Source organism: Medicago truncatula, chromosome 1 (genome assembly GCF_003473485.1).
Source record: "Medicago truncatula cultivar Jemalong A17 chromosome 1, MtrunA17r5.0-ANR, whole genome shotgun sequence".
In the NCBI taxonomy this organism is placed as follows: domain Eukaryota; kingdom Viridiplantae; phylum Streptophyta; class Magnoliopsida; order Fabales; family Fabaceae; genus Medicago; species Medicago truncatula.
This window is the reverse complement of record NC_053042.1, coordinates 51,232,193-51,376,371: the sequence shown is the minus strand read 5'-3', so window position 1 is coordinate 51,376,371 and position 144,179 is coordinate 51,232,193. Positions and strand designations below refer to the sequence as shown.

At 32.5% G+C, this 144,179-nt stretch overlaps 11 protein-coding genes and 1 pseudogene across 19 annotated transcripts; 3 read left to right on the top strand and 9 right to left on the bottom strand.

The window, feature by feature from the left end:
* Positions 1–2,303: 2,303 nt before the first annotated feature.
* Positions 2,304–8,436, bottom strand: LOC25485270 (cysteine-rich receptor-like protein kinase 10). The gene is made up of 7 exons (XM_013614459.3): positions 7,469–8,436; positions 6,847–6,966; positions 4,384–4,541; positions 4,067–4,277; positions 3,702–3,939; positions 3,355–3,505; positions 2,304–2,907 (listed from the first exon to the last, which is right to left on the bottom strand). The coding sequence occupies exons 1-7, from the start codon at positions 8,289–8,291 to the stop codon at positions 2,563–2,565; spliced, it is 2,046 nt and encodes a 681-aa protein (XP_013469913.1). The 5' UTR covers positions 8,292–8,436; the 3' UTR covers positions 2,304–2,562.
* Positions 8,437–13,968: 5,532 nt separating this feature from the next.
* On the bottom strand, positions 13,969–20,595 carry LOC25485269 (cysteine-rich receptor-like protein kinase 26). The gene is made up of 7 exons (XM_013614458.3): positions 19,579–20,595; positions 18,777–18,908; positions 15,835–15,992; positions 15,355–15,565; positions 14,988–15,225; positions 14,684–14,834; positions 13,969–14,568 (listed from the first exon to the last, which is right to left on the bottom strand). Exons 1-7 carry the CDS (start codon positions 20,423–20,425, stop codon positions 14,224–14,226), a joined length of 2,082 nt encoding a protein of 693 aa, XP_013469912.1. The 5' UTR covers positions 20,426–20,595; the 3' UTR covers positions 13,969–14,223.
* A 20,781-nt stretch (positions 20,596–41,376) lies between these two features.
* On the top strand, positions 41,377–45,685 carry LOC112416534 (uncharacterized). 3 transcript variants are annotated; one of them, XM_024770691.2, is made up of 9 exons: positions 41,377–41,662; positions 42,969–43,046; positions 43,138–43,388; positions 43,476–43,682; positions 43,772–43,864; positions 43,966–44,069; positions 44,160–44,537; positions 44,667–44,749; positions 45,359–45,685. In XM_024770691.2, the coding sequence occupies exons 2-6, from the start codon at positions 42,971–42,973 to the stop codon at positions 44,044–44,046; spliced, it is 708 nt and encodes a 235-aa protein (XP_024626459.1). In that variant the 5' UTR covers positions 41,377–41,662; positions 42,969–42,970; the 3' UTR covers positions 44,047–44,069; positions 44,160–44,537; positions 44,667–44,749; positions 45,359–45,685. The 3 variants fall into 3 exon arrangements, with proteins under 3 accessions (XP_024626459.1, XP_039685906.1, XP_039685905.1); XM_039829972.1 differs by lacking the exon at positions 41,377–41,662 and adding an exon at positions 42,054–42,464; XM_039829971.1 differs by lacking the exon at positions 41,377–41,662 and adding an exon at positions 42,054–42,504.
* Positions 45,686–52,743: 7,058 nt separating this feature from the next.
* On the bottom strand, positions 52,744–56,376 carry LOC25485266 (cysteine-rich receptor-like protein kinase 10). 2 transcript variants are annotated; one of them, XM_013614455.3, is made up of 7 exons: positions 55,109–56,376; positions 54,715–54,861; positions 54,495–54,619; positions 54,111–54,321; positions 53,693–53,930; positions 53,389–53,539; positions 52,744–53,256 (listed from the first exon to the last, which is right to left on the bottom strand). In XM_013614455.3, exons 1-7 carry the CDS (start codon positions 55,914–55,916, stop codon positions 52,927–52,929), a joined length of 2,010 nt encoding a protein of 669 aa, XP_013469909.1. In that variant the 5' UTR covers positions 55,917–56,376; the 3' UTR covers positions 52,744–52,926. The 2 variants fall into 2 exon arrangements, with proteins under 2 accessions (XP_013469909.1, XP_024626438.1); XM_024770670.2 differs by having other exon boundaries at positions 54,715–54,877; positions 55,109–55,368.
* Positions 56,377–56,935: 559 nt separating this feature from the next.
* Positions 56,936–69,774, bottom strand: LOC25485264 (uncharacterized). Its single transcript, XM_039831393.1, has 15 exons — positions 68,616–69,774; positions 67,982–68,119; positions 67,735–67,856; positions 67,450–67,660; positions 67,112–67,349; positions 66,650–66,800; positions 66,204–66,523; positions 64,828–64,961; positions 59,095–60,003; positions 58,704–58,847; positions 58,472–58,593; positions 58,174–58,384; positions 57,791–58,028; positions 57,546–57,696; positions 56,936–57,442 (listed from the first exon to the last, which is right to left on the bottom strand). Exons 1-15 carry the CDS (start codon positions 69,409–69,411, stop codon positions 57,167–57,169), a joined length of 4,161 nt encoding a protein of 1,386 aa, XP_039687327.1. The 5' UTR covers positions 69,412–69,774; the 3' UTR covers positions 56,936–57,166.
* A 4,517-nt stretch (positions 69,775–74,291) lies between these two features.
* LOC25485262 (cysteine-rich receptor-like protein kinase 25) lies at positions 74,292–90,258 on the bottom strand. Its single transcript, XM_013614449.3, has 7 exons — positions 89,377–90,258; positions 88,626–88,757; positions 88,258–88,379; positions 87,728–87,938; positions 87,004–87,238; positions 74,821–74,974; positions 74,292–74,702 (listed from the first exon to the last, which is right to left on the bottom strand). The coding sequence occupies exons 1-7, from the start codon at positions 90,230–90,232 to the stop codon at positions 74,367–74,369; spliced, it is 2,046 nt and encodes a 681-aa protein (XP_013469903.2). The 5' UTR covers positions 90,233–90,258; the 3' UTR covers positions 74,292–74,366.
* Positions 90,259–91,560: 1,302 nt separating this feature from the next.
* Positions 91,561–92,278, top strand: LOC112418669 (histone H2A.Z-specific chaperone CHZ1-like). Its single transcript, XM_039831390.1, has 3 exons — positions 91,561–91,587; positions 91,804–91,965; positions 92,078–92,278. The coding sequence occupies exons 1-3, from the start codon at positions 91,561–91,563 to the stop codon at positions 92,276–92,278; spliced, it is 390 nt and encodes a 129-aa protein (XP_039687324.1).
* A 2,354-nt stretch (positions 92,279–94,632) lies between these two features.
* LOC25485261 (protein transport protein SEC23) lies at positions 94,633–105,118 on the top strand. 6 transcript variants are annotated; one of them, XR_005643889.1, is made up of 7 exons: positions 94,633–95,486; positions 96,283–97,954; positions 99,044–99,129; positions 99,256–99,335; positions 103,080–103,191; positions 103,514–104,176; positions 104,279–105,118. XR_005643889.1 is itself a non-coding variant. In XM_039829969.1 (3 exons), the coding sequence occupies exons 1-2, from the start codon at positions 94,908–94,910 to the stop codon at positions 97,942–97,944; spliced, it is 2,241 nt and encodes a 746-aa protein (XP_039685903.1). In that variant the 5' UTR covers positions 94,633–94,907; the 3' UTR covers positions 97,945–97,954; positions 99,256–100,217. The 6 variants fall into 6 exon arrangements, 2 of the variants coding, with proteins under 2 accessions (XP_039685903.1, XP_039685904.1); XR_005643888.1 differs by lacking the exon at positions 103,080–103,191; XR_003007117.2 differs by having other exon boundaries at positions 103,080–104,176.
* Positions 100,220–103,464, bottom strand: LOC25485260 (cysteine-rich receptor-like protein kinase 10). Its single transcript, XM_024770690.2, has 7 exons — positions 103,348–103,464; positions 102,190–102,330; positions 101,953–102,074; positions 101,665–101,875; positions 101,268–101,502; positions 100,673–100,826; positions 100,220–100,582 (listed from the first exon to the last, which is right to left on the bottom strand). The coding sequence occupies exons 1-7, from the start codon at positions 103,430–103,432 to the stop codon at positions 100,259–100,261; spliced, it is 1,272 nt and encodes a 423-aa protein (XP_024626458.1). The 5' UTR covers positions 103,433–103,464; the 3' UTR covers positions 100,220–100,258.
* LOC112418668 (putative cysteine-rich receptor-like protein kinase 20) lies at positions 103,591–104,961 on the bottom strand. The gene is made up of 2 exons (XM_024775133.2): positions 103,870–104,961; positions 103,591–103,685 (listed from the first exon to the last, which is right to left on the bottom strand). The coding sequence occupies exons 1-2, from the start codon at positions 104,930–104,932 to the stop codon at positions 103,591–103,593; spliced, it is 1,158 nt and encodes a 385-aa protein (XP_024630901.1). The 5' UTR covers positions 104,933–104,961.
* Positions 105,119–109,192: 4,074 nt separating the features above from the next.
* LOC25485259 (uncharacterized) lies at positions 109,193–122,601 on the bottom strand (annotated as a pseudogene).
* Positions 122,602–129,689: 7,088 nt separating this feature from the next.
* On the bottom strand, positions 129,690–130,664 carry LOC25485255 (NDR1/HIN1-like protein 26). The gene has a single exon (XM_013614441.3). The coding sequence runs from the start codon at positions 130,502–130,504 to the stop codon at positions 129,809–129,811; it is 696 nt and encodes a 231-aa protein (XP_013469895.1). The 5' UTR covers positions 130,505–130,664; the 3' UTR covers positions 129,690–129,808.
* Between the last annotated feature and the right edge of the window lie 13,515 nt (positions 130,665–144,179).

Sequence of the window (144,179 nt, the reverse complement as noted above, 5' to 3'; positions counted from 1 at the left end):
TATATGTGTGTGTGTGTGTGTGTGTGTGTGTGTGTGTGTGTGTGGGTGGGGGGGGGGGGGGGGTGCGGTTATGATGCATAAGGAAATCTTTATGCACCCTTTATAAATCCAGAAATGGTTTTGGAGTACAACTCACACAAACCATTTCCACAGCAAAATGGTTTTGGCATAATTTTATACAAAACATACTATGATATATGAGGGGTGCTGGAAACCATTAAGTACATCTAATGGTTTTAGAATACAACTCACAAAAACCATTTTTGAATTTATGCAGGGTGCATATAAGGATTTCCTTATGCACCATAACTGCAGTCATATATGTGTGCGTCAATGCCACGCACGCACGTGCGTATGTTTTATATGTTGCCTACACTTCTATGGTACACTCACAAAATGAGGTGTACCGGTACTCTTGCTTCATAATTTTATAAATTAACGATAATTTTTGTAATAAATAGCTATTTGTCAATATTTATATTTTATTGAACATCATTTTATTAGAAAAAAAACATAATTTCATTGTTTATAAGAATTATAGTAATTATTTTTACATATTATCGTAAAAAATAATCAATGTTCTCAATTATGAGTGATAAAAATTAAAAAAAAAAAAATTATTTCATTGACACTTTTGACGAATAAGATTTAGTTGTTATAATTATAAATGATAAAAAAAAAAATCTTCAAAAAACAACTCTTTTAACTATTAATTTAAAGAGTGGATGTATCGGTACACTCAAATATATTGGGTGTACCATAGAATTTGCCGTATAATTATTAGGAACATTGAACCGGTTACCACTGTTTAACAGGTTTTTGAGACATTTTTAAAAAAAATGTTACCAACACCACCGTAACACTTCTTAATTTTCTTTCTATTCAATAAACACTGTATGGCTTTTTAATTGAAAATATAAATGGTTTGTTGTGTTTTGTATGTTAGTTTAATTAATAAAACTTGTTTAGTGTAAGTCATGTTTACTTTATATAAATGTTTTTATGTCCTCGTGAGCTTAACTCAGTTGGTATGGACAATGCATATGTTCAAACCCCGGCCACCATAAAAAAAAAATAAAAAAAAACATTTTTATAATTTTTTTTATTTTATAAAATTTGTATTAATTTTACTATATCAAACTTTTTCAGAAATGATCATTCTTAAGTAGCATTTCATCTTTTAATCATCAAAATGATTCATTTTAAAAATCTCACATTTTTATTAACAAATTAAAATAAACATATAGTTTATAAACTAAACAAAAAAAAAAAAAATAGGGATAATTAAGGGGAAATTGATATCTTTCCGAGGTTTAGGAGGAAAATGTATTATTGACAATGGGCCGAAAGAACGGAATTATGTCGTATCTAAATGAACAGCTCCAAGATACAAACATCCTTTCATACACCAACTTGTGAGCTCTATGAAAGCCGGATCACCGATGACTTCTTTCCGTATTCCACATCGTTCCGAGAGAAGTGTTGTGAATGCTTCCAGGCAACCACGACAGTCCTCTGGTTCAATGTCTCCTCTACAGATTCCAATTGCATTTACCTTGTCAGCTTCTTCTCGGTACGAGAAATTGTAGAAACCATAATCTAACGTTTTGTTGGAATACATATTTGTTCCAAAACGATGTAATATGCACTACCATTGGTGATGTTTCTGAGATTTTCATTGCATTTGTGGTAGCGCAAAAATATTTGGTCGTCGGCTTTGGATTTTATTATGAACAGAGGAAGAAGTTAAACCAAAAGGCAACGTGAAGAAAGCATTCTCCCCTGGACTTGGCTTGGCTGTGAGATAATGATGATGGAATTAGTGGAGTTTTTGTGCAAAATACTGAAAGAGACTTTATAAATGTAGAGAGTAGTATTACATAGCTCTTTCATTAATTTTTAACTTTTTTGGTGAATAGACAAGCTGTGGTAGTTGAAAATCATTAAAGGGAGATTGTCCGTTCTGTCAACTAGACGTTTCGATTAGCATAATTTTACATCATATATACACTTGTTTTCACTCTTTATTAGTTTTTCATTTTAGGTAAATCATCACTAATATCGGTCGTTGTCATTACCATTACCACCCCTTCTATAAACACTTTCTCTCCGAAGAATACATTGGGTTGGACCCAGTTGTTATCTCTCATCATTAGTTCTATAAACACCGACACACACACACAGTCTAACGTGCTTCTTTAAATATTCTTTCTGTCTAACGTGCTTACGATAGTAAATCACAAAATTGCACGACGAACATATCATGGATAATGTGATAGGTAATAGATATGTAAATAATTGGGTTATATAAAACCATATGATATATGATATATAATTGGAATACGCTTGTGAGCAAATTTTACTAAACTGTATCACAAATATATCTAAGTGGAGTCTTATTACAAAGCAACCGAAACATACACCAACCAAAAAATAAACTATAGAGAAAGGATTACTAAACACATTATGTTACAGAATTTGAAAGAAAGTAGTAAAGACTTAAAGAAAGACAAAATTCAATCAAATATAAAAGATTTTCACAATCACTTCATTCTTGCATTATTATTGATCTGTAACCGAGGACTTACTTGTTGATCCTTGAGTAAATTGACTTCCTGATCCTGAATCAGTTGACTTTGTGGGACCTGAATATTGCTCACTTAATGATATAGATAATGCCCTTTTGGGTTGCATTAAAAATGGAGGTTCCGAAGGTTCAGGGAGTGGGAAAGTGGTGCTATTAAGCATTAATAGAACAGAACTCATAGTTGGTCTCACATCTATATCTTCTTGAACACAAAGTAATCCAACATGGATGCATCTCATTGTTTCATTCTTGTTTAAACCTTGTTCTAATATGGGATCAACGATATCTGAACTTGTCCCTGCCTTCCAATTTTTCCATGCCTGAAAGAATTTGCTCAAAAAAGAAAAAACAATATATACAATCAATTTTTTGACTGAGAAATCTCTAACTATAAGATTCATTTTAATTTGAAAAAAAATATTTTCTATTTTTATTGTTAAAAATTTGCTCATTTTAATTTTCTAGTGGAAAGACGCAGTTCGTCTCTTGAAGTGAATCATTTTGAAAGAGACAAAGTGAAATGTTACTAGGGATTGATTTATAGGAAATAATGAAAACAACTCTTTTGACAGTTTCATTAATTTTTATAAAATATTGACACAATTGATTACCTCAAAAGTCTTTTATGTCTTTGTGATATTCTTAGTAAGTAAAATTAACAGAAAATTCTAAAAGATAAAAAAAAAATCCACAAAATAAACGAGCGATATGCTTTTGATCATTTTAAAAGATGGGAATAACTAACAGGTAAAAGGCACAACACGTACCATGTCTAATAGATCCTCAGTATTGTCCCCATCACGGATCTTAGTGTTTCTCCGGCCACAAACAATTTCTAAAATAATTACACCAAAACTGAACACATCTGACTTGATCGAAAATTCTCCATGTTTAATGTACTCTGGAGCCATGTATCCGCTGTATGTCAAAACAATTAGGTTCGATCATGTAAATATAAAATGTTACTCGATATTTTATGATGACTCATTTTCACTTTTCACCTTTTTTTAATAAAATTGTCATTTGGAAATGAGGAATATCACATCATCTAGTTCTAGCATTTTCCCTCAAATATATAAAAATAATCTAGTTCTAGCATTTCTTAAGTACTTACTAAGTTCCAATAACGGTGCTTGTCATGCCATGAGTTTGATTGGCATCAAACAATTTTGCAATGCCAAAATCTGTAATTTTTGGATTCAGCTCGTCATCTAGTAAAATATTACTTGTTTTGAGATCACGGTGAACAATTTGTAATCGAGAATCTTCGTGAAGATAAAGAAGACCACGGGCAATATCTTTTATAATTTTGTAGCGTCTTTCCCAATTCAAATCTGCACGCTTGATTGGATCTACATAATTACCCAAGCCAAAATTATAAAGATATAATTTTTATAATTTAAAAAGGTGTTCGACATATATCTCTTTCTTTTATCATAGAAAAGCAAAGGTAAGGTCAAAGGAAATATTGCAACTTACCAAATATGATATAATCAAGACTTTTATTGGAGACAAACTCATAAATTAGTAGTCTTTCTCTTTTTTGTAAACAGAAACCTAGTAGTTTAACTAAATTTCGATGTTGAAGCTTCCCTGTCAGCAACACTTCGTTCTTAAATTCTGTTTCTCCTTGCTTAGAATTGTTAGCCAACCTTTTGATAGCAATATCTTGTCCATCAGGGAGTGTACCCTAAAATTAATTAAAATCTTTAGATCTAAGAAAAATATCATGATATATGCATGTGTTTGAGTGTTTCAATAAAAAAATAAAAAAAATAAAAAGATAATTATTTTACCTTATAAACAGTTCCAAAACCACCCTCACCAAGTTTATTTGCATCAGAGAAGTTGCTTGTAGCTATTCTGATGGTTTCAAAGTCAAATTGCAACAAATCTCCAACTTTAAGATCATCACCAGTTTCAGCTTCAGATTCATCTTCATTTTTCCCTTGGCCTGGATATGTGTTTTCACAAATATTTTGTTATTTTAGTTGATATTATAGCACAATATGTGTAGTCTACATGAACTCATAGTTTTAACTCTTTTCCTCCCCAATTATTGTATAAATATTATTTATATAGTTTCCCTATTGTACATAATGAAAAAGCATATGAAATGGTTCAAGTTTAAAACATTAAAGATGATGTGTATTTATGTCATAATAGGTCATCTTTTTGTAACACTAAATGTGTTCATTGGATATAATAAGCTTTGCTGAACCCCTTCATGTAATCAACTATTTTCTCATTAATCAATAAATTTTTTTATACTTTTCTCTCAACGATAAATTCTATCTAGAATTGTAATATGATATTAGAGAGATGATTATTCTGCTACATTCTTTCTCAAAATTTTCTTGAATTTTTTTTCATTTGAAGCTTAATTGATTTATTTTGTTTCTCTATTTTCAATTTGATTCTTGAGATTTCCAATCAAGATTCAAATTTCAAGATAGATTTGATATTCAAAGAATTTCAATTCTTTAGAATTTTGATTTGACCTTCATCAGTTTTTGGACTTTTGAGTTCCATTTTGTAAGAGAAATAACCAAAGCAGCTTCAAGAAACAACAACCACGAGATATTTCATCAAGATCAAGCATCAGGCTATGGATGGATCTCACCTTCAAGCTCTCCTAGTTCAACTAACGTACCTCTCTAAGAAAACTTTAAATATGTGCAATACTAAGGGAATAGCATAGAAATAAAATAAAGATATCTTGATTGGTGTGATGATTAACCAATTCCAACAACAATTCACTTTGGATTCGAGAGAACGTAGTAACAATGTGTCATGTCAACTTAAATCAAGATTTCAAAGGAAAACAAATCTTTAGATATACTTAATTAGAAGAGACGGATCAATCTTTAAACAAATCTTTAGATATACGTAGAAGAGACGGATCAAAGCAAAACAGTCTTGAAATTTTAAAAATTAAATTATGCACCAATTTGATATTTTGTTTTGATGAAGATCGCATTTGTCAAAGTTTAATTTCTCAAGAACACCAAAGTGTTGGTCATATTGTTCTTTCTTCTAGCCTAATTGGTATTCTAACTTCTATTTACAAAGAAAATAGATAGTTGAGCAAAATTTCATTTTTTTTAGCTTAATTGACATTCTAGTTTCTATCCGTAACGAGGAGAATGGATGGATAAGAAAAATTCATTAATTTAGCCTCATTGACATTTTTGCTTCTATCCATAAAGATCGTGTTAGTTAAGAAATGAAAATTCATTCTTCTTAACCGAATTGTCATTTTAGCTTGTATCCATTTAGAACATAAATAGTTAAGTGATCAAAATTCATTTTCCATTGCTTAGCTGACATTTTAGTTTCTATTCATAAAGATAATATATAGTTATAAGCAATCAAAACTCCTTTTTAGTCTAATTGACATTTTATTTCTTATCTATAAAGATCATGGATAGTTAAGAAATCAAAATTCATTCTTTATGGCCTTATATATTGACATTTTAGATTCTAAAAGAATGGATGGTTAAAAAAACCCAAAGCATTTCCGACATTTCATATTCTTTTTGGTCGATGCTTTTCTGATGTTTTTTTTTTTTTTTTGTATTTTTCAAGCTAAAAGTGAAATAAATCCATACCAACTTCCATGGGATTTTAGAATTAATAGCAAGCTATAATAATACGATACACTAGTTAGTTAAGTTAGTTGTGCTCATTGGCTATATATAAGTCTTGTTATATCTACTTCAAAGAGTGTTAAATACGTTGATTGAATGTTTTTTGAGATACTAAAATAACAAATTCATAAAAAATAAAAAATAAAAAGTAAGGTAAAACAAAACAATAAAGGAAAATTGCTTCAAAAGCTTGTTTGATTGATCATGTATGTTGGATAAAATATTGTTGTTTAATCTGATTGCTTTACACACCGCGAAATGATTTTAATTTAATCTGATTGCTATAAGATATTGTTGTTTTAATATATTTCTTTAGATTTTTTCAAAAGGTTCTTTAGATTAGATTCTTATAATGGTGCCATTTACAAAAAGTGGCTCACGTTAAATTAAAGTAATGTGATGACTAGTTTTTTGTCACCTAAAGGAAAACATCGAAAAATCAGTGAGCCCCAATGAATTGTTTATTCTCTCTTCAGCATTTGTGTAAACATCAAGAGTATAGTCTTTCTACTTTCCTATCGTATTTCATCTAAACCAATCATAGCCTATTGTATTTTTTTTGTTAGAAATTCACAAGAGAAGACTTATTATGTTGACTTACGTACGTACCTTCAAATTCAGGTCTTGATTTTCTCCTTTCAAAATAAATGCATATACCCATAACTAGTATGCCAGCCACAACAACTGCTACAACGATAGCGATCGCCGTTGTTATTTTCCTGCTCTTTCCTAATCAAGAAATCAGAATGGATCCTATCAATTTTGGTTTTTATATCAGAGAGTAAAATTTGATCTTTCGACATTTAAAAAGAGAGAGTTGATATAAATTTCTCATAATTAGTAAAAATCCCACTTTATACTCTTATATGAATCTAGTAGAAGTAATCAAAGGGGAAACAATAAAATGCTCATGTTTAATGGTACAATAAAACTCAGTTAATTATAGAGGAACTAGCTTATAAATTGTGTGCATATTTTAAGAAACAATAAAAATGCTAAAAAAAATTGTTTTCCTTATTTCCAGAAATTATGTATCATTCTTAAGTAGCATTTCATCTTCTAACAATCACAATGATTCATTTAAAAAATCTCACAATTTTTTATTTAGAGGACATCTCACATTTTTTATTAACAAAATATAAAATAAACATATTTTAGAAACTAAATACTTAAAAAAGTTCACAAATAAATGGGATCTTAAAATATAGGGATAATAAGGGGAAATGTATACCTTTTCGTGGTTTAGGAGAAAGTGCAGGAGCAATTACTTTCGAAGGCTGTGGTGCTGGTGACTCTGTATTGTTGAAAATGGATTGGAAAAATGGAACTATGTCATATCTAAATGAACAACTTGGACCAAGATACATACAACCTTTCATACACCATCTTGAAAAATTCCCGAAAGCCGAATCCAAACATTCAGTACATTCTTGTTTAGACAAATCTGGTGTACACTGAACCAAACCATAAATAGTGTCATTAACATCACTTCTACTACTTGATTCATTCATTACTTTCACACTCTTTTCAGCAAACTTCTTACGCGAATCACCATCAATGGCCACACTTTTAAGTTCATCCAACAAATCAATAAGTGTCTGATTAAATGCATCATTCCCTACTGTTTTGCCTTCCATATCGAAATACTTACTTGTTTTAGTTTCCATGATACCAAAAATTGAATCATTTGAATAACGTAAGATACACAAGTCATAGTAACCAATTGCTTCTTTTTGTTCTCCACATCGATCTGTCAGAAGGGTTGCAGATTTTTTCAAACAACCGCGACACTCCTCTTGATTAATGTCTCCTCTACAAAAGCCTATTGCGTTTATTTTGTCGGGTCCTTCACCATATGAGAAATTGTAGAAACCATAGTCTATTTTTTTGTCGGAATATATTAGTTCTAAAACAGTGTCACGGTTTATCTGGTAGGCACTATCGCCGGTGAAGTTTCCACATTCATGGTAGCGGAAAATGAGCTGGTCGCTGGCTTCAGATTTAAGTATGAAAAACAGAAGAAGTAAAAACAGAAGACAGCGCCTAGAAATCATAGTACTTTCTAGTCTCTACTCTGGAATTGTGCTTGTGAGAAAAAGATGGAAGAATATTTTGATTTTTTTGCAGGAAACTGTTAGAATTAATGTAGAAAATAAGCAATTCGTGGTATAAGTACACACGCTGTGGTAGTTGAAAACTATTAAAGTCGGTCTTCGCAAAAAGTCTTCTTGTTTTGTACCTATCCTATCTATCAATTATTGAAATTTAAGAAGTGAAATGTTTGTTAGAGTGACACCCACTGACACAATCTTTTAACACATGTCATCCATTATTTTAATGGCTAAACTACACTATTTGCTCCATAACTTTTAAAATGTTGCAATTTTTACTCCCTATTAAAAAAAATGCAATTTTTGCCCCTTTCGGCCCAAAATTGCTAAGAAGACGCCACGTGTCCTAAAAAAGAGGTCATTATCGCAACTTTTTGTAAAGGTAAGGGGTCAAAAAACATATTTTCCTTATGTTAGGGGATCAAAATAGCATATTTCCTTAAACATGGGGTCACAACATTTTAAAACTTAGGGGACGAAGTGCAGGTTAGTTTAGCCTATTTTAATTCATTTTACCTATTGACCGGTTTTATCTTTATAGTACTGCTACGATTGTTTTTCATTAAATTAGGGGTGCGTTTGTTTAAGACTTTTTAGAAAAAATCTATTTTTTGTGTGTTTGTTTGGGATTTTTAGAAAAATCATTTTATCAAAAAATCTATTTTGATCTTAAAATGAAAAGCTATTATGATTTACTTTTCTCAAAATCTTTTTTTTTTTTTTTTTAAAAACAAGGAGGTGACACATGCACACGTTAAAACTAAAAAATGGATTTTTATGGGCAATAGTCAAACAAAAATAACTTCAGATTTTTTTTAAAATTTCTAAAAAAAAATCACTAGATTCTTTTAACACAAAATCTTTTTTTTTTTTAAAGCTGAAACAAACGTACACTAGATTTTAACTTATTCATCTGATGCTTAACCTCCAAGTTCTCCTCTTTCAATGAAATTGGATTCTTTCACAAAATTGACTAAAATAAACTGGAATAATCAAACACACAGGAAGAAAATGGAAACACCTAGCCTGAGCTTGTAAAGTTTTAGCATTTATGATGTAATATCATTGTTACCATGCTTTTTCAATATTAAGTCAATGCATAATTTTCCCTCTTTATAATTTGTATTAGCAAGAAATTGGATGAAGTTAAGACCATAGATCCTACGTACAATCTCCAGCCCAACAAAATAACAAAAATGGGTTACATGGACGAAAATGACGAAGAAGCTCCCACGATATAAATCGGAAAGAGGCACAAACAAAGGGGAAGAAAACAGAGACAACATGACTAGCTGAAGGAAACGTAGACGAGATTGAAAGGAAACAGAGATGACATGGGTCAGATCGAAACGAGAAAAACATTAAAACTTGTGTAATACAAATCGGAAAGAACCATGGACACATCGAAAGTAAAGGAGCGGTGGACAGGTCGGAAGGAAACGAAGCCATGGAGAGATGAGAAGAAGATAGAGCCATGGAGGTTTTCAAACACAGTAGTACTCTATCATGGTCAAGGAAACCTCCCAAGGAAATTTTGTTTTAATCATTTATAAATGTGAATTTTTAAGGGAATGCAACGACTGTATTAGTGAGTTTTTATAAAATTCAGTAAATTCAATGTATTGCAAGTTACAACTTTTGTAATATTTGACTTTTTGAAGAGAATCCTTGAAGATCCAAACAAATTTTAAGACTCAAAAAATCTTCACAAATATACTTATAAATTACACATCAACAAGACAACAAGACCTTTACAAAAATAACAGAAAAATTAACTCACTCCCTGAGAATATGGAACAGATCCTTGGCTCACTAGAATTCCAAGAATACAAATTTTTGTTATTCATTATTATTATTAATTTTGTCAAGTAGCCTAGTGGTTAGAGAAATTCATCTTAAACATGAATAACTGGATATCCGGGTTCGAACTCCGGCCTCTGCACATATTGTGCATTATCCCTTACCAATTAAGCTAATCTCATAGGGACTATTATTTTCTTTTTTATATAGGTTATATTTCTTTCTTTCTTTCCTGCATTACGAGCAAATAAAAAAGGCGAAAAAAAAAAAAGACCATGTGTGCCAATCACTGTAAAAACCACCATCATTAGCTCACTACATCGCAAGCATGTGAGCATGATGTAGAATATTTGATTTGTGGGGGCAAGATAATATGTAATAAGAGTAGTGCTAGCAACACTCTCTTTTGGAAAGAGAGTGTTAGTGATAAAATAATAACATCATTTTTTTCTGAAAGATAATATCATAATTATCATTGAAAAAAATACTTGAGATTATAAACGCTATTCTTTTTTTTTAGTACAAAAAAGAGGGCAGACCCTTACGCTATTCTTTATATATTAAAAAATTAAAGATTCCTTAACATCTACAAATTAAAAATGATCTTTACATATTTGTATATTTAAAAAAGTATTGTAGAATTTTTTTTCATTTTCAACACTATAAAAAATATCTCTCTCCATATATTTGAAAAAATCATTCAAAAATTCATCTCAAGTACATTTGCACATTTGATTATGTAAAATCCCTGAGAAAAACTCTTTTTATGGTATAAATTTCAGTTAATGTAGGCAATCTATTATTTTAAAAGTAGACAATAATTAAAATATCAAACATTTCAACATATATAACACAACATCAGTGGGGCCAATTGCCCCCAATCTCATATGTGTAGATCCGTGGCTACATGTGAGCATATATTTGTTCTAAAACCGTGTTACGGTTGCCTCCCATCAAGCGCTTTATTTTACGTCATTGAGCTTGACGCTCCAACCACTGTTAGGGTGACAAATATGATAGAAAGAATATATCATCCTTCTTCTTTGGATTTTAGTGCGAAAAGAAGAAGAAGAAGAAGAAGAAGAAGAAGAAGAAGTAAAAACATAATGCAACTTTATGAACGTAGAGTAACGAATTATAGCTCTTTCGTTTATAAATTTTGGAAAATTTTATGGTGAAGTCATGAGAGTGACTTTTTTGGTGAAGTTAACACTAGCATAAAAAATGTTGTGAGTAACACTCCCACTGCTTGTACAGTGGTATCAAAAGTTCATTCCTCATAGTATCATCAATTCATCAGATTAACAAGACTACATTTAAACTAATTTTATTCTGCCTTGTTTTAAGTGTAACACCTCACAAAGTGTAACACTTAAGACTATCATATAATATCATCAACTATGTTTGCATGTTAAAGATGTCAACGATAAAATAGTACCTGTAAATCCAAGATGTTGCAAGCATTACTAAATGAATTACTATTGATCATTAATCAGTAATTAACAATTTAAAAAAGAATTAAACATTAAGATTAAAATTAACTTGTTCAAAAAAGTCAGTTTACTGACTGCACCATAGAAGCTCCCATTTTTGGTGAATACAGACGCTATGATCTTGAAAATTATTAAAGGAGGAATGAACCATAAATGAGAGAACATAGGTTTAAGTCTAAGTCTTCCCAAAAGTCGTCTTCTGTTGTGCTGGTACTTTATCAATAATTTATGCAAGTAATACATGAATGATTGTCATATATATATATATATACACACACACACAAAAAGTGACGCATGTTTCCAAATACTGTTTTAATTTGTTTAAAATGGTTTAAAAACACGTTCTTGCCTTTCTTATGTAAGTGCTTGTTGCTTTCATAACAATATATTAGCAATGCTCGTTCATAAAAAGAAGGGAAAAATATACTCTGAGTTTTGTTGAATATCGGTATCTTTGTATCAACAAAATTGATTCAAAATTTAATTTAATGTTTTTTATAATAATTGAATGATCCAAATTTTAAGGAATTAGAATGTTCATCTAAGGAAAATTATCTTCAAAATACAAGTTAAATATTTATCAAGTAATAAATAAACAATTTAATAAGCAGGAGTTATTGTTTTTAATTGCTTAAATAATACTCTAAATGACACTTGTTAGTAATTTCTTTTTTAAGCTAGACCAAAAGAAAAAGGCAAAAGTATTCAAGGGATTATTTATCTTATTTATTTGTAACATTTATCATTTATCTTTCTTTTTTCTTTTTAGATCCTTTTATGTTTTAAACTGTGCACAAGTTAATGTTGAGATGCCAAGGCCAAGCAGGGTTGTAAATGATAATCTTTTTCTCAAACCCATAAATTGCATCCCCTCCATTTTTTTTAATTTAAATTTAACTATTAAAAACAAAAAAATATATCATATTTCTCATCAACCCCACCACCCACAACCTCTCATGGCTGCAGCAAGAATATAATAATCAACACAAGTTACACAATCAATTTTCCAATAGGTTTCATATGCGGCTTTCTATAGCATTATCAATACAAAGGTCTAATTCTTCAACTTGTAAAATATGTAATTTCCACATTCATCAATCTAAAACATACGAGTGATTAAGGTGAAGATTATAAATTTTCAGATATGAGTTTTCAAGAACATGAGTGATTTCTGGGTTCAATGGAACACTTCAAAAAATTTAACCAAAAACTATTGTAGGAAACTGTATGAATGTTGTAGAGTAACAAATTATACCTCTTTCATTTGTTTATTTTTTAGGTGATTACACACGCTGTGGTAGTTGAAAATTATTAAAGGTGGAATGAACCATCAATGAGAGAACATAGGTCTAAGTCTTCCCAAAAATCGTCTTTTGTTGTAGTACTTTCTCAATAATTTAAGCTATACTCATCATAACAATGTCCAAAAGGCATTATGCAAGAAATACAAGAATGATTGCTTTCATGTAGATTCACACAATACCTCATTCGTTTCTTTTTAAGTGTCCTTTGAGTACGAGTTTTGTTCCTATTTAACCGTCGTTTTGATAGTTTACTGATATAATTCATCAATTATATCCTTTATCAATTACTTATGCTTACTCAATTTCAAATTACTTGAGAGTTTCTATAGGGTTCGCACAATACCTTCAATTGTTTCTGTAGGGTTATCGGACAAAAGTGGGGAAATTTCAACTTCATTCTTTATTAAACATTAGAGTTCTAACGAGCATCTACAGCCCTGGAACGGAAATTTTGTTCTTAGCTGCTAAATATTGGGTCCAAGTATGCCATGTAGGATTTAACAACCATTGAGTTTTTTTTCTCCAATGCTAGAACTCAACACACTTTCTATTTTACTTTATGTAGGACCCTCGTGTTTCTTCTCTTATCATCCATTATACCTCTTCTCTCTCCCCTTCTCTTACTTTTTCTGATGCAGCAACTGCTAGAACGTGTTCTAATGGGAGAACTGTTCTCCACAATGTCATCCAGCTCATTGATCTCCAATGCATAAAATATAAAAATATGTTCTTGTTTGCTAAGAACACCAAGAAAGAACAGACGTTGGAGATGTCGAAAATTGGAGTGTCAGAAATTTGCAGGTATGGACACCACCATAATCTTGAGGAGAACAACTGCATTTGGTCGCGCAGCATCTACTCCGGATGTCATTTTCGATTGTAGATACATCATTTACTTATAAAAAAAATATCTATAAATGGTGAATTCTTTACATTTTCATTCTGTCTAACGTGCTTACGATAGTAAATTACAAAATTGCATCACGGATAATGTGATAGGTAATAGATATATAAATAGCTGGGTTATTTAAAAACATAGATATATAATTGGAATGTGCTTGTGAGCAAATTACTAAACTGTATCACAAATATATGTAATCGGGGCTTTATTACAAAACAAGAGAAACAAACACCAAATAAAAAATAAACTAGAAACAAAATAGACTATAACGCATTATGTTACAGAATTTGAAACAGTAAAGGCTTAAAATCCCAACCCAAAAGAAAGACAAAATTTAATTGAATATAAAAGATTAGCACAATCGTTTCATCCGTGTATCATTGATCTATACCTGAAGACTTACTTGTTGATCCTTGAGTAATTTGACTTCCTGATCCTGAATCACTTGACTTTGTGGGCACAGAATATTGTTCATTTAATGGTATAGATAATGCCCTTTTGGGTTGCATTAAAAATGGAGGTTCCGAAGGTTCAGGGAGTGGGAAAGTGGTGCTATTAAGCATTAGTAAAACTGAACTCATATTTGGTCTCATAGCTATATCTTCTTGAACACAAAGTAATCCAACATGGATGCATCTCATTTTTTCATTCTTATTAAAACCTTGGTGTAATATTGGATCTACAATATCTGAAGTTGTCCCTGCTTTCCAATTTTTCCATGCCTGCAAGAATTTTTTCAATTGAAAATAAAAACAATATTTACTGTCAAATATTTTAATTGGGAAATCTCTATAACTATATAAGCTTTTGAACTTTTAGAAAAGGTATGACACTTACAATGCCTAATAGATCCTCTATATTTTCCCCATCTCGAATCTCAGTGTTTCTCTGGCCACATACAATTTCTAAAATTATTACACCAAAACTAAACACATCTGACTTAACTGAGAATTGTCCATGTCTAATGTACTCCGGAGCCATGTATCCACTGTATCACAAAACAATTATGCTCAATCATTAGATATGAACGACAATCGATCTTCGATGACCAATCATTTTGATTTTCCACGTTTTTTGTTATAAAATTCTTATTTGGAAATGATGAATATCTCATTAGTTCAAGCATTTCCTTAATACTTACACTGTTCCAACAACGGTCTTTGTCATGCCATGAGTTTGATTGGCATCAAACAATCTTGCGATTCCAAAATCTGTAATTTTTGGGTTCATCTCTTCATCTAGCAAAATGTTACTTGTTTTGAGATCACGATGAACAATTTGTAATCGAGAATCTTCATGAAGATAAAGAAGGCCACGTGCAATATCTTTTATGATTTTGAAGCGTCTTTCCCAATTTAAATTTGCACGCTTGATTGGATCTGCATAATTAGCCAAGCCAAAATTTTAAAGATATAATATTTATAACTTAATAAGTTGTTAAACATATATATTTCATTATTTCATCATAGAAATGTAAAGGTAAGGTTGGAGATAATATTGCAACTTACCAAATATGATATAATCAAGACTTTTATTGGGGACAAACTCATATATCAGTAGCCTTTCTTTTCTTTGTAAGCAGAAACCTAATAGCTTAACTAAATTTCGATGTTGAAGCTTCCCTGTCAATAACACTTCGTTCTTAAATTCTGTTTCTCCTTGCTCAGAATTGTTAGCCAACCTTTTGATAGCAATATCATGTCCATCTGAGAGCGTACCCTAAAATTAATTATACTACCTCCGGTCCTATTTATAAGAAAAATTTAACTTTTGAGATTCATTCAATAATTGATGTACCTAACCTAGAAATAGATCAAATACATCAACTATTCAATGAATCAAAAAAGTAAATTGTTTCTTATATATAGGACCGGAGGGAGTAATTTTTAGTGTATATAGCTCTAAGAAAAATATAATATGATCATGTGTGTTTCTATAAAAAAAATTATAAAAAAAAAAATTAAAATCAAAAAGATACTTGTTGTTACCTTATAAACAGTTCCAAATCCACCTTGACCAAGCTTATTTGCATCAGAGAAGTTGCTTGTAGCTAATCTGATGGTTGCAAAGTCAAATTGCAACAAGTCGCCAACTTTAAGATTATTACCAGCTTCAGCTTCATCTTCATCTTCATTTTTATCTTGGCCTAGTCATGTGTTTTTACAAATATTTTGGTTAATGTTATAACAAAGTCAACAACATTTGGTTTAGTAATAAATTAGTCATTAGGATGTCCCCGTGAACTTAGTTCAGTTGGTAAAGACAGTGAATAATACATGCAAGATTCAAAGGTTCGAACCCCAGACACCACTAAAAAAACATTAGTCATTAGGATACGGCTAATAGTGAGAGATTGAGTAGACTACATGAAGTCATAGTTTTAAAGAGAAAGTGTTGGGAATAGTCAAAGATATGAAACATAGGGTGTGTTTGTTTCCCGTTATATTTGTGGATTCCGGGAATAAAATCATAAAAATACATATGTTTGTGTTTGTTATAAATTTACTAAATTTTATTTCCGGGTATAAAATGTTCCATTGAATAGAAAAGTTTTCCCAAAGGAAAGGATGGGAATAAAGTTCCCATGAAGATGGGAATAAAATTATGTGTAATTACATATTATAATCCCTATTTTTAAGGTTCCTTAGAATATTACAAAGTTAACCAAACATATTTTTTTTAAATATCTTGGAATAAAATTCTCATCTTTATATTCCAAGAAATTTTATTCCTAAGAATAAATTTCATAAACTTTAAATAAACACACCCATATGATAAATTTAATTTAATATAAGAAATATATAATAGAGAAATGTGTTTACACTTTAACTTTTTCTACTTGAATAAGTACAACTAAGGTGATAGTTGTAGGAACGAATATGCAAGTATGTTATAATAAGTCAATGACCGTCGAGTATCTTCAATGGGAGGTCCTTACTTAACAAGGATCACTCCCTGTTAAGAACCCTCCATTGGAGGAAGAAAAAATGAGTCTATGTTAAGGAACGGTCAACTATATAAGGACTCTCTCTCTCTTGGGTAACTAACGGATCCCACGTTTAAAAAGGTAATAAAATGTGTACTATTTGGTCTCATTTGCATAAAGAAGTAATAAAGTGTGGGGTTAATAGTGCTTATCATCCCTGTAATATAGGTCATTTTCGGTTTTTGCCCCTATAAAATTTTCGGTTTGATTTGCATCCTTGTAAAAAAAAAAATTCGGGAAACACCCCTGCTCCATATGACTGTGCATATTTGCTGACGTGGTACACTTTGTGGCATGCTGACTGTGCATATAAGCTAATGTGGCGTGCTGACTGTATAATTAATTTTATTTTTTATTTTTTTAAGGGTGCACGTGGCGATTGTGCCTATTTTAAAAAAAAAAATTATAATATTAATTTAGAAATAAAAATTATTTAAAAATTTTGAAAATAAAAAAATTCAGAAATATTTTATTTACAGATTTTTTTTTAAATTCAGGAAAAAAATTTATTACAAAAAATATTTTTCAAATTTTATATTTTTTGTTTAAATTAGAAAATGATTTTTTTTCCTAAAATTTAAATTTCAAAAATGATTTTATAAAAATATGGAATAAAATTTTCGAAAAAAAAATTGTATCCAGATTTTTAAAAATAAAATATTTTCCGAAATTTCTTTTTGTAGAAAAACTTTTAAAACTATTTTTTTTCGAAAAAATAATATGACTTTTTTTTTTAAATTTCGAATTTTCTCTTTCTAATTTTAACTTTATTTTTATTTTGAAAATTAAACTTCATAATCTTTAAAAAATAATTAATTTAAAAAAAAATATATTATCGTTCTTTCTGATATTTTAATATTTGAATTTTTTTTTTATTTTTTGGAAAAAGTCTGAATATTTTTTGGATTTTTTTATTTTTAAAAATTAATTTTCAGATATTTTAAAAAATAAAATCTGATGTCGACAATTAAAAAAAATCCAAGTCAGCGCCACATATGCGCATTTGATGAGTTGGAAGGAGGAGGGGTGTTTCTCGGGAAAAAAAAAAGTGTTACAAGGATGCAAATCAAACCGAAAATTTTACAAGGACGAAAACCGGAAATGGCATATATTACTGGGGCGAAAAGCACAATTAACTCTAAAATGTGTACTACTTGATCCCACTTGTAAAAAGGAGTAATAGGTAAATTACTTTTGTTTAATGATGTAAAGATAGTGGGACATATTTAAGTATTTTTCATTGAAGTATTTAGTGTATTGTCATTGAGTCCTTAATAAATACTTTTATTAAAAAATTATAAATAAATAATGTGTCATGTAGGGTCCATTTAATGAGTCCTTGTTAGAGAACTACCATTGTGAATGTTTATATGAAAAATGTTAAAAGACTAATTTGGGTATTATTTTGTCACGGACTAAAGTTGGTAGTTAGAATATTGCGATGGAACAAAATTGATATTTACTCTATATATTATGAAGAAAAAAAAAATTATATAATTAATGTGTATACTTTTTGAATTATTCTTCATAAATTATTGAAGAAAAAACATATATGTTAACTTTCAATATTTTAAAATAAATATATTTTTTTGAGAAATTTTCAGATAAATTGATAATATTATCAAATACAATATTTGCAAAAGAAAAATGCTTCATGATTTATGTATATTAATTAGATCTTGTATTTATTTTTGAGTTAATAGTTTTTTTCACCCCTGTAATATATGTTATTTTCGGTTTTCACCTCTATAAAATTTTCGGTTTGATTTGCACCCTCGTAAAAATTTTATTTTTCGGAAAACATCCCTAATAGGTCATTTACAGAATTTTTTACGAGGGTGAAAATGAAACTGGAAATGACATATATTACAGAGGTGAAAAATACTATTAACCCTTTATTTTATTTTTTAAAAAATCACAAGCAGAAGATTCATGTTGACTTACCTTCAAATTCAGCCGTATATTCAGGTCTTTTCCTTCTCCTTTCAAAATAAATGCATATACCCACAAGCAGTATGCCAGCCACAACAACTGCTACAACGATAGCGATGGCCGTTTTTAATTTCCTCCCCTTTCCTAATCCAGAAACATAGTTAGCTAAAGGTAATCAAATCAATTTGCTTAAAAGAATAATCAATTAAACATATTTTGGCAACTTTAAGAACTTTAGTCCATACATAATGAAAGCTTATGTGATCAGTAATTCATTTGCTTTGAATTAAATTAATAAAAAAGTTTAGAAATGAAAGATTTAAAATTCGAATCCAAGAGAAAATATTCATATAACGAACATACTAACAAAACTCATTTATTTTAAAACAATTTATTAAAGGTGATACACAAAAAATTGAAAAAAGAGAGTCCTTCCATAATTTTTTTTTTTTTTTTAGGGATAAATATATTTTTTATAAACAACTAAAATTATACACCACAACATAGATGTCTATTTAGTTTTGTGTTAGTTTGTGTTAAATAGGTGAAACACCACCCTTATGGATGCCCATATAATGGTATAAATACCTATTTAAAAAATAAAAAAACATAAAACCTAAGTTTGAATTGCAGGGATAATAACCAAGTGATTGGCTCAAGCATAAAATTTGTGTTCAAATCAGAACAATAATTAATCAACTTTACCGTAAACTTTACTTTGAGTTCAAATCTTATTTGGTGTACCTCCTTCCATCAAATTTAAGATTATCATCCATTTCGCCAGAAAGCATAATAAATTAAAAGGGAAATGTACCTTTGCCGGTAGATGTTGTGTTAGTTTTAGGAGGAAGTGTTTGGGAAGGTTGCGGTGCTGCTGTTGGTTGCTCTGTAACGGGGACTATGGTTTTATAAAAGGAAGAGTTGTCGTATCTAACAGAACAACTTGGACCAAGATATAAACAACCTTTCATACACCATCTTGAAAAACCTCCGAAAGCCGAATCTAAACATTCATTACATTCTTGCTTAGACAGATCCGGTGTACACTGAACCAAACCATAAATTGTGTCATTAGTATTACTACTACTACTTGATTCATCAATTACTTTCACACTCTTTTCAGCAAACTTCTTACGCGAATCACCATCAGCGGCCACGGTTTTAAGTTCATCCAACAAATCAAGAAGTGTTTGATTAAATGCATCATCCGCCCTTGTATTAGCTTTGATATTGAAATAATTACTTGTTTTAGTTTCCATGACACCAAAAATTGAATCATTTGAATAACGTAAACTACACAAGTCGAAGTAACCAATTGCTTCTTTTTGTATTCCACATCGATCCACGAGAAGTGTAGCCGATGATTTCAAACAACCGCGACATTCCTCTGGATTAATGTCTCCTCTACAAAAACCAATTGCATTTACTTTGTCAGGTTCTTCGCCATACGAGAAATTGTAGAAACCGTAGTCTATTTCTTGGTCTGAATATATTTGCTCTAAAACCGTGTCACGGTTGATCTGGTAGGCACTACCGCCAGTGAAGTTTCCGAGCATTTGGTTACATTCGTGGTAGCGGAAAATGAGCTGGTCGCTAGCTTCAGTTTTTAGTATGAAAAACAAAGGAAGAAGTAAAAACAGAAGACAACGCCAAGAAATCATAGTACTCTCTACCCTGGGAACTGTTGTTATGAGAAAATAATGGAAGAATGATTTTTTTGGCAGGAAACTGTTAGAATTAATGTAGAAAGTAGGCAATTATAGCTCTTTCGTGCTACTAGTACACACATGCTGTGGTTCGCAAAAAGTCTTCTTATTTTTCACACTATCCTATCAATTAATGAAATTTAAGAAAAATAGTACTCTGGTCAAGGAAACCTCCGAAAGACTTAAAAAAAATGTACTACAAATTTTTAATTGATTTATAAATATTTTTTTTTTAAGTAAAAATTTTAATGAATTTTTGCCAGACCCAAACAAACTTCAAAACCCAAAATATCTTCACATATATACTTAAAGATCACACACCAACAATTCTTACGAAGATAACTAAAATTAACTCAATCGCTTTTAGACTATATAAATCAATGTGTCGATTAGATATAATGCATTTAATTATGTAATTTCTTCACAGATGAAATGCATGTGCATTTTTTTGTGTTGAACAATTTTTTCAAACTATATTTATCGTACAGTCGAATTCATGATTACTAAGACCCCTTCCTTTAAAAACGGGAGGGTTGACAAAAAATTACATGTGAATTTCTCTTAAAACAAATGTCTTAGAGAATAACTATTTAGTATTTTTTTTTTTAATTTGAGGATTAAATATATTTTTAATTGCTATAAATATTGTGGCCACATAAATTAATTTTTTTAATAAATTTCTTCAATTTCATTTCTTTTTTATTTTATAGAGACCATGTTTTAGTGTTCACAAAAAAATAAAGACTGCTAGTAAAGTTCCCAATTTATATAAAGTGTTTTTAAAAAAGAAAAAGTAAAATTAGTTTTTAAAACAATTTTTTTTACAGAGTAAATTTATAGGAGTAAGAATATATAAAATTTCTAATTTAATTATTGGAGTCAATGTCAGTCTACGCTGCATGCATGAATCATTAAATCTAGCAAAAGTTATTCTTCCACCGGTTTCTTATCATCTTATCGGAAAACTATCAGAAAGTTAGGTCTTCGCAATTGTCGTCTAGTTTTTGTACCCCATCAATAATGTTAATTTAAGAAGAATATCGTTGACACTTTAAAGTCTATTTCCTCAATTCTTATATATTGGTCGTAGTTTTATAATGCAGTCCAAATATTGGATTACATTACCAATATTTTCAATTTGATTCATAATTTTTTATAAGTTTAAATATGCCTTTAGTCCTTGCACTTTCATCAGATTTTGGTATTGGTCCCTACACTTTTTTTTGTTTGGAATTGGTCCCTGCACTTTGTAAAAATATTGGTATTGGTCCCTCTATTAACTTTCTGTTAAAAAAAAAAAAAAAAAAACTATTGGTATCGGTCCCTGCACTTTGTAAAAATATTGATATTGGTGCCACGTGGCGTGAAATGATTGGGCCACGTGGCACTCCGTTGGTTTTGTGTTTTTTTTTTTAACAGAAAGTTAACAGAGGGACCAATACCAATATTTTTACAAAGTGCAGGGACCAATGCCTAAATCTGATGAAAGTGCAGGGACCAATGACACATTTAAACCTTTTTTATACGAAAATCAGTTGTACTAAAAACATTTTAAAATACGAATGACAACTTCAAATCACAACGTTAGGGTTTTATTGGAGTCAATGTTAGGGCTTTATTGGTAATATTGGAGTCAATGTTTGCCCTAACATTACCGATATTCAACTCCAAATCACAACGTTTTAAAGTCTATTTCCTCAGTTTTAAAATTATACTCGGTTCCTATAAACATTCGTATTTATATATTGGTGACAACTAGGGTACCCATGGAAGAATGATGGGTAATTTACCCCAACCAATACACATTAGCCACATAAGCACATTTTTAAGTGGTATCCATGAACTATCTTGACCCCTCCAACAAATAGCTCATTTTCATTGGTTGGTCGGTAAATTATCCACCATTCTTCAAAGGTAATCTAGAAAAAACCTTATATATTTCCTTCAACAAAAAAAAATCGTATTTATATATTCAATTTTTTTTTTGAACAAATCAAAATGAGATAAATTACGAAACCAACGGTGATGCCTCCCGCACAAGGTGTGCAAAAGGAGAAACACTGAAAATATTTACAGAGTTAAGGTGCCAAACTTAGAGCACCAACCAAAAGACAAAAAATTACATAAGAACACCCATACAAAGAACAGGGTGTTTCCACCAATCGTGGTAAGAATAAACAAAATTCGCCTGTTTAGATTTAAGCCAAATGAAAGAATTAATGCAGCTTCACCTTCTCTATAAGAGTAAAATTATTGGAAACCGTACCATTAAATATCCGATTGTTCCTTTCCTTCCAAATCACCCAAATAGTGACAAATCAAATAATCGTGAAGAATATATGAGAATAAATTGGCATACCCGCCATCTGAGAATCATCAAAATTCTTTCATCTGAAGATCAAGGAAAATATATTCAATTTTTTAATATATTCAATTTTAATTTCATATCATCAAAATTCTTTCATCTGAGAATCAAGGAAAATATATTCAATTTTTTAATTTAAATATTGGAGTCAATGTAAATCTACGTTGCATGACTTATTCAAAGCTAGCAAAAGTTTTCCATCCATTGGTTTCCTATCATTTTGCCCACAGGAAACGTAGTGGTACATATTCTTTTCGCCATGAATTTGGAAGGAATGTTATCGTTTTTTTTTTTTGTTACAAGGAATGTTATTGATGATCATAGAGCTACCAACCGAACTACATTTTTAAGACATATCATTCTATAGCTTCATTTATCATATGTTTATCTACTAAAATGGTCCAAAAAAAAAAATTGGTATCAAATGTAATTATATTAAACATTTTTTTTAAGAAATTAATGTAAAAGATTTTTGTTTATTTTAAAGTATTAGGAGGCGTTTCATGGTATTATTATTTCTTTTTTGTGGAAATTTGATCGTTTTCATGATATTATTCAGAGTAATGCATTTGTCTAAACTAAAAATGTGAATTAATTTTTTTTCCACACACCAATGTTAGTAATTTAAATGTTAAATTAGTTTTTTTCCTACAAGAAATAAGATATTTAGCAGCAACTTTTTCTCATCGACAATCAATTTGTTGTCAATAATATGCTTATAGCAACGACTTATTTAAGTCGTTGCAATAAGTTGTTTTTTTCACAACAATTTCGTTATCGTTGAGAAAAATGACTTATCGCAACAACATTATCGTCGGAAATAATACAATTTTTTTATACGCATATAGCAACGAGTTATTTAAGTTGTTGTAATAAGTTATTTTTTTCACAACAATTTTGTTATCGTCGCGAAAAATGACTTGTCCCAACAACAATTATTATCGTTGAAAATAATACAATTTTTGTTATATGCATATAGCAACGACTTATTTAAGTCATTGTAATAAAAAAAAATCACAACAACTTCGTTATCACTATGAAAAATGACTTATCCCAACAACAATTATTATCGTTGGAAATAATACAATTTTTTTATATACATATAACAACGACTTATTTAAGTCATTGTAATAAAGTTTTTTTTTTCACAACAATTTCGCCATCGTCGGAAAAAAATGACTTATCCTAACAACAATTATTATCATTGAAAATAATATAATAAATTTTTTGATATGCATATAGCAATGACTTATTTAAGTCGTTGTAATAAGTTTTTTCTTTTTCCTTAAAAAAAGTTGTTTTTTTTCCACAATAATTTTGTAAAGTCTGTTAAGTTTCTCCAAATTTGTAGGCTTTGTTTTAGAAAGGATAATGCTTAGTGGTACGGACCAACTTGAAACGAAATTCAACGAATTGGTTAATTGACTCATTTTGTTAACAACCACCCATGTATTCATTTAAAGGAGACTATTATAGTATAATTTTTTAATAAAATTTAATTCTGCCCCTAATCAGCCCGTGTATTCCGTAAAGGAGTGCTACGTTATTAGCTTTCTATTATATAAAATTGCAAGTGTTGTGTCTCAAATACACATTTCCGTGAATTTTCGTACAATAATATTCCATATTATATAGCACCACTCTTTTAGAAATCCAAGTTTGCAGGCTTGTTCATTGCCACTTAGTTTGAAACTGAATTTAGTTCTATAAAAAAGGATATGGAGGACACACATCACATATCCTGCAACTAATTACTACTCCCTCCATTCCTTTTCTTTTGATGTTTTAGCTCTTGACACAAGTTTTAAGGAGTAATTAAAGTATATAAACATTTGTGTATTTTTTACTTAAATGTCCTTATTTATCATTAAATTCACATGTGATAAACCAAAGGTCACAACTACTTTAATAGTTTATTGTGTTTTCCAACAAGGGTAAACTTGAGAAAACAATAACAAATTCACTAAAACATCAAAAATTTTGGAATATAGTTGAAGTTCTAAAACATCAAAAGAAAAGGAATGGAGGGAGTATTAAAAAAAAAAAATCAAAGAACAACAAATATTAGAAAGAAAAAAAAAAGACTAAAAGTCACAATTGGCCAATAAGCATTGAGAAAAAATGTTTCACGTAAGATAAAAACAAATGAAAAAGAAGAGACGCAAGACTTCTCCCTCTTTCTCTTCTTCCTCGCCAGCCAGCTCTAACCCCAACCTCCTCAACCCTTTCTTTCACTCAAATTTTTTAAGGAAATTTTTTACGATTCATATTTTTTAAAGAAATTTTATAAAGATGTTTAGAATATTATAACAATTTTTCCAATGAAAACTCATATTTAATCCATTCGTTGTTAAAAAGAATTAAACTTGTGAAAAAAAGTTATAATATAGAAAGATCTTTTTTCGGGATTATCTATTTTGTAAATCTTGTATTGCTCAATTTCAATTTCAATTTAATTGACATGATTTATGTATTACTTATTTCTTCAAACAAATATTATGAATAGCATAAACCATAGCGAAATGATGTATATTTGCCATGACTAAGATCGAAGAAATGATTTTTATATTATATATACTAAAAGCAAAAATTCATATATTAATTAATGAGGGAGTGAGAGCGGTTGACACTAATTAAGTTTGGAAAGGAATGTGGCGTAATGTCGGTAGTGTAGAAAGTATCTCTTTTTGGAGTGTTCCTTGGTTAGGTGAAATTCTTTTGTAGCGTAGATTTAGGCGCCTCTTTGAGTTATATGCTGATACTAGTGTTATGGTAGATGAAATGAGGAGGTTAGGTTGGAGGGTTGATGAGTGGGTTGGAAGTGGCGACGGAGACAGTTCGCTGGGGAAGGTGAGCAAGTGGTGAAGTGTGATTCTCTGTTCGGTTACATTTGTTTTCTTGCATGATAACATTTTGCATAAATGGATTCGGACACAAGATCATGATATTGGCTATTGTGTAACTTGTATATATAGCATTCTCAATTAAAAGCTCTAAAATGGGTAACGATTCGCATAACAACATAATTTGAAACAAAGCAGTGCCTCCAAGTGTCGTTTTTTATCATGTCAGTAACAAGTATGCTCCAAACGCATGAAATGATAACTGTCTATCATGTTACTGTTGGTGTAAGCCCTAGAGGCCAATAGTTTATGTTAAACCTATCTTATGTATCATGACTTTTATTATTGAATAATATATGGCACTCTTTATTATATTTAGATAATGTTAATAAAGTCCTTAGAATAGATAGTTCATGTAATAATATATTAAGTGTGACTTAATCATGAGATTACATTATCTTATAGAACGCTATTCTTAAATGTATCCGTAGTCAAAGCTTTAATATGAATAAAGGATAATAATAAAGCGTCGAGACTATTATGTATGTAGACTGATGACCGCATCTCATGGGTCATAGATATGAGATATCAAGTCTATACATAGATATAAATATTATGAGTAATATTTATATTGGATTGACCCACCGTGAAGTAAGTTATGAAATTGTCATAAGATATTCTCACAATGATAATAATGTATATCGCTCTTAGACCTGAAACCACTATGATCTCTAGATGTGGACTCAAGTGCTTTGTTGCCATTCTAACGTTGTCTGTAAAAGGATAATCATAACGTTGGTTGATGGGTACTTGATGAATCATGCTAAGGGACATGAGTGTCCTAGATGGGATTTGTCCCTCCTCATTAACAAGAGATATATCTTTAGGCCTCTCGATGAAATATGACTGTAAAACTGCATGGCCATGCCGAACTAATTCAATATGAGATATTGGACTTATTCGTTATTCAGTATATTTCGGAATCAAGAAATATAATTATTGATCTATACAAGGGTGACAATACCTATGCCTTGGGATCAATAAAAGGTATCGAGACAAAGGAGTAATTGCACACGTGAATATTATCATGAAAGGTTTCGTCAGATCACTTGACATTCTTGTCACTTGGGTAGCAATGATGTGTTGCTAGATACCGCTCATTGTTTATAATATTAAATATCAGAATTAATATTATTGCCAACGTGACTAGAACCTAAAGGGTCACACACAAAGAACAGTCAAAAGAGAAATATATAAGTACGACTTATATAAGGGATGCGTTTAGTAAATAACGCTAATTAGTTAGCAAAACTACTAAACTCGTTATTGGGCTTAGTGAAGTCCAATAGTGGCTTCTGACTTGCATAGCACACAAGGAGTTCTATAAATAGAACCCTAGTGCTAAAGTTTGAGGTTACGCGCTCTGAAGAAACCCTAGCTCTCTGAGACTTCCGATTCCTTGGCTAGCACCGAGTTTTGGAGGAGCACTGTTCGTGTGGACTTGATAGAGGCTCTACTGCTTGCTTTTCTGTGATCGTGATCCAGATTACAGATTCCAGCTTCAGTCTCAGTTTCACACTTCGAGGTAACAATCGAATCACTGATTCAATGTGTAGTTCGTAATGATCCAAGGAAAGAAAATCGAATTTTTCCGCTGCTTATTCTGTAATTTGAAAATCGATTTTCCTTCAACTATCATATCCTATCTTTATCTATTTTCTAATCCCATCAGGTTTTCTATCATATCTTGTACTCCAAACGGGCCCTAAGTGTTTAATCATAGGCTTATTTATACGTTTAGTCCCTGCAAATAGGGGTCACTTGAGTTTTAGTCTCTGAATTTTCTAATCCTTTCAAATTTGCGCTGAAAATATTAATCACTTGAGTTTTGGTCTCTCAACCCATAATCTCTCTGTGGTGGCAACGATTAGCCAACTTGTCCAGTGTTGACCGAGATAAGTGGTTAATCACTCAATTTTTTTTTAATTGAAAGGACAAAAATACCCTTAATGAAACCATCCAATGAAAAATGACCAAAATGCCCTCTTCTTTATCTCTCATATAAACCCTTTTTCATTCCCTTCGTTCCCATATTTTTGTTCGATCTCCTTCATCTTCCTTTCCCTCATAGAATTCGATAACTCTCATGTTTCTTCTTCCTTTGTAAATAATTGTCGATGTTGTGAAAGGTTTAGTGATATGGGTTCATGTTCGCTGCTATTTCATTCCTAGAATCTGAAATCAATTACATCGCTTCTTCCGGTGTTCTTCCTCGCCAACGTCAACCTCCATCAACGGTTTCCCCTACAAAACTAAATTTTATGAGTTTTCTATAACATAAAGTTGGTATAGATCTAGAACAAGTTTGAAGCAAACTCAGAACAAGATGAAGCACTAGGTTAGGGATGGCAATTGGACCCAAACCTTATGGGCACCCACAAAAAATACCCGCTATGGGTAGGGTAAAATACCGCTTTCATGGGTCCGGGCTTGGGTATGGGTAATTACCCGCAAAATTATATGGGTATGGGCATGGATATGGGCACTGTGCTACCCAGCCCCGCCACCCGCATATATGTATTTATATAATATTATAAATAATTTATTTATTTTTGGTGTACAATTAATTAAAAAATTTAACTATTTAAGCCTAACCTTAAACCTAAAACAGATTAATAAAAATTTAAGTAACAATTTATTATGATTTTAACATGCAACTACAACTTTTTAAGTATAACTGATGTAAGGTATCTATTTTTTTTTTTCAGGAATAATTTGGATGTTTTTTTATTTGGTTAAAAAAAATTAGATCATAGTGTTATACCTTGATTTTGGACATAAAAATACTCATTCAAATTTCTTTTTAACACTGATATTTGTCAATTCGCTGTTGTTTTTCTCTTTTTAAACGAATTTTACTGCCTCTGTCTTTTCTGACATTCCAAGTCATTTAAGAACTCTCTGAAACGTCGCGTTACTTTTTCTTGCATTTTATTTCAAAAAATCATACAAAAAGGGTATTTTGGTCATTTCCTGCAGTGGAACCCATTTTAGTCCCTGTGTTTGCCTCTGAGTCTTTTCAACTTGTCTGTGCGAATTTTTGTTGAGTCTTTGTTTAAAAAAATCATTTCAAAAATTGCATCTGAGTCAGTTTGAGTCAGTTTAGTCCCTAGGGGCATTTTGGTCTTTTCCTGTCAAAATTTCGACAGGGATGTATTTTAAAATACCTCATGTCGGTAATTTGTTCGTTTTAGTCCGTTTGTTGATTTTATTTTTCGTTTCACTTACCTTTTTACCAATTACCAATTTTAATTCATTTTATTTTTTTATTTACATTTCGGTCCCCCAAAAGAGTCCCAAAATTACATTTGTGCCCAATACTTTTTTTAATTGCATTTTTTTAGTCTTTTTTATTATTGCAGATTAGTCCTCATATTAACTTTTTTGCAGATTAGTCCATAAGTCCAAAACGGTCCAGATGTCATTTTTTCATTGGTTCTCAGATACACATGGCAGGCTATAAATAGTAAATGTGTCAGATCCATCACAATGAGTCAAATCAGTCAGAAAAATCAGATTCATTCCACGCCACTTCACCAAAAACAGAATCAATTTTCCTCTCTCCATTCAGTTAGATCAAAACAGAAAATCACAGAGAAATCACCAAGAACACAAAGAACCCTAACCGAAATTCATCATCAATTCTCAGAGATTCGTGTACGAATCTTCATCATTGAATCGATTCCACCGCAATACAAGGTGCGAATTCCTCACCGGAAGGGAAGAACTCAAGCACCGATCACGGTGGGAGAAGAAAAGGGAAAGAAAAATTCGAACCAGTGAAGAAGAAGAAAGAATCAAACCGGCCAGAACCGATTTATTTTCGGATTCACGCAGCAAAATCAACAAAGCAGAGCCAAGAATCAAGCTTTTTTTCCGAAGAATCTCGTATAATCTCCAAACAAAACTCAGGTAAAACTCAAATTTCATCTTTCTTTCTCAAGAACATCAACAAAGGCGAATCAAGTGTAGATCTGTAGAGTTTCAAAAGTTTCCAACCGAAAAAGCAAAAAAAAACTAAAAAAATTTCTTTCAAAACCGCAAAATAGATCCTAAGATCTACGTTGATTCACGCTTTGCATGAGAAATCCAGTGCCATATTCGTGTTTAGGATGAAAAAGGATATTTAAAAATGTAAAAAAATTTCGAAAACGGAGAAGTTTGTTCAACTCCGGCGGCGGCGCCGCCACCCTTGGGTGGCCGGCCACCGCGCCGGAAGAGCAAGCTTCACCGGAGAAGATGAAGATTCATCTTCCTCATGAAGTTCCGGCGAGAGAGAGGGAAGAGAGAAGTGGGAGCTTCTCTCACTAGGATGAGAGAAGAGAGAGAAGGAGAGGAAGAGAAATGAGAAAAAACCGGATTCCCCCTTTTTAAAGCCAGTGAACCGGACCGGTTCAGGACCGGTCTAACCTCCTTCATTCCTGGCCGTTGGATCTAGGGTTTCCTACCCTGGATCAATCCAACGTCTCCTGTGCAATCTGAGTTTTGTGTGTTGGGCTTAGTTTTCTGAGAATTTCTTGTTTTTTCTTGCTGTCTGCACCCCTATTTTTGCTATCTGAACCTGTTTCTCGCTCACATATTTTTACAAAAAATTCCTAAAAATCCTAGGTGTTTCTTGATACATTTTTGGTATTTTTATGGTGTTTTGCATGTAAAAAAAATGGTAAAATGGCATGAATTAATTCCCATGTGTTTTTACATTTTTGGTATTCTTTTGGTTATGTTTTTTTTTGTTCTTGACACTTTGATATGTGACATGGATGATTGATATACAATATTGTGATGAATATGCCTCTGATCATGTGTCTTTTTTGCTGTTTTTGGATGTGATTTTGTAAATTTCTTGTTTTGCAAACAATAAGTGTTTGTCTTAAGGAATAAAGTGCCAAATTTCTCTATGAATTTGGTGTGATACTTTGCTTGCATGTGTCTCTATTAATTTCATGTCATGGCTTGAAACAAAATCTCTTTCAAAATTGCCATGATGTGAGAATTATGGGTCACAAGCACATTTAGGTATCATATCAAATTTTTTAGGTTTTTACCACTTTATTACATTCTTTTTTGCCATTCTTATGCAATTTCTTTTTGTTTATCTCCTACTATTTTGTGCTTTATGATTACTAACCATTTCATTTCATGTGCCATACATTTCATAAGCATTTCATAATTCCATTCCTATTCCTCATAGTTTAGGGTTTATCTCTTTTATTTCAATGTTACTTTGGCATGTAATATTTTAGATAGTTTTAATTTCTTTTAAGATTTTTGCAAGACCATAGAATGTATCTAGGACAATGTAAAGGACTATGGACTCTCTAATAATGTACACCGACACAAGCACCGACACTCGCACACACGTTGCATGATTATCGATTTAGGTGTATGTTTAGGAATTCGACGCCTAGTGAAATTTCTTCTTCGAAATAGGCTAAATTTTTCAAACAAACTTTGGAGTCAAAACTCCAATGCCTTTTTGTGAAATAAAAATAAAGATCAAATTCGACATTTTTCTTCTATGCCTTACGGCTTCTCTCCTCCTTTCCAAAAATCATTTTCCAAGTAAAATAAAAAACTTCAATCATCTTCTCCCCTCATTCTTCACTCAAATAAAACTTCTTTTCTTTCAATAAGTAGGCAATAAAAATAAAGCGTAGAAATAAACTTAGGAGAACGGTTCTTATGGAGTACCATAATCGCTCCGGGTGCCTAACACCTTCCTGTAGCGAAAACGACCCCCGAACTTAGAATCTAAGGGTTTTTTCTCAATTTTGCCCTTCCCAAGAAAAAATAGAGAATATCAAAGATTGAAAGGTTCAAGCCAAATTAATGACTTGACACCCGAAAATCGCGATAACACATAGTTTTATTTCAAGTGTGGTGATTTTTATTATCTTTTCATGGCTAAAGTGCGGGTAATGGGTGCGGGTATGGGCACTTAAGTGCCCATAGGGTATGGGGAAGGGCACTAAAGTTGTTGCCCACGAGGGTACGGGCACGGGTACGAGCATTTTTTACAAACGTGGGTATGGGGATGGATACTATAGTACACTATCCATTGTCATCCCTACACTAGATAATGAATCCATATTAGATTGAGAATTGAGAGCAAGCCGCATTCTCCATACTCTAATTCTCAAAATTCATCAAACTGGTATTCCTTATTCTCTTCAATCCCATTTTTCCCTTCCATTTTTCCTTCTACACTTAGTGTTTGTTGGCATTAGCATTCGCTTTATCCAAATTGCAACAAAAAATCATTGTTGGGATTAATATTTTGGTCCTTTCCTATTTGCCTGGAACTAAAGATATTTTTGTCCATTCAATTCAGTTTTTAACAAGTCGACATCATTCTCTCTAATCATCCTCGACACATCTGCTAACCGGTGACATGTCATCACTTAAATGGGTTCAGGAACCAAAACTCAAGTGATTAGTAGTCCCAGAGAAAAATTTGGAGGATTAGACCAAAACTCAAGTGACCCATGTTTGCAGGGATTAAATCTAGTTATATTTTTTTTTTTGAGATAAAATATAGTTATATTACGAGTAGAATTATTAGAATGACATCTTAATCATTATTAGTTAACTAAAGGCCATATTTGTCATTTAACCATTAAAATTGAAACATATAACTAAGAGAATATTGATGTTGACACATCTTGTTAGGCTGAGAAACACGAGTAAAATACCAAAATATCCCTCGGTAGTTAACTGTCGAGGAAACACGAAACTGGCTGCAATTAATTACCGAGGTTTTTCTCGGCAGTAAACTCTCGAGGTTTTCCTCGGCAGTAAACTACCGAAGTTTTCCTCGGCAGTAAATTGTCGAAGCGTCCTGAAGCCAAAGCAGAGGCAGTAGCTTCATTTTCTAAACCTGTAATGTGTTTCAAACACAAAACACAACATATGTACCTGTTTTTTTTTACGCATAATGGTTCAATTCACAAAACAAATATTGGCGCAAATGCACAACTTAATTAAACCAACATTTTTACCATTAAACAAAGTAAAATATCCCAATGAAATGAAAACTAATGTCATCAAAGTACGAATATACAAACCAATGTCATCAAAATACCAAAACTAAAAAAACAAGTCCCAAAAAACGAACTATTGCTACTCCTGGTCCTGCTGGTGCCTCCTCATCGACCCATGGCCTCGCCTCCTGGTCAAGATCGGCGCGATCTGCTCCCTAACATGGGTCATGGCCTGAAACCGCTGTTGAGGGCTCATGACCTCCTCCTGACCTATATGCGCATCAGCATAGGCAACAACGACACTAACCATGTCATAGGTGTCAGGCGAGCTTCTTGCCTCGTACCGCTCCCATTGCTCTGCAATGATCTTCTCTTCATTTGCTGGCCTCAGAAGATCTCCTGGAAGAGGTGGCAAAATCTGAGGGTGAGACACCTTAGTGTACCATAACACATAGTCATCCGCCATCCGCCATGTCTGCTCTCGTGTCGGCTCACCCCAATCGGCCACCTTAAGCGTGTGAGTGCAGAAGTCGACGAATGCCTGCACAATCTGAGGTGGTGTCAGCTCTACAACATTCGTCCGATGTCTAGGGACCCTCTGGACGTATCCGTACTTCCTCAAAACCCTCTCGGGTAAGTGACGGTACACCCTACAAACACCGCAGATAATCCAGCCTGAATACCAGAATATCTCCTCAAAACCCTGGATCTCCCTGTGCTCTTCGTACGGCCTCCATCATACGTCATCAAACTGAATACGATCAAGCAATGAGCGATACGTCAACCCCTCTCTGTAACGCCCACTTTCGTTTAATAGTTATTTAATCGAGTTTAGGCAATTATATTATAATTATATAATATATGCATGATTTTGATATGTTTTGATGATATGATTGATGACGTGTTAAGTTATGAGTATTGAAGGATTTGATTATGATATGAGATTTATTTTATTGTTAAATAAAATAAAGATTTGAAAAATATTTAGTTGAGGGCTGTTTTGATATTTTAGATAGTTTTGGGGGAGAAAGTGAGATAAGATAAGTTATTAGAAAGAGGTATAAATAGAGGAGACCTAATTGTTAGAAAAACTGATTGTACGTGAAAACTTTTGGAAAAGGGAGAAAAAAAGCTTTGAGAGGAGCAAGAGACCAAGAGGGCTGCGATTTTTCTTCATAACCAGGTAAGGGTGGGACTAATAACTCAGTAGCATTAACCTCTGTAATTCTGATGATTAGTTGACATAGTTAGGAATGATTTAGAGAAGTTTTGGAATTAGGTCAAAACCCTAAAAATTGAGAATAAACGGTAAAACTTGTTTAGATTGATGTAAGAATTGTCCTGTAACCTTAGAACATGTTTAGGATGAATTCTGAAATCAATACCAAGCTTAGAACCATGTGAAACGTCGGATTTTTGTGATTTTAGGAAGCCTGGCCGTAGCGACATTCATCGCTCGCCTCGCGAGTGATGAAGATTCATCGCTCGCCACGCGAGCCTTTCCCCTTCGCCTCGCGAGTTGTCTGGTGCAACTCGCCATGGCGAGCAACCTTTCCTCGCCTCGCGAGCTTAGGCAGAGTGCATGTCATATTTTGTATTTTTGACTTTTTAGTTGGACCTTGAGTGCCTTTAAGTGCCTAGACATACCTAGTATTGATTAGGGATGATTTTAGGACAGGATTGAACCCAGAACAACATCAGTTTGGGAGATTAGTGTTACTCGCCATGGCGAGTAAGTACTCTCGCCTCGCGAGTACAACCAGAAGGTAGTTGCTTGAGTGTTTGTGCGATCTGTGTCGCATGTGTTGATCAAGAGTGAACCCCTAATTAGCATTGAGACCTAGTGATGATGTTTACTGCAGCCTGTAGAGTTGTTTAAAGACTATATTGATATTAATTGAGTATGAACTAATGTATTGTATATTCATGCAAGATGTGAAAACTTGATAATGATGCAATTTATGTGCTATTGATATAATGATATCATTTTGTTTATGTGATCTGTTTATGCTGCTTCCGTTGTTTAACTAAGTGCATAAGTATATGATGAAGTTTAGCTCCAAATTATTGGATGCATGTTGATAAGTCGATTACGTTGTTTTGTTCATATGTGTCCATGCATAGCATAACATTGAGCTTTGTCCTCACCACGAAAATTAGGAGCTTTGTCCTCCGCACGTTTTATAGGAGCTTTGTCCTCCGCACGATTAAAGTATATTAATACTTATGATGACGATTGGTACCACATGCATATAAGGAGTCTAAGAGCATTGTCACATTGTCATGATTAAGATGCCTTGTTGATAATGATTGAATATGTGATTACGTGATATGTGCTTTTTGATTATGTTATGTTATCCCTAATTAATGGATATACGATTACGTGTTAAAAGTTTAACAATTATGCAAAGTTAACTAATGAAATGACCATGTTGTTAACTTATGATTCTTAATTGCATTGTTTAATGTTAATCTGTTATGAAATCTCACCCCTTCTGTTTGAATGTTACCTCGACCGTGGGTAACGTGCAGGTGACCGAGCTTAGTGTGCTGTTTCCGTCGTGAGTGGCCTTGCCTTCACTGTGTCTTCTAGGTCGCTCTGATACGTAACGGGATGGGGCTTTATGAATTATGCATGCTTCATTCTCTTACGTGGATAATATGTTATTTTTATTATGTTATGGATTATGAACTATTTTGATGGGGCCTACGTGCCAATCTGATTTATGATTTTTGAATTAAATATTCCGCTGCTATGTTAAAGATATTGTGAAGGTTAAATTATTATTTAACTGTTTTTGGATTACGTTTCTATGTGATATCCCGTTTATGGCTTTTACTCTGATAAATGTTTAAGAAATTCGTATATTGGGAAAACGGGGTGTTACACTCTCCATGACCCTTCTGTAGCTTCCACCTCGCCGCAACCGGGTAGTTTTCAATATAGTCGGTGTTGGGATCAACATTGAAAAAGCCAGGAAAATGCGCCAAAAATCATGTCTGCACAAACCAAACAAATCACATTTATAAATTTTTATGCACGAAAAATATAACAAAAAAATAAAAGTTAAGGTTCACATTTATAAGTTTCTTACATTGAGCAGTGTCACGCTTCCCCCAAGAGCTCTGTCTCCAAGCTTACAGGCCTCAGCTAACTCGTCGTATAGGTGTGTCAGTGTCATCCCGCCCCAGGAATAATTACGCATCCCCGCGTAGCCCTCCTCCATTGTTGACAAATAGACCAACTCGATGCGTTTGTTGCTTCTATCACCAAACAACAAGCATCCAACAAGATATACGAGATAACACTTCACACAAAATGTTCTAACCCTCTGCAGCTCCTCCATCTCTTCTGGGTCCTCTGTATCCGCCAATATGTTAGCCCTACCAAGGTACCTCGTATATAATTCCCTCAGCTTCGGATAACTAATGTACGCATTATACTCTGTACCGCAAATTTTCTCTGCCTCCTGCTGCGACACACCCAAGTGACTCATCAGTAGTGTCGCTCCCTCATGTCTCAACATCTTCTTCCCATGGCTCAACATCTGCCCTTCAATCTAAAGATGCATAAGAGATGCGACATCATCCAAAGTCACAGTCATCTCCCCCAAGGGCATGTGAAAAGTGTTGGTCTCGGGATGCTACCTCTCGCATAGAGTCATCAGCAAAGCATGAGGCACAGTGGCGTAGCCCAGGTAAACCAAATCATGTAACCCACTCTACGTAAGAGGATCCCAAAACCAATTCTGATTCCCGTTTGGACGTCCGAGACTCAAAATATTAGCCCCATGATTAATCGGTTTTACAACACGCAGCTTACGAACCTGAAATAATAGAAAAATAAACATAGTTTAAACAATTTATACATTAAACAATGTAAACATTTAACTAAACAAAATAAAACTTAGCAAATGCAAAAATAAAACATAACACATGTAAACCTTAAAACTTAAGAAAAACACATAACAAAAAATTTAAAATCATAACTAAACGTAAAGAAAACAATAAAAGTTGAAATAAAGAAAATTTAAAGAAAATAATTAAACATAAAGAAAATAATTAAACAAACACACATATTAAAAAAAATTAAAACATTAATTTTTGTTGCATATGATAATTTAAGATAATTAAAAATAACACTTCATTATCTGAATTATACCAAAGCGCCAATGTCACATGCTTGGCATAAGAGTGCAGCAGAGATATATCTTTCGGTCCTCCAGGAAAGAGAGGCTCCAAAGGTAACACTTCTGGGGCAGCCGCTGCTGCAATGTCATCATCGTCTGCTATATGTTGTTGCTCTGGTATATGATCATGGTCATACCCACCATCAGTCACATCGTGGTGTACCTGATCCTGATAATTCAAGTACTCCACCTCTTGGCTCGGATCAACCACCTGCGACTCTTCAGGCTGTGTAGTCTGAGAAGCCTCCTGCGAAGTCCCTGAATCATCCCACCTCCGACCTCTTCCCCTCTTTGGGATGTGCCCACTTTGCCTCTCCTTCCGGTGGCTTTGAGTCATCGCACGCCTACCACCAATCATCTTAGCTGGATCAACCGGGTTCTGATCAGACATATCTACACAGAAAATTTAAAAATTAACATCATTCAACTTATACATTCAACCACTTTGTCAAACACACTAAACCTAAACATAACCTAAACTTTCACATTCAACCACTTTATCAAATAAACACATTGAACCTAAACATTATCATACACACTATCATTCACATTCAAACGTAAATAATCAATGCATTATCATACACATTCAACCTACACATAACCTAAACTAAACATAAACATTCATCTTCGGTGAAAAATCAAAACCACATTCAACCTAATTCAATATACACTTTTTCGAATTACAATTAACATCATATCCATAACCAAACTAACTAAATAATCAATAAAATTGTCATTGAGACATTTTATCAAACACTTTGTGTGCAAAGTATCAAACATACTCAAAATGTGTTCTTTTGCCACCATTCAAAATCACATTATACTCTAACATCATTCAAACATCAATTAAAGCAACTACATTCAATTATAAACTACATGCAAATAACCATTTTTTTAATATGCAAATATATTAACAAACAAAAGAAACCAGTCATATCTCTCAAAAAAAAAAAAAAAAAACCAGTCATAGGCTCGTAGCACATCAACATAAATATAAATTATACTGACGATTAAGAGCCTGTTTGGTTTGGCTTTTCAACACCAAGAAGTGATTATACAACCCTCAAAAGTGACTAACTGAGTTTTTAATGATGTTTGGTTTGGCTTTTAAGAATTGATTCTATCCTCCAAAAGCAATTATCCTTAAAGCTACAAATCCTAGCTTCTAACTTTTCTAGAATCAATTCTACATTAAATTTTCTATTTTGACTATTACAACCTATTATTTTCCTTTATTGCCCTTTATCAATTCTCTTTCTTTTTGCTTTGTAATTTAATTTGATGAACCAAATTTAATTAGAAAACTTAACGAACCAAATTAGCCCCCGAAAAATATTTATGGTCATGACTTACCAAATTTTGAATTTTTCTTTACGGTATCCCCATTCAAATTTACTGTATTTTTTATTTTACATTTATTTTACGCTATATTTTATCATTTTTGGCAACTAACTCTAGTATTATTTAACTTAAATATATTTTATCAAAAAATATAAAATATATGAACAAATATTTTATAAAAAAATTTAGTTTAATGATCGTATTTATTATGTTTTAAATTAGGGTCTTGCTAACCATTGCCCTAAGGAAGGCAAAAGTAGCATGTTTGCATTGGTTTCAACAACATTTTGACTTTTAAAAAGTTAAATTTATCAATTTTCACCATTTTTCAATGCTATACTTCTATTTTTATCCCCTTATTCAATGTCTTAAGGGCAATGGTTAGCATTCTCCTTTAAATTAATATATAGAAAATTTATTTATTTAAATTAAATAATATATCTACATTTAGTATTGATCTACATATACATTCGACTAAACACATTTACTTGAATTTAACTATGTCCATTTTAGTAATTATACATTCAAAAACAATTTTGATAAAAATTATTCAAACAACATTCAGTTTGTTTAATCAATTCTGCATTATTGTATCCAAACATAAATCAATTCTCTAAAAATCAATTCTGTGAGAATCAATTCTATCAGAATCAATTATATCCAAAGCTGAACCAAACACACACTAAGAGAATGATGATTAGTCAATTACATACACAATATATACCAAAAAGAGCATCATCAGTGCTATATTATATCCAAAATGAACATTGTTAGTGTTATACTATATCGATCCAAAAAAGAAGCACTATATCCGTAAAAGAACACATCAGTACTCAAGAGTTAAGTTTTTTTAGTCAACATTAATTGGAAAATATCGGGGCAGGTATCGGTGTAGGATAATTATCGAATACTATTCTGATAAGTATGAGGATGTATCGGATAATTATTTAAAAGAAAAAAAAAATTAATCTTCGGATATTTTCCTATACGAGAAGTATCGGTGCAGAATACGCAGGGGATACGATACGTCATAGATTTTATCGGGGCTTGAGAGCAATTCTCTAACTAGTGTATTGGATCATGATTCTAAGGGATTTTAAAAGACTTTTTTTATCATGAAAAAGTCTTGTGGTATTCGATCAAGACTCTTTCCAATTTAAAAAAAGTCTTTGTGTTATTCAATCAAGATTCTTTGTCATTTAAAAGAAGTCTTGTGGTATTCAATCAAAACTCTTAATCACTTAAAAAAAAGTCTAGTGGTATTCAAAATTATTCAAATTTCGAAGGATTGTTTAATAAATCAGATTTTGATGGATTTTGTGGAATTTTCTAGGGAAATTTTAGCATGAAAAAGTATTTCATGAAAACATGAGATTTCTTAGGATTGTTTTTTTCTTTTAAGATTTTACTATCTCTCCCTCTCTCTCCTCCCTTCTCTCTCTCTCTCTCGCTCTAGCTCTCCCGTAAAAAACCTCTCTCTAGCTCTCCCGTAAAAAATCTCTCTCTCTCTCTCTCTCTGATTCCTTCACTCTCTCTCTAGCTCTCCTGTAAAAAAATAAAATAAAATAAATAAAAGAGTCTTTATTGAGATTTTGTAGCTCTAGCTCTCCCGTAAAAAATAAAATAAAATAAATAAAAGAGTATTTATTGAGATTTTGTGAAAGAGAGTGTGTTATGATATTTTTTCAATTATTTCTTAAAATTCATAAAATCTATTGAAATCTCTTGAAATCCATAAAATCATTTCAAATCCTTTAAAATCTTATGAATTAAATCCATTGAAATTCTTAATAGTCTTTTAAAATCATCAAAGTCATCAAAATCTTGCAAAGTCTTTTAAAATCCTCAAAACTTTTTTTAAACAAAAATTGTTCTTTAAAATCCTAATCCAATAGAGAATTGTTGTTGACACATTACCTTTGGCTGAGAAACACAAGTAATTTACCCAAATGCCTCTCGGCAGTTAACTGCCGAATTATAAAACCGGCTGCAGTTAACTGCCGAGGAAAACTTCGGCAGTAAACTACCGAGGAAACTGAAAACTTCTGCAGTTAACTGCCGAGGAAACCTCAAACCTGTTTTTTTTTTTTTTTTTTTTTTTTACAAAAACAATAAATATTCTTTGAGAATATTCCGCGGTCTTTATCATTTTTCATTGATTTTTCTTAATAATTCGTTTTTAATTTTATTGATTTGCCTTCCTTATTTATTTTAATTCTATTACTCATTTGATCTTCTTCTTTTTTGGTTATAACTGCTTTGATCTTCAACAATAGTGAATATTTTATTTCCAAAGAACTTTCACGGAATTTTCTTCTTTTATTTCCTTTTTACGGAAATATTCACAATTATTTTAATTGTATTAGTCATTTGATCTTCTTCTTTTTTGGTTATAACTGTTTTGATCTTCAACATTAGTGAATATTTTATTTCCAAAGAACTTTCACGGAATTTTCTTCTTTTATTTCCTTTTTCTTTGTTTTAGGCTTAACATTTAAGTCCTCAAAAAACATTTCAATAAGTGTAAAAATTAAGTATTTGAATATTGTTTTGCAAATTACTTAAATTAAAAAAAAAATCTTTGTACACAATTATTTTAATGTAGAAAATATAACAACATATTATACCTTAAAAAAAATCGTTGTGCACAATTATTTTAACGATTTTTTTTATTATTATTTGTATTTAAGTAATGTGCAAAACAATATTCAAATGCTTAATTTTTACACTGATTTAAATGTTATTCTTATTAAGATATATACGCATAAGTATAATACTGCAATTGTTTGAAACGTCCCAAAATAATGATTGAAACATTCAAAATCAATAAATATTATTAAAGACAATTTATACTTTTTGTCAAAAAAAAAAAGTTTGTTATTAATGACAGTTTATGGATTTTGTAAAAAAAAAAAAAAAAACAGGTTTGAGGTTTTCTCGGCAGTTAACTGCCGAAGTTTTCAATTTTCCTCGGGAGTTAACTGCCGAAGTTTTCCTCGGCAGTTAACTGCCGAGGGACATTTGAGTAATTTACTCGTGTGACACAGCCAAACCAAACGTGGGAACAGCAATTCTCAATCCAATACACCCCCTAAGAGGGTCAAAAGTCACAAAGGATCCGGTAAAAGGAAAAAAAAAAGAAAAAAAAGAAAGAAAGGAATTTCTTATTCCTGCTTTTAGTTCTCTCGTGGATGAAGATGGAAGGAAGGGGAAAACCTTGGTTCTTCACAAAAACAGTTGCATGACCCATTATTGTTCTCTAATTTCATCTTCCACCCAAATTTTTCATTACTAGAAACTCATCTTTCCTCCTCCATCTTTGAATTTCGTTCATAAAGAAAAATGTTCCAATTATTGTTTTGTTTTCAATCACTTGTTCTTCCTCAAATTCCAAGCCATCTCTCCATTAATTGGTGAGTTCTTTAATTAAGTTATGATTTTTATTTGGGTTTTTTCTTGGGTATGGTCCATGAGTAGAATTAAGGGTTTTTGGTAGAATTATGGATCTGTTATAGGCATATGTCGTGTATGTTTCAATTTCAGCTGTTATGGAAGGTTTTTTCTGCGCAACAGTCCAGTGTATTGGGAGGGTTTCTGTGCATTGGTGTATTTTTTTTTTTTTTGGTTTGCATATGCTTTGTCCCTTGTAACAGTTGGTTGTTTACACATCTTGTGCTAGCCTTTTTGCAATATATAATATGCCGATTAAAAAAATAAAAAAAATTGAGCTGAACACTTTTTTTTTTTTGTCAAGTAGCCCAGTGGCTAGAGAAATTCACCTTAAAATGAATAAGTGGGATGTCTAGGATTCGAACCCCAGCCCCTGCACATATTGTGCATTATCCCTTACCAAATGAGCTAAGCTCATGGGACGAGCTGAAGACTATTAATTAGCGATAGAGAGAACCAATTATACATTTTTTTTTTATTTATCTAACCAAAAACTTATCTATGATATTTATAATAACCATAAACTTTTATTTTTGAAGGATAATAACAAAAATAAAACAATTTTAGTAGAATTACAATTTTAATGAAAATTTGGCGGTATTGTTTAGCGCTAAAATAATTTTGGTTGAGCACTTTCTCTTGACTCTTGAGTAACTGATACCCATTATCTCCTCCTACTCCAATAATACACCCACTATCATTTTTTGAGTAAAAGCAAGAAACTCTGCACAATGGAATTAACAAGAAAGACCGAGCAAAGCTAAAGTATTTTGCAGATTCATATCTCTTTCAATTAGGCTTGCAAGTATTTTGCTGCCTCCGAAAGTTTGATTTCATGAATTGTTCATTTACTACGTTTTTCCTTTGATCAATTTTGGTAAAATGTTTGATTGCATAAATGGCTTGTTTATGGGGTTTGTCAATAATTTGTTTCCGCTGGCTTTCTCCCTCAATTAAAATCTAGGGTTATTTTTGTTTGACTGTGAAGGTTACTAAAAGGGGAAGAATTAAGTATTAATGTAACAAATTTGTCCGTTTAATGTTTTGTGGTGACTGTGGTTTGGTTATGTCTGGGGGTTCTGGCCTTGGGTCTTTAGCTCTCTAGCAGTTTGGTGCAGGTTTTTACTGGTGTCGCAATATCAAAGTTAGTGTAATGTTCGGTTTAAGTATCTCTATGTGTCGGTGCTTCGTAGACAAGTTGTGCTGATATGGTTTTGTTCGTGATAATTATTTGATGATTTAATATATTTTGTCATATATTTTATTTAGTTATGGCACCCCCAAATCATGATTCAGAGATACAACTTCCAAATTCTTCAAATAACAATATAAGTCAACATCAAGAAGGTACTTAATTGATTTGCTTGACTTTAATTTTTATCTTGAAATTTCACATTATACTTCTCTTCACTTTCTTTTTTGGGTAAAAATGCTATAGAATGTTCTAATGCACACAAAGTTGGAAGAGGAAGAACTGTTGGCTTAAGTGTTGCAAAAAAGAAAAAGAAGAGCGCTACTGGAAAATTGCATGATGTTATTCCGACAGATAAAATGGTAGCTGTTGGATCAGGAGCTGCTAATTTTGTGACTGAGATCTCTATCGTTGTCTTAAAAAATGCACCTTTTAATGTCAAGAAATGGAGAAAAATTCCACAAGAGACAGAAAACAAGATAGTATCAAAAGTTTTGGTAAATCATAATCTTGTGCCTTTTAATTTTATTTGATTGCTTTTACAGAGTACTCACTATAGTTTTCATTTTAACTGTTGAGAGCAGGATACTTTTGATATTGATAATACAAAGCATAACAGAGATGTTATTATTGATACTGCTAAAAGACTATATCGAAATCATAGATGTAGATTTCGTAAACACTTTAGCCAATACAAGACAAATGAGATAGCCTTGGAACATAAACCAGATGATTTAAGTGACGAAGATTGGAAGTACTTGGTAGATTATTTTTCAAGTCCTGAATTCAAGGTATGTTTGTATTAGATTTACTATATAAATATAGGTAATTTAATTTTATACGTAAACATATACTATATTTCTACTTGTATTATTTACAGGAAATTAGTTACAGGAACAAATCAAATAAATCTAAACAAGTTATAAATCATAGATGTGGAAGGAAGTCATTTCAAGCCGTTAGCTATGATGCGGTAAAATATAAAATATCAAATCTCCTTTTGTTGGTATATTTGTCATTGACTTGATAACTTACATGTATTTATATTTTGTGATGATGAAAATTTGCTTTTAGAGAGATCCTGAAACCAAAAAGGAGCCCAACTATAAGGATTTATGGAGAATGACTCGCACAAACAGCAATGGAGATGGATAAATGATGCTTCTAAGGAAGTTCATGTATGACATCCTTTTTTGATTTGTTAAACATATATAATTGTGATTAATTTTTTATTCTAGTTTTAATTTATAATTTACATTTTTAAATAGACGAAGGTTGAAGAAACTTCTTCAGTTTACTTACAAGCTGGATATGGGGACACTGATAAAGATGTCATTGCGAATATTGCTTTTGAATCAGTTGTGGGAGGGCGATTGGGATATTGTCGTGGCTTAGGAGCTGGAATTAAACCCCTAAAGGGAAAGTCTGTCACAGGTTTGCAAGAACAATTAGAAAAGGAGTGTGAAAAAAGACAAGGTTTAGAGATGAAGTTAAAAGAAGTAGAGACTCAACTCGAAAAGGAGCGAAACATGAGGGAAGAAATGACGGCAAAATTTGAAGAGAGTCTAAGGCAACTAGGAGAAAAGATGGAGAAACAAGTTGAGGAAAAAATGGCAAATATGTTTAGTCAAATGATGAATTTCTAAGTAAGTATATAAATGACCATAGTTGGTAAAAAAATATAATACAAAATTTTTAATTTTGTATTATATATTAAAATCTCTTTGTTTATTTTATTAAATTTGTCATGGGCGTTATTTTGAATATTTCTATAGGGTATCGGTGGACAATTTTGTAGTGCACTTAATATAATGTCCGAGCGTGCTCACAAGGATAATAACACCACTTCAGAGAAATTGTAAGTAATTTTTCTTGACATTTAGCATACAATTTTGTCCAAATTTTATTTCGAGTTGAGATGGATTCGTGGAGACACGACTTGATGCATTTGTGAGGATATTATGATTGAGAATTTGTTTTAGCAATTCGTTTTTGTGCTTTACTGTGATGTTGATTTTGGTGTGGTAGTGATTACTGTTATGGTGCAATTGGTTAATAATATATGCAATTGGTGTGGCTGTGTAAGCGTTTGCACGCCTTTGGTGCTGCTGTTTTTGGTTTTCGGTTGTGTGACAGCTTGGGGAAGCTTCTGGTGTGGATTTTTGCTGTTGTTTTTGGCCACTGTTTTCCTTATTTTTAGTGGTGTTTTGCTGTTTTGTTTTTCTGTTCAGCTGGCTTTAGCCTTTTATGTATACTGCCCTCTTGCCCTTTTAAGAGACACAGTATGAATATATGCTAATGTTGGTGGATTAATGCTTCAACTTGTTATTGTTTTTTGGGTTTTACTAATTTGACTGACACATTTGAAACATAGGCTAGATGATATTTGTTTTCTGTTTTTCTTCCATTCATTGATTGTATAGAAAAAGACACATTAACTATTAATTCGATTATGTTGAAATTGCAGGTCAAGTAAGGATGATTCAACTGCTTCACAAAGAAAGATTCAAACAAAAGCTACAAAAAAGAATAATTAATGTTGTTGCTTGCTGGAGCCACAATTTTATTTGTTAGTTTTTGGAATTTTTAGTTTTCCTTTTCTATGAGAAAACCATTTAAGATTATTAGCTTTTTTGTGTTAAGAAGGATAATTTATGGCATTTTATATTTTTAATGTTATAGTACTTTGCATCTACATTAAACTTGTCCATTTTTTTACATTAAAAAGATTGTGACTTATATTCTAATGTAATTTACTTTTGAATAGTTATGACAATTTACATTACAAATATAATTGATACTAATTTTATTAGAAAATAAAAGTTAGGTTTAAATATGCCTTTAGTCCTTGCACTTTCATCAGATTTTGGCATTGGTCCCTACACTTTTTTTTGTTTGGAATTGGTCCCTGTACTTTGTAAAAATATTGGTATTGGTCCCTCTATTAACTTTCTGTTAAAAAAAAAACACAAAGCTATTGGTATTGGTCCCTGCACTTTGTAAAAATATTGGTATTGGTCCCTGCACTTTGTAAAAATATTGATATTGGTGCCACGTGGCGTGAAATGATTGGGCCACGTGGCACTTCGTTGGTTGTGTTTTTTTTTTAACAGAAAGTTAACAGAGGGACCAATACCAATATTTTTACAAAGTGCAGGGACCAATGCCATACAAAAAAAAGTGCAGAGACCAATGCCAAAATCTGATGAAAGTGCAGGGACCAATGACACATTTAAACCTAAAAGTTAAAACATTATCATTTTTATTAAATGACATAAGTTGTTGGGAAATGTAATTTATACCAACTACTCTGGTTGTTGCGATTAATAGAAAATAGTAGCAATTTGTATTGTTGACAAAAAACAACTAATCTCAACAACTTTAGTTGTTGAGGAAAATACTTTATCGCAACGAATAGTCATTGTGATATTAATAAAAAATAGCATCAATTTGTATTGTTGGCGAAAAACAACTTATCACAAGTTGACAAAAATACTTTATCGCAACGAGTATAGTCATTGTGACATGTGACATAAGTCAACAATAATTGTCGTTGCAAAAGTATTAGTTTTCACAGCGACATCAAGTGGCGTTGCAAAATTTTTCGCAACAGCACTTATGCCGAGGCGAGTTGAATCATAACAGGAAAGGTATAAAAGCCCATTCAGTCATTTCAATTGTTATCTTATCATACTTTTAGAGAGAAATAGGGTGAAATAGTTTGTTCTTCAGAGAGTGAGAGTGATAGAAGGTGGATTCTTCCATATTTGTTGAGAAATCACAAGTTTGCATATGAATCTTCATCTTTTACTTCAATCTTGCAAAGTTACCATGACAATGAGTAGCTAAATCTCCATTGTTAGGATTATAGGTGCTTTATCAACCTAAACATGTAATCTTTTGATATTTAATATATGATTCTAGCATTTGATTTGATATTGAGATTATTCTTGCAATTCATGCTTATGTTTGATTTAATTTTTATTGGCAAATACTCTAGAATCTAGGTTTAGAATAATCATCTATCAAAACATGAAATTCTAGACATGGGATTGATGTTTTGATAATCACTTTGAGTATCTAAGCTTCATGCTTTCAGATCGTTTAATAGACTGAAAAATCGTCGATTAAACGATACGACTGAATATTGGATCGTTTAATAGATTGAGAAATCAACGATTAAACGACACGATTGACTTCACAATATCATTTAGACATGAATGATGTTGTCGAGGGATACGTGATAATATCGATTAAAAGCTAGAATCCGTATATGTGATCATTAGGTTATATGTGATTCTTGGTCAACGAACTCTAATCATAACAAGTTTTACGCCTTATTCCCCTCAACTTGTAATCTTGCAATTTAGTTCATTTAGTTTCAAACAAACAACCAATTAATCTTTTAACTTAAAATGATAGTCGATGTTGAACGGTTTACGATATCGCACTAGTCCCTGAGGAGACGATACAAAAATACTTACTTTTGATTTATAGAAATATGTTACATCACCTACATGGGCCTACGACCTAGCTTATATGAGACTCAGGCCATGTCATACTTCTTCTTTTTTAAGTAGTGAATGCTATGACTTTTTTAGAAGCATATTTAGTTAAAAATGTCAGGTCACATGCCATAAAAAAAGCCTTTTAGGGCTACTAGACCGACCTATATAAATAAATATGAATAACATTTTTATTACTATTATTATATTAAATTTTGTATTTTGGTTTAATTTATAAATGTGTTAACTTTTTAAAATTACATATATATTTAAATATATTATTATAAACGAGAATTGAAATATGAAAAGGAATTTTAATATCATTTATCCATTAGTTCATAAGTTTATTTAAGACTTTTAGAAGGCAAAACTCGAACCTAAAAAGGAAGGGATAATTTTTTGACAGACAGGACTTAGGTCTTATAATGTCAAGTAAATTGGACACTATAAGATCGGTTATACCGATTTAAAGAGTGATTGAACCATTCTGAAAAGTGTCCAACGACAGTTAATTGTCGGTGGAAATCCAAATGGCAGTCAACTGTTGTTAGGATATGTTTTTGAGCAATTTAAGAAGTGAAATCAGCAATTTCCTAATGTCAATTAGATTAGTTAATTTTTTGTTATTTTAAAATTAATACAAATTTAAATATTTTACTACTCTTTTATGTGTATTTTAAAGTATCTGTATTTAGTTCCCATGAGCATAGCTCAGTTGGCAGAGACATGCATTGTTATATGCAGAGGTCGGGGTTCGAAGCCCGGACACTCCACACCTTGAAAAAGGTGAATTCTAGCCACTAGGCTACCTGACAAAAAATAGTATTTGTGTTTCATGATCGTCCCTCCATCTTACATTAGGTGTTATTTTTTTTTTCTTGTTTCAAATTATTTGTCATTTTATCATATCAATACAATATTTATTTATTTTTACCCACAAACATAACCTTATTTATTGCAACTCACTCATCTATAACTACTCTATTGATTATAATTAATAAGGATTTTTAGTAAGTGACAAATATTTTACCATTAAATCAACATTATTAAAGATTTTTTTAATAATCATGTAAAACTTAAACGAGAAATTGGAAAGAAGGACAAAATGAAAAAGAGACAGTGCATCATTCAATTATTTAATATCATGTATTTTTGTATATTTATTTATTTGATGAACATTTTTTAATATACATGTGTAAGTAGGAATAACGATGGGACGGGGTGGAGACGGGTTTTACCTTCGCTGTTCCTTTACCTTAGTCTTGAATATTTACTTGTTACTCCACTCATACTCAACGGGGATGAGAAGTTGAATCTCATCCCCTTCCATGACATGTTCGAGTATCCCCATCTCATCCCTATCTCTGCAATGAGCAATTTTTTTTTAATAAAAAGAAGTATTTTCCAGCCGCGGGTGCAATGTGATAATGCATTATCCAACAAAGAGATTGTGTCGATTGATGACTATGATGATGAAGAAGAGAGAGAGACCAAGATTGTGAGATATGGACGAAGAAGAGAGAGAACTCATAGAAGTGAATGTCGTCTGACAAACTGCGACTATGATCGTGGGAGTGAAATGAAAAAGAGACAGTGCATCATTCAATTATTTAATATCATGTATTTTTGTATATTTATTTATCTGATGAACATTTTTTAATATACAGGTGTAAGTAGGAATAATGATGGGACGGGGTGGAGACGGGTTTTACCTTCGCTGTTCCTTTACCTTAGTCTTGAATATTTACTTGTTACTCCACTCATACTCAACGAGGATGAGAAGTTGAATCTCATCCCCTTCCATGACATGTTCGAGTATCCCCATCTCATCCCTATCTCTGCAATGAACAATTTTTTTTTTAATAAAAAGAAGTATTTTCCAGCCGCGGGTGCAATGTGATAATGCATTATCCATCAAAGAGATTGTGTCGATTGATGACTATGATGATGAAGAAGAGAGAGAGACCAAGATTGTGAGATATGGACGAAGAAGAGAGAGAACTCATAGAAGTGAATGTCGTCTGACAAACTGCGACTATGATCGTGGGAGTGAAATGATTTAGGATCTGAGTTTCTATTTATATAAAAGGGATAATAAATTATTATTTTACATTCGGGACGAGTATGGATATGAGTTCGGGGTAGGTACTTCTATCCCATTATCCGTCCCGTACCTGTGTTTTGAGATCGGGGAAAACCCAAACCTAATCAAAGCGAGAAAAACCCGTCAATTTAGGTTCGGTTCGGTCGGGTACCCACAAATTTGAGTTTTGTTGCCATGTCTAGGTGTATGAAACAAACAAATGAATCGTTCCTTTTTTCTTAAACAAATGAATCAAACTAGTTATCAATTGATTTAGGTATTAATTCAAATCGATCATCTAAAAACCAAACCATTATATATAAGGTTATGGGTTAAAATTGACATTTTTTATGTTTTGTCTGGATATGAGTATAATTGTTGGAGTTGATAAAAGTCTCTCATATCATATTTTTATATAGTATTTTTAATTAAGTTTTTAGTCAATTTTAACTAATTTCATATTTAATTTAGAGACATTTTAAATAAATCATAGTTTTTGATTTATTGAGCAAGTAATGTATCTTTACATATTATTACTAGCACGAGGAATGCTAAAAACACTCATTTTTGAACTCTCTCTCTAGCATTTTGTGTGGGTTCTATTTTCAATGTGTAAACCCACAATGATTTAAATCAATAAGAGAGCGAGTATTTAAAAGAGAGTGTTGTTAGCACTACTCAACTACCATTACTATTAATCAATCGCCACATGATCTAATGAGAGAAAGGAAAGCGTTGCATGCTTTGGAGGTTGAAGAGAATAAGAAGAAATATGTCCTTGTGTGGTAGATCAGTGGATAAATGAAAGAAATGATTTGCACATAGATTTTTTTTTTTTTTTGAGAGATGATCTATTAATTAAAGGAGGTGCGAGTATTAAAGAGAGAAAAAAGAAGTAATATGTGCCTATTTTATAATGGAAAACGCAAGTGGGCATTGTATCCAATTTTTGGTGCATAACGAGACGAGGGATTGAAGAGCTACGACATGTCAAACAACAACAATGATTTGAATGAAAATTCAGGAGTAACATGGACAACAACATAACTCTTGGGTTTTTTTATCTCTGTATTTATTTCTATTAACTTGAGTAGTTAAATTTTTTTTGTTAGGTTTTAGATGATTTTATTTTGAGCTGCTTAAACTCTTTTCAATGCAGTTATAATCCTAGTTTTATATAGATTTGTTTGTATTTAATACTCCTTCCGTCCATACGTCTAAACACCCATTTGATTTTATTTTTGTCCATAAATGTAAACCCCTTTCCAAATTACTAGATGCATTTATTATTATTTTTTAAAACATACCCTTAATTAATACTACTAACTTGTCTTGAAATTTGAAAAGTCAAATTTAATACACATGCAAACAAAGGACAATTTAGTAATATTAACACAAAACATACACATTAATTACACTGACAACTTTTCTTAAGAAATGTGAAAAAGCAAAGGGAGTTTACATTAAGGGACGGAGAGAGTACATTTTATATGATTATATATGACTACTAGCCCTATCTTTGTAATCATATGAATTGATTTTGGAATTTAATTGATTACTGGCCATAGTTGTTATATCTGACCTAGGAAATATGATTGACTTAATGGATTAAGCTAGAGATAGATAGTTGTTGAGTTATGACATTTAAATTAACGTTTGTATCAAACCTTCAACAATTACGGATTCGCCTAAGAGATTAGGGTGTTGTACCTTTAAAAGAGAGTTTTGAGTCAAAGATTGATCAGAACTATTTTGTTAATTTGTCGTAAATTTAGGAGAATAATTGTAGAGGCTAGGTGCAATCACCAAACAACGAGAATTAATTGATTCGAAAGACTTGATCATTTTATCTCTGTTATTTTCCAAAACAATTAATTTTTATTTTTTGTTAAACTTAGATATATGTTCTGCATACCCCTATTTGTTATCCCTGTTAACTTAGCTCAGTTGGTAGGGATATTGCATTTTATATATGCAGAGGCCGGGGTTCGAACCCCGAACACTCCACTTCTCCACAATTAAATTGTGTGAGCTCTAGCCACTATGCTACTTGACCAACAAAAAAAACCCATATTTGTTAAATCTTGTTATAATTAAATTTCCAAGTTGAGATTGAGACAATTCACGTGAAGATGAACTTATAAATTGTATTACTTCAATGCATATTTAGCAAACTTGCTAAATCTCTACAAGAGATGTTGGGTAAATCATTTACACAATAATTGCTTTGCTTCAATGGTCAAACGTTACACCAGAAGTCGCGCTATTTAACGATGACAACTTTCCAAATTTATATTTAGAAATTGAGAAATGATATTTGAACAACCATTTTTTGATAACTTTTGTGACAACTTTCTCTCTCATACTCACATTATCATATTACTTTCTCTTTCTATTGCTTTAATTTTTGTGTCACTATCTAAATTTCTTTGTATAATTTGGTTGTCCAACAAGTTGTCCCAAAAAATGGTTGTTCAAATAACATTGCTCTTAGAAATTCCTCTCACAAGGTTTTCTTCGGCTACAAGAACCCCACCCCACCACATACACCCCCACATAATTTCTTTTCCTCAAAACACACCTATACATATAAAAGTCCCTCTCTTGCCCAAACTTATACATATAAAAGTCCCTCTTTTGCCCAAAACTTTTAACTCATGCCCTTGCGGATATGAATCAACTTTTTATCAATTGAACTAATTTGCGTTAGGGTTAATAAAGTTATTTATTTAGCCGGTTCATCTTATTTGTGAATGGTTAATTTACTTTCGTACGAATTTTATATCTTTTTTCTTATGAGATGTGTATATTTTTTTAAATATTTTTTTCCGTAGCTCAACAATAATGTTTAAATTTTAATATATGTTTGGAAGATATATTGTATTTGTGGTCGTGTGATGTAATTTTTGAGTGTGACGATATACTCTGATTGTGTTATGTGTATATAATTAATTTAATATATGTCATTTTTGGTTTTCTCTCCTGTAATTTTTGGATTCCGTTCTTGTAATTTGAAGTTTTTTTGTTTTGGACCTTCATGAATTTTGACAGTACAACATCAATGATATGGTAGGGAGGTAAACCGAAATTTTCACAAATTAACAGGGGGGTAAACCGATATTTGCTCAAATTGCAGGGGGCGTAAACCGAAATTTCCACAAATTACAGGGGGCAAAAATTTTCATGAAGGTCTAAAACCAAAAAATTTATTTTACAGGGGGTAAAGCACTATTAAACCTAAATTTATTACAAAACTAAAGAAGATGATTAATTAATTTCAGATACTCACGGCTGTATCTGCTATGTTTTTTACTATTAAGACAAAATTATTTTAGCCATTAATGTTTACAATATGTTACAAACTAAGTGAAAGTAGCTATTACACCATAGTTTGAGATGATTTGAACAAACACTGAATTGATCAGAGAAAAACATAAAAACTATCTTTTATCGAGGGTATACTTCAGTAATGGATACTTCATTCACAGACCATGGAATTGAACATGTGGTAGACTGATCAGAATCAAGCCCTTGCTTTATTCTGTCAGGTGTTCTTCCACGCATTAAAGACGGTGGTTGTCGAGGTAATGACAAGGTAACTGAATAACTGTTGAGCATAAGTGCAATAGTTTCCATGGATGGCCTGTCATATGGACTTTCCTGAACACACAATAAACCAATATGGATGCATCTCATAACTTCATTTCTTGAATAAGAGTCTCTAAGTGTTGGATCCAGTAACTCCAGAGGTGTTTGCTCTGACCATTTTTTCCAAGCCTATGGTAAATACATACTAGTATGTCAGTATTTAAACTTTTCAATCTCTCGTTCCTCACCCATTGAAATTGCCTTTTAGCTTTGATTGCATCAAAAGAGCAAACTAAAAAAATTACACTTATTTATACTCACATAGCTTAAGAGATCATCAGTATGATTCCTTTGATTTAAATCGGTATTCTTCTTGCCACTAACGATTTCCAAAACTAAGACACCGAAGCTAAACACATCTGACTTCACAGAGAACTGTCCGCGCATTGCATATTCTGGAGACATGTAGCCGCTGAAAAACAGCATTGTGATCCAACATATTCAAGAAAGAATGTTAACATTTTCACAAAAAACATGTTTCCTTTTCACACATAATTTGACTGGCTAGTAAGTTATAATGTAAGCATATATGCTAGAGGGGATGACAAAAAGGCATGAAACTTACTAAGTCCCTACTATCCTTCCTGTATTTACTTGAGTCTGATCTGGCTGGAAAATTTTTGCCATCCCAAAATCTGAAATCTTTGGGTTCATATTTTCATCTAATAGAACATTGCTGGCTTTGAGATCACGATGAATAATTCTAAGTTGGGAGTCTTCGTGTAGATAAAGAATCCCTCGAGCGATGCCAACTATAATCTTATGGCGACTAGACCAATCTAACTCCCTTTGCTTTGCAGAATCTACAATATTATGTAAAAATAAAAGATCAAGATTAACAACAGTAGGAAGGTATGATAAATTTTCCATTTATACAACTATTAATCACTTCCAAAGTAATTGTAGTTCTAAAGTTATTAACCATTTATTTGGTAATGGTATGTATTTATAGACAGTGATAGAAGAGTTAAAAAGATCCATACCAAATAGAAAGTGATCGAGGCTTTTGTTTGGTATGTATTCATAAACAAGCATCTTTTCCCTCCCCTCCAAACAAAATCCAAACATTCTCACTAAATTTCTATGTTGAAGCTTGGCTACAAGGGAAGCTTCATTCCTGAACTCTATTGCTCCCTGCAAGGAGGTTATCGACAACCTCTTCACAGCTATCTCTAGTCCGTTAGGAAGGACACCCTAAACACAAACATGGGAATAAACCAATTTACTCAAATATAGCATATTAAAAACATGTGTCAAGCATTTTGCATAAACAAACTACTTACTTTATAAACCACACCAGTCCATTTTATTCAAATTTAGCATATTAAAAACATTTTTCAAGCAGTTTGCACCAACAAATTTCTTACCTTATAAACCACACCAAATCCACCTTGGCCAATCTTGTTCTCATCAGAGAAACAATTTGTGGCAGCTTCAATAGTGGAAAAGTCAAATTGCAAACAATCTATATCTGTAAGATCCTCTCTCCGAACTGCGTAGAGAGTACAGTATACTATCCATCAGCAACCAAATTATAATAAACTAAACCAATGAAACTAATTAACCAAACAAAATATTAAAAATTACTTGAAGATGGATCCTGGACGAATGTATTACTATACTCATACTTCTTGATTGCCCTCTTACGCAGGAAGTAGAAGCCGACAATGAGAAGTGCCATAACAACAACAGTTGGAACAAAAATCGCAATGATTAAAGGCACAGTGCTCTTTCCTACACAAGACCAGCACTTTAAGACATCCCAGATGCAGAGTTAAAATCTATGAAGTACTAACACAGACTTAAACACAACACTGACATGTGTAAATCAATATCAACAATAAATTACGTTAATATGATATATAAATACACTTGTTGTGTCAGACTAATATCGGACACAATACACGTCATCTAAACTGTCGGTGTTACATAAATTAAAACCCTGATAACAAAATTATTGTTACATAAGTTATGTTGATACCTGAAGACGGAGAGGTAAGTTTTGGCTGAGTAGAAACAGCAGAAACGTTATAAAACGGGTAAAATTCATATCGTATATTACAACTCGGAAGAAGTGATCTTGCACCGCGTTTCCCATTACAACAATTTCCAATAGAACTAATGGCACTTTGCAAGCATGTATTACAATCAAACGTAGACAAATCAGGTGTACACTGTGCCAAAGAATAAACCTTAACAGAACCCAAGAATATTTCTTCTTTGGCAGCAAATTTCTGTCCTGAAGGAGAATTCACAGTTTCATATGCTAAACCCTTCAAAAAGTTTGCTAGAAAATCACTGAACAGTGTAGATTCTGAATCAGGAACATTTTCATCTGATTCCAAGGTTATTGCTGGAACCATATGGTTCAAGAAGGAATCGTTGGAGTAACGTAAAAAACATTGGTCGTACCAGATAATAGACTCTGTTTGGTTTTTGCAGAGAGTTGTGATGTTATTTGCTGCGGCGGTTACGCAGTTGTGGCATATGGAGGGAGTAACGTCGGCCCGGCAGAGGAAGATTCCTTTTAAGTCATTGGGGGAATTGAATAGGGGTATGTGGGAGGTGTAGAAAGTGTTGTGTATGGTGGTGTTGACGAGTGAAGAGAGAAGGGTTTTTAAAGTTGTTTGGAAATTTGAATTTGGTTGGTAATATGAGGTGTCGGTGCAAGCATGGGAGTTGTATATTGGAGATACTGATAATGAAAAGGTGAGTGAAGTTAACAAGGATGCAAGAAGAAGAAGAAGAAGAATCAATTGTGTTGTTGTTGAGGAATTGATGATATACATTTTGAGATGAAAAGATAGTATTGTGAATTGAGAGAAATAGTAACAGGTGATACACCTTTCTTTTGTTATGCAATTTAATCTTCCACTGGTTAGAATCAGGTGGATGATGAGTGATGGCGACGATGAGTTTGAGAGGAAATTCTGTACAGCGACGGCGAGTCCTGACTGCAATAGAAACTACTCTAAATGATCAGTGTGGAAGGAGAGTCAAACAATGACTTGACTTGCATGCCATTGGTTGATCACCTGACTTTTTAAAAAGAAAAATACTAGTACTAGAATTAGAGGCAGAAAATTCAAAGGAGACTCCTCTAAATATGACTATTATAAGTCAATTTCTTATCCATAAAGTTAGTTGGCAGATACCAAATATATTTTACTCATATACCACTATTTTAAACTATCAAAGGTTCTATCAGTTGTTCTATTGGGTCATGTTAACAAATGCAAAAAGTCATGGAAAGAATTCAATCAAAACACATTAAATAAACAAAAACAACATTTTAGTATTGGTGGTGGAGAAAAAGATAATAATGATATGGGACATATCTCAGTTCAGTTTTGCGGAAAAGGACGAATTAGAAAAGTTAAATTATTGAGAAAAGATGATAAGGGAAGACACCGGTTGTGTGGTGCCTTACAAGTCCTGGCAAGTCACCATGATGAACAAATATCTTAATTAGATTGAGATTGATTGATTCAGATGAGTCAATTTTGATGGCTTGAAAATGGTGGATTGAGAAATTGACATAGCAGGGATAGTGCCAACATAAGACATGTTTGTCTTATTTTGGATGAATAAGTATTTAAGGTTTTATTTTCTTAACAAAAACTCCTATTGTTGAGTGGACAAAGTCTTCCATAAATATTGATTTTGAATTTGTCATTGTTCTTCAGTTGCAGAAACCTTGTATCTTACAACCTGTTGTGTTGCGGCTGCAACTAGCAGAATGACACTACGACACATTTTGAACACCAATAGATCAAAATACAAATTCAGAAAGATGCCATGGCCATCATGAAATGAAAATGGGCCTCAACCAATACATAATTGGTCTGCTACATTTCAAAAGTTGATATTTTGCCAGCTTACGAGGCTACCAAATACAAGATGACCTAAACGACCTGCAGTTATTATTTCCACATTGATAAATAAGCAAATACAAAATATTACACTGTTTTGAACTCAAAACTACATACACTAACAGACTAAACTTTTAAAATCTCCTCACGTTTTCAAGCTTTGGTATTCAATTGGTAGTAGATTGACTAATTTGTATTGTCGGCATGTTTGAATCAGTTCCACTGTGTAGAAAAAATGCAGGCTGCTTAGGTACCGGTAGCGTAACAGTGAAACTATCTAGCATGAGCACTACTGTTGCCATTGTAGGTCTATCTTCTGGATCTTCTTGGACACATAGTAAACCAATATGGATGCATCTGATAGCTTCATTTGGAGTATAAGACTCTCTTACTGTGTGATCAACCAATTCCAAGGGTGTTCCATTCTTCCAAAGTTTCCAGGCCTGTCTCAAATTTTCATCAAGTATTTGTTATGACGTGATCCCTATAAAGTCGGAAAGACTAAATAAAATCAAGAAGCATAGATTTAAAGCTTTCTTTACTCACATAGGTTACTAAATCATCAGCAACACCTGTTTCATAGAAAGAGTTGCTCTTCTTGCCACTTATAATCTCCATAACGAGGACTCCAAAACTGTATACATCAGACTTTATCGAGAACTCTCCATGCATTGCATACTCCGGAGACATGTAACCACTTAAACACAAACACATATTTATCATTGCTATAAAACACTATCATCCACAAAAAGGACAAGTACTTTATGTCGCATATATAAACATGTACTTACTATGTGCCTACGATTCTACTGGTATTTCCTTGAGTTTGATCCACTCCGAATAATTTTGCCATGCCAAAGTCCGAGATTTTTGGATTCATATCTCCATCCAACAATATGTTGCTAGCTTTAAGATCACGATGAATAATTTTAAGCCTAGAATCTTCATGAAGATATTGAATGCCTCGCGCAATCCCTCCAATAATCTTGTAACGCCTTGTCCAATCCAACAGCCTTTGTTTTTCAGGATCTGCATAAATTTTCTATTCATAAGACTATGATCCCCGATAAAAGTAAACCAGTTTAATGAAACAGAAATTTGACAAAAGAATTCAATTGTACAGTTTTCTCATGTGAAGTGTGCACTATAAAGAGTTCAGATAAGATGCACCTACCAAAAAGAATATAGTCGAGGCTTTTGTTGGCCACAAATTCATAAACAAGTATCTTTTCTTCTCTTTCCAAGCAAAATCCTAGAAGCCTAGCTAAATTTCTATGTTGAAGTTGGGCAACAAGCTCAACTTCATTCTTAAATTGTTCTCCGCCCTGTCCCGAGTGTTTAGAGAGTCTCTTGACAGCTATTTCTTGTCCGCTCGGAAGTGAGCCCTGAATTTTCACAAAAATTACATGGTATATATAACAATTGGTATAATTTCCATGCTATGAAGAAACAAAAGTATGTTAACTTCATACCTTGTAAACCTCACCAAATCCACCTTCACCTAGCTTATTAGCTTCTGAGAATTTGTTTGTAGCTTCTTCAAGTGTACTCAAATCAAATCTCAAGGATTCCACAGTGGAAATATCAGTTTCAGCTATGAAGCAAAAATTATAGGTCTATAAGATCAACTTATGACAGCAGATTATGCATATAAGAAACAAATTAAGACTTAAAATCTGCTTTTCAATTAACTGACGCCCTTACTTTTAGGATCTTGTGCTGCAGAGTCATGCTTCTTCTTCCATGCTCTTTTACTTAAGAAACAAACACCAACGATTAATAGCAGTGTGGCCACAGAAATCGGAACCACAATTGCAACAATTGTCCCTGATGAGATCCCGCTACTTCCTGCAAAATTAAAATTGTAATGATACCTTCGATTTTCAATGCAACATTAATTAAGGTTATTTACAGTTGTTGCCTCTATTTAATACTAATTGATAAAGTCAATTTAGTACATTGTTATTCTCTTTTATGCATACACTTTTCTGCATCTACGTGAAATAGTCAAATAGATCGATAATTGTGACCCTAACAAGTAGTTATTATAAAATTCAGAATTCATCAAAATTATCACAAACGTAAATTATATTACCTCCCAAAGTAGGAGTGCTGGTTGAAGGAGGAACAAGCGCTGGTGCTGCTGAAGGCGCTGGTGATGGTGAAGGAGCAAGGTTTCGATAAAAAGGGTATAATTCATATCTAACATTACAGCTAGGAAACAAAACTCTCCCACCTTGCTTTCCATCACAACACTGTGGAAGAGCTCCAATAGCATCACTAAGACACGTTCTGCAATCTTGCTGTGATAAATCCTCTGTACACTGAGCCATACAATAAAGTGTCTGAAAACCAGAGATGCTAGCTTCCTTTGTTGCGTATTTCTTAGCACCAACAGAAGAATTTGCAGCATTATCTGCTGTTTTGTTCATTGTATCAAACAACAAAGGCATGAATGTCTCCTGGTTTGTGATATTTAGGCTGTTCATCATGAAAACGCCAGGCCTTGTAGCCATGGTGGAGAAAAAAGAGGTGTTGGAATATCGAACCATGCACTCGTCGTACCAGATTACAGCTTGTTTGGATAAGGAGCAGTCTGCATCTGATGATAGTCTCTGTGTTGCGTTCGCCACACATTGTATGCAGAGGGGAGATGAAACGTCGCCTCTGCACATGAATAGACCGTATACGGAGTTTGAGATGTTTCTGCTGGGGACCGTGTTGTAGAATTCATTGTTTGTGGTGGCGTTGGAAGAAAGATAAGAGAAAAGGGTTATGATGTTTGATTTGTAGGTGCTGTTGGATGTGGTTTTGTTCATTGAACAAATCTGGTAGAGATGAGTAGGATTTTGTGCTTTTGTATTTGAGCTCAGGAGAAAGGTAATGAAGAGGAACAGAAATAGAAGGTTGAAGGAATTCAAAGACATAGTGTAATTCATGGCTCTGTTTATTGTGTTAAGGGATGAAGTGTTGTATATATTATTGTTTGTGAAATCTAAGTTTGCTTAAGACATCATTTGTTGCAAGTTAAAAATGAAGTTGCAAGTCAAGTCAAGTCAACCTTGTTTTGTTGTTGTTATGATGCATTTTAGTCCTTGTCATTCTGTTTTCTTTGAAATTCATCCTCTAGGAAAAATCTTGTTTGTTTATCTATTGCTGGACGTGTTTATTACTCTATGTTGAAATTGTATAAGACGTCGTAGAATGGAAAAAGGAAAGGTCAAGAGAGTGATGTAAGACTGTGAGGACATGGAAATTTAAGGATTGCTGAAGTGACCACGATTCCCCTGAGAATGGGTTGAATAAGTCTAATTTAGCTTCATTTTATAAGGGAGATAAAAATCTCAAATTGGTTAAAAAAATTGAGGTTCAACATTTTATAAGTGAGAGAATCGACAAACTTATTATCTTAAATTTTAGATAAAAATGTAATGTCTCTTTCACTTATTATTTTTTGTTTAATGTGACAGGCCACCAGACTCCCATAGTAACTAAACACATTTTAAGTAAAATTCAAAAGTTAAGACTGATCCGATATTTAATGGGATTTTCGTGAACCTTACCTTAAACATTTCAAAACTTTTTTAAAAATTTAACCTTTAAAAAAACACTTTTTACGATAGTCTTAGAAAGTCAACCATCACAGTCTAGTTCCCAAAACTAAAATGTTGATTCAGTTGAAGTCTATTAGACAAAAAAAAAAAAAGTAAACAAGTATAGTTTGAGTTTTAATTTACTAATGCACCATGATGTGCTGTCCCAACACATTGTATTGAGGAAACTTGGACGTAAACACTTTCACGCCAAAATGTGACAGATTTACTTCATTTGATACATTAAACTCCATGTTGTCTTCCTTTCCCTTAAGTTACGAGAGAGGGGAACACCTCTACAGATGGTTTAGCTCTATCTTCACATGTTTGGTTCCCTTCCATCCCTGATTGTATTAGCACTGACTATGTTAGGAATAGACTTGGTCTCCCTAATTATAGGTTCATTTTTTGATGAAAAGGTGTTGACCTAGTTCCCCATATCTTTTTGTATCTTCTTTCTCTTTTAATGAATCTCAGTAATGCTCTCTGCATTACTTTTGTCAAAAAAAAAGTTACGAGCACGCATAAATATTATTAGACTTGTGATTATTAGCTAGGAATTAGTTAGTTAGATATTTACAAGTTCACTTTTTGTCATCTAAAAACAAAATATATATAGATACAAATTTGATATATCAAATTATCTTAATTTGATATATCATATGTCCGTGACAAAGTACAACCATATCAATTGAAACAATAGTTACAAGATGAAATAACTACATAGTAGAAAGACAGAAAAACATGTTAGAAGGTAAAATTAATACCTAAAAGAACCACAATCTTTAGTCCTTCTGCTGTAGACAGGGGCGGATGCACCATAAGGCATGCCACACCAGATTATTTCCCATTTTTTAATAGATATATACCTATTATAGTTTAGAGATATATAATAAAGGGTTAATTAAGTTTTTGGTCCCTACAAATATCTGCAGTTTTGTTTTTAGTCCTTATAAAAATAAATCACACTTTTTAGTCCCTACAAAATTTTTCGTTAGTGTTTTTAGTCCCTGTTAAATTAAAATTTGTTTAATTATGCTTAAAATTTTAAATTTTTTAATGATTTTTTACATACTTGTTTAAAACATTATAAAAGGTTCCGCCACAATAAATTAGCTCAAAATTTTATTTTTAGGTCCAAATTTTCGTTAATTTTATCTTGAATTTTTGGCGTTTTAAAAAAATTATATTTAATTCATTACATGTTAAAAAATTCTAATTTTTTATAAAAGAAATTATTATAATATTCTTAGCATGTCTGTTAAAAATCATTTAAAAATATAAAAGTTTAAGTATAATTAAACAAATTTCAATTTAACAGGGACCAACACATACTTTTAGTCCTTATAAGATTAAAATTTTCTTAATTGTGCTTAAACTTTTAAATTTGTAACATATTTTTCACATACTTACTTAGAATATTATACAAAGTTCCTCCACAAAAAAGTAACTTAAAATTTTATTATTAGGTCCAAATTTTCATTAATATAATCTTGAAAATTTGGCTTTTAGAAAAATTCATATTTAATTCATTACATGTTAAAAAAATAAAAAAAATTACAAAAGAGTGTCTTATGATGTTATGAACATGTATGTAAAAAATCTTTCAAAAATTTAGAAGTTTAAGCATAATTAAACAAATTTTAATTTAACAGGGACTAAAAACACTAACAGAAAATTTTGTAGGGACTAAAAAGTGTGATTTATTTTTATAGGGACTAAAAACAAAACTGCAGATATTTATGGGACCAAAAACTTATATAACCCTATAATAAATATTATGTTGCGCAACATTAGCACGTATATCTAGCGTGTCCTAGTGGTAAGCACCATCTACTGTTTTCGTCATTATCACTTGTTCGATTCCCTCCATCAGCTGTTTTGCATTTCTCTTTTTTTTTTTTTTTTTTTTTACCGCTAGCAGAGTGAACTTGTGCTGCCTTTGCTCTTCATATGTCCTACTTTTTGTAGAAACAAAGCACAAATTCTTGTTATATAAAAAAACTTCTTTTATCAAATAAATACAATCCTTTTCTTGACCAAAAAAAAATACAATCCTTCTCTCTTTATTTATTTCTTGGTGGAATCTTTCTTTTTATTTAAAATATCCTTAAATAATATTATATTTTTTATTAAACTAAAATATATTTTATTCTTTTTATTATACTTGATTATAAATATACATTTTTTTTAAGTGATGAATTATTTATAAAATGTTTTTTATTAAGGATTTTAAGTTATTTGGAGTGCGTAGAGAATTAATTTAAGGCTTTTAGTTCAATTTTTTGATAATTAACGTCACGTTTATTACAACTTAAATTTTGTGTTTCTATCTTATAGTTTTAGTTTATTTTAGTGACCTACGTAAAAAGAATCATGACTCCGTCACTGTTTTATGTCAAGACACTAATAACACTTGACATGTTTATGGTTTTGTTCCCTTCATGATTTGAAATAATTTTTTCTTATTGCATTGTACTTGCATTTTGGATCTCTCTAATTATGTTTGTTCAGAATTTTGGGTTTCACTAACCATAACGGAATAACTTATTTCTTTAATTGTATTGTATTTGTTGTTTCCTCTATAGACAATTATTATTGTAAATGTATTGAATCAAACAATGTTATTTATTATTTTTTTGTATAATTTAATTCATAAATTCTTTCATATTTTTGCCACACCAAAATACAATGTCTGGATCCGCCCCTGGCGGCAGGGGATTCCATTCTCTATAAAGAGTACTACAACTCATACTTAGGGTGTGTTTGGAACCACTGAAAGTGAAAGGAAAGAAGCTATATGGAATGGAAAGTTTATTGGAAGTTGGGCTTCCACCGTTTGGAACTCCAAAGAAAGAGTGTGGAATGATCAATTTTGATGGGTCCTACATCAAGAAAACTTTCTGGCCAAATTTGAGAAGAAAGCATGAAGAAATTATCCAATCTTTCAAATGGACATTTATACCCTTGCTTTGGTAGATGTGCATGAATTATCTACACTTTTGCAATAGTGTTTATATAATCAACTTAAAACAAATATTTAATAACAATGTTAAATCAATAATTTAATTAATAAATAACCAATATACTAATATTTTATTTTAAAATATTATATAAATATATCTATGAATATATGCATATATTTATATTAGTATAAATATTTTACATACATATTTTATTCAAATGTAGGGATATTTATGTCATTTACAAAAATATATCATTTTCTTTTCTCTAACTTTCTTTTCATTTTCACTTATACCAAATAACTAAACAATCATCTCACTTTCCTTTCCGTTTCTATTCTCTTTCAATCCTTATACTTTCTTTCCTTCTACTTTCTTTCCTTTTGTCATCCAAACGGACCCTTAAAATTGTAACTGGTACACATAACTCTTCCTCCTTGACTTCAAAGACAACACCACTGAGACACATTCTGCAATATCTAGGTGCCTCAAAAATCCAACGTAAACTGAAGCAAGATAAAACCATGGTGTGAACTGTGATTGCGACACAGTTGGACTACTCTGTTTTTGGTAGTGATACACCATGAAGTTTCTTTTGGTGTAAACTAATTATAATATGTGGGCTTCAAATGGTTGAATATACATTGATATCTTATAAAATATTCATTTTTGAAGGGTCTTATACAATATTTATGTTGGGATGTATTTTCTTATAAAGAAAAAAGAAAAAGAAAAAGAAAAAGAAAAAGAATAAGAATAAGAATAAGAATGTTGTCATAAGAATTGTCATAAAATGATTTTATAAGATCACTAATCTTTTTAATATTACCTTTTTTATAAACTAAAATACATAAAATAATCCATTTGTGGCCAAATTATTTTTTCTACAAAGTGGGTCAATGTTTATTTTGTTTTTTCTTTAATCGATAAATATTATTAATCAATAAACTCATGCAAGAAGCATTAATAAATTCGGGTTTGAAAAAATACAATGAGGGAAAATTAGTTGCCACATAAACACTAGCTCAAACAAAAAACCTTAAAAATCACCCCTACATAAAAAGAACAACCCAAGAGAGTAATGACGCAATCATATATATATGACAAACCACCGACATATACCTACTAAGTGGGTCAATGTTAATTCATGGTAGTGTTTGACAATAACTTGATATGTTCAAGATATATACAGTCTATCGAAGAAAAAGAAGAAGAAGAAGACTAGATAAATACATTCTCTCCCTAAAAAAAAAAAAAAAAAAAGATAAATACATTCTCCAAATCCAAGTGGACTGTTTTCAAAATCGGCGAGCTTTCGGTCTTTTGCACATTTCCTCAGATAGATTGGACGGTTTGTCTCCACCCCATCATTTCTGTCCAGTACTTTTTTAGGGTAAATTCTGTAACTATATAAAGAAAATACAATTTATCATCAAATTTTATTTAAAATTGAAAAATGGTTTCTCAAATTTTTCTGATTAATTAAAAATTATTCCATGAGTTTAACTGAGATAAATAAAATACTACTATAACTTACAACAAATTCAAATAAAAATATCTAAAATTTATTGAATTTTAATTAAATCTTAACTACACACTTAGAAGTTAATATGTATGATGTTTTAGTTTAATACCTTACTAGAATTCATAAATAAGAAAAACTAATTGATCACTATTTCAGAAAAATATAGTCAACATAATTTAACTTTATTGATTTTTTTTTTTTTGAAAGAGTTTAACTTTATTGAATTTAACTTTATTGATGTAACATATATAAAATATAATTGTATTTTGTAATATAAATATATATTTAATTGTATTTTCTAAATCACACTTTCTCTTAATTTAATTTATTACGAAAACTTGTTTTATGAAAACATTAGTTAGATGATAATAATAATAATAATAATAATAATAATAATAATAATAATATAGTAAAATTAGTTGAAATTTCCTTACATTTAAGACATCAAATATAACTTTTTTTATAGAGTTAAATCCTCAATTTTTTTACTTATCACTTATCTTTTTTTGAGAGGGATCTATCACTTATCTTATATTTCAAGTTTTTCACTGTTTGCTTTTTTAACTCAATCTTCACATTCAAATCGATTGAAACCATTTTTTCTCAAAATTTAACAACTATAATATAAACCATAATCTTCACTCTTCCTACAGTAAATTTTAATATCAATTTCTAACATCAAAATTTTCTAAGACTATATGGTATCATGAAACCATCGCAAGCCTTCAAATTAAATATTTGAATGGAAAAGAAAATTTGAATGCAATGTGAAGAAAGAATTTGATAGCAAGGCCAATTTAGTTTCATTATAAAAATAAGCATATCTAGTTGACTTGAAAAAGAAAACTTAGGAATCAAAGTCCCATATAATCTAAATTTAGGAAATCAAAATTGAAATTAAATAATGTTCATATTTTTATTTTTTTTTGGTACATTAATGTTCATATTTTATTAATAACAAAACATGATTTACATATAAAATTACAAACATTTTTTGATTTGTATATATAGACACATATGTGAATGAGACACCACCGGCCACCGGGGTATAACACAAGCATGGTTGGTGCACAAAATGCGTGAGTGTTGTAAACAGAAGTACTAATATAGTATGAAAGACGACTATCGAGGACATACACTGGAGGAGGAGAGGGAATAGTTGGTGGAATGACCTGAATATGATTCATGTCCAGCTGAATGGCCTGAATTTCTTCTCGTCCTGCCGTGCATGAAAAATGCTGGTTCCATGGGAAATGGCATTTCAATTGAGACATTATTAAGATATGAAACAACAGTTCCCATTGTAGGCCTATCATCTGGATTTTCTTGGACACAAAGTAAACCAATTTGCACACACTTTTCTACTTCATTTGGTGAATAAGATTCTTGCATAATTGGATCCAGCATCTGAAATGGTGATTCATCTTTCCATTGATTCCAAGCCTGAAGCCATAAATATAATACATTTCATTTCCTGATTATTTTCCTTATTAATTTGCATTTTTTGGGATCTATATAAGGAACTAACAATAAAATACAGAGAAAAACAAATAGGGTTTGGATACTCACGTGACTTAAGAGATCATCGATACGACGTGATTCAAATGAACATGAATTCTTTTTTCCACTAATAATCTCGAGAACCATCACTCCAAAACTAAAAACATCAGACTTCTCTGAAAATTGTCCATGCATTGCATATTCCGGAGACATGTAACCACTGACGAAAAGGGAAAAAATCAGTATCGAAATCATAAATTCTACTAAAATAGTCGTGATTGACTCAATTGATTTTGGATTCAGATCTAATGGCCCTACTGTAGTTGCAGAGGATCAAAACTCAAATTTAAGAATGCCAATAGAATACTCAAAAAAGTTAAAAGGAATGACAAGTTTTTTCTTCTAAATATATTGCAAAATAATAAATAAATGATTAAGATAAATAACACTTCATATTTGATTTTGTTCAAAAAAAAAACTTCATATTTGATACAAATATTAGAATGGTAAAGGTAATGATTTGAAACTCACTATGTGCCCACAACTCTATTTGTATGTCCTTGAACTTGTTCTATAGCTACCATCCTTGCCATGCCAAAATCAGAGATTTTTGGATTCATATTGTTATCTAGAAGAACATTGCTTGGTTTAATATCACGGTGTATAATCTTGAGACGAGAATCTTCATGAAGGTAAAGAATTCCTCGAGCAATCCCTTTAATGATATTATACCGTTCAGGCCAAGTTAATTGCTTTTGCTTCCGAGAATCTACAAATTATGGTTAGAACCAAACACATAAGATTGAACTTTAAAATGTGAAACTTCAACTAGAATTGAAATAAATACTGAAGTGTCAATGATATCATACCAAATAGGAAGTGATCAAGACTTTTGTTAGGCACATATTCATAGACGAGTATCTTTTCTTGGTCTTCAAGGCAAAATCCTATTAACCTCACTAAATTTCTGTGTTGAAGTTTGGCAATTAACATCACCTCATTTTTGAATTCTTCTGCTCCTTGGCCAGAAGTTTTGGACAGTCTCTTCACAGCTATTTCTTGTCCACTAGGAAGAGTTCCCTAAAATTAGAAAACATTAGAAAAAAATGAAAACATGCATTAATTATGTACTCATCACATTCACACATTATTACCTTGTAGACTTGTCCATATCCCCCTCTGCCTATTTTGCTATCTTCAGAAAACATGTTTGTTGCTATTTCAATTGTAGCAAAATCAAATTCCAATGACTCTGAGTTTTTAAATTCAAGCACAACTGCATCACAGTTCACAGAATAGCCTTTTAAAATTAATATTCATAGCCAAAACTATATAGTATATACTAAAACACAGGCATTGATTAAGCTAGAATATTATAGATGATGGGTTTATTGACATTACAGTTTTCTCTGTGACTGGCCCTGCGTCTCTTCTTCGCTTTTATCAATAATAAACAGCAGCCGGTGGACAAAATCACGGCCAAAATGACAACCAAAACAACAATGATTGCAACCACATTGGTTGGAATATTTCTCCCTCCTGTCAAACATTATCATATTGACATTAATTCCAGACAGTTAAAAGTTCTTAATAAATAATTTTGGATGTAATCACAAGGTTTTCAAAGTCTATGTGACTCCAATGCAACATCAATTGCACTTGATCGCGATTCTTCGTATTAAAAAAAAAGTTCATGACCATGATAAGGTTGTGGCATCAAGATTTTTGAAGTCTCCACAACCTGCTTGAGCCCCATTAATTGCAATTCTTCCTAATAACAAAAAGTGCAATGCATTTGCAACCATTATTGCAACTTATAACCTTGGTAAAATTGATAGCATGACTAAATTAGATTACTATAATAGCCGATTTGATAGGTATCGCAATTCCACGAGAAAAAAGTTTGGATGTTCGATCCGAGGATTAATCTTATGGCAGGCTCAAAGAGTCTAAGCCATAAAGATATTTTGGCGCGCTTACTAGGGTCAAAGATGCTAATTATGGATTAATAGAATCATCATATAAATAAACTAACCCTTAGTTGTTGTTGCTGCTGCTGAGGTCTCTGAATGCTGATAAAACGGATAAGTTTCAAACCTAACAAAACAACTTGGAAAGAAAACAGTTTCCCCTATGCTACCACCACAACAATCCTTAGGAAATTCTACCACCGCAACCTCAATACACCGCCTACAATCTCCGGCTGACAAGTCCGGTGTGCACTGAGCAAGACCATATAGCGTTACACTGGCAGAAGCATTTTCTTGCTTCACAGCATACTTGTTAAAACCACCAAGAGAAAGTGCAGCTTCTTTTGGAAGAACATTCAAAACAGATCTTAAAGCAGAGTAAAATCTTTTACTCTGTAACAAAACAGGGTCCCCCATTGGAATCTCGATCTTGTATCTAGGCCATGTTTCCATTTTCATGAAGATGAATCTGTAGGAATACCTTAACAAACACTCGTTGTACCAGATCACAGCTTCTTTAGAAGAAGGACAAGATGATGGAATTTTTTGTGTTGCAAAACCAATACACTCTCTGCATAGAGCAAATGGAACATCTCCACGACACATATAGAGACCATAGACTTTGTTTGAATCATTTCCTGATGTTGTGTTGAAAAATCTAACATCATTGGTTACGTTGGAAGAAAGTGAAAACAGAACAGTGTTAAGGTTTTTGTGAAAAGTGCTGTTTGGTGTGAATGTTTGGTTGGTTGTGCAGGTAACATTGTTGAACACTGATGCAGATGTTTCTGTTATGGAAAGTATAAGAGTTCTAAGAAAAAACTGTACTATAAGATTCTTTTTTACTAATATGGTAATCATGATTCTGCTATGCTGCAAAAATATCTATGAGCAAGCATAAACATGTGGTTGAATTTGCATGTAAATGATATGGTAAATTAATTAAGTAGGATCTTGTAATTAGATTCAGAGATCTCAAGGTATAGTGTAGTTGAAATTAGTTATGAGTCAATAAAGGACAAAAAAAAAAAAAAAAAAAAAACTGTACTTTAAAAAAGGGGTAGAAGCTAACTAACTTCATATAAATATAATAATCTGACTCAGTGGATGGGGGGCATCTACTGCCAACTTTTCCATCTTCAATCTTCTAATATTCTATGGCTGCATTTCAGGTACAAAATTAAAGTCCTATCCAATCATATTATTGTCAATCCTAGCTGCTTATAAAAATAAAATATTGTCGATTCTAGCTGGAGGACTCACTCTTGCCATAATATAATAATCATAGGTTGTTTATTTGCTAGCTAGTATTCATTGATATTTTAGAGTCATAGACTAAGATTTTTTTATTTGTCATTTAGCCTTTTTTCTTATAAATATTTGTCGTTTAGATAAAATTATTGAATCGTGGGGCCATGTGAATAATGAGTAAAAGATGAAAAAAAATTACTCAAGTAATCCATTGAATATTATTTGCACTTGCACCGACAAGACTATGTTAGACGTTTAATCTGTATATTTGCTTACAATTGTCTTTTAGTATTGTTACAAATAATATTTAAATGACTAATTTATTACAATTAAATAATTTAAAGGACTTTTGATATAATTTATTACAATTATTATGAACCACATACATCATTAATTGAATTAATCGAATGAACCTAAAAAGTAAAATTTGATTATATTTTGAGACAATGGAGTATTTATTTTTGTATTTGTCATGTAGTTTTTTTCTCATGAATATTTGTCGTTTATATAAAATGATTGAATTATGGGGCCATGTGAATAATGAGTAAAAGATGAAAAAATTATTCGAGTATTCCGGTGAATATCATGTGCCCTGATTAAGAAAGGTGAGGAGGACTCCAGCACAATTTTAGGTGTGTACCCACTTGAGTTGGGTGAATGATTTTTTTTTCTGATTGTTGAGTTGGACGAATGATCGCCATGTGTATTTTCACCGATTGTATTTTTTAGTACTAGACTAGACTCTTTTTTGTGTCAAAAAAATAATACTAGACTCTTTTTTTTTTTTTTTTTCATCTTAAGAGTTTATTTATAGACGACACTCATACACATATATTTTATTTTTTTTATAATACACATTAAATATGAAAAAGTTGAGAGTGGATTTGAATCCGAGTCCCAGCACATTAAACATCTTTGTGGTTTTTTTTTTTTTTTAATAAGGCAAAATGAAATATATTATTATCAAAAACGTAATCGTTGCAGCACAAGGCGTGCTAAACAATCACGGAAGAACAAAGTCTTGTCAAGAATACACAAGTTATCAATCGATGCCCATACAAACCAAAGGGCTCGACCACCAATTATGAGTATCATAGCTAAAAACAACATTACTAGCTTTTAACCACCACAAAGAAGATGATTTTACTTTGTCTAACATTTGTGGTAAAGAGCTCTGCCTCTTTCTAAAAACTCTATCATTCCGCAAAACCCAAATACACGAAGCCAAATCAAATGGAAGAACGATCGACGTGATTTCAAACTACCAGCATACTGAATAAATTGCAAAAAATGGTCCGCCATAAACTGAGAATCAGCGCCTTCAACCCCCAGCCACTCCCTCACCAAAGACCATAAGGCACCAAAAAATGGGCAAGACAGAAACAAGTGATTCACATCTTCATCATGCCCACAACCAGAAACACAACCGCCCCTCCATAGGAATAATGTCACGGTTTGCCAAATTTCCCTTCGTAGGTAAGCGGTCCCTCAAAAGCCGCCAAGCAAGAATAGATACTTTGAGAGGTACCTGTTTATGCCAAATTAATTCCATATATGAATGTAACTGAGGTTGTTCCTGTGATGTCAGCATGTCATACACCCCATGGACTGAATACCCGCCTCCCTGATCCGATAACCACAACCACCTATCTGACAAAGATTCCTGCAAAAAAGCTGTCAGTAATAAAGCCTTACACTCCTCTACCAGGTCCTCCTCCCACGCCCATAACCGACGACGCCACTACCACACCTCACCACCAACCTCCACCCCCAACAAAAACATAGTCATAATCGTGATTACTTTGTTGACGGCCAAATTATATAGCCGTCTAAAGCGCTCACGAAACGGAACATCACCACACCAACAATCCCGCCAAAAATCAGTATCGGAACCATCCCCCACCCTCCTCCTAACACAATCCGAAAACCAACCCTCCCCATCCTCGTTTATCCCATCTCTAATCCTCACTATCTCTCTCCACCAAGAAGAACAACTCCGGCCCCTATCCTCCAAACCTCCATCCACCACACCATACCTAGCCACCAACACCTTACGTCATAACCCTTCCCTATCAACTAACAAACGTCAACATCATTTTCCTAACAGGGCTATATTAAACTCTCCCAACCTCCTAACAGCCAACCCTCCATACTCCTTTTTTAGACTCAAAGAATTCCAACCAATCCAAACTATTTTTCTTTTATCCTTACTTCCCCCTGAAAAAAATTTAATTAACAGAGATTCAATGGAAGAGATTATATCTGACGGAGCTTTGAAAAAGGAAAGTGCATAGACAGGAAGAGCAGTCAGGACAGACTTTAGAAGGATTAGGCGACCACCAAAAGAGAGAAACCGACTACGCCAACCAGACAATCTAGATTTAATTCGATTAACAACAGGTTCCCAAAATAATAACTGTCGAGGGTCACCCCCAATCGGAAGGCCCAAATAAAGGAACGACATTGTACCCAATTTACAGCCCAACACTGAAGTCGCTTCAATCAACCAAGAAGCATTAATATTAACCCCTATCAACGAACTTTTATGATAATTAACTTTCAAACTAGACATAGCCTCAAACAAGACAAGACCAACCCTCAAAGCACGAACATTAGCCCAACTTTTCTTCCCAATGAGGAGCGTATCATCTGCAAACTGAAGATGAGACACAGACACTGAATTAGTGCCCCCCCACAGAGTATCTCGTAAAGATATCTGTTTCAACCATTTTTTGCATCAAAACATTCAACCCCTCTGCTGCTAATAAAAACAAAAATGGAGATAGAGGGCCACCCTGCCGAAGACCCCGCTCAAGAGAGAACTCCTCAGTTGGGCTACCATTCACTAAAACCGACGCAGTTGCGGTGTAAACACACTTTTTTTATCCACTTTCTCCACAAGACCGGAAAAGACATACTCCCCATTACCTCATCTAGATACCCCCAATCGACAGAGTCGTGCGCCTTTTCGAAATCCACTTTGAACAACAAGAGGTCTTTCTTGGTTTTTCGAGCCTCATCGACAACCTCATTAGCTATCAGAATTCCATCAAGAATTTGTCTATCTCTAACAAACGCAGACCGCACTTCTGACACTACACTCCCAATGACTTGTCGAAGCCTGTTTGCTAGAATTTTTGCCAAACTTTTATAGAGACTTCCCACCAGAGAAATAGGACGAAAATCATTCAAAGATTGAGGACTCTCAACTTTAGGAATTAAAGCAATGAACGTAGAATTTATACCTTTCGATAACTTACCATTCCTATGAAATTCTGAAACAAATCGCACAACATCATCCTTCAACTCATTCCAAAAATTCTTGATGAATTCAAAGTTGATCCCATCAGGACCCGGGCTCTTAAAGCTATCGCAGTCCCACACTACAGACTTAATTTCATCCACATAAAAAGGTTTGGTCAAGCTACCCCTTTCAAAAAAAGACAATCTTCGAAACCTCAAATTACCCACACTAGGCCGCGCCATTCTAGGAGCAAGAAAATGATTTTTAAAGTGCGAAAACACAGCTTGACGAACTGGTTGAACACCCGCCACTGCCACCCCATTCACTAGAATCGACGACAACGAGTTAATGTGTCTTCTTCCAGCCAAAACAAAATGGAAAATTTTGGAATTAGCATCCCCATCACGTATCCAATTTAGTCTTGACTGCTGCCAACAAATACTAGTGTTAAGGCGAGACAAGGAGTGAATATCTGTCGAAATTCCATGAATCTCAGCAATCTCTTCCTCAGACAACTCCACTTCCTCCCCTTTAGAATCTAGTGCCGCCTGCCTATTCTTTAACGAAACAATTTTAGCCGACAAATTCGAGGTATGAGTAGCGTGCCATTCCTTAAGAGCCCCTTTAATTAATTTGAATTTTTCTTTAAGAACATAGCCACCCCACCCAGACACCTGAAAAGAACTCCATTTTTGACGTACAAAATTACTGTACCCAGGAGTATCTTGCCAACATTTCAAGAGACGCGCAGGACGCGGCCCCCAGTTCTCATTATCAAGAGACAACTCAATAGGACAATGATCAGATAAACCTCTTAAATGAATAGCCTGGACACAATTTGGCCACAACAGACACCATTCTCCCGAAAGCAAAAATTTGTCCAATCTACTCATCGAACGACCATTCCCCTTGAACCAAGTGAACTTCCGACCACACAACGGTAAATCAATTAAGGCATTGTCAACAATGAATTCATTAAATGGTGCGTAATCCTCTGCCCCCATAGAACCTCTAAAAGAACGCCTTTTCTCTGACGACCGCACGGAATTAAAATTCCCACATAAGCACACATTACTATACATTTAATCAGTGCATTTGTTTATATTTATGTAAGAGTTTATGAACATAATCTATATGATATAATATCTAAACTCAAATGTGAGATTTCTATAATATGTATTCGATAAAAAAAAAAAATTAATAACGTTGAGCAATATAAATATAATGAAATGAAAAACTCAGAATCCATCTCTATATGAACGTTTATTATGTATTGAAAACATATGTACATAATTTTATATCAAAAAGGAAATGAACTTTTTTAACGAGGATAAAATGTACTTATTGACATGTCATTGACAGAAAATGGTTTAGAACTACTAGCTGATAGACCTGAGCTTGATTCCTGCTGTCCAACAATTTTTTGATCAATTGTACTATGCAACACAAATGCTGGTTCTTGTGGAAATGGCAGTTCAAGTGAGTGATTAGTAAGATATGAAACGACTGTTGCCATTGTAGGTCTAGCATTTGGATTTTCTTGGACACATAATAAACCAATTTGAATGCATTTTATAACTTCAATTTGAGAATATTTTTCTTTTATATTTGAGTCAATTGCAGTCAACAATGTTTGGTCATTCCATTGTCTCCAAACCTGTAACATTTATCATATAAAACGTTCAAGGAGCTATATTTTCATCAAAACAATTTTTCTTCACATGCAATACACAGAAATGAGAACTAAGTTTAAAAATGCTAGAAATCACACTTACATAGCTCAAGAGACCTTTAGCATCATGGTTTGATTCGTAAGACTTAGCATTCCTTTTTCCGGTGATTATCTCTATGATCATTACTCCAAAACTAAAAACGTCTGATTTTTCAGAGAATTTTCCAAGCATTGCATATTCAGGAGACATATAACCACTGTAAAAAACAAACTACAGTTAGCTAAAACACACCACTTAAAAAGAGAGAAGAACATTCAAATTGAAGAAAAATATGAAGGTTAGAAAAACACAAGAAGGGGGGGTTGAATTGTGTTTTCTTTTTCTGTCTAAAAATTCTTCTTCTGATAAAACTTCAGAAGCAGATTGAGAGTGCTTCTGATGAAATGATCAGAATCAGATATGCAGCGGAAAGAACAGAGCAGAGAAAAGAAAGACAAAGACACAAGCAGTTATCCTGGTTCCTTCCACAACACGGAAGTAGTCCAGTCCCCCTTGCACTTCCAAGGAGATTTCACTATAATCACAAGATTACAACTGCTCAATACTTTCAAAGTATGAGACTTCACAAAACAATGCTCAAGCACACACGCAAGAGTCTTCCAATGCTCAAGCAATAAGCAAGAGACTTCTAATGCTCAAGCACGCAGGCAAGAGACTTCTAATCAAACAAAAATACAGAGAATTGAGTTTGAATTGAACACTTGATATACAATCAGTGGTGTTCACAATACAATACAGAAAAGACTCTAGACTTTGAATTTCTAAGATGTATCAAATCAGTGCAGAAATTCAGTGTGCTTTGTAGTATCAAATTGACAGAGTTTTGGCGCTTTTGAACTTATGTATATCTCTATCTTATCTTCAAGTCTTCACTCCTTTATATAGAGGCGTGAAAGAGACGTTGAGATAATCAGCACGTCTAAAGAGTCGTTTGAAATCCTTTGATTATCCACCAGTGATCCTTTGCCTGATTTGGGTGTAGTCCTTTGAAGGATAAACTTCAAATTCATTCCCATCTTGAGTTGTACAAATTCTGCAGGCATGGCTGTTGTTTTGTCTTGTAGCGTAGACAGAAAACAGAGTAGTGGAGGTAGTGGTTGTACACTTGTACTTTGTCAACTCTATTAAAGAGAGACAAGTGCTCAGTGCTTTCCATATATCCGTTGATACCTCCCTTTCAATTCATCGTTCTTCTTTGATAAGACTGAATTGAGAATCCGCAACTTTGAATCTTCAGTTTGATTAAAGGATCAAATGTAGCTTCTGGTGAAAATATTGCTTCTGATGAAAACTTTTGCTTCTGATGACTTTCTGCTTCTGATGACTTTCTGCTTCTGATGACGTCATCTCTTCAGGAGCAGTTTAGCTTCAGGAGCAGTTTAGCTTCAGGAGCAGTTTTCTTCAGATGCTCAGAATTTCTTTTTCTTTCCATTGTTCTTCCAAGACCTATTGAAATAACTTGAGTAGCCTTTGGTCCTGTACACTTGAACAATTATTAGTAATAACCAATTGACAATTTTTAATACCTTGTTATCATCAAAACTTAATAAGGTTCATTGTGAAACACATTTTGTTCCAACAATCTCCCCCTTTTTGATGATGACAAACAATAGTATTTAAAAATGTTCAATTGTTGTTGATCTAATTAATAAGTTGACTACTGGGACAGAGGTTTGTAAGCTCCCCCTGAGTCTAATAGATCTTTAAGGTGAGGTTTGTAAGCTCCCCCTAAGTTCTATTCTTATTAATTAAATTTCAATAAAATACTCATAAAAATCAAATCAGAGGTATTTAAAAGAAATGTAGAAGTTGTTATAGTAGGGCTCAGTGCCTTAAAAATACTATACATTTACTCCCCCTTTTGTCATCAACAAAAAGAATAAGAACAAAAGACAGAGTAGTAGAGCATATAACCAAATAAAAACATAATAAGTATCAGAGCAAGAAGTATCAGAGCATATGACATTAAAATCAATAAATATCATTAGAGTTAAAAAAAATAGAACATAATATTTATAAATGAAGGTTAAGGTACAAAGATAAGACTACACAGAACAAAAGTAAAACAAGCTAGAGTTGGGTGTGCAACTAAGGTTGGGCTTGCTTATACAGCTGTTCTAAGAGATACTTGATCTGTTCATCTTTCTTCTTAAGTAGCTCATCCTTTTCCCTCATTCTTCTTACATGCCCAGCATGAATTCTTGCAGCTCTTGTGATATACTCTTCTTCAGGATAGAAAGGAGTGATGTCCAGAAGAGGTACATAATTCAGCTCTTTGTCCTTAGCTGCTTCATGCATATCATCCAAAAGCTTCTTCAGCATTGCAGAGTGAGATGACACACATTTGGTTCTGAGTTGATCCAGCAACTCATCAAAGCTTTTCTGTAGATCCATCCACTGATCATAATAGTGAATAGGAGGTGCAGGAACTGTTCTGCGAAGAATCAGTGCCTGAATCTCATCACTAAGTCTGATCAGTTGTTCCTCTATATACTCAGACTCTAGGATATGGTCAGGGATGGGTGAAGGTTCAGTTTGAGTTGTATTTGATGTAGAAGGTTGGTCAGGGGTTAAGTCTATTATAGTGGGTGAGTTTGGTTGTTGTTGGTCTGTTGTTTGATGGTCAGAGGGTATTGTTTGATGGTCAGGAGCTGTTTGGTCAGAAGCAACTTGTTCAGAGGCAGTTTGCTCCTGAACAGTTTGCTCAGGGATGGTTTGGGTTTCTGTTTGGGTTTCCAAAACAGTCTTTTCAGGAACTATCTTAGAGGCTTTAGTGGGTGTTGGTTGCATTTCACCACCTAGATGTTTTTCTAAGTTGTGAAGGGTTGAGGATTCTTGGTGTTGGGGGGTTTCTGAAGTAGTTGCATCTGAAGCTACTTCAGAGGCTTTTTGTGTGGTTGAGTTATGTGGTGAGTTTGTTGTAGGTTCTGGGTTGGGTTGAGGTTGTTGTACACTAACAGGCTCAGGATTATCTGGAAAGAGTGGATGAGTAGGAGGCAAATTGAATTTCTCACAAAGTTTAATTCTATTCTTAGAAAATTCTATTTGAGTTTGCTCCCAGTCAAGTGTTCCTAAATCTGTTAGTTTGGTAGGTTTGGTTTTTAGAAGCTTGTCTATATGTTGGCTAAGGGGTTTGTCATCTGATTCTGTTGATGATGAAGAGGGTGAAGAGGGTAGAGATGGAATCTGAGTATTAGTTGGAGCGTTAGATGGATTACCTGAAGACTGAGCTTCTGGATGAACTGCTTCTGGAGCTTCTGAAGTTGGTTCTGATGAAGTTGCTCCTGAAGCTTGCTTATTCTTCAAGGCTTGAGAAAGCAGAGTTGCTCCATACTTAACAGTTTCTAACTCTGATGATAAAGCAGCAATGTCAGGAGTAGGCACATACCCTGCAGCCTTGAGACGTTCATCCCTTTCTTTCTCAAACAACATCTTCATCCTTTTCTTTTCTGCTATCTTGGATGCAGAAACCTCTCTAGCGTACTGCTTCATTTCTTCAGTCATTTCGAAGCTGGGCATGACTATGGGCTCAGAAGTTGCAGTCCTTTTTGCTTTCTTAGGGCTTGAGTCTTCATCCCAGTTCTCTTCCAGTTCTTCCATCATTTGTTCCCTTCTTCCTTCAGCTGTCTTCAGATTTCTTGTTAAATTAGACCTCTTCCTTTTGATGGTCTGAAGAGCAGCTTCTCTTTTCCTTTTGGGACTTGGAGGCTTTTCAGAAGCAGCTTGTTCAGAAGCAGGCTGTTCTGCTGTTTCTTGAGTGCTCCTTGTCCTTTTCTTGATAAGAGGGACATCATCCAAATCCTCCACTTCTTCCTGAATGGTGGACATAGCAGATTTTTCTTTCATAGCTTTCTGATGCTTCTGAGCACCCTTCTCAGTAGCATCATCAGCTAGATACTCTTCCTTGGTGATCTGCTTCTTCTTGGACTTTCTGCTTTTGGCCACAGGCAGAGCACCACCATACATTTCATCAGGGACATCCTTTAAGCTGATTTTCTTGTTGTAGGTTGTGTAGAAGTCCAAAATGTATGCCCTTTGAACATCCAGAGGATCCTTCTTGCATATGTGTATCTCATTAGAGACTAGATCAGATATGACATCAGATTCATGCATATCTGAATCTAGTTTCTGGCAAGTTGAGACCAGCTTCATTTTGACCAAGGTTGCCCCATTTATTATCTTTCCTGTGACTGCTCCCAGCTTCTGATTGTCATAAATGCCCACATCCTTTAGGACACTTAAGATTCCTCCTTCCTGGAAAATTATGGAGAGCAGCCTTCCATAAGGAACGAACTTTCTGTTCTCCATCTGGCTCTTCTTGAGTTCCTTGATCATGTACTTAAACATGTACTTGGGAACATTCATTGTTGTTTCTTGAGTGATGGTGTGATGCAGAAAGACCTTATGACCAAGAGAGGGTTGATCATTTCCTCCACCTTTGGGAAAAATGTTTTCATTCTGGATCTTCAGCAGCATTTTCTTTTCCATGCTTAAGGTGCTGTAAGACTTAGCATCCTTTGATCCGTAGATAGTGTAGTTTACTATCTCCTTCCATGGGCTTGTTCTGGGGTTAGGAATCTCTTCTCCATCATAAGTCCCAGAAGCATCCCTTCTCATGGCTTGAGCAATCACTTGCTCATTGATTGTTACAGGAATGCCCATGACAGATGATCTAATCTCAGTCCCCTTGAAGGCGCTTAGACCCATCTCTTCTCTGGTTTTTCCTTCCAAAGTAGGATTAACCAGAATCATCTGAGCTTCTTCCTGTTTAGCAGCAACTTTGTCATACACTGAAGCTCTAACCCAGAATTGTCTTACCAGCACTTCATAAATGGGACCATTGAGAAGACTGAAATAACCCATCAATTTTTGCTTCTTGTAAAATTTTACCAAGTCGCATCCATGGTGAGTTAGAGAAGCGAAATCCACTGGATTTTCCGCTTGAATAATTAATTCCCATTCTTCGATTGACATGGTTCTTCCCTTTATCTCATATGCAGGAGCTTCTCCTTGTTGTTTGTTTGATGATGAACCAGTTGCAGAACTTGAAGAAGCCATTGATATGAAGTGGTTTTAGGGTTCTAAAGAGTTTTTGAGAGGATGAGAGAATGCGCTTACGTTCGCAGAGGGTTGAGAAGAAAAATAGAAAGTGTTTGTTGTGAAGTGAGAAGTGTGTGAAATGACTTAGTGTTTTTATTAAAACGTTTGTAATTCAGAGGGGACAAACAAACACAGCATTAATGACAAATTGGGGGCGCGTGTAAGTACGTCAAAAAGCGAATAAAAACATCATTGCCCTTTTTGTTATACTCCAATACAAATAAACCACGTCAGAGACTCTTCAGAAAACTACCTTTTGGGTAATGAGACAGCTGTTACATAAAGTAACTTCCACCGTTCCCACTAACCAAGCTATTCAGAAGCAAAGAATAACACTTCTGAAGTTTTAGTGCTGACGTCATCTTCAGAAGCACATTTTCCTCAGAACCTCAGTTAAGAGCTTCTGATGAACCAAAATGCTCCTGAATAAACTTCAGAACCAAACTTCTTATTCAGAGGCAAGCAATTTTTCAATCAGACACAAAATGCATGTTCAAATTTTTCTTAATAAAATCAAATCTTTCAACAGACAAAGGTTTTGTAAATATATCAGCCCATTGATGTTCAGTATCAATGAATTGTATATCTAAAATTCCTTTTTGAACATAGTCTCTGATAAAATGGTGTTTGATTTCAATATGCTTGGCTCTTGAATGTAGAATTGGATTCTTTGACAAACAAATAGCAGCAGTATTATCACAATAAATGGGAATACTGTTAGCATTGATCTGATAGTCTTCCAACTGATGTTTCATCCAAAGCAGTTGTGTGCAACAACTTGCAGCTGAAATGTACTCTGCTTCTGCTGTAGACATAGCAATAGTTGCTTGTCTTTTGCTTGCCCAGGATATCAGATTCTCTCCCAGGAATTGGCAATTTCCACTGGTTGATTTTCTTTCAATCCTATCACCAGCATAATCAGCATCACAGAATCCAATCAACTTATAATCTAGGGATTTCCTATACAGGAGTCCAAGATTAGTTGTTCCTTTCAGATACCTGAAGATTCTCTTAACTGCAGTTAAATGAGATTCTCTAGGATCTGATTGAAATCTTGCACACAAGCATACACTGAATAAAATATCAGGTCTAGATGCAGTGAGGTATAACAGAGAACCAATCATACCTCTGTATAGCTTCTGGTCTACTACTGTTCCAGTATCTTCTTTGCTTAAGGTGCAGGTTGGATGCATTGGAGTGTTCATCACTTTACAATCTTCTAGCTTGAACTTCTTCAGAAGCTCCTTTGTATATTTTGTTTGATGAACATATACTCCTTCTTTACTTTGGTTGATTTGAATTCCCAGAAAGAATTTCAATTCTCCCATCATACTCATTTCAAATTCATCCTGCATTAACTTAGAAAATTCTTTGCAAAGAGATGCATTAGTAGAACCAAATATTATATCATCAACATATATTTGCACAATCAAAATATCTTTCTTAAGAGTCTTTCTGAAGAGTGTTGTGTCAACTTGCCCTCTTTCAAAATCATTTTTAATTAAGAAATTACTTAGTCTATCATACCAAGCTCTGGGAGCTTGTTTCAAGCCATATAGTGATTTCTTAAGTTTATAAACATGGTCAGGATGTTTAAGATCCTCAAACCCAGGAGGTTGTTTAACATACACTTCTTCTTCAATGACTCCATTAAGAAAGGCACTTTTGACATCCATTTGATATAATATTATGCCATGATTAATTGCGTAGGATAGAAGTAACCTGATTGCTTCCAATCTTGCAACTGGAGCAAATGTTTCAGTGTAATCAATGCCTTCTTGTTGACTGTAGCCTTGAGCAACAAGTCTGGCTTTGTTTCTGGTTACTTCTCCTTGTTCATTCAGCTTGTTTCTGAATACCCATTTTGTTCCAATAATGTTCTTCTGAGAAGGTTTGGGTACCAGATCCCACACATCATTCCTTTGGAATTGATTTAGCTCTTCTTGCATAGCTAATATCCATCCATCATCTGAGAGAGCTTCTTCAACGGTTTTAGGCTCAATTATTGAAAGCAGTCCTATTAAAGACTCTTCTTGTCTAAAATGTGATCTTGTTCTTCTAGGACTATCTTTGCTTCCAATGATTAACTCCTCAGGATGTGAAGATTTGTGCTTGAATTTAGGTTGAATAACCTGCTGAGTGTTATCTTGAAAGTCCTCAGAAGCACTTTCATTCTGTACTTTTGGGCTAGGTTCTGCTTCTGAATTAGACTCAGCTTCTGGAGTGATTTCAGCTTCTGGACAAGATTCAACTTCTGTATACTTTTCAGAATCAGAAGGTTGATCAGATTCTGATGCATCTTCAGAATCAGTTGTACCTGCATTACTTTCACTTTGCTCTGAAGTTTTACTTCCAGGCTCTCTATCATCAAATTTTACATGCATAGATTCTTCAACACATTGTGTTTCTGAATTATACACTCTGTATGCCTTTGACCTTTCAGAGTAACCTAAAAAGATTCCTCTTTGAGCCTTGGCATCAAATTTCTTCAGATAGTCTTTAGTGTTTAAGATGTAACAAGTACATCCAAACTGATGAAAGTAAGAGATATTGGGTCTTCTTCCTTTAAAGAGTTCATATGCTGTTTTCTCCAACATAGGTCTGATATAGATCCTATTTTGAATATAACATGAAGTATTGACTGCTTCTGCCCAAAAATGTTTAGCTAAGTTGTTTTCATGGATCATGGTTCTGGCCATTTCTTGTAAAGTTCTGTTCTTTCTCTCTACAACTCCATTTTGTTGTGGAGTTCTAGGAGAGGAAAACTCATGGAGAATCCCATGTTTTTCACAAAAAAGTTCAAATGGCTCATTTTCAAATTCTCCACCATGATCACTTCTGACTTTCAAAATTTTCAATTCTTTTTCAGATTGTATTTGAGTGCAGAAGCTGCTAAACACTTCACATGCATAGTCTTTACTTTTAATGAATTTTACCCAAGTCCATCTGCTGTAATCATCAACAATGACTAATCCGTATTTACTTCCATATAAAGATGCAGTGTTAACTGGACCAAAAAGATCAATATGGAGTAATTCTAAGGGTCTGGAGGTTGATACAATGTCTTTAGATTTGAAAGAACTTTTCACAATTTTCCCTTTCTGACATGCACCACAAAGTGCATCTGAATGATAATCAATGTTAGGCAATCCTTTGACCAGTTGTAACTTGCTAATTTTAGAAATTAATCTCCAATTAGCATGTCCCAACCTTTTATGCCATACCCATTTTTTATCATTCATTGACAGAAGGCAAACTACCTTCTGATCAGCCAGATCAGAGAAATTTATTTTATAGACATTCTCAACTCTCTTTCCCTTGAATGTAATGGATTTGTCATCCTTGTTGACTAGTGTGCAGTTGGTCTTACTGAACGTTACATCATACCCATTGTCACAAAATTGACTAATGCTCAATAGGTTATGCTTCAGACCATCTACTAGCCACACATTATTAATTGAGATGGAGGAATTACCAATAGTACCTGTACCAATGATCTTTCCAGTTTGGTTGCCACCAAACTTCACTTCTCCTCCATCTTTCATTGTAAGGGTAAGGAACAAAGCTTTCTCTCCAGTCATGTGCCTTGAACATCCGCTGTCTAGGTACCATGACCTTTGTTTCTCTCTTGCCCTTAAGCACACCTGCATTTTTGGCCAATTCAGATTTAGGTACCCATATCTTCATGGGTCCTTTTGGGTTAGTTTTGGAGGTTTTACTTTTCCTCCCTTGTACCTTAGGGTGAATGCTGAGTGGCTTCTGATCATTCAATACTTTAGGTTTGACACCTTTTGGTATTGTTTTCTCAGAAGCAGTAGCTGCTTTGTTCTTCTGATCCTTTTGTTTTGGAATTTTAGATTCTGGTTTAATCAGATTCTGATGAACAGGTTCTGATCTTTTCAGAATTTTAATCTTTTGACTCTTAGGATCAGATTTTGTCACTACCTTGATCTTAAGATTCTCTGGCTTTGATGTGATCTTAGCCTGTGAACCTGAAGCTTCAGGTTTTGACTGAACAGCAGTTATAGCATTTGTACCTTCAGGCACAAAGGTGGATTTCAATCCATCCTTGATACAATCACAGTAGCTCTTGAGACTGTATTCTTTGGATTTCTCCTCAGAATATCCAATCCCTTTGCCTTTGTTCTTGTATGTGCTGTAGATCATAGAAGCAACTTTGCTTCTGTCTATTCCAGCCATAATAAAATCATCCAAGGCAATCTCATGTTTATTGCCTGAACCTTTATCACATTTTTCTTGTAGCTTTTGACAAAGACTCTTGAGTCTATCTTCATATGTTGTTGATATGAGGTTAAACCCTTTGAGTTCTTCTTCAGAAGCTTTCAGTTCCAATAGAGTTGATTTTTGTTGTTTCATCAAATCAACATATTTTTCTTTTAAATCTGTCAACTCATTGGTTCTGTGTTCAAACAGTGATAAAAGTTCTTTTAGAGAATCAACAAGTTCTTGTCTAGGGATTTTGGAATATACCTCATTTTCATCTTCTGAATCTGATTCAGCTTCTGATACTGCTTCTGATGATACTGTTGCCACTAACCCAACGGCTGCCTTAGCATCATCATCAGCTTCTTCTTTATCAGAACCAGATTCACTATCCAAATCTTCCCAGGTCGCCATCAAGCTCTTTTTGATTTGCTTTCTGAATTTACTGGAGTTGAAGCTTGATTTCTTGGATTTGCCTTTAAACTTCTCCTTCTGAAGATCAGGGCAATCAGCAATGAAATGACCAGGCTTCTTACAATTGAAGCATCCCTTCTGATCTTCTTTCTTGAAGTTCTTGTAGCTACCTCTCTTGCTCAAAAATTTCTTTTGCTTCCTTGCCAGATACTCAAGCTTGTTGGACAGCATAGCCATCTTTACAGATTGATCTTCATCAGAATCTCCATCAGGTGATTCTTCTTCAGATTCACTGGCTTTGTAAGCTTTGGAAGATTTTGAGGTCTTTCCTTTAGATGGTAAAGCAATAGATTTACTCTTCTTAGAGGTTTCATGCTCATTTAAACTCATTTCATGCACTTTGAGTGAGCTAACAAGATCTTCAACACTTAAAGTATTTAGATCCTTAGCTTCCTCAATAGCAGTTACTTTGGGTCTCCATCTTGAAGGTAGGCTTCTCAAAATCTTACTAACATGATCAGAAGAAACATAGCTTTTCTTCAGTATTTGCAATCCAGAAACTAAAGTTTGAAATCTTGAGTACATTTCTTCTATACTCTCATCATCCTTCATTCTGAAAAGTTCATACTGATGAACTAGCATCAAAGCTTTAGCCTCTTTTACTTTCTTGCTGCCTTCAAAGTTTGCACATAGAGAAGCAAACATAGCCTTCGCAGTAGATTTGTCACTCATTTTCATGTATTCGGTGCGAGGTATAGAAGCCACAATGATTCCTCTTATCTTGTGGTGTTTCTTATAAAGCTTCTTCTGAGCAGGAGTATGTATTCTTCTGTCTATAGCAGCTCCTTCTTCATCCAAATCCAGATCATCAACTCCATCTTCCAGTATATCCCATAGCTCTTCATCCAATCCCATGATAAAGCTGTACATATTAGTTTTCCACCATGAAAACTCTTCTGGATCTCCATTAAACTTTGGAGCTTTTCCAGAGTCTGTTTTCTTGTCAGCAGTATCATAGTCATGCTTGACACTTGTGTATTTTGGAGTAACTGATTCCTCATCTCCAGACATGTTTTTCTAATAGATCTTGAACTGTAACACGGTTAAGTGCTGTGATAACAGAGCAAGCTCTGATACCAATTGAAGGTTAGAAAAAACACAAGAAGGGGGGGTTGAATTGTGTTTTCTTTTTCTGTCTAAAAATTCTTCTTCTGATAAAACTTCAGAAGCAGATTGAGAGTGCTTCTGATGAAATGATCAGAATCAGATATGCAGCGGAAAGAACAGAGCAGAGAAAAGAAAGACAAAGACACAAGCAGTTATCCTGGTTCCTTCCACAACACGGAAGTAGTCCAGTCCCCCTTGCACTTCCAAGGAGATTTCACTATAATCACAAGATTACAACTGCTCAATACTTTCAAAGTATGAGACTTCACAAAACAATGCTCAAGCACACACGCAAGAGTCTTCCAATGCTCAAGCAATAAGCAAGAGACTTCTAATGCTCAAGCACGCAGGCAAGAGACTTCTAATCAAACAAAAATACAGAGAATTGAGTTTGAATTGAACACTTGATATACAATCAGTGGTGTTCACAATACAATACAGAAAAGACTCTAGACTTTGAATTTCTAAGATGTATCAAATCAGTGCAGAAATTCAGTGTGCTTTGTAGTATCAAATTGACAGAGTTTTGGCGCTTTTGAACTTATGTATATCTCTATCTTATCTTCAAGTCTTCACTCCTTTATATAGAGGCGTGAAAGAGACGTTGAGATAATCAGCACGTCTAAAGAGTCGTTTGAAATCCTTTGATTATCCACCAGTGATCCTTTGCCTGATTTGGGTGTAGTCCTTTGAAGGATAAACTTCAAATTCATTCCCATCTTGAGTTGTACAAATTCTGCAGGCATGGCTGTTGTTTTGTCTTGTAGCGTAGACAGAAAACAGAGTAGTGGAGGTAGTGGTTGTACACTTGTACTTTGTCAACTCTATTAAAGAGAGACAAGTGCTCAGTGCTTTCCATATATCCGTTGATACCTCCCTTTCAATTCATCGTTCTTCTTTGATAAGACTGAATTGAGAATCCGCAACTTTGAATCTTCAGTTTGATTAAAGGATCAAATGTAGCTTCTGGTGAAAATATTGCTTCTGATGAAAACTTTTGCTTCTGATGACTTTCTGCTTCTGATGACTTTCTGCTTCTGATGACGTCATCTCTTCAGGAGCAGTTTAGCTTCAGGAGCAGTTTAGCTTCAGGAGCAGTTTTCTTCAGATGCTCAGAATTTCTTTTTCTTTCCATTGTTCTTCCAAGACCTATTGAAATAACTTGAGTAGCCTTTGGTCCTGTACACTTGAACAATTATTAGTAATAACCAATTGACAATTTTTAATACCTTGTTATCATCAAAACTTAATAAGGTTCATTGTGAAACACATTTTGTTCCAACAAAATATGACTATAATTAAGAAAAATTCTAAACTTACTATGTTCCCACAATTCTGGTAGTTTTAGCGCGATCTTGGCCAATGTCAACAATTCTAGCCATGCCAAAATCTGAGATTTTAGGATTCATATGTTCATCTAATAAAATATTACTAGGTTTAAGATCACGATGTATAACTTTTAGTCGAGAATAATCATGTAAATAAAGAACTCCTAAAGCAGTTCCTCCTATGATTTTGTAGCGCTCGGACCAGCTTAACTTTTGTTGTTGAGCCCCTGAAAAAGTTTAATGAATAAAGGAAACGAAAAAGAAATTAGTAAATTTTGTGAATAAGATATAATGTAGTGAAATGGGTTCATAATAAGGCATGTTTCACTTTCTTTTTTTTTAGTTTCATGAATAGATCAGTTTACACTCCCTTCTCCATATTTATAAACCTCATTTGGAGAAAAGAAAAAAAAAAGTGTCCCTTCCGATATAAGTCTCTATGTAAATTGTTATGTGCATTTATTATTATATTCAAATATATTTCTTATTAATACTATTATTTCTTATTAATACTATTAATTTATCATGAAAAATAAAAAATTCCTTTTAGACACATTAATATAAATTAAATAAAATAAAATGTATTTTAGAAAAATCTAATAAAAAATGGACAGTTAAATTCACGAGTCACATTAATATATGGAACAAAAAAAGAAAATCTGATAAAAAGAATAGAGGAAATATTGAAAGTGAAGGTCAAAATTAAGTCAATATACCGAATAGAAAATGATCAAGACTTCCGTTTGGGACATATTCGTAAATGAGAATCTTCTCTTGCTCTTCTAGGCAAAAACCTATCAATGCCACAAGGTTTCTATGTTGTAGCTTGGCTATCAATAAAATCTCATTCTTGAACTCAATCGAACCTTGTGTGGAACTTGTTGAAAGCCTCTTGACAGCTATATCTCGTCCATCACGTAGAGTGCCCTAAAAATATATAGAAACTATGACTAATGCTTAATTTTTTTTTTGAAAGAATGACTGACTAATGCTTAATGTTTATTATTGTTAATTAAATAGGAAACATGATTTTTTTTTTTTTTATAAGCAAAAACCAATGTTATTAATAAGCAAGTTAGCACAAGAAATGCAAAGCTGCAACAGACCCCTAGAAAACATTTTTTTTTTTTTTTTTAGGAAAGACCCCTAGAAAACATGATTGTAATAAGCATGATAATATGAAAAACAAAACAAACAAAAAAAAAACATAATTGTAAAAGACAGAAAATACACTATTGCTTTTTACCTTGTAAACTTCTCCAAATCCACCTTTTCCAATCTTGTTCTCATGTGAGAAATTGTTTGTTGCTGTAGCAATTGTAGCTAAATCGAATTGCAACCCCTCTAAAGTGGTACTTTCACGACCAACTTGACCAGTATGTATGAGTTGTGAAATTAATTAGTTTGGAAACATCATAAACTTACAAGTTTAACGTAAGAGTTTGAGAGAGAAAAAAATAGAAACCTAGTTCGTCCCTATGAAATAAAAAAAAAAAAAAATTCAAAGTATACCTTTTTTTAAGGGTCAAAGTATGCTTTTTATTTCTCAATATTTCTGAGGGACTAAATAAGAGTTTATTTTTCTTAAGAGATTCCTTAGGATTTGGGCCTTACAGTTTTCTTGGAGGAGAATATTGGACCTGCTTGTTCTCGCTTTTCTCCTTCGATAATAGAAGCAAACAGCGAAGACTATTGTAGAAGCAACCACAATGGGTATAGCAACAATGATAGCTATTCGTGATTTTCCTTTTTGATTTTCAACACATACAAAAACAAAACTTCTGTCATTTTACCCTAAAAAAACAGGCGTATAATTCAAACACGAATAAATTTCAACAGAGAACTTGACAAAATAAATAAATAAAGATAGAGTGAGACCTAAGTTATACCTATGTAAAAATGGTGGATAATTCATCCAACCAATAAATATTAGCCACATAAATATATTTTCAAGTGGCATCTACAAACTACCATTGATCCCATTAACAAAGGTTCATTTTCATTGATTGGTGGTGAAGTTACCTACCCAGTACCCACCATTCCTTAAAGTATATAAAAACATAAATAAAAAAATAAAATAAAATAAAGAACAAAACATATGCAATATAACATATGATTTCTAATCTTTAATTTTTAAATAATGTAACTTTTGCCGGTGTATAGGCCATGAAACTAGACGGGGAGGCCTTGGCTTTATGAGACGCTGTCTAGTGAGCGTATTACATGCAAATTTTAATAAACAAAAAATTGAACTACTAATATAATTAGTTTGAATTTGATCTTAGTGACCATATTTTGATTCTTCACCTAAGTTTTTTTTTATAAACAAAAAACTTTAGACAAGCATATAAAGTATAAACTTTACCTGCGGAATTGGGTGATGGAACGAGTCCTGCAGGCGCTGGAGTTGGTGGCAAAGTAAGAGAACGATAGAAAGGGTAAATTTCAAACCTTACAACACAATTAGGATACAAAACTCTTCCACCTTGCGTTCCTGCACAACACCTTGGAAGATCTGAATTTATCAAACCATAAAGACAACTTCTACACTCTCTTTCTTCAATATCTTGTGTACACTGAGCTAAACAATAAAGATTCTGAAATATATTTATTTTCGCTTCCCTTGTAGCGAAATTCTTTGAAGAAGAAGAAGCTTCATCTGAAGTTTTGTTCAACGTATCATACAACAAACGGTTGAAGCTTCCTTGGTTTGTCATGTTAGTTGGACTTGGGAGAACATAGCCTGGTCCTGTTGCAACTGTTGAAAAGAATGATTTGTTTGAATACCGAACCATGCATTCATCGTACCACATAACTGCTGCAACAGAAACAGTGCACTCTTTATCTGTGGACAGTCTTTGAGTTGCGTTTCCAACGCATGATGTGCATAGATTAGAGGGGATGTCAACTCTGCACATATATAGTCCATAAACTGTTTCTGAATGATTTTTTCCGGCGACGGTGTTGTTGAAGAATTGGATGTTTTGATCGGTTTTTGCCTTGGAAGATAAGGAAGAGAAGAGGGTTTTGAGGTTTGTTTGGTAGGTGCTGTTGGATGTGAAATTGTTTTTTGAGCAAACTTGGTAGAGAAAATTTGGGTCTTGTGCATGAGAATTTATTGCAAAATTGAGGAAGATGATTGAAATGGTTAAGAAGAAGACTAACACTTTGATATTGGAAGCCATGGATGGATGTAGGCAGTAGCTGGCTACCAATAACATAATGTTGCTTTGCCGTTTGTATTTTGTTATTGTTTATTGCAAATTTGTTAGTTAATTTAGTTTGAAAGGGATTGAGAGGGACTTGGGACACATGGATGCAAATCCATGACCATGCATAAAGCAGGAAAGTCAAATTTCTATTTGGTCTTCTTCGTTTGTTTCCATCGGAGGTTATCCATTACTTCTACAAATAATTTAATCATTTTCTGTCAGCAATTCAGTGAATTTGATCCGGTTGATTCATCAATCATTTTGTCGCTGCAAAAATTATTTTTCATTTTTTCGTCAAAAAATAGAAATATTTAGTTAATGCTCATGAAATAAGTATGATTTATGCGTTGACAAATGAAAAATATTACTCCCTCCCTTCGTCCAGCAATACTTGACATATTTGAAAGAAAAAAATTGTCCCATAATACTTAATTTCTCAAATTTTTAAGCAGAATTTGACAAGTTTACCCCTTATAAATGTTTTTGGTGATCTCCATGTAAAAATGTGTATTAGTTGCAAAAAAAAAAATTGAAAAAAGAGAGCAAGTCTCGTTAACTTCCAATAGCTTGATAGCAATAACCAATAGAATTGTATCTCATAACTAAGCATGTCTAGCATGAAAATATTAACCAACGACAATGAAGTGCAAAACGGCTAAGGAAGGAATACGATCATAGATAGATACTCCACATTAGGGCTGGAAATGAGTCGAGTCGAACCGAACCTGCCTGAGTTCGGCTCAACTCGATAAGAATTGGTTCGGCTCGAAACTCGACTCGTTTAAAGTTCACAAACTGTTCGGTTCGGCTCGTTAGGTTTAGTTCGGTTGCTCAACTCATCCAAAAAAATTATAAAAAAAAAAAGTTAAATTATAGATCTTTGATATTATATATATATATATATTAAAATTAAATATTGAATTAAAATAAAAGTTCCCACAAGCATGCATATAATAGACATAAATTATATAAAGTTAAAGGTTGCATAAATACGAAGAAAAATATCTGATACAAGTAACAGAGACAAAAAAATCCAACAAAATTCAATTAGCTGTGAACAAAATTCATAATATTCTTTTACTTTTAAACTCCAACTGCTCTTCCCTTCAAGACAAAATTGTATTCAACCACATTTGCCACATTTGAATTAAATTTTTTTAAAAACTAACTCAAATTGATTTATATATATAATCGATAATCGAGCCATCTCATGAACCTAACGAGTCGAACTATATGTAGCTCAAGTTCAGCTCATTTAATTAACGAACTTAATTTTCAGCTCAAGTCCAGCTCGTTAGGTTCATGAACCAAGTTCAACGGATTAAATATCGAGTCGAATGTCGAACTATAATCGAGTTGGTTCGGTTCATTGTCAGCCCTACTCCACATCTTTCTAAAAATAAATTGTGCTGGAAATACTCATTCCAGTCATAATATCTTTGCAAAAAATACTCATCACACAAAGTAAGAAATACTTATGTCAACTCAACTAGAGATAGATAGTGCTGGAAATGAAGATCATGAAAACTTTAGAGAAGAAATAGTGGAAGACTCTTTGGATTTGGATATGGATATTGAAGAAGATAAATGAAGATTTGGAAGAAGAGTTTGTGGAAGACTCTTTAGATTTGGAGAGTGATATTAAAGAAGACAATGAAAACTTGGAAGAAGAGAGAGTTGAAGATTCTTTAGATTTGGATAATGATATTGAAGAAGATAATCAAGATTTTGAGGAAGAGATAGTGGAAGACTTTTTAGAGAGAGAGAGAGAGAGAGATTGAAGAAGATAATGAAGACTTTTTTAAGGCAATAATAGAGTTCTATTGGATATTGATTTGAATTTGCCTGAATGAGTTGCCTATTGAAGAAGATGAAGGTTTAGAAGAAGGAGAGTTACATGAGGAAGAAGTTGTTCATATTGAAGAAAGTGAAGGTTTAGAAGAAGGAGAGTTGCATGAGGAAGAAGTTGAACATATTGAAGAAAATGAAGATTCTGAGATCAAAGAAGAAGTGAAGAATACGTTACAAATTCTGGTTCCAGCCTATAATGAGTAATTTACTGTCATGACTTATTGTTCTAAACTTTGCAAATTTTATGATTTGAATTATTTTATGCATTAGTACTTTTACGATGGTTGGATTTAATGTTCATTTACTAGTAAAAGTTGAATTACGATTTTTTTTGGAATTTTTAAGGTACACTTCACAAGTTGAGGTGTACCGGTACCATTGCTTAATAAATTGATAAATTAACGAAAATTTCATGAAATAAAAAGTTATTTGTCAATTTTTATAATTTAGAAAACATCACGTCATAAAAAAAAATCATTTTATTATTTATAAGAATCATATTAAATTTTTAACATTTTCTCATAAAAAATAATCAATATTTTTCATTATGAGTAATAAAGATTAAAAAAAATCAAATTTTATTTCGTCGACAGTTTTGGTAAATAAAATTTAATTTTATAATTGTCAATGATAGAAAATAATAATTATTTTTCTTAAAAAAAAAAAAACAACTTATTTAATTATGAATTTAATGATTTGGTGTACCGGTACACTCAAATTTTTTCCTAACTTCTTTATCCCATCTTTTGATTTGGAAGTTACATGTTAACGACGGTTAAAAATATATGTGTTGTGAGGGGGCGTGTGAGAGATTTAAGGTGTGTTTGATTTAGATGAGAAGTATGTAAGAGAGATTATAGAAAGAGAAAAATAGATGAGAAATAGAGTAGATTTGACTTATTATTTGATATAAGAGAGAAATAGAGAATAAAGAAGTGTGTTAACAAAAAAAAAAAAAGAAGGGCAATAGTTGTATATAACCACAACACCAAGGACAATTTTGGAAAAGAAAAAAAGGTTCACACCTCCACTCATTTTCTTTGCAACTTCGAAGAGAAATAAAACAGGCGTGGGTCTCACAACATTTGATCTCTCTTCTAAACCGAACATGAGAAGTTACTTCTCTCTATCCAATTTATCTCTTTCCTATATCTCTCTTTCATATTTCTCCTCTACCAAATACAACGTTAATGATCCTCTAGTCACGCATTCTATTTTAACAGAACATAATTCAACCATTAATCTCAAGCTAACACTAATTGATCAATGCAAATGAGTTTAAAATAAAATGTTTTTGACTCGATAAATAAAATAAAATTTGTCCAATAGGTGTTAACATAATAGCTAGAGCTCGCATATGTAACTTCAGAACAATTATAATATCGTCATTAGTATCAATGTTGTTCATTAGTGTCAATGTTGTTAATAAATTTCTCCTTCTCTGTTTTAAAAAATAAATAGAATAAAATAAACGTAATTACAATTTTGGTCCCTCCATTATGAAGTAATTCAATTTTGGTCTCTTTTCAGATTTTTGAATGTTTTTTTTTGGATTATCATATCATAATAAGACATTATTTAAATATAAACAAAATTCTTGACCAAAAAAAAAATATAGGCAAAATTAAACTATAAGTCCTTTAAATTATTTAATTGTAATATATTGGTCCTTTACATTTTTTGGTACAATTTAACTTTTTTATGATAATTAATTGTAACAAGTTAGTCCTTTAAGTTTTTACCGTACCAATTTGGTCATTTAAGTTATTTAATCGTAAAAGTTTGTGGTATTTCAGATGTTAAAAATTGAAGTAATTTGGGTCCTAAAAGTTACAATTAAACAACTCGAAAGACCTAAGCATTACGAAAAATACTTAAATGACTAATTTGTTACAATTAAATAGCTTAAGTGACGTAAGTGGTATAGAGAAAAACTTAAAACTAATTTGTTACAATTAAATAACTTAAAAGAATTGTGTAATTTAGCCTAAAATATATCATATCATATCACTATTTTTTAGTTCAAAAATATTAAAAAGAGACAAAATTGAGTACTCCCTCCGTCCTATAATATAAGCAAAAAAAACTCATTTTCTTTGTCCGAAAGTATAAGTAAAAAAGACAAATTTTTATCCTATTTAATCTTATTTTTAAAAAAAAATCTCTTTTCCAAGAAAAACTTTTGTTTATTCTCATAAAATTAAATGCAAATTACATTCAATTTTCTTTCTCTTTCATTTTTTTCATAAACAATAGCCAATGAAAATTGTTTTTACATCTTCCTATAAAACTTTTTTTTTAAGATTACACAAAAAAAACTATACTCTAAATTCTTATGTTTTAATTTTTTTAATAAATGTGTTTTTTTTTTGCTTATAATTTACTCCATCCATTTCTAAATAATATAAATATAATATGGATCACATACATCATTAATTGAATAAATTTAAAAAGTAGAATTTGCTTATATTTCGAAACGGAGGAAGTAGGGAGTAATTTTTAAATAAAATGATAAATTTCGAATGTAAATGAAAATAAGGAAATGATAAGTGTAATTAAGCCAATACAATAGGATCCAAATAGTAATAAACACCCACAAAACCCAATTAACAACCACCACCTCACCCAACTGAGAAGGAAAGGGTTTAAAGCACTGCCGCCGTCGAAGTCTGCCGTCCAACGTACGCACCACCATAAGCCACTGCCGAACAACAGCACTCTTCCGTTTCCTCCTTTACTCACACCGCCGCCGTTGAACCACCATCTCGTCCATCACCTCTTCCTCTCCGGTTTCAAGAAACGGATCTAGATTTTCAATCAATTCATCCTCACAATGGATTTCGTTGAATTGGAGGCAGTAGAAGGCCTCCGTTGGTCATGGAATTCATGGCCATCAACAACCAAATCAGACCTAACAATCCCTCTAACCATCATGTGCACACCACTCTCCCAACACGGCACTGACCTACCTCTTCTCCCTTACGATCCTCTCCTCTGCACTCGATGCGGCGCCGTTTTAAACCCTTACGCTCGTCTCGATTATCAATCACGTATCTGGCACTGTCCCTTTTGTTCTCAACGAAACCCTTTTCCTCGCTCCATCGCCGACGCTAATCTTCCCGCTGAACTCTTTCCTACTTACACCACTGTTGAATACTCTTCTTCTTCTTCTTCTTCTTCTTCTTCACTTTTTCATCCTCCAGCTTTTATTTTTGTTATCGATGTTTCCACTTCTCAAGATGAGCTTTGTTCACTTAAGAATGAGATTTTGCTTCTTCTTCATCATTTGCCTGATACTGCTCTTGTTGCTTTGATTACTTTTGATTCAATGGTTTATCTTCATGATATTCAGTTTTCTCACTGTTCCAGGATCGTTCTTTTGCACGGTGAACACCAATTTTCTTCCGATCAGGTACTCCTATTAGTTACCTTTTCATCATTCATTCACAGTTATATTGTATATGATTATCAATTTATCGTTATTCTTTCTCTCTAATTCAGTATTAATCAGTACTTTGATTAGATTCGTGCTTAGACAGTTAGTTAGTTAGTTAAGTAATTAATCAGCCGTGCTTAGACAGTCAGTTAGTTAGTTAAGTAATTGTCGAATTAATGCAAGATGTTCTCTAGGTTTACATTACAGTTGAGTGCACTGCAGCTTAGTTTTCTTTTTAACTGCAATGCTTTCTTTCTAATTCAGTAATAATCAATCGGTACTCGGGTTATTAGCTTCCCACTTAGACATTGTTTGGATAAACAATTTAATTAAGCTTTGGGTAAACAGCTTAATTAAGTCTGTTGGATAAACAGCTTAATTAAGTGCTTATCATACTTTTATATATGCTATAAGCTGTTTCTATAACAAAAAATGAAGTCTGATTATTTTATTTTATTTGAGCCATAAGTTGTTTTCATAAGCTATCCTGGAGAGCTTATGGCAACAAGCTGAAAACAACTTATGGAGTCATACACTGTTTCTATAAGCTCTCTATACTTCCTTAGACAGTTAGTTAGTTAGTTAGTTAGTTAGGTGGTTGCTAAATTAATGCAAGATATTTGCTAATTTTACATTAAATTTGAGTACACTCCAGCTTAGTTACTTAGTTGAGAAATTGCTTATTAATGCAATCTGTTGATAGTTTTTACATTATACTTGAGTGCACTACACTGCATTCTGCTGATAATTTGTTTCTTTTTTTGTCTCTCAGATACGGCAGTTCCTGAACATTAGCCGTCCACACCAGCTGCATACTGGACAAACACAGCCTGTTCCAAAGCAGGGATTTCTGGTTCCAATTTCAGAATGTGAGTTTAGTATCACTGCTGCAATTGAAGATATTCATTCTTCGTATAACTTCAGGTCCGGAAACCGTCCCCCGAGGTCCACTGGAGCTGCAATTTCAGCTGCCCTTGGACTTTTAGAGTGTTGTTTTGTAAATACCGGCTCTAGAATCATGGTCTTCACTTCTGGGCCTGCGACTCTTGGACCTGGACTGGTTGTGGACTCTGATTTCCGGCAATCCATGAGAACCCACAATGACATTTTCAACGGGCAGGCGAGACATCATTCTAAATCTTGCAGTTTCTATAGGCAGATTGCGAAGAGGCTGTTTGATGCGTCTGTTGTTCTTGATCTGTTTGCTTGCTCCCTTGACCAAGTTGGAGTTGCCGAGCTTCGAGAACCCATTGAGCGTTCGGGTGGATTTGTGGTTCTTGCCGAATCCTTTGAATCAGATCAATTTAGGAAATGTCTAAGGCACTTGTTTAAACATGATGATGATGAGGGATTTTTGAAGATGAATTTTGATGCAACCATTGAAATAGTGACTACTAATGATGTCAAAATTTCTGGAGCTCTTGGACCTTGCATGTCTCTTAGAAAAAAGAACGCTTCAGTGAGTGAGACTGAGGTTGGACAAGGTGGTACCTGCGTGTGGAAGTTGAATACACTCACTGACCGAACTTGCATTGCTTTTTTCTTCCAAGTTAGTGATAAACAGACCATTCAGCCCAGCTCTGCATTTATGGTTCAGTTTATAACACGGTACAGGCAAGGGAACATGGGTCTCAGAAAAAGAGTCACCACTGCTGCACGACGATGGGTTGCAAACCATTCCACAGATATTGCTGCTGGGTTTGATCAAGAAGCAGCAGCTTCGGTTATGGCAAGACTTGCCATTCTCCGAGCAGAGACGTGTCATGCCCGTGATGTTGTTAGATGGCTTGATGACACACTTATCCGTTTTACCTCTAAGTTTGGGGACTATGTGCCAGAAGATCCTTCTTCCTTCCGTTTATCTTCAAACTTTTCCCTTTATCCCCAATTTATGTTCCACTTAAGGAGATCCCAATTTATTGATGTCTCTAACACTACTCCTGATGAAACTGCGTATTTCCGGCTTATGCTGAACCGCGAGGGAGTAGTTGGATCCCTTATAATGATTCAACCTACACTTTTTCAATATTCGTTTGATGGGCCACCCATTCCTGTACTTCTAGATATTCGTTCCATTTGCCCCGATTCTATCTTGCTCTTTGATTCATTCTTCCTTGTGGTGATCCATTATGGGTCCAAGATTGCTCAGTGGAAGAAGCTTGGTTATGATAAGGACCCAAACCATGAAAATTTTAGAAAGCTGTTGGAAGCTCCAGAACTGGATGCAGAACAGTTGGTGGCTGAACGGGTTCCAGTGCCAAAGGTTATAAGATGTGACCAGCATAGTAGTCAGGCTAGGTTTCTTCTTGCCAAGTTGAATCCATCTGTTACGCAAAATTCAACATACACAGATGGTTCGGATATCATCTTTACGGATGACTTGAGCTTGCAAGTTTTTCTAGACCAATTGCAGATACTGGCAGTTCAAGGCTGATAAGAAATTTGTAAGTAGATTTTGAAGAAGAGGTTACATGATTTCAGCGGATTGTGTTTACTTGTTTTTTACTAGCTATAAAATAGCTGGTTTCTAAAGTTTGATTAGAATATGACTTTGTCCATTAGACTAGTTTTGAAGATGTCGCATCCTGCATAAGGTTACTATTGTTCAGCTGACTAGAAATTGTATCATCACTTACTTTATTGTCCATACTGTAAATATCACTTAATGTTGTCAAATGAAAGATGAGGTTATTTTCTATTTCATTGCTTTTATGTTTTGCGGTTGTATAATATGAGTTTTTTTACCGATTTAGGAGTCAAGTAATTGTAGTTTCAATTTATACTTGATATTTCGTTTTTATGATATTTAATGTTTCAATCCTTTTATTGATCTTAATTGTATTTTGATAGGAACATTTTGATAAAACTACTTATTACTTCTTAGAAACCACAACAAAGAGGTATGAAGTCTAGGAGTGGTGAAGAAAGGTTTTTTAGAAACTACTTATTTCGGATGCATTGGAAGTATAGGAATGACAGTTTCTAACAACAATGTGGTTGAACTTTCATAAATTTTTGAAGAAATAAAATATCCCATCTTGTATGTTCTATGAGGGGTGTTTAAACCCAGATAATTGTTTAAGTAGGTGATGTTGGCTTGGGTGGGGACTTCTTGGTGTTTTGAGCAGCTGTGCTGGTAATTTTTAGGTGCTGTTTGGTTGTTTTTTAGTGGGGTATGGCTGTTTTTTCTGGTCTGTTGCTGGTGCTGCTAGCATTCTGTTTCCAGGGACAGGGGCTGTTCTGTTTTGTCCTCTGTCACTGCTGCTTTGTAGTGTATTTTCTGGTCTATTTGTTGCTTTTTGGTGTTTGGCTGGTTCATCCTGTGGGTGTATAATTGTATCCTAATTTTACACTCTCTCGTATGACTTGTACATGATGAAGTGATTTTTATTATATTTAGCTGTTTCAAAAAAAAAAAACAGAGGTATGGAGTCTTCTAATTCTGGTTTTTTTATGATCATTTTTCCTTTATTTCAAAGGTAAGAACTAACATGACGTTTTAGGGTTGATGCATTATGCTGAATGTGTTGCAGCAGGACAAACGATAGAAATGATTTTTTGATTGTGTGGCAGCATGTACTGAAGCAAAAAATGCAGCAAATTTGTAGGTTTTATTTAGGTTAGTCATTTTCTAATAACTAACACTATGATGTTTGGAATTTTGCAGCTGGTGTGACATTTGTGTTGTTTTTCTTTTTTCTATGTCCATTATACACTTAATGCCTGTTTGTTTTTGATAAAACAGACAAAGAATGAATGAGCCACTGTCGTGGAGTGCCAAAGTCAGGATGTCATTTAGTTCCACAACATTAACCATGCTCACGGGTAAAGTGTAGTGATCCAATTATGATATTCTTGTATATTATATTTATTTTTCATTGCTTATCTATGTGTTATAATTTTGTTTAATACTTTTATCTTTTTAATTCTTAATCTATATAGTTTTCAAGGTAAACAATGAGAATTATGTTATTGTGATGAAAATGAATTTTCTATCAGGCCACCACTTAGGCAATAGTTTATAGAGTATAGTCATGACCATAAAGTCAATTGTAATTCTGTGTGTTGGCGCACTACTAGTACCATGTAATGATGATGACTCCAGTAGCCAAGTAGATATTGTTGCTTTCTAGCCTACAATCACAATCGTTTAGTTAGCATATTCATACCTACATATATGTGTATATATGGTTAACTTGGTTAAACTAGTTTGATCTTATTTTCTAAGTTTCATCAAGGCTTACACTTATTAGATTGCTCAATCTTGTAACTTTTCTTCTATCATTATTGGTTAACATCAGGAGCTCCAAACAACTCAAATAGTTATTATTTTACTTGCCATTATCTGGATTGTTGTGAGAGCTATTGCTTTTTAGGAAGGTATATTTTATTCATGAGGTTATGAGCAATGATTCCCTGTGGTAACATTCATGCCTTTGTTTTGGTACTTGGGGATCATTTTAGATTTTTCTTATGGATTGTTTACATTTCATTTTTGTTATGTAAAAGAGATTTTTTCATTATCCTCATATATTATTAGTGGGCATTTTTCTTTCCTAATTCATTATGAATTCCCTCTAATGATAATCGTTGCAGCCTTAGCAGGCTAGGCGTTATTCATTGGTGTACTCAGGCAAGACCCTGTATATAAAAAACTACTAATTTTGTACCATACTCATTTTTTGTCAAGAAAAAAAAACTACTAATAATTAAAAACAAAAGTATATATTTAATGAAAATGAACTAACCTACTGTCGAGGATAAAATTCACTTATAGACACCTCGTTGACAGAAAATGATACAAAATTATTCACAGAACTTGATTTCTGTGCTGCAATATCTTGATTCGTTCTATCGTGTAGGAAAAATGCTGGTTCTTGTGGGGATGACAATTCTGGTGAATGACTATTAAGATATGAAACAACCGTTGCCATTGTAGGTCTTACATTTGGATTTTCTTGAACACATAACAAACCAATCTGTATGCACTTAATAACTTCAATACGAGAATAATTTTCAATTTTTGGATCCAATATGATTAATGGAGTTTCATTCTTCCATTGTCTCCATACCTGTAAAGTTTATCATATTAGTTAGTCAAAACATCAAGCCTCTCTCAACTTGAATAAACTTCAATTGACTAACTAGGTTATCATACTCACATAACTTGTGAGGCCTTCGGTAAAATGATGTGATTCATAAGGATTTATATTTCTTTTTCCAGTAATAATCTCTAAAACAATGACACCAAAACTAAAAACATCCGACTTCTCTGAAAAGTGTCCAAGCATTGCATATTCTGGGGACATGTAACCCCTGTGATAAAAAAAAAAAAATACAAATTAGAAAGAAAAAAGCACCTTATATTACAATGAAAAACAAAATACAAATTGGAAAGAATAAAGCACCTCATATTAGAATGGAAATATGTTTTTCAACCCTATAAATATATAAACTTTCATTTTTCGTCTCTACAAATATTAAAGATTAAACGGTTAATTTATTAAGTTGATAGTATTTTAAGGTATCAACAATGTCATGTCATAAATAAAAAGTCACTTGACAGTGACACTTGCCACGTCGGACAAATGACATTATAGTTGACAAGTGATGACAAAAAGCAGTAACAAATAATATTTGAGGGAAGAAAATTGGATGGAAATTTTTATAGGGTAAAAACAAGAATTGTTATATTTATAGGGACGAAAAACGTATTTAACCTAAAAAAAGCGATGTAGGAAATAATTGAAAACTTACCTTGTTCCCGCAATTTTGTTGGTATGTCCACGATCTTGATCTATTTGAACAATCCTAGCCATTCCAAAATCTGATATTTTAGGATTCATATTTTCATCCAGTAGAACATTACTAGGTTTGAGATCCCGATGTATAACTTTGAGACGAGAATATTCATGCAAATAAAGAATTCCTAAAGCCGTTCCTCCTATAATTTTGTAACGTTGATCCCAGCTTAAATTTTGCTGTCTAGTATCTGCACATTTTTTTAATGAATGAGAAACTAACAGAGATATGCTTTGTAATCAAACACTTGAATTAATTTAAGTATATAATGCATCAAGTTAAAAGCATATGCATAACTTCTGAATTACTTTGATAATTAACTAATAAAAAAGGTTGAGTTGAAATGCCAAACCAAATAAAATGTAATCAAGGCTCCCATTTGGCACATATTCATAAATAAGAATCTTCTCTTGCTCTTCTAGGCAAAATCCTATTAATGCCACAAGATTTCTTTGTTGTAACTTGGCTATCAATAAAATTTCATTCTTGAACTCGACTATGCCTTGCTTTGAATTTGATGAAAGCCTCTTAACAGCTATGTGTCGTCCATCAAAAAGAATTCCCTTAGAAAACAAACCATCATTTATACATAGAACTTTGTCATAAAATCAAATAAATAAACTTTGTCATGTTTTCTCACCTTGTAAACTTCTCCAAATCCACCTTTGCCAATCTTGTTTTCATGTGAAAAGTTGTCTGTTGCTGTTCTAATTACGTCCATTTCAAATTGCAAACCCTCTAGAGTGGTACTTTCATGACCAACTAGACAAATATGTTTGAATAGTTAAACCAATTAGCAAATCTTCATGGAATTATAAATTAATTAATATTTATGGAGTAATGACTTATTTCTAGCTGTGACAATCACAGTACATACAATTTTCTTTTAGAATTAAGGCCTTATAACTGCTCTTTCTTGCTCTTTTCCTTAGCAAGTAGTAGGAAAAAGTTAGAAGCAATGTTGAAAGGATGACTGGAACAACAACTACCACCATTTGCAACCTTCTTTTTTCATCCTCTGCACAAATGATCGATATGTGTTTCTCACATACCAATACAAATTGTTTATTCATGACAATTGTAAAAATGTTTTACTACAAGAAGAGAATAAATTAAGATGTCATGTAGTTGCCTTACCTTGTGTTGGGGACATCTATGCACCAATAATAAACAATGTTTTTTAATTGGTTCACGGTTCAATAACCCAACCATTTTTTGTTTGTTTCTGGCCTATATCATAAAAATAGTCCAGCTGTCCAATTGTTTTCAAACTTCGTATTTGTTTGCAATTTTGTATAGCTTAGGTGGCAAGAAATTACCACAATTGAGAGGGAAAATTTGAATTTTCAAATTTCTTTCTTCTTTATAACTGGTTATTTATTTCTGTAAGATAAATAGTAATGACCTGATAGATAATAAAGTACTACGTATTACTCCCTCTGCTCCTTTTTAGTTCTATTTACATGAAAATTTTGTTTCTATTTAGTTGTTTCTAAAGTTTGATTCAACACTAATTTTTGTTTTATAAAGAACACCCTTAGTTATTTATCGCATATAGAGTAATAGATGAAATTATATAATAAATTATTAAGGGTATTATAAGGAAAAGAAAAATAATGGTATAAAAGTAGCAAAATTCATTGATTGTCTTGGTATGTGTAAAAGGTGAAAAAATGACCATTAAAAAGGAACCGAGGGAGTAATCTTTATAAATTATCATTAAAATAAGTTTTTTGTTGTTAATTCTTCAATTCTTGGTTTTGTCAGGGAAGAAAAACCCTTCAATTCTTCGAGAAAATGGTGGTGATTAATTAATCTAAATTGGTTGAGAAGTAAGTAAAGGCACAACAAAAAAAATTCACCTTAGAATTGAACTCAGGTACAAGCCAAACTATTCAATTCAACTTTAGATGAAGTTCAGACACCACTTGAGTTCTATTACTTGATTATCATTGATTTTTTATATGGCTTGAAGATATTTTGGAAGAGAGATAGATGAATTGAGTCATGTAATATTAGTTGAATGAAACTTCACCTTTAATTGTTGGAGGAGGGCTAACTTGCCCAAACATCTCTGGTTCATCATCGTTGTTGTAGAATTGGGACAATCCAAACATCATATAGCAGCTAGGATATAGAATTTTTCCCTCTGGACTTGCCAAACTACTCCAAGGAATTTCATTTTGGAAAATGTTTTGCAGGCAGGCTCTGCAATCTGTATCAGACAGATCTGGCGTACATTGAGCAAGAGTGTATATGGGTTGAAGATCATTCAATTTTACTGATCTTGTTTCATAATTCTTAATGGTTCTATCCCCTGTCTGTAAATTCCCCACTTCATGTAAGATATCTGCCAGTTTCCAAGTTGTGAATCTATGCAGCAGGTTGAGGTTAGAACTATTGGCCAAATTGAATTGGTGAAATTTTGGAGCACTTGTATCAATACGTGAAAGGAGAGAATGATAGGAATAGCGGAGTAAACATTTATCGTACCAAATTATAGCCTCTTTGGAGGAAGGGCACTCCGATAATATTCTTTTTGTTGCATGTTGGATACATAGCTGACAGAGGGTAGGGGAGATGGAGATATCACCACGGCACATAAAGAGACCATTGGCAGTGTCGACTGTCGTCTTTAAGAAACTGGTTCTGATGGCATTGGAAGACAAAGAAGTGAAGAATGTTTTGAGATTTGATAGAAAATCATTGTTCACGGGTTCATTGATTGAACAGTTGTGGGAAAGATAAGCAGGATGTTGTGAGTATTTTGAATCGATTGTATTGGAAGCTGGAACGAGTTCTTGTGGTGTTGGAGCATTACTGGGGCGATAGAAAGGGTACACATCATATCTGATGTAACAACTGTAAGTTTCCGAGTTTGCTACCATTGCATTGCTAAGTTTACAAGTCTTAAGAACCCCTGTTATGGTTATATTCAGACATTTCCGACAATCTTTTGGTGACAGGTCTGGTGTGCACTGAGCTTGAAAATAAAGGGTCTGAAATCCAGATACTGTTGCTTCCTTTGTGGCATACTTCTGGAAGCCAATAGAGAAGTTGGCTGCCTCGTCTGCCACTCCATTCAAAGTTTTGTAAACTAAACGCTCAAATATTGCCTTGTTGGAAACATTAACATGGTGGCATGAGATAGAAGGTGAACTAAAGTCAGCAGTGGGGAAGAAAGAGTAGTTGGAATATTGCACCATGCACTCCTTGTACATAATCACCACCTCTTTGGACAAGGAACAATCAGAGTAGTCTGAGGATAAATTGGCACGAGTTACGTTTGTGACACGCTCACTGCAGAGATGAGTAGGGACATCACCCTTACACATAAACAAGCCATAGACTGTGTTGGAGGAGTGGTTTTTGTCTGCTACCGTAGTGTTGTAGAATTCTTTGTTGGCAGTGGCGTTTGAAGATAAATCTAATAGGAGGGTCCTGAGATTCAATTGGAAAGCGCTATTTGGAGTGGTTTTGTTGTCTGAGCAAGACATGAAAAGCAGGCCATCGTTTTCTGCTTTAGTGGTTACAAAATTGACGAAGCAAACAAGGATAAAAATAAAGACGCGGTTGAAGGAGGCCGTGGAGTGTTTGTTAGTCTTTGATTGCACTACCATGATGGATGTAGTAATGCTCGTGCTGCTATAAGTTTTGCTGTTTTGTATTAGTCTCAATGGTTTCCATATTTATTAAAATTTAAATTGAAAGTTCAACTCCTAGTTGTAGTTTGGTCAAACAGTGTAGGGCACAGCAGCACAAGTCAATGAATCCAAATGTCAATGAAAGCTAGTACGTTTTGATAAGTCTCAAAGAAATTCAGGAAACAAGAACTACTTTTCAGTTAATAGTATAGATTGTTCAATGTCGAAATTGTCAAATATATATTAAAGGATAATTCCTTTAAAAAAAATATTAAAGGATAATTAAAGATTATTTGATTAAACAAAGAGATCAAAGGTTGTACCATTGTGAAGAGTTAAGATCCTTTTCCTTTCTTTAAAATAAATGGAGATGTTTGTTAACATTGTTTTGGTTTATGAATGTTTAATTAACGTCTTCGATTCTAAAAACGTGTGTAGTTTAATTTTTCATTTACTTCAAAACCATAGGAGTGAACACCACATTGGGAATTGTACTTTTCAATAAACACTCTTATATCCTACACTTTTTTTTTTTTTTTTGAGGTATATCCTACACTGTTTTGTTTTGTTGGATATTTAGTACCCAATATATCCAATTATTTAACGACAGATAATTTTTTCATATATTTTAATAATTGTTAAAAAAATTTAAGTTTTGAATTAATTTTGTTTTATGAATGGTTTGAGAATGTCGGCACTCATAATACAAAATTAATTCAAAACTTAAATTTTTGTGCATAAAGCACCAAAGATGACCCCCTTTTAGTTTAGAACAAAAAAATCACAAAGAATTATACTTATTTTTATTTATCTTTTATGATTGATTCCGTGTAGCCTTGAAGAATACCAAAAACATTCTTTTTTCTACACTTTAACATTTACTTTTTTTTATTGAATAAAATCAACATAGGTCTAACCATTTAATGAAAATTCTATTCTTAAAAGGTAATGTTAACTTGTGCCCTAAGAGCACATGTTAAGAATTCTACTAATAGAAACTATGTATTGAAAATTGTGTTAATTTATTATTCAAAATGTTTAATACTACCTCTGGTCTTATTTATAAGAGAAATTTAGGTCAACAAAAGTGAATGTATTTGGACTGAATTTTTAATTAGATACATCAACTTTTGTTGACCCAAAATTCTCTTATAAATAAAACCGAAGGGAGTATTAATTTTTTTTATTAAAATCTTATCATTAATGTTTAACATGTACTCTAAAAACACCGGTCAACATGACCCATTTTTAAAACATAGAACGCTGATTGATTTTACTCGATAAATTTTATTTTTCTTTTCAAAAGCCTTTATTTGGTCAATGTCACCGGCAAAAGGAAAAAAAGAATTTTCATTTTGATTTATCTAATATAAAATCCAAATGGTTTTTTATTTCAACAGGACGGGTGTGTTTCCTAGAATATTATAGCGCATGGGATGGACTTTCTTGTATATTTGTAGGTGATCAGTATTCAAATTAATTTCGATATAGGGACAGAAGACCTGATAGTGATGTTGATATCTCAATGTCGGAAGATGAAGGTGGGAGTGTGTATAACAATGAAGAAAAGAATATCAAATATAAAAATAAAAATAAAAAACTAACGCATGAAACAAAAGCTTTACATGTGTTTGGATTTGCCTTGTTTTAACTCTTGATTGTATATATGAAAACATGATCAATGATGATTATTTCATTTCAAATTCAATAAAATTAATCTGGTACTATATATATATATATATAAAATGATCAATTAAATTAATTTAATTTAAACTGATATTGATTTAATCAATTTATGTTTGAAAAAATGGTTGAATATGTTTTGGTTTTAGTTTAAGTAAAATATTTCTTCATTCCTAAAAAAAAAGGTTAAATATTTCTTCAATTTTTGGTCCTTCTTGATATTCAGTTTTCAATTTTAGTCTGTGTTTATTTTTACAAATAGTTTAGTCATTTTGTGTTTCAAATGACCTCTTTTAATTTCCCTAAAAAAATGACCTCTTTTAATGTATAATTGATAGGACCTTAAAATATCATTAGTTTAATAATTTAAATATTTAATATTTAATCTTTATTAATTTTTCTATAACTTTAAATTAAAACATAATCGTTAAATTTAAGATTGAATGTTTATACTATATATTAACTAATCATATTTTACGGTCTTATCAACTACTGTAAGTTATAAAAAAATCGATTGAAAAATGAACCATAAACTATTCTAAAATAGCAGGGATTAAAATGGAAAACAAAAAAATTTAAAAGGATTAAAAATCAAAGAAACTTTTGAAAGAGATTAAAAGAAAAATAAAATATTTTTAAGAGGATTAAAAACATATTTAACCATTTAAAAGAATATTATGTGAAAAACACAATCATTTAGAGTGCATCTATATAAAAAAGAAGCTACTAGTGCGCCAAAGAGTAATACATGCATAAAGAGCGTAATAGCAAGCTCTTTAATAATGTTGTAACTTCTATTTCCATGTTGTTAGATAACGTTAAATATATGTCTTTAGCCTGGTTGAAAGCCAAAAAGATTGTTTTTAGGTTTGGTACAGATAGGTGGTGTTCAATCCCTTCCAATGCTTGGGCATCGCTTAATGGTTTGTTTATGGGTGCTTGACCGACTCATTGTTTTTAAAGTAATTCATTTGGCACACCTTGTGTTAGAGGAGTTTGCTTTTGGTGGTTAATATATATTCCATTTTTGTTTGTTCAAAAAAAGATAGAGAATTGATATTTGTACAATTATTTTTTTTAGTAAAGATATATATATTTTTTGTGTACAGTACGTAAAGATGTTTGTACAACCATTTGACGATAATTTTTATGATAATTTTTCTCTCTCTTCTTATTGATAAAAAACAATAACAAAAATAAGGAAGAAAAAATAAAAAACACAATACAATTACGAGATAAATTGTTTAAAATACAAATATCATTTCCCTTTTTTTCAACAATTTTTGGGATAACATTTTATTTGTTTTTTAACTAAAACAATAGAAAGAGTATGAAAGGGTTGTTTTAAAATGATTGTACATCCTCGATTCTTTAAAGATAAATGTTTATCACTGCTAGCATCATTGTTTAGAGTCCATGCCAGCTAGGATGCAGAGCTGGCAAGTCACAATGCAAAAAAGTTAGAGAATTGCTGATTACACATGTTGTTTGGCTGAGAAACACATGTAAAATTCAAAAATACTCCTCGACAGAAAAAATAAAATCGACTGCAGTTAACTACCGAGAAAAACCTCGGCAGTTAACTGCCGAAATTCAATTAAATCCATCGACAATTGAGTGCCGTGGAATCACTCCATTTCTTTTTGTTTGTCGATGCATGCTCATACAAAATTAGAAAAAAAAAAATATTGAAACCACATGCATTTTCATATCTACAAGCCTCATGCAAAGTTCATGGAAGGTTGGTGAAAGAGTCCATGTGTGAAAAAGCCTCATACACCGTTGAGACACTTAGATTCCAATTCTTCTCTTCTTCTTCAATTATTCTGATCCTAATTTACCCAAGGTTTTGCAATGGTAGTTTGATCCACATAACAAATTTCAATTGGCTTTTTTTGTTTGATGAATTTGGGAACTACCCACAAAGAAAAAATATTAAATTTGATGGGAAAAGGAAATTTGGGTGAAGATAAAAAATTGTTTGATTGTTCAGGAACACAAAGTGATTGGGAAAAGGAAATTTGGGTGAAGATAAAAAATTGTTCATGAACACAAATTGATTGGGAAAAGAAATTTTGATGGAAAAATTGTTTGGGTGAATACAGGAACACGAAGTGATTCCACGGCACTCAATTGCCGATGGATTTAATTGAATTTCGGAAGTTAACTGCCGAGGTTTTCCTCGGTAGTTAACTGCAGCCGATTTTATTTTTCCTCGACAGTCAACTGCCTAGGGGTATTTTGGTATTTTACATGTGTTTCTCACCAAACAACATGTGTAATACTCAAAAAGTTAAATGGAATCGAGTTGAGGACTGCTAAGATAGTAAAAGAAGACAGAGATGTAGAACTAGAGATGCACCTAGGTAATTTCTCAATCAACTCTAATGATTACAGCAATTGTCTTGTTTGGTTTTGCTGATCATACTTTTACGTCCCACAAGTGTTTGATAAAATATCTCTGTAAAATAGGCACACAGATTTTGCTTAATGAGTTAATGCCTTTTCTTTTTCTATTTCCAAAGTTCTTAATTCATGGTACATTTCCATAGATTCCAGGAATAGAATTGTCAATTACTTTTATTCCAATATATAAATGTAACTCTGGTTATATGTTATACTTTTATTCCAATTGTATTTCACATGGTTCAATTTTGTGGTCTATAGTATTTATGTAACAACAAATAAAGTGAAAACTGTTTTCACCCATGTCTTAACGAGGAAAGAATTGACTGACAGTGATTCCGTTGGTTGAATTACCGATATTGTCCAATTCCTTGTTGGAGGTCGCGTTTTCTTCATTTCCTCTACGCTGAAAATATGGTGGTTCAAGAGGGGATGGCAGGTTGATTGAAGGGCTGTTGAGGTAGAATGCTATTGTTGCCATTGTAGGTCTGTCATCTGGATTTTCTTGAACACATAACAAACCAATGTGGATGTATTTGATGACTTCTTCATGTGAATAAGTTCCTTCCATGCTAGGATCCATTAGTTCAAGTGGTGTTTGCTCTGCCCATTTTGTCCAAGCCTACAATATTCATTTGTCAATTAAGAAAACAATTCTTTCAAAAACTCTATTCAAGAGAAGTCTAAGAAATTTTTGACTCACATATCTCCGGATGTCATCAACACACTCTGATTCAGCCGAACAACCTTTCCTCTTTCCACTAATAATCTCTAGAACCATGATTCCAAAACTATACACATCTGATTTCACAGAAAAGTATCCATGCATGGCATATTCTGGAGATATATAACCACTATATATGAAAAACGAGAAAGTTTGTTTAGTAGACATCGCTCATAATGATTGTTAGGTAAAAAAGACATGTATGAAGGTGAATAAAGTAAAGTAGGAATCGTAAGCTTACTATGTTCCTACAATCGTGCACGTGCTTTCTTCAATTTGATCTATAGATACAATTCTAGCCATGCCAAAATCTGATATTTTTGGGTTCATGTTACTATCTAATAAGACATTGCTAGGTTTAAGATCACGATGTATTATTTTGAGGCGAGAATCTTCATGGAGGTAAAGAATTCCACGGGCAATTCCTTTGATGATCTTCTGGCGTTGAGACCAAGGTAAAAGCTTTCGCTTATGGGGATCTACAATGTTAGTTTCTTTGGATGGTCAATTTCGAGTTCAAATAAGAACGGATCCACAAAAGGTAATTCATTTATCAAGACATCTAGTTTAAAGTTTAGAAATGACATACCAAATAGAAAGTAATCAAGACTTTTGTTCGGCACATACTCATAGATAAGTATCTTCTCTTCATCTTCCAAACAAAATCCTAGTAATCTCACTAGATTTCTGTGTTGAAGCTTGGCTATAACTTGAACCTCATTTTTAAACTCTACTGCACCTTGTCCAGAGCTTCTTGTAAGCCTCTTCACAGCAACTTCTTGTCCATCCAAAAGAACTCCCTGAATAACAATAAAAAAAGTCGTTATGGACTAGATTATTGTTTAATCTAGATTATTGTTTAATCTAGTCCTTGTTGATTTATTTACCTTGTAGACTTCTCCAAATCCACCTTTGCCTATCCTGTTTTCTGCAGCAAATCTGTTTGTTGCTGCTTCAATTTTGGCAAATTCAAATTGTAACGATTCCAAAGTGGTAACATCATTTCCAACTACAACAACACGTTTGAATTCTATAAGTTATATGGCTAAAAGAAATGCCTCTTTTTATATGCAAATAGTAGTATATTTTTCCACATTACAGCTTTCTTTGAGAATATCATGCTGATTCTTTGGTACTTTTCTATATAGAAAGCAACAACATCCAAAGACTAACAGCATCAGTGAAACAACAATTGGAACACCAATCTCAAATATAGTTAGTGTCTTCTGTTTTCCTTTTCCTGCATCAATACCAGTACCTTCTGTTATTCAGTTTCTATCAAGAAAAATGATTATGCTGCTAACTAACAAATATTTCTTAAACTGATAAGTATTTTATATTTTTAGCTATTTATCTTGAATGATGAAAAGAAATAAAACAGCTTTTTTTTTAAAAAAATAAAAAATAAATAAAAAATTTACCCCCTGAGCCCTGTCATATAAATGAGAAAATAAGAATTTTGTTTTTAGTATCTTCTTTGGATTAGCTTATTGTGTATGTTCAGGAAAGCTAATAATAATCAAAATAGTCAGAGAGAACTTTGGATTGTAAAGCTTATTTTCCTTAAATAGTATGCTTATTCAGATGTGCTAATTAATTCCATTTGAAAAGCCATATTCTATGTTGTTTTACCCAATTGATTTGTGTATATAACTCCATAGTACTTATTGTTATTAATGTATTTGATTAAAAATTGATATCTCCTGATTCCCCTATCTTCTCCTAATAAACATCTTTATGATGGATTGAAGGTATCTTGTTTTCTGCTTCTCCTTGTTTTTCTATATATCTTTCTATCTAGGAAGTGTGTAGAATGTGTAGTGTTGCTAAAGGCCACTATACAACAAATGATTTTTCAAGTTGACCGATCATGATTTGTTCACAGAAGCAAAATCACATATCCCCTTCTCTTGTGCCCACCACAGAAAGTAGAAACATAACATCTAGCAGAAACTTTTTTCACGAAAAGCTAACACCCTCTCCTAATTGATAAAATATTGATGAACTAATTATATTTTCATTAGAGGGACAGGAAAAGATTATTGGTGATTTCAATTCTTGTTCTCCCAAGTTCTTACAGAAGATATATCTTTTGCTAGATATAGTAATCATGGGTTGACAGTAATATATGGTATGATTACATTGATGTCTTATTATGTCAGAAATGGTCGTAAAATTAAAAAAGTGTAAATGAGGGATAATCAAAAGTTTAAACCTGGTCGAGCTGAAAGGCGAGGATTTGTGGGTGGAGGCAGCACCCAAGAATTATTGTCGTCTGCCTTGTGGAATGGATATAATTCAAATCTAACACCACAACTGGGATATAATATTGTGCCTCCAGATTTTCCTCTGCAGCAACTGGTTGGAACTTCAGCTATGGCATCACTAAGACACCAGCTGCAGTTCTCTGCAGATAGGCATGGGAGGCACCAAGCACCGCCATATACTTTTTGGTTTTCTGTGAGGTTCACTGACTTGACAGCAAATTTTGCAGAAGCATTTCCAGTCTCCCTTCTCAAATCGTTTAACATATCCCAAAGAATGTTGTTGAAGCGCCCAACGTCACCCACATAATCCTTTTCGTTCATGAAATTGATTTCTGGACTTTTCTCCACAGTGGTAAAGAAGCGACGATCAGAATAGTGCACATAGCATGCGCTGTACCAAACCAAGGCTTCTTTTGCTGTGGTGCACAGTGAAGATATGAGTTTGGCTGCTTCTATCACACACAACCGGCAGATTTTGGGGTCAATGTCTCTTACACAGAGGAAGAGACCGTAGACAGTGTCCAGAGTGTTATCACTTGCAACTGTGGCGTTGTAGTATCTGGCATTGTTACTACTATTGGATGAGAGCCAATCTAGGAGTGTTTTGATGTTGGAACGGTAAGAGTTATTGGTATTAGAAGTGTTGTTCCGTGTGCAGTTATAGAAAGCATGTGTGCCATTATCAATAGCAGCTTGTATGATGGGAGAAGGAGAGCAATGAACAAAGAGGGAAAAGAAAGTTGCAAGTAAAAACAGCAAATGGAAGGAAGCCATTCTTCACAAGGGGGGCTAGGAACTCATAATATGATATGACAAGCATAGTGAGTTAGTGACGTTGGTAGTCGTTGATATATATGTTTTCTTTTGTGAACTTTAAAGATTTAGTTTAATGATCCTATGACAAAGATTTGGTTAAATAATAATTAATGTAATAGTTATGATTATATAGCCCAACCCACTAAGTAATTTATTCATTTCATTCCCTTGATTCAGTCTTTATCGAAAACTTTTATATTCTACACATGTTGCTATCTCCACTCAATAATTTTATACTCTGCACCACATTCAAAAAGCTTTGTGAAAACATCATGTAACATTCCCACTTTATTCACTCACTGCAATTATGAAAGTACAACCTCGGCTGCTTTTGCTCGAGGACAAAAATTTCAGTGTCCACATAGATTATTGTATATATTTTATATATTTCCCACTCTAAAATGACACATGGGCTTAAATATGGTTGTTTATTTTAAAAACATTTAATAGTGGGAGAAAATTATGAAACTGAAAACTGTTAAAAAAAACATCAACTAAACTCCTTTGGCCTATCAATCTGAGCATATAAAATCCCTATAGCATATAAATTTTCACTATTCTGTATGGTTTAAGAAACTGATTTAAATAAAATTTGAATGAGAACAAAGTTATCTGCAGTTGACTTAGAGGATAATTGTCAGCATTTACCTTGGGTGTGTAAGAATTAAAAATTATATCCCGCAAGAAAGCTGCTGCCTATGTACACTAGGGGGAAGTTAAAGTGTTAATTACGTTGTTCTGTTAAGTGGTTGTTTGATGTTGTGACGAGTTTGGCAAAATTACCGTAAACCAGCGTAATTTTGTAAGAGATATACTTTGTAACTTTGACAAAATTATCTTGGCATTAAATAAATGGAAAATGCTTTCGTCTCGTACTATTCAGCACTATTGTAAATAAATACACATTAAGTGTTGTAAATTTAGATGTGAAACTATCATTAATAAGAAGAAATTAAAAGAAATATGATAACAAATAATTAAGACCAGTAAGAAAGAGAAATAAAGTATTGCCGACACAGCTCCATCGAAATCTTAACAAATCAAAGTAGAGGAAACCTACAAAAAGCACACTATTAAGTTACCTGAGGCGTGACATAGTCAATGTCCTTGAAGATTTTATCTGCCTCATAAGCGAATATCCTCCACCAGGATACAACAGGTCTTCCCCGTTATGAATCATAACCAAAGATGACAGAAGAACTCAAATTTATCACAAAGATGTCAGGAGATGTAACCCAGAAACTCAACATTTTGGATGAGAGAAAAAATAAATTGAAAAAGTATGTATGTGTGTATACTGTGTCTCTTTGTTTTCTTTGATGGCAATCACTATTTATTGTAGTAAGTACGTGTAAAGAAAAAATGAAGGATCTTTCACTGAGAGTTGTGTTGTTCCTTATATTAAGGAAATAGACATAATAATAGAAAATGTGATTTAAGCCTTTGATTAAATCAACAAAAATAACAAACAATTTTTAATAACTTTTGAAATATAATATCAACTTAAAAATAAAACACTAAGTGTATGTTTAATGTAGTAAATGGTAAAATGGATAAAATTTGTATCCTAGTCCTATACCAAGTGCAGTTATAAGGGTGATTGCTCATCAACTTTCTTATATGCTCAGATATGTCAAGATACACCAGCTTCTGCAGAATTCAACATTTTCAAGGAGTTGGATGAGCAATCACATACATATCTAAAGAAGGCCGTGGAAGGAAATATTCCAATTCCATTTCCATTGCATACAACGTAGTCTTTACTGTTATGACTCGTGTTTTAGATTTTACACAAGAAGAAACCATTGTTGGGGATCAGGGTATTTCTACAAATTGTGAGTAAAATACACAATAATCAAGCAACTTTTATTATGAAGCTAAATTTAGTTATTAAACTTACATACGATTCATGCCAATTTTCATACCATCAAGTTTACATAAAAATTGAGCTTTTTTTTTTTTTTTTTTTATATATATATATATACCACTCCCTCCATCTCTTGATTATACACGTCTCATTCCCACTTTACACATTTATTTAAAAATGTTGGTGTTGTAGTAAATGTGTACATTTTTTTGCATAATTATAATTGAATTATATTTTGTAGTATATATGTACTTCTTTCGACCCTAATTATAAGCATTTAATATTATTCACATATGTTAAGAAAAGTTTGGTCATTGCATACGGGGGATTTGACATGGACAAAAATATCGATGTTTTGACATTACATTTCGGCATGTCTAATGGCTAAACTTGACAGAAGTACTCATTTGATAGACTTGAAATAAATCGAGGATAATTTTCCTATTTCTAACAATTCTATAACAAAATTGATTGATGTTCATAAATTCAAGAACAAAGTAGCATATTCACTCTTTTGCAGCTCATGTAACTTTAACTGTGATCCAAACATTTAGGTACGTAAAGGAAAATGTTGTGGTACACTTGTACTATGGAGTAAAAGTAACGCCCCTCATCCATTGCTTTTCTACGCATGGTTAGCATCTTTTTATTGGTCAAACAACTCATTCATTTGGTTTCTACTAAAAATTTCTCACCAATTAGCCATGATGTCAATAAAAGACAATTAAAACAATAGAGTTAAAATATACCTCTAATCCGTATAAAATTATAAATTTTTAAGTTTAGTACTTCAAAAAAAAAAATGTTTACTCTTTATTTGCATTTTATGGGAAACATTAGTACTTCAAAAAAATTATGGAGAGGATCCTAATTCATTTTAAGGACTAAAAGTATTTATTTTTTAAAAAATTTAAAAATTGGAACTATCCTTGTAAATTGAAATATTATGGAGGACCAATTTTTTTTTTTTTTTTGAAAACTCGATATTGATGGAGGACCAAAATTATGGAAGACCAAAATTACAATTGAATTTTAATAGAGATTAAACTTGAAATCTCGTTGGACTAAAAATACATATATATATTTTTTACAAAAGGACTAAAAATATATTTAATCCATCAATAAATAATCATTTTAGAATTATACAAAATTGGTAATGAAAATTGAAAATACAAAACCTTCCATTTGTTATGCGAAGCCAATCTTAAAAATTAATGACCTTAAACTATAAATAGCAATGTTAAGAAGAAACGGGCGGGTCCTTACCGAACAGAAATACACTGACCTGTTCATAACCACGCGTGCAACCCCTTTAAAATTGGGCTCTATACTCCTATATTTAGGATGTCTTGTACTTTTCGTCAGAAATCATTATGACCGGTGAAAAATGATTTTTCTTTTTCTATCCTACAAGTTTTTCACGCGTCTTATATAGTTATGATTTTAGAATCTGAACCTTATAAAAACCCCATAAAACTTTTAAAAACACGTTGAAATATAATAAATTATATTCTTAACTATGTATTATTATCATTTTTTTCAATTCTTATTTTATCATTTTCATATTATTTATTAATAACAAATTTGTAAAACAACTTATAATATCTTTTTTTCATGCAAAATCAATAACATTTTTTAATACACGTAAAACAGCCAAAAAATCTTATAATTTATGACAGATGAAATAAAAAAAAAATGTAAAAGTAAAAGAAAAAATGATTTTAAGTGTTCTTTTAAATATTGATGCATTCACCATTATCATAAATACAAAGTGAAAGATGTTAAATTGATAGTGATAAAATTAATATTTTTTTAGAAAAAAAATTAATATTAATTATAATATGTAATTGAAAAATGTAGTTAATATTGTATTAAAAAATAAAATAAGTCATTCATTTTGAGATTATTTTACAAATGAATCACTTATTATGTGACAGAGATGGTAGATGTCAAATTTTAATTAGTTTGTACACATGTTAAACAACCAATAAATTTTATTAATTTTAGAGGGCAATTTTTCTCTTGTCTATGATATTCTCAATCATGTATTAGCTTAGCAACTCAATAATATGTACATATCTTATCTATGATAGAAATAGAGGTTCCGTACTAGGTACGTAATGCTGCATTAGGGACCACGAGCACAAATATGGGAATTGGATTTTGATCCTGATAAGGTTGAAACATTGCTGTGTTTTGATTTAGCCGTACGTGTTTGTAAGCTTTATTAAACACTAAAACTGTATCGTCTGGTCAGGCTCAAAGCCTAATTCAAAACCAAAAGGACCACGAGCGAGAGACAATTTCTCATGGAAAATCAAGGTGGTTTGCACTGGATTTGGGTGCGTTTGTTATACACTTTTAGATTTTTTTTCTTTATAAAAAGCATCACTTTTATAATTTTAACAAGTTTGTTTAGGTCTTTAGGATTTTAAAAAAAAAAAACTCGTTTTTAAAAAGTATATTTTTTTACTTTAAAAAAATAGAGTAAATTGCACTCAGATCTCTTGGGGTTTTATTAAAATTTAAAAGACACTCACACTCCCTCTAATTAAAGGTCCGTTTGTTTTGGACTTTTTCGAAGAAAAAAAATTAACCAAAAAATCACTTTAGTTATCTATATTATATATAAAGAATACACATACGTGTATAAAGAAAATAACATGTTTTGCTTTTTTTGGGTGACTTTTTATTTTTATAAAATTATCCTCAATTTTCAATACATATAATAAATATATAAGAGTAAATTTAAATATTAAAATAAAAGTGTAACAAAGACGGTATGAATATTTTTATTTTACAAAGTGTAACATTTAAACAAAAGTATGTTACACTTTTTAAAGGATAAAGGAAGAGTAAATTTTTTCTTCCTTTATCCTTTAAAAAGTGTAATATACATATACTAGATGAGTATATCTATATTCTATACATATTTTTTTATTATCCCAGTTATACTTTTAAACAACTTTTTCTATAATAAATATTGTTGTTGGTGTCATTAAAAAAAAAAATAAGAATTTCGATTATATTTTTTTTATATTGTTGGTGTCATTAAAATATATAATCATGGTTAGTTTGATTTTTTTTTTTGACAAAGGTTAGTTTGATTTGTTATAATATTAAAGCAAAAACATTTATATTTTTGCTTTTAATTAAAATTAAAATATAATAAAAAACAGTGTTCATAATTTTCAAACGTTAAAGCAATCAAAATAGTGGAAAAACGGGCACGTGAGTACCCATCTTTTTGCTAGTTTTGATAGTGTTTGTTTCATATTTTAAAAAATCCATTGTGTTAAAAAAAATAAAAAAAGTGGCATGCTCATAAACGTGGTCAAACTAAATAAACAAATTATGTATCCCACTAAATCATAAAAACATTAAAAACAAAACTATAAAAAAAAAAAAACTATACATTTATAAGTTTCTAAAATTCTTAAAGGTTAAAGAGTACCCTCTAATAATATCAAGTTGATTTCAATTGATTATACTCGATTTTACCCTATTTTAATTTGATGTGAAATTGCTTTGAATTCGATTTCACCCAAACCAATTTAAAACCTAAAAACATAAAATTATGTGATTTTACATTTTTCTTTTTTTGAGGGAATTCGGTGATTTTACATGTTAACACGATTTTGACAACGTTGGCCAGCTCTCATACCCATTTTGTCCAAGCCTTAAATATATGGTTGTTTATTTGAAAAACATTTAAAAGAATAGTTGGAGGGTGGGAATAATGAAATAAAAGTTGTTAAAGAAATCATCAACTAACTAAATTCATTTGAGTTAAATAAAATTTGAACGACAACAGAGTTTTCTGCACTTGAGTTAAAGATAGATGATAATTTTGTCTGCATTTTATTCCGCAAGAAAGATGCATTTGTAAACCAATGGGGAAGTTAAAGTGTTATTTAGGTTGTTCTCCTTTTAAGATGTGCTAAATGTTATTTCTCAATCAATTCTATCACCAAAATATATATGATCACAACAATTCTCTTGTTTGATTTTGCTGATCATACTTTACACACTACAACTGTTTGATAAATTGTCTCTCAAAAATATGCACACACATTTTGCTTAATGAATTAATGCCTTTACTTTTTCTATTTACAAAGTTCTAAGTGTATGGTACATTTCCATACCGATTCCAATGTTCTTTACCCGATTCCTTGATTTTGCCAATTAGTTTTATTCGAACATGTAGATGTTCTCTATTATATGTTATAGTTTACCATGGTCTACAAGCGTTGTGTAACAGCAGATAATGATATTCATACAACGAAAACTGTTTTCGCCCACATCTTATCGAGGGAAAAATTCGGTCATAGTGACTCCGTTGGTGGAATCACTTATATTATCTAGTGCGATGTTGGGGGGCATATTGTCTTCAGTTCCATTACGCTTAAAATATGGTGGTTCAAGAGGGGATGGCAAGTTGGTTGAAGAACTGTTGAGGTAGAATGCAACTGTTGCCATTGTAGGCCTGTCTTCTGGATTTTCCTGAACACATAACAAACCAATGTGGATGTAGTTGATGACTTCTTCATGGGAATAAGTTCCTTCTATATTAGGATCCATTAGTTCCATTGGTGTTTGCTCTGGCCATTTTGTCCAAGCCTACAATATCCATTTGTTAATGAAAAAAAATCATTTTTTCAACTCTATAATGAGATGTGTAAGAAATGTTGTACTCACATATCTCCGGATGTCATCAACACATTCTGATTCAGCATAACAACCTTTCTTCTTTCCACTAATAATTTCTAGAACCATGATTCCGAAACTATACACATCAGACTTCACAGAAAAATATCCATGCATTGCATATTATGGAGATATATATCCACTACATATGAAAACAAGAAAGCCTGTTTAGTGGGCATCAATGAATATGAATGAAAATTATTTTTAGGTAAAATAAAGTAATAGACATGAGAAATTGAATGAAGTAAAGTAGGAATTAGAAACTTACTATGTCCCTACAATTGTGCATGTATTTTCTTCAATTTGATCTACTGATACAATTCTAGCCATGCCAAAATCTGATATTTTTGGATTCATATTACCATCTAACAGGACATCGCTAGGTTTCAGATCACGATGTATGATTTTGAGGCGAGAATCTTCATGGAGATAAAGAATTCCACGGGCAACTCCTTTGATGATTTTCTGACGTTGAGACCAAGATAATAGTTTTCGCTTCTGGGGGTCTACAATATTAGTTTATTTGGAAGGTTGATTATCCAGTTCGAATCATAATGGATCCATAAAAGGTCATTCATTTATCAAGGCGCTTCTAGTTTAAAGTTATAATATTTAAGTTTAAAAACAACTTACCAAATAAAAAGTAATCAAGACTCTTGTTTGGCACATACTCAAAGATTAGTATCTTCTCCTCATCTTCCAAACAAAATCCTAGTAATCTTACTAGATTTCTGTGTTGAAGCTTGGCTATAACATGAACCTCATTTTTAAACTCTACTGCACCTTGCCCGGAGCTACTTGTAAGCCTCTTCACCGCAATTTCTTGTCCATCCAAAAGAATTCCCTGAACAACATATATAAGAAGTCGTTATGGAAAATAGGTATAGTCATATTATTGTTTAACGTAATACTAGATATATTTACCTTGTAGACTTCTCCAAATCCACCTTTGCCTATCCTGTTATCTGCAGCAAATCTGTTTGTTGCTGCTTCAATTTCGGCAAATTCAAATTGCAAGGATTCCAAAGAGTTAATGTCATTCCCAACTACAGAAACAAGTTTTAATTCTATAAGTTATATGGTTAAAGGAAATGCATCTTTTTGTTTGCAAATAGAAATACATTTTTCCACATTGCAGCTTTCTTTGAGAATATCATGCTGATTCTTTCTGTCTTTTCTATATAGAAAGCAACCGCTTCCCAAAACTAAAAGTACCAGTGAAACAACAATCGGAACAATAATCACAATTATTGTAAGTGTCTTCTGTTTTCCTTTCCCTGCATAAATATCAACCTTGTGTCATTGTCAATTTTCATTAAGAAAAATGAGAAGAAAACTGATGATTATGCAGCTAAAAAACTAAGATTTCATAAACTGGTAAGAATTTTATCTTTTGAGCTATTTCTCTTGATTGTTGAAAATAAGAAGAAAACTGATATTAGGGGTCACTATTATGCACTACGAATATTTGTGTATTTGATTAAGGGTGGAAATTTCCTGATTCCCCTCTCTTCTCCAAATAAACATCTTTGATTGACTGGAAATATCTTCTTTTATGCTTTTTTCTTCATTTTTCTATATTCCATTCTATCAAGGAAGTGGTTATAATGTTTAGTGTTGTTGAAGGCTATAAGACAACGTATTCTTTTCCAACTTGACTAATCAGGATTTTTTTCAGGACCAAAATCATGTATCCCCTTCTCTTGGGCCTCCCATTGAAACATAACATCTTGCCATTTTTTCTTTTCTTTTTTAAAGCTAAACCCTCTCCTAGTTCTTAAAATATTGATGAACTACTTATATTTTCCTTTGTTGAGTATGGCTGCTATATAAACATAGAAGAGGGACAAGGGGTAGTTAATTATTATATATGTGCTTGTAACACTGTAAACCCTAATTCGCTCAAGTAGTATAAGGAATTATAGCTTCTCTATAGTCAGAGGCAGGCAATTGGCCAAACTGCGAAAACAAACAATCGTGTTCCATTGTTTGTTATTTGTGTTTTCTTTGATCTTTTGTTACTAGTTGATGTCCTAACATCCTTAGAATGATAGGAAAAGATTAGTAATGATTTTAATTCACGTTCACAACGTACCAAGCTATTACAAAAGATAAATAACTCTTGCTAGATATAGTAGTCATGGGTTGACAGTAATATATGGGTATGATATTAACTTGATTGCTGTCTTATTGTGTCACAAATGTTAGTAAAATTAAGAAAATATATATGAAGGATTTTCAAAAGCTTAAACCTGGTGGAGCTGAAGCACGAGGAATTGTTGGTGGTGGAGGCGGTGGCCCCCAAGCAACATTGTTGTGTGCCTTGTGGAAAGGATTTAAGTCAAATTTAAGACCACAACTGGGATAAAATATTGCTCCTCCAGATTTTCCTCTGCAACAACTAGTTGGAATTTCTGCTATGGCATCGCTAAGACACCAGCTACAGTTTTCTGAAGATAGGTATGGGACGCACCAAACATAACCATATAGTTTTTGGTTGTCTGTGATATTCACTGACTTATCAGCCAATTTTCCAGAAGCATTTGCTGCCTCGTTTCTCAAATCGTTCAACATATCCCAGAGAATGTTGTTGAAGCGTCCAACTTCACCCACATAATCTTTTTCGCTCATGTAATAAAGTTCTGGACTTTTCTCCACAATGGAAAAGATTCGACGATCAGAATAGCGCACAAAGCACGCTGTGTGCCAAACTATGGCTTCTTTTGCTGTGGTGCACAGTGATGATATGAGTTTGGTTTCTTCTTTCACACACAACTGACAGAGTTTGGGGTCAATGTCTCTAATGCAAAGGAAGAGACCGTAAACTGCGTCCATATTGTTTTGGCTAGAAACTTTGGCATTGTAGTATCTGGCATTGTTACTGCTATTGGAGGAGAGCCAGTCTAGGAGTGTTTTGACGTTGGAACGGTAAGCATAACCGGAAGCAGAAGTAATGTTCCTTGTGCAGTTATAGTAAGGATGTGTTGCATCATTAGCAGGAGCTTGTATGATGGGAGAAGGAAAGCAGTGAAAAAAGAGGGAAAAGAAAGTTGGAAGTGTAAGTAGCAAATGGAAGGATTCCATACTTGGGGTGAACTAGGAGCTCAAATGTTGGTACTGGCTTATATATATGTTTTCTTTTTTAAGCTTCATGTAGTTTAATGATTATAGTAGCCCCACCCACTAGGTATAACCATGTGAAAATTATTAAACAATCTTGGCTACTTTTGGTTGAGGACAAAATTTAGGGTGTCCACATCCTCTTACTATAAATGAAAGGGTAGTGATATATAAACCACCTTAGGTGACATATGCCACTTGTACACCCACATATAATTGTGACATGTGTCCATGTGGTCCCTACACACATAAGAAACTCATCTTTTGTGTCTCTCAAACACTCTCACATGGAAGTGGTACAATGTGTGTATAGAGGAAAGGGTGTTCATGAAACATTATCCTAAATGAAAACTAGTTGAGGATAGTTGTCGGCATTTTATCTTAGGTGTGTGAAAATATGGATTTATTTCATAAACTAATTGAAAATATTCTTATTCATTTTCTTATCTGAAAATATTCAATTGCTGAGGGTAAAATTGACTCACTGTCGATCCATTGATGGATGCAATTACTTATAGAGTCTAATCCCTTTCTGACCATAATGTCCACCATTGTTCTGTTGATGGAAAATGACTATTCTGCAAGTAATGGCTAATCCACTAAACTTAAGAACTGTTGAGGAAACAAACAACGTTTGCCATGTTGAGTGTGTATCGTTTGGCGTCTTCTTGTACACATAATAACGCAATATGGATGCATCTTATATATCCTTGAGACAAAAATCTTTCTTGAGGATCCAATTGTTCCAATGGTGTTTAGTTTCTCCATTTTGTCCAAGCCTGCATTAAGTCCACTAGTCAAATCTCGTTGTCTCTATCATCTCCACTCTCATACCATATACTCATTCCCTCCTAACCGTAAGATCATTTTTCTGTATTCCATTCTATCAAGGAAATGGTTAGAATGTATAGTGTTGCTGAAGGCCACTAGATAACAGATTATTTTTCAACATAACTAAACAGGATTCTTCTTTTACCGGGCAGGATCACATATCCCCTTCTCATGTACCTCCAATAGAAACATGACACCTATCCGGGATTTTCTCTTCTTTCTTGTTAAAATATTGTTTAACTATTTATTTTTCATTAGAGGGATAGGAAAAGATTATTGGTGATTTCAGTTCACGTTCTCAATGTACCAAGTTATTGCAGAAGATATATATCTCTTGCTAGATATAGTATCCATGGGTTGACAGTGATATATGGTACAATTTTGTCAGAAATGTTAGTAAGATTAAGAAAATGTATATGAGGGAAAAGAGTCGCCCAGCCTCGCCCACTTAATCCTTTTTGCTCATGTAAATTATTTTTGGACTTTTCTCAACAATGGAAAAGATTCGACAATCAGATCAACGAACAAAGCATAATGTATAACAAACAATGTGAAAATATCAAGTAACAACAACCCACTTCGTTCACTCGTTGCATTTGCAATTATGAAATGATCTTGGTGTCTATTAATTAAATCCTTATATCTTATAGAAGAGTACATGAAAAGATAAATCACTAGTACTTTTTACCAAACTTGATTTATGATGTTGATAGATTTACTCCTATGCAGATGTTGATCTTCTGTAACTTGTAAGATTGTCTCTTTCTCTTATTATTGCGTCAAAGAGGAATCAAAGTGTGCTTTCAAAATCATGTTTAACCTTCTTCTATAAGATTTTCCTCTCTCTTATTTGATACCTTACAAAAAGTGTCTGTGAAACATAGGTCAAATGTTACTTGTGCTCCTTGCCAGATTTCAATGCATAAAGACCCATTCAAGGTTCATATTATTGTGCTGTCCATCCAGCAGATGGTCAAAAGAAATGTGGAAAAAATATATGGATGAAATGGAAACTGTTATCCTAAAGAAATTGAGAAAATTCTGAACATCTCATCTCAGTTGTAAAAAATGAGTGGTTTAAACGACTAATATCTCTCACCGAAATATAGGAGAAATGTATCAACTCCATTGCAAACTACAATGCTAAAAATGGTTCAGGCTTTCAAGAAAATGTAACAAGCCAAGACAATCATAGGCGTATTTATATAATCAAAGAGCATAAAATAAGAAACATGCGTATTTATATATTGCACAAATCCAGACATTATAAATATTAAAAAATAAAAGCAAAAACATAGTCCTTAAATTAGAAAACTAGAAAGCATGTAATCTACATTCCACAAAAGCATGGTTCTTTTGCACCACCCTAGCTTATTTTCATATATCTTACACACAAAGAGTGTGAGCCTCCTTATTGCTACGAAAGTGAAAATACCATATCATCATCAGGAACACAACGCAAGCAAACCAAACCAACCATTGTCTTTGGATAACGTCAATGCTTCACCAAACAAGCCCACTTTAAATAGTTTGTTGTTGTTCAATCATATTTATTTATTTCAAGATTAAAAAAATGTTTAGCACGTAGCAACTTTTCCACCCTTTGTGCAATGTTATTCATAACAACACTTCTTGCTCCCTCTTCGTATAGTCTACCAATAACAGAGTGATAACTAGCAGCATTAGGTTTGACACTACCTTTTATCATCAAAGCAGCTGCACATTTAGCAGATTTCACCTCTTGTTCGGTAACGATTCTGTATCTAAGCAATTCCATTGCTTGTTTGAATTGACCCAGGATGCAATAACCATAGGTTAGATTTTGATATGTGGTATAATTAGGCTCGATGTTGTTAACGTGAATCATTTCAGAATATAAATCATAGGCTTGGTTTACAAGTCTATCTTTGCAGAGTCTGAATATGGAGTTATAACAGCACTTGAGAGTATCAGTAACATCACAGTCATCTTTTGGTTCCTTGTCAATCAGTAGTGCCTGTCTCAACATATTGATGGCTAATTGAGTTTCTCCTATCTCACATAATCCATTGATCAGAATAAGATAACTATCATGGTTCAACAGAAAACCGTTTTTAAGTATGATGTCATTGTAAAACAGCATTGCTTTGTCAGTCTGTCGTCTGCGACAAAAACCAACTAAAAGATGATTCAAAGTTTGTGTAGTAGGATTATCACCGGTGTCGATGATTTTATGGAATAAAGAGATATCTGAAGACATTTTACCTTGTCTAGAGTGACACTGGATGAGGATAGCCCAAGTATGACTGTCTGGTTTATGATGATCGTTGAATTCGGATGATTCTTCCAATTGTTTGAAAGGGAAAGAACAGTGGTGAATGCCTCCATTCTAGCCAGGCTAGAAAAAACAATGTTGTAAAAGTATATAGAAGCAAAACCATAGTCAAGCATGGTATTAAACGAACTAACAGCATCATTGTGAGTATTGCAAAAGTCACGAGGCAAATCGACAACATCGGGAGGATCAGATTTAGGAACTACTGTTGAGGTGGAAACAAAACGACTGAGAGGAGGAGAAAACTTGTTGTGTTGCTTGTTCCATCTGCTCGAATTATAAGTCGTTTTGGGTGAATGATATGGGCGCCAATGGTTAAGGGTTTTGGGTTACCTTGTGTGAGCGGAGAATTTGAATTTTTCGGTGAGTGAATGTTGGAGAAAAAAGGAATTCAAAGATTTTTGGTTCCTTGTTACCATCTAACAAAACATTACTATGTTTTAGATCACTGTGTTAATTTTAAGGCGTGAATCCTCATGGAGATAAAGAATTCCTCGAGCAATTCCTCCAATAATCTTGTGCCTTTTGTACCAATTTAATTGTCTTCTCTTCAAAGGATCTTCAAGGGAAGGTAAACGAATGAATTTAGCGAGTTTTCAATTTCAGATTCGAAGATACATCATCTTGCAAGAACATATGTCTATTTAACTTAAGAGTTGAACTGTAATTACAGTAAAAAGTACTAACCAAGTAAAAAGTAATCCAGACTCTTGTCCATGAAGACAAAATCCTTGTCATTTCACTAGATTTACGTGCTGAAGTCAAGCTATAACAAGAACCTCATTATTCAATTCTTTTGCACCTTGCTTGGAGCTTCCCAAAAGCCTCTTCATCTCATCCCAATTGGTATGTACACCCTGTAAAGTAAGATGAACCATTAGTTAATTCACTACTCATGCCAATCTTAAATATAAGCAAAAAGTCAAATGTATTTGATTCAAACGTTTTTAAATATACGTAAAAACGAAAACTGTGCTTGGTCCAATTTGGACTTGGCACATGAAGAGGCCAAAGATAGTGTTGTTGGTGTTGGATTCTGTAATGGTGTTGTATATGTGTGTTGTAGGTGTGGAAATGGAGGAAAGCCATGACAAAAGAGTTTTAAGGTTGGTATTGTATGTGTTGTTTGGTGAGTAATCATAATTAGTGTTGTTGCTTGAAGTTGAACAGTTACAGTAAGGTAGTGGTGGGTAATTTATATATGCAGAGAAACTGTGGTAATATGATTAAAGAATAATGTGAGGGTATGTTGAGAAATAAAAAGTAATCAAGACTCTTGTTTGGCACATACTCATAGATAAGTATCTTCTCATCTTCCAAATAATATCCTAGTAATCTCACTAGATGTCTATGTTGAAGCTTGGCTATAACAAGAACCTCATTTTTAACTCTGTTGCACCTTGCCGGAGCTTTTCGTAAGTCTCTTCGCAGCAATTTCTTGTCCATCCAAAAGAATTCCCTGAACAACATTTAAAAGAAGTCAATACGGAAAATGCGTATAATTGATATTATCATTTAATGTAGTGCTACTAGTTGATATATTTACCTTGTAGACTTCTCCAAATCCACCTTTGCCTTTCCTATTTTCTGCAGTAAATCTGTTTGTTGCTGCTTGGATATTGGCTAGTTCAAATTGCAAGGACTCCAAAGAGGTCGTATCATTCCCAACTACAACAACAATTTTGAATTCTATAAGTTACATGGTTAAAGGAAATGCTTCCTTTTGTTTGCAAATAGAAGTATATTTTTCTACATTACAGCTTTATTTGAGAATATCATGCTCATTCTTTCTTTCTTTTCTATATAGAATGCAATTGTTTCCCAAAAGTAGAAGCACCGGTGAAACAACAATCGGAACAATGATAAAAAAAATTGTAAGCTTCTTCGGTTTTCGTTTCCCTGCATCAATATCAGTACCTTGTGTCATATTCAGTTTCCTTTAAGAAAAATGAGAAAATGATTATATAGCTAAAAAAACAAATATTTCTTAAACTGGTTAGAATTTTATCTTTTGAGCTATTTCTCTTAATTAATGAAAAGAAGAAAAAATGAAAACAGAATGTAGGGGTCTCTAATATGCATTGTGAATATAGACAATTTCCAACAACAAATTATTATATTAGCTTATTGTATGTTCAGGAAAGCTAATAAACAAAATGAGCTTAGAGAAGTTTTGGTTGTAAAGCCGATTTTGCTTAAATATTATGCTTGTTCAAATGTGCTAATAAATTCCATTTGAAAAGCCATAATTATATGTGCTTTACCTAACTGATTCCTGTATGCAACTCCACAGTACTTAGTTGTTGTTGCTGCATTTGATTTAGGATGGAAATCTCCTGATATGTGATCTTCTCCTAATAAACATCTATGATGGATTGAAAGTATTTTGTTTTCTTCTTTTCCTCGTTTTTCTATATTCCATTCTATCAAGGAAGTGGTTAGAATGTATAGTGTTAAAATATTGATTAACTATTTATTTTTCATTTGAGGGATAAGAAAAGATTATTGGTCAATGGTTATGCAAAGCCTGGTGATATGCCAAGGTGCTAAGAGGAACAGTTGCAGTAGGTAGTTGCGGTTGCTGGATCGTTGTCCACGAAGCAAGTGGATAGGAAAATGGATAAAATTCGAATCTGAGGCCGCAACTAGGAAAGTAAACTCTGCCTCCAATTTTTCCTCTACAACAAGATGTTGAAATGGCATTACTTAGACACCAACTACAGTTATCTGAAGAAAGATATTGAACGCAATATACCATTGCATACAGCTTTTGGTTATCTACGATGTTAACTGATTTATAAGCATACTTCATGGATCCATTAGGAACATTTGATGTTAAATTTCTGATATCATTCATATTATTCCAAAGTAAATTGTTGAATCGACCAACTTGCGGCCCCTCATAGTCCTGTTCGTTCATGAAGCTGAGTTAGGATTCTGTTCTACTGTGGAAAAGAAATGACGATTGGAATAACGAACCATGCAATAAGGATCTTAGTCAGCAATGTATACAGTGAGGATTTTCAACTCATTCCTATCTCGTCTTGCCCTGCCATGCCCTGTTTTAGACAAGTTAATGGTGGGGGTAGAGCAAAGCGGGACAGGCTGACGAGTTTTGTCACCTATGAATTTCATGTATCCTAATTGCTTTATAAACTTCATGTTTGTATTGGTGTCGCCCTCTCATGTTTTTACAACTTGATAGCGGTTCTTTTGGGTTCTACATTTGGTGAGTCGTCATAAGATCATAGAACCTATCTGTTTGAGTTTGAAAGCTACGAAAACTCGTTGGCATATTCTGGTTGGATGTGTTGTATAATTCAACTACCAAGTAGTTAGAAGTAGAGTTAGTTAGTAACTAACTAGTTTGTTGTGAATTAGTTTGCTTACTTGTTATTCAAGTAAGAGATCAAGTAAAATACTTATGCAAACGTACCATAAAAACTACTCAATTCATAATCAATAAAACACAAATTACACACACTCTCTTTTCTTCTCTCAATTTGGTATATTTTCTCTCTTTCTTAGAGTGCAAGAATACTCTTGGCAGAGTTGGTTTGTAACGTGGGGGTTTGTGGCCTATTACGAAGCCTATGATATTAGAGGTGCAAAATTTGCAGGAGCTGTTTTTATTTTTTTGAAGCCTATGCTAGCTCTCATGCTTTTCATGGTATTCTCTTGTGCATTACCTCTTTTGATGTAAATGAAATGACATAATTTTACTTGTGTAAAAGAAAAGACTCAGGGAGGTTAAAGACTTTTTTGAATACCATATGGCAGTTAAAGATAGTTATGATACCAAAATAACAAATGATAAGTACATAAATAAATTCTTACAATTTTTTCCATTTATCACAAACTTAGTAAATTCCAATGTGTGAAAATCATGAAGATAATTACATAACAGGGAAGAACAACACAACTATAAATCTGAACAAGAACAACAATGCATTAGTTGGAGATAAAAAAATAAAAATAAAACCGTGACTAATAAAAAGTTGGATGGTAAGGAAAAAAGTTTCGATAGATAAAGAAAAGGAAATTAATCAATTACAAAGACAAATTAGTGAAATTTCAAGCTCTTTTGTGTGTGACATGGAAACACACAACAGTCTCCTTAAGCGAAGTCAACCGTGCACCTCTTATCTTTGTAAATAGATAAGAGGGTGCCATTAGATCCCACACCCGCATCACAGGTTGCGTGCATCCTGTGGCGCTGGCTTTCCCATGAGGATATCTTAAATTTAATCACAGTAGTCAATTCCAAAATAAACATCACCGTACCATCAGCCCCATCATTCTGGATTTCTGACCAACCTTGACTATTAACGGTCAATGTGGCCCCATTGAAAACACCGTTCACTTTTGTGGTGTTTTTTGGCCCTTGATAAGATGGAAAAGGTATATGCATCGACCCGATTACATTATTTCTGTAATAAAGTGACCCTTCCATAGCTTCGTAGTAAACTCCGATATTCTGGTTGGAATTTCGGGCGTCTACTTTGTAGGCTATTTGGGCATTTCCGAACCCAGTTTGTTGTGCCAGACCCGTTAAGGTGAATTCACGCATAAAAAACCTAGGCCGATGTGGACGGAGGCTGAGCCAAACGATGAAGGTGATGAGTCCAATGATTGCAAGAAGGCTCAAGAAAACAGTGCATACCATTTTTGTAGCACGGGTTGTGAGGCTATCTTGAACCCGTTGGAGGTAGTATTTGGTGGAATGATGGCGCTTTATGGGCTTCGGTGTTGGGTGTGGTCCCGGGCGTGAACCTGGGACATGGTGAACGGGTATGTGGTCGTTTCCGTACATTTATTGTTTTTGTTTTTGTGGGTGATATTGGGAGATGAAAGAATGATGGAGTTTGCAAAATGAGCTATGTATATGTGGTTGTGGTTTTGAAGTGAAATTGAATAGAGGAAATAAAATATATATATATGAAGGAAATGAAGTTTGAACTTTGAGTATGTGCATGGAAGAAGGAAAGAATAAAGCTTTATGTGTTGCAGTAGCATGATATATGTCTCCGTTGCTAAGGAAAAACACATTCTTTTACTCTGTTATGCCTTTTCCGTCACGTTTGAATCTTTGAGGAAAGTATAACTTATACTTCAATCGTTTGCTGTAATAACATTGCTATATGGATGATTATTGTATATGGAAAAAGGAATTTTGTCGTGAGAATTTCTATCGTGCATCTGTCAAATCAATATGTTTAGGTATAAGAGTTATTATACAAAAATAAAAAAATTAATATCATTTGAAAAATCGTAATAATAACCAAATATTATCTAATACAAAATATAGACAATGGAGAAAATTTATTTTAACAACTAATTACTTTCATTTGTCATTCAAAAGAATTTAAGAAAAAAAATATTAGCATAATTAGACAGTGAAATGTTCTTTTTAAATGTTTATTTTCAAGTACAAGGGCTTACAAATAGTTATTTGGTTCACAAAATTATCATTAATTTATTACTTAAGAAAGCAATTGTATCAAAACGATAAAACCCATTAATTTGTCGATGTATGGTACAAACTCATCTTTATTAGTATATATTTTCACCCATTTTTCTCTCTCTTCTTTCTTTTTTATTTATAAGAAATCAACTGATAAGGATCCAAAGGTTATATCCTTTTAGATATTATTAAAGGGTTTTTTTTTTTTTTTTTGAGAAGGGTTTTTGAAACAAGCCCTGCATCCAGAAAGAGATAGGTTTGATGTTTCATCTTTAGCCAAGCTTTATAATTTATTGAGGTGATCTTTAGCTAAGCTTAAAAGTGTCAGAAAGGATTATGATCTTGCAGTTAATTTATAATTAAATAGTGATGGGTTGTTATATATTCCGCCGGGAATAAGTTATGAAGGTTTCGTATAGTGTTACATAAAGCATATATTCTAGTTGAGAAGGTCAAGGCATCTACATATTTAGGGGACTTCGTGCATATACCTATATATGCTGTATAATTTTATTTTTTATGAAAGATGTATAAATTATTATTGGTTGTCATGTGTATATATTTCTTCACTTTTTTTATTACTTCCTGGGTCCTAAATTATATGACTTTTTTTTATCGTTTCGCACAAATTAAGAAGTATATGAAAAATATATATTATGTATTGTTTTATAAAATTGTCCTTAATAAATGATATGAGAAAGATAAATTAAAGAATTGAAAGAAGTAATAGTAGTAAATAGTTAAGAGTATAATATAAAAAAAGAGTATAATATGAAGAAAAAAATCTTTAGTGTTTCATTGGTATTCTAAAATGACTTTTAACTTTGGACAATTTTTTTTCTAAAACAACTTATAATTTGGGATGGATGAAATATATAATAACAAACATATATTTTAAGTAAAAAAATAACATAATTTGATTTTTTTTCTTAAGGAATAATTTATTTTTATTTTGTTATTGGTTTAGTAGTCAACACATATTCACATAAACACACGTGAAGATTAAGAAATATGGTGACCGGGGTTTAAATCCAAAATTCTACATAAACCTGAAATTCCACTTGAAATATTTTTACGAACAAATTTCTTCACATTTCAATCATTGACAACCACTCAAGCCATTTTAGCATGCAATCGACATTATATGATTCGTTGTATTTTTTTTCCTATCAGGAAAGACCCTAGGCAGTGGCGGAGTCAGAAAAAAATGTCAGGGTGAGCCACTAAAATTAACTATTGAAAAATTGTTTAAAGTCTCGCAAATTAGACCTATAATTGAATTATTTAAATTTTTCGGGTGGACCACTACACCAATTTGCGGGAATTTGGATCAACCGAAACCTAAAACCGACATAAAATTGTATAAAATCTCGCAAAATAGACCTATAATTGAATTATTTAAATTTTCGGATGGACCACTACACCACTTTGCAGAAATTTGGATCAACCAAAACATAAAACCGACACAAAATTGCATAAAATATCGCAAAATAGACCTATAATCGTTGATTTTTTTATTTTTCCGGGTGGGCCGTGGCCCACCCAAACCTATGAAGGGCTCCGCCACTGACCCTAGGCATAGGCTAGGGTGCAACGGTCTAGGGCTCTTGCCGATAATGGACCAAAAAAAAAAGAAAAATTATGCTGGAAGATGTATATAGAAATATTTAGTTTACATGGGATATATATAGTAAAGTTTATCCAAAGGTCTCAAATATTGAGATGATGGAGGGTAGGGCTGAAACATATTAATATTTTTGTCCTTTTTGCTCGATTTTCTATATACACCACTGTTTAGCACAAAGATTTCTATATACACTTTCATCAACATAATCATTCCTAAAAAATTACTACCAAAACCATAATCTCAAAAAATCCTAAATAAATCAATTATTTTTTATTTTTTATTTCTTCAGACTTCTAAAATTAAAGTCCACGACTTAAATTAACACCATCATCATCTAACTCACAATTATCTTTAAATCCAGAAAATAAAAAATCAAAACTCAAATTCATTTTTTAATAAATTTCATCCATGAATATTGTCTCCTACATCCATTTTAATACTCCGACCACCACCTCCAAAATTTTGACCACCACCAAGCTTTAACACTTTCTGAAATTTAATGATTCTTGATTCTTGAATCCTTAATTTGACATTTTCCCCAAAATTGAATGATTCATATTCATCTTTATTATTCAAAATTTTCATAAACCAATTCATAATTGATGGTTCTACAATTAGTTTCATCTTAACCTCACACAAACCCTTTTTATGATTATCAATTAATTTTTATTGATTTTCATCTGACAGAGAAACATGGAGGTTATGGGTTTTTGAGATCTTCACTACCCAGTGACCCATTCAAGCCACCTATGTTACAACAATTCGACGTCCATCAATCTCCATCAACAAAATCGTTTTTTTTTTTCTTTTCAAAATCAACACTGAAACACATCTTCTTCCGACAACTAGTAGATTATTTGTTTATATCAGCACTCCAACAATATCCTTCTTCTAGCAAATCTGAGTTCTCTTTGAGCTTTTTGAATTTGACTGTGTTAGGCATATCCGTAAAAGGACCACCATCTTTGTAAATTAAAAATGGGTTCTTCATCTATTGAAAAATGGGTCATTTAATTTTACAAAAAAATAGTTTTTTTGGCTTCCTCTCTATTTCATCCTCTTGATGGCATGTGCTACTTTAACACCAGAATAACAATTTTCCAGCAAGTCATGTGCCATCATAGCCTCTACTATGGAAAGGACCTGTTGCCTAATTTGGATGCCTTGGGAAGACGAAGGCGAGATCTAGAAGATTTAAAAGGATCTGTTATGAAAAGGTTGATGTTGTTGCTAATTGTGATGAAGAAATTTCATGGGTTTTATATGAACAACGCTTGAAGATGATGAAGTTAACAGGGAAGGAGAAGAAGAGAAGGAACAAAATTAGATAGGGATGGTTTACTGTGATATATTATAGACCTGCAATTAAACAGTTATTATAATCATATTAAAATATTATACATCAAAAAATTAACGGAGATGACCAAAACAGTAAACGGCAGAATATTTAAAGGATCAAATTGAAACACTTTATAGTTAGGGGACCAAAGTGAAAATCGAAAATAAGGTAAGGGACCAAATGATGTATTAAGCCTATTGAAAAGTAGGGTTAAATATGTTTTTAGTCCCTATAAATATGTCAACTTTTCGTTTTAGTCCCTCAAAAAATTTCCTTCAACTTTTAGTCCCTATAAAATTTTCAATCTTCACTTTTGGTCCCTCTTTTAAAGTAAACTCATACATAGAATTCATATTTTGTAATTAAAGTTTTCAGAAAAATTCAAAATATTATAAGAATCACTCCAAAAAAAATTTAGAATTTTTTTACAAAACATGAATTTTTATATTTTTAACGGTTAAAAATTCATATTTAATTTGTGTTTTGTTAAAAAAAAATATTTTTTTTCTAGAATATTTTACACATTTCTGCACAATTTCATTAAAAAATACAAAAATTAAATTAAAAATAGGGACCAAAAGTAGTGATTGAAAATCTAATAGGGACTAAAAGTTGAAGGAAAAATTTAGAAGGACTAAAACGAAAAGTTCACATATTTACAGGGACCAAAAACATATTTAATCCTAAAAAGTATTGGTGATATTTATTATCAAAAAAATTGGGATAATTTTATAACAAAACAAATTATATTTTAGTTAAAAATGTGCTTACTAGAGAAATTAATCTTAATATTGTCTTTCAAAGTTTCAAAAAATTAAATTATATCAATATAGTAATGTCAACTTTCTTGAATTGATCGAAATGATTGCAAAAATTTCAATCAATATAGTTAAAATTTCTTAGGTGCTAAAGTTCAGTCTCTATTTTTCAATACAGTAATGTGAACTTTCTAAAATGCAAAAATATCAGTCTTTATTTTTCAGGTGCTAAAATTTCAATTTACTTTACAGGTCTTATTGTTCTCTACTTCTCTCGTATTTTATTTTATTTTGGTGTTTATAGAGTATTTGATTTATTTTCAATGTTGCCAAAAAAAATTTTCTATTTGTATGTTTACTTGATTCTTCACCAAATTTGTAGCATATTGTTGTAATGTAGTCTGGACATAAATTGGTTCCTTAATGATATGCGATAAAAAAAAAAAAAAATTATTATTACAACTTGTCCTATAGTTTGTATTCATGGAAGAGATGTTGTATACGGTTTCCAATTTAATGTCTCAAACACTTTAAGTAGTATTGTCTACAACTCTATAAATCAACACATATCTTTTTAGTAATTTTTTGATTTTTTTTTTTTTTTTGTCGTCAACTTAAAAGAAATGATAAGTAACATGCACACGCCATCAAACGACAACACATACGTTCGAACCCCATAACCGAAGACTCCATATCATTAAAATTGGCAATGCAAAACGTTTATGAATATCACTCATCTCATATGTACACCAAACTACGTAATTATTCCAATCTAGACCTCCAAAAAGGAGCATGCATCTTGTAAACATAGATAATATCAATCAATTATTACAAGTCTTTCTTAAATTACACAGTTTAATACATTCACTCACATCTTTAGAATCCTTCTCACTTGGATGTGAATTCGATTATTTCATGTGTCTCATTTGCCGAGAAGTAAGCCATGAGCAATGGCCGTTCATTTTGCTTGAATGCTAACCTGGGCGTAGGTTCTAGTCCCTACAAAATCTTTTTTGTGAATAAAAATATAAAAACGAATACAGCAAGAAGAGACACAAGGACTTGAACTGAACTTATATTCCAAAATTGTTCAGTTTTCGTTGCGACGTATACAAATCTTATAACATTGTACGCTTAAAAAAGTATATATAAACTATATGAGAGGTGTCATGGCACCCATGGGCTCCTTTGAAGATCTTCCTCTAGTTCCGAGCCTTAAAACACAAGAAACACATGAAAGCAATGAGATAGAATGATTAGCATGATTCTTAAATTGGTTATCCCTGTAACGAACAAGTTCGATCTTTGGGTCAGCACAATTCAGATTATATAATCCGAACTTATTTTTTTCATGATTTTTTTGGCACAATGAGAATATATAGGGGTGTTCGGAGTCAGAAAAAAAAAACTTCAAATTTTATAATCTGAATGCCCTATATACATGCTTCAAAGTAGAGTACATAGGGGGTGTTCAGATTATCAAATACAAAGTAACAATTTTCCATATTATAGAATATGAATTGGTGAACCCGTTTAGGTTGGCCTAGTGGCGTTGACTTGGGATCGTGGACTGTCCTTCTCTCAAGGTCTCAAGTTGAATTCTTCTTAGTGTCAATTTTGGTGGACTAAGTCCATACAAAATTATGTTATGGCTTTAGGTGTCGTCCCCGCAGGTGGACAGTGGAATTGTACTTCTTTGATTAATTGGTCTTTGGGTCAGATACTAAACAGAAATAGTTAAAAGCATTTTTCACACAAAAAATATAAAGAAAACCCTCATTTCAGATTTATAATTCGAAAACCTGAGGACATTTTTGATGAGTGTGTGAGAAAAATGTAGGGTAGAAAAAGAAATTCTTTAGACTAAATTAAGTTGTTTTCGTTGAGACCTAAACCAAGTGTTTTAGGAGCTCAAGCCTTGAACCGAGTTGCTTGCTATATTGATGTTAAAAAAATTAAGGTGGGCCATTATGCATCACATTTTTTAAGATAGAATTGAAGTACAATAAAAAAGCAAAACAATTTATATGACTCAAGTTCGAACTTCAAATACTCTATTTATTTACTTTAAAAATGTGAGTTTTTAGTTATTAGACAACTTAACATAAAAAAATGAGTCACATGTTTAAAAACTATGATTCGGATAATACTTAGGTGAAATTGCGGTTGGTGACATTGGTGACATTGATCAACCACAATATCGCAAGTGTACATAATACAAAAATATCTTATGAAAGAGAAAAAAAAAAGTCACTTGTAACATTGTGGTTGGACAATGTCACCTATATCACCTAAGTGCTATCCCTATGATTCATCACATAAACTCGCTATAAAGTGGTCCATTTAGCCTCTGAAATATTCTACACGCCACTTTAATTGCACAATTTAGGAGAGAAAAATTGACTAAACAATTTAGAAAATTTAGAAAGCTACCTTTCTTTTTCTTGGCCAACAAAATTAGCACTTATCTGTGTTGATCCTTCCCATTGGCATTTAGTACTCTAATAATACTACCGTATATATATGTAGACATTTGTTGGTGGGGTGGTGAGTATGTCAATTATATATTAGTGAAATTAAAATAAGCAATGGACGATGGTATCATTGCCCCCACTAAACTTATTCTCTTCCAAGCTTTATACATGTAATCCTAGCAAATTGTAGTTTGTACATGATCGGAAAACAAGGAAATTTTATACAATTTATTTAATTATATATCTTCTCCTTTAACTTTCATTTTCAACCATTTTTTTCTCTTTTAATTTGTTTCTTTAATATTGAAAATGATCTGTTAATTTTATTCAAAAAAACTTTTTACATACCCAAATTTCTCTCTTAATTGTATAATTTTTATTGGGTCGTCATTTTTTAACTGAAAAAAGAAAAAATGGGATTTATTAATTACAGTTTGTATATTATTTTTTTCCTTAAAAAAATGTTGTGGCAGGCAAATGGGAATATGAATGTGACCACATACATGAATAACTTTTTAGCTGGGACTTGGACCGACCAAATTATGTAGAGCAATATCGTTTGTAGTATAACCGACCTTATCGTTCACGAAATAACATAAGGGAAATGCTATTTCAGCATTAACAACGACAACTAAATGAAAATTCTATTGTTGTATGGGAGCTCACATGATGGAAAGCTAATGCAAAATAATAAAATGTAAATAAGGATTATTGTGTGGATATAAAGTGGAATACAAGCACTAAGACTAGTGATTAATTATAAACCATTTTCATAGAACACAACCATAGAAGTTTCCTTTCGGTACTAATGGGGTGTTGAGTTTTTTTTTTTTGGTAGTGTAGACATATTTTTTTTGGTAGTGAATGGGGTGTTGAGTCTAACATAATGAATCAGCAGGCTGTAAATGATGTTCACCGTTAGTGATGTTCACAATTAGTATTTGATTATATGATATCCAAATGAAAAAATATATATATGAATTTAATTTTTATCTTTATTTTTTTAAGTAGTTTAGTAGTTAATATTTTATCTTTAAAATGAATAAGTGTAAGTTTGGTTTTGAGTTGATAAGAAATGATTTTAAAAGAATTGATTATGACTAAATATTTGTTTAAAATTAAATGGTTTGTATATGAATACATTCATGTAGAATTAAGTTGAACTATAAATGTGTTGTGAAAACTAATTCTAAAATAAAAAACTACAAATTATAGTTTCAAATAGAATCAATTTTTAAAGCAAAATCATCTCTACTTGAAAGCGAACAAACATGTCATGGTGTGTGTTTGGTTTCCCATTTGCAACAATCAAAATCACATTTACACGTTTTTCAATGTGTTTTTTTTCCGTGATTTTCAAAAGTTTCAAATATTAGCTTCTATACTAACATGGTTTTTTGTTGTGATTTTCGTCAAACTTCGATTTACAAACTCAGTATCATACTTGAATCAATACACATTCAGAATCAATTTTGACTATGTATAAGTGGAACCAAACATTCACTAAGTGATAATATGAGAGTTCGAACATCAACCTTTACGTGTATGATACAATGTCTCTGTCAATTGAGTGAGTTTTGATTAAAACACATAATTTATCTGGTTGGACACAACCCACCACCATACATTTTATGTGGTGATTTTTACCTTAAAAATCGACTTGGCTCAATTACGGACACGAAAAACATTTTTTTTAGGGATACGGACACGGAAAACTTGAAGTGTATATTTTTCATCACGTGCGCCCTAACTGAATCTCCTCTTCACCATTACCATTCGAAGTTGTGCCATATCTTCTCGAACGATAATTTGTAGATTGAAATATACTATAACCAAACATCTCTAATATTGTACTTATTTGGACGTAGTTGTCACGTAGGTGTCAATTCTCTACTTTGTGGTATAGCATGTATGTCCATATATTTTTTTTTGTGAATAAATATTTGATATTTTTTTAGGGGGCTTCTACGGTGCAGTTAGGAAACTGACTTTTTTGAAAAAGTTATTTTGTTTAACCAATAGTATAACTGTTGAGGCCATGTCAACTAGTGTCCTGCTAGTAGACCACTCTAAGAGTAAACTTTACCTTATTACAAATCAGTCATCATACAAAATATTAAGAGGAATTTAAATCTTAGTGCACAAATGAGAATCTATGTGTTGAAAGCGAAAAACAGTATGGAGGAAGATTTGATGATTTTTTAGAATTTTCATTATTCTGTTTGTTTTCAGAGGATATTGAAGAACATTAGTTTATAAAGATTTAATTTTTAAGATTTTCAAGAAAAGGGGGTTTTGTTAATTGAAGGATTGAAACCTTGTAAAAATCGATTTAACTTTACCAGTAAAATCATTCTCATGACTTTACCATAGAATTTTTCATTTTTTCATCCAAAAAAATTGATATATTTTTGGTAACGAGCAGTATTTTGTCATCAGTTAAATCGAATACGCACGCATCATTTGCTTAACTTATTAAAAAACTAATTTGAAGTTATTAATACTCAATTTTGATTAGTTTATATATAATGAGAACGACCGTATACTAATTTTGTTTCATGACCTCACGTGATGGAAAAGCTAACAAAATGTGACTAAGGATTATTGTGTGGATATTGAGCGGAAAACAAGCACTAAGACAGTAAGATTAGTGCATACGTACTAATTAATTATGAACCATATATATGTTCATAAAACACAACCATAGAAGTTCCTTTCGGTACCAATGGAGTGTTTAGTCTTTAACATATAGGAAGAAGAAAAAAATAATTAAGTGTTTTCTAGAAACAAACAATGTTATTTCTTGTTACGTCTAGATCTGCCCCTCCTAACATAGTGAATTAGTAGGGTGTAAATGTCCACAATTAGTATCGGATTATCTTATATCCAAATGAAAAAACAAAAAAAAATTGTGAATTTAGTTTTTATCTATATTTTGTTCAAGTGATTAAAATTTCATATTTAAAATGAATAAATGTAAATTTGGTTCTCAGTTGACAAAAATTAATTTTGTAAAATTGATTCCGACTAAAAATAAGTTTAAGAATATATGATTTGTGTTTAGATGCATTCTTATAAAAATGAGTTGAACTATAAATGTATATGTAAAAACTAATTCTAGAATAAAAAAACTACAAAGCATAGCTTCAAATAGAATCAATTCAACTTAAAAACAAACAAACATTAGAATCAATACAATAAGAGTAAATTACACTCCCCTCCCCTTAAAGATGTTTGAATTACACTTCCCTCCCCCTCTTATGTTAAAATGTTAAAATATACACTTCCCTCCATTGAAAAGAAAAACTATATTCCTCTCCCTTGTACGATGCTTGAATTACAATCTCATCCCTTAATAATCAAATATGTACTACTCTTTAATATATTTTAATTTAAATAAATATTTTTATATTATATACTAATTTTGAACCACCAATTAAGAAAAATAAATTTATTTCTTTATAATTTAAACGTCAATGATGATTAAATTTAAATATTTTTCTATTAATTTTATATTTTAGAGTATAAAATTAACTTTTAAATAGCCATATTTTATTGTCTTTAGTACTTTTTCATATTTTTTTAATTTTATTTTGGGTTGTTTCATATTTTAAATCAGGGTTTAAAACTATATGTTAATGAAATTGTGAATAAAAAATAGCGAAAAATATGTATTCAAATTTTGATTATATTAAAATAGACCCGCAATATTATTTTTTTTCTGAAGTGTGTTAGATTATTATTTTTTTGCTAGATTATTAGAAATAAAAAAATTATTGAGGGATTAAAGTGTAGATTTTAACATAAGAGGGGAGAGGAATGTAATTCAAACTTCTCTTAAGGGAGATGAGTGAAATATTTTCTAATATATTTTGAATAAGAGGGGAGGGGAATGTATATTTTAACATAAGAGGGGAGGAGAGTGTAACTCAAACATTTTAGAAGGAAGGGGAGTGTAATTTACTCATACAATAATCTATCTATGTCTGTTTATGTATGCATGTATCTATCTATCTATTTGTGTGTGGATTAAGAGCGGTGTCTATACTTACGAGGATATGCTTTTTAGTTTTTTTAGTTGAGATCCTACAATAAATTTTTAAGGAAGTGTTTGAATGAAAAGTTTTGAGAAAAGGAGAGAAATTACTTTTCATTTTAAATTACAACCGGTATAAAATATTTTTTAAAATTAATTAAGTGTAATTGAAATACTATATAATCAATTATTATGTTGTTAGTCAATTTTAAAAAATTATCAAATATATTTTAAAATATAAACTCAACCCTCCAAAAATTCTCTCATCCAAAACCTTCAAATATCCCCTCCCAAAGAGACCATAAAAGAATTTCTATAGTTTTGTGTGTATAAAGCTATATAAATTTCCCTAAAACAAAAGCTATATAAATTAATGTTTAATCCATATGTCATATATTAGAAAACTTGTGACTTTACACATAAAAGTACAATAGTTTGAGAATGGAGGATCTACTGTTTTTTTAGATAATGGCCTATACTTTTTAGCAAAAAGGGGAAGCATACATATGAATACGATGAAACCAGTGATATATGTGTTCGATCGAGTTCAAGATAGAAAATAGCGAATGTGTGCACTAGCTAGCATTGAGTCATCAGTCAATGACATCCAACGCACTAACGCATATTTTTTCTGTTCATAAGAAGAAGATAAAACTCTTATATTTTTGTTTTTGTACAACGCACAACTCATATATAACAGCACGTGCCTTACTATTAAATCACACAGATTCTGCTTTTTCACTGTAAGCACCGAAATGAAATCCCTTAAAAAAAGATCTGTAAGCACTTACTATGTGAATCTTTAATTAAGTACAGATAAAATTTATCGGGAAAAAAAAAAGTACAGATAGAAAGCGGAGAGAAATAAATAAGCAAACTTATGGGAGTATTAATAAACAATTTTTTATGTCTTAGACTAATCAGTGCAATTCTTGAATCATCAAGGGTGTGATGATATATTAATTAATTATATGACTAATCATTTATTATGAACTATCATTACGTTCTTTCAGAAAAGGAAAAAAAAAACTATCATTACGTTCAACAATTGCAGTGATTTAGATTTTACTCTTTGTAAGTTTTTTTTTAATTTAGTCCATGTAAATTCAAAATATGTTTACTTCATACGCAGTTTTATTATAATTCTATAACATGACGAATCAATATTTAAATTTTAATTTTGAGAGAGATGTTTAAAGTTATTTGAATACGATCAACTCCCGTGAAAAAATCTAAGAGGAAAGAAAAACCAAAATATTTACCTCAAAATACTATAAAATATTATTTTTATCGTAATTTATCTTGATATGATGATGGTGATAAATTAAAAGTAGGAATCTCAACCACAATTCATAACTCAATTAACAAAAATATCTAAAAATTTAGATTGAATATCGTGATTGGAATTCGAACTTCAACAACTTGATTTATATGTGTGAGTTTCAATCGTCATTTATCATTTTGGTGGTACAAAATTGGAATTACACACATAATTTAGATTGATTTTTATTGTTTTTGACAAAAATAAAAGATATTCATTTTTCAAATTGTACATCGATACAATACAAATCCAAATTCGCTAAAAACAAAAAGGATGAATATGTGAACAAACTCACAACATCTATGTTAATAGCATAAAATGGCAAAGTATCTATGCCTACAAATATGACTATATTCAAGTCTCCAGAATACTCATGTTTCCGGATCTGCAACGTTGACGACGTCAAAGTCATTGATTGGATCTGCACTTGCTCAAAGCTAATCTTTCAACCTAAATCAATTAAACACAGCACTGAGACGGGAAATAAAAAACACACCGCACAAGGCCGAAAAATCAAAACAAAGAGTCGTGCAGAGACGACGAAATCACAAAAACAAACGAAAAAACAACTTAGAGGTGTGATTTTTAGGTCAAAATTGGCTCTAAATCACCCCTCTGACAAAAAGAAGAAGAAGAAGAAAGTGAGACAGATAGGGTTTGAGAAGGAGAAGAGAGAGAAAGAGATTGATCATTATTCGGATTGATTTGGATTCATTATAAACCCATTCTCTCGGTACCTTAATCAAAAAGAAAATGTTATTTCTCTAGAAAAATAGCATCAAGAATTTTTCAAGAAACAGCTGGCAAGTTTTAATTGCATGATTTATATGTTCATTTCCTATTTTTTAGTCACACCTCCTTAAATTGTGGCAAATAGTGCATTGTAATTTGCTGCTCTTTATTCTTGAAATTTTTTTAATGTTATTTTTATAGAGATATTGCATTGCTCCAATCAAAAACATGATTTTGTATAAGGAAGAGAAAAAAAAGGAACTAAAGCAATGATTCATACCATCTAATTTTGTGTTAAAAAAACAAAACAGACCATCTAATTTATTTTTTATTTTTTTGGTAGTACATACCATCTAATTATTTGACATTCAATCAATCCGAATTAGTGAATCCTTCGGTCGGGCGGACCCATGACCAGATAAACCCCGGTGATTGCAAATATGCTTATCTGCTACACGTCATAGCAAAGAACTCAACAAAGTAGAATAAGAGATATATATAAACTAGAATTATGCTAATAATTTAGACAAAATAATAATAATAATTGTGCTCATAAGATTAAGTGACAACAAATTCTCTATCATTCCTTAAAAAAAACAAATTCTCTAACATGTTTTTAAATTGAAATTTATATATACTTTATTAATTTATTAATTCAACACCTTTAATAATTAACAAATTCAACACATGATATTAATTAACAAGTATGAAAAAAATTGCAAAAAATAAAAATATTT

Coding starts and splice junctions, on each gene's coding strand:
- LOC25485269 (XM_013614458.3), bottom strand. CDS start 20,425: ATGATTTCTTGGCGTTGTCTTCTGTTTTTACTTCTTCCTTTGTTTTTC. Junction 15,566..15,834: donor GATTTGGAACTGTTTATAAG/GTAACAACAAGT, acceptor AATTAATTTTAG/GGTACGCTCTCAGATGGACA. Junction 14,569..14,683: donor TAGAGGATCTATTAGGCATT/GTAAGTGTCATA, acceptor AAATTCTTGCAG/GCATGGAAAAATTGGAAAGC.
- LOC25485264 (XM_039831393.1), bottom strand. CDS start 69,411: ATGATTACCATATTAGTAAAAAAGAATCTTATAGTACAGTTTTTTCTT. Junction 66,801..67,111: donor AATAGAGTTGTGGGCACATA/GTGAGTTTCAAA, acceptor CCTTTTCGTCAG/TGGTTACATGTCTCCGGAAT. Junction 66,524..66,649: donor TCGATGATCTCTTAAGTCAC/GTGAGTATCCAA, acceptor TTATGGCTTCAG/GCTTGGAATCAATGGAAAGA.
- LOC25485262 (XM_013614449.3), bottom strand. CDS start 90,232: ATGTTATTGGTAGCCAGCTACTGCCTACATCCATCCATGGCTTCCAAT. Junction 87,939..88,257: donor GATTTGGAGAAGTTTACAAG/GTAAAAAGCAAT, acceptor ATATATTTTTAG/GGCACTCTACGTGATGGACG. Junction 74,703..74,820: donor CTAAAGGTCTCTTGAGCTAT/GTAAGTGTGATT, acceptor TAAATGTTACAG/GTTTGGAGACAATGGAATGA.
- LOC25485255 (XM_013614441.3), bottom strand. CDS start 130,504: ATGTACGGAAACGACCACATACCCGTTCACCATGTCCCAGGTTCACGC.
- LOC25485260 (XM_024770690.2), bottom strand. CDS start 103,432: ATGATGTTTGGATTGTCCCAATTCTACAACAACGATGATGAACCAGAG. Junction 101,503..101,664: donor CCTTGATTACATTTTATTTG/GTTTGGCATTTC, acceptor AAAAATGTGCAG/ATACTAGACAGCAAAATTTA. Junction 100,827..101,267: donor AACAAAATTGCGGGAACAAG/GTAAGTTTTCAA, acceptor TTTTTATCACAG/GGGTTACATGTCCCCAGAAT.
- LOC112418669 (XM_039831390.1), top strand. CDS start 91,561: ATGTCGAACTATAATCGAGTTGGTTCG. Junction 91,588..91,803: donor ACTATAATCGAGTTGGTTCG/GTTCATTGTCAG, acceptor TGGATATTGAAG/AAGATAAATGAAGATTTGGA. Junction 91,966..92,077: donor AAGATTTTGAGGAAGAGATA/GTGGAAGACTTT, acceptor TGCCTGAATGAG/TTGCCTATTGAAGAAGATGA.
- LOC25485261 (XM_039829969.1), top strand. CDS start 94,908: ATGGATTTCGTTGAATTGGAGGCAGTAGAAGGCCTCCGTTGGTCATGG. Junction 95,487..96,282: donor ACCAATTTTCTTCCGATCAG/GTACTCCTATTA, acceptor TTTGTCTCTCAG/ATACGGCAGTTCCTGAACAT.
- LOC25485270 (XM_013614459.3), bottom strand. CDS start 8,291: ATGATTTCTAGGCGCTGTCTTCTGTTTTTACTTCTTCTGTTTTTCATA. Junction 6,967..7,468: donor TTCTCCTAAACCACGAAAAG/GTATACATTTCC, acceptor TTTCTTGATTAG/GAAAGAGCAGGAAAATAACA. Junction 3,506..3,701: donor AGCACCGTTATTGGAACTTA/GTAAGTACTTAA, acceptor TTTGACATACAG/CGGATACATGGCTCCAGAGT.
- LOC25485266 (XM_013614455.3), bottom strand. CDS start 55,916: ATGTATATCATCAATTCCTCAACAACAACACAATTGATTCTTCTTCTT. Junction 54,862..55,108: donor ACTTACCTCTCCGTCTTCAG/GTATCAACATAA, acceptor GGTCTTGTGTAG/GAAAGAGCACTGTGCCTTTA. Junction 53,540..53,692: donor GGAAGGATAGTAGGGACTTA/GTAAGTTTCATG, acceptor GCTGTTTTTCAG/CGGCTACATGTCTCCAGAAT.
- LOC112418668 (XM_024775133.2), bottom strand. CDS start 104,932: ATGGTAGTGCAATCAAAGACTAACAAACACTCCACGGCCTCCTTCAAC. Junction 103,686..103,869: donor CCCTACCCTCTGTCAGCTAT/GTATCCAACATG, acceptor CCTGCTGCATAG/ATTCACAACTTGGAAACTGG.
- LOC112416534 (XM_024770691.2), top strand. CDS start 42,971: ATGGCACCCCCAAATCATGATTCAGAGATACAACTTCCAAATTCTTCA. Junction 43,683..43,771: donor TTTCAAGTCCTGAATTCAAG/GTATGTTTGTAT, acceptor TATTATTTACAG/GAAATTAGTTACAGGAACAA. Junction 43,865..43,965: donor AAGCCGTTAGCTATGATGCG/GTAAAATATAAA, acceptor ATTTGCTTTTAG/AGAGATCCTGAAACCAAAAA.